This window comes from Kogia breviceps, chromosome 3 (genome assembly GCF_026419965.1).
Source record: "Kogia breviceps isolate mKogBre1 chromosome 3, mKogBre1 haplotype 1, whole genome shotgun sequence".
In the NCBI taxonomy this organism is placed as follows: domain Eukaryota; kingdom Metazoa; phylum Chordata; class Mammalia; order Artiodactyla; family Physeteridae; genus Kogia; species Kogia breviceps.
The window spans coordinates 169,235,587-169,379,765 of record NC_081312.1 but is presented as its reverse complement, the minus strand read 5'-3'; the positions used below and the strand labels follow the sequence as shown (position 1 = coordinate 169,379,765).

General features: G+C 44.4%; 1 protein-coding gene and 3 pseudogenes across 1 annotated transcript; 1 reads left to right on the top strand and 3 right to left on the bottom strand.

Annotated features, from left to right (window-relative positions):
- Window positions 1-28,440: 28,440 nt before the first annotated feature.
- On the bottom strand, window positions 28,441-29,129 carry LOC131752399 (p53 apoptosis effector related to PMP-22 pseudogene; annotated as a pseudogene).
- A 6,782-nt stretch (window positions 29,130-35,911) lies between these two features.
- Window positions 35,912-40,615, bottom strand: LOC131752918 (keratin, type I cytoskeletal 18 pseudogene; annotated as a pseudogene).
- Window positions 40,616-42,229: 1,614 nt separating this feature from the next.
- On the top strand, window positions 42,230-143,438 carry LOC131752394 (coiled-coil domain-containing protein 3-like). The gene is made up of 3 exons (XM_059056724.2): window positions 42,230-42,868; window positions 46,843-47,017; window positions 141,542-143,438. The coding sequence occupies exons 1-3, from the start codon at window positions 42,495-42,497 to the stop codon at window positions 141,842-141,844; spliced, it is 852 nt and encodes a 283-aa protein (XP_058912707.1). The 5' UTR covers window positions 42,230-42,494; the 3' UTR covers window positions 141,845-143,438.
- Window positions 67,449-100,663, bottom strand: LOC136793734 (large ribosomal subunit protein uL24 pseudogene; annotated as a pseudogene).
- Window positions 143,439-144,179: the final 741 nt, after the last annotated feature.

The following is a 144,179-nucleotide window of genomic DNA, read 5'->3' as shown; positions in this document are numbered from 1 at the left end:
GCCTCTGTTTCCTAATCTGTAAAGTAGACCCAAATAGGGTCTTGTGATGGTTAAATGAATCCATACACACACAGCGCTTAGAACAGCCCACATTGTAAAAGCTCAGTCAGTGTTAGCTATCGTCATGAGCTCTGGTGTTGAGGAAGGTACACAGGAGCAAGTTTCTTGGGAGATATAGATAGATGTTAGGAGAGATGTTAATATGTACTTGAAAATCAACTCTAATATGGGGCTGAAAATTATTCAACACTGCCCTGAAACTTATTTTTAACATCTTTATTGGAGCATAATTGCTTTACAATGGTGTGTTAGTTTCTGCTTTATAACAAAGTGAATCAGCTCTACGTATACATACATCCCCATATCTCCTCCCTCTTGCGTCTCCCTCCCACCCTCCCTATCCCACCCCTCTAGGTGGTCACACAGCACCGAGCTGATCTCCCTGTGCTATGTGCCTGCTTCCCACTAGCTATCTATTTTACATTTGGTAGTGTATATAAGTCCATGCCACTCTCTCACTTTGTCCCAGCTTACCCTTCCCCCTCCCCGTGTCCTCAAGCCCATTCTCTATGTCTGTGTCTTTATTCCTGTCCTGCCCCTACGTTCATGAGAACCATTTTTTTTCTTAGATTCCATATATATGTGTTAGCATACGGTATTTGTTTTTCTCTTTCTGACTTACTTCACTCTGTATGACAGACTCTAGGTCCATCCACCTCACTACAAATAACTCAATTTTGTTTCTTTTTATCCGTATCTGCCCTGAAACATTATTTATATTCTTCCTTGTAAGAGGAAACGTTTAAGACTATTTATAAGAATGCACAATAAAAAGCCATATGACACAGGTCTTAAATATGAGAAGAACACGGGTAGGGACATAAAAGAGAACTGGAGAAGAGCTAGTACAAAATGCGTTCATGGCCTTTGTCTCTGAGCTTTCTAGTAACCATTGCAAAAAGGGAAACCTGATCGGTTACTCACAAGATAAAAACAGGCCAATTGTTCAGGAGAAACACATTTACTCACAGAATTAATTATGCAATTAAGACCAGAGAGGATACTCCCAGAAGTTGTCTTTAAGATGAAGCTGTGTAATATAATAAAAAACATCTTTAACATCATTTCATCAAATGAACCAGAGTTTCACAGGGTACTCCCATGACATTCCTCAGATCGCCACCCCCTCCAAGCACATGTCAGTAGAAGTTCTATGAGGAGATGACATTTGTGCTCAGTGCTCAGCTCTGTGTTGATTCTGCTCTATGGAGAGGAAGATTTTAGAATGTCTGGAATACCCATGACTTACACCCATTCCGAGTTGTTTGGCTTCTTAAAGCACAATTGTACCTGTCCTCTCATATCCTCCTCAGAAACCTCTCTGAGACAGGCATTATTAAGCCCATTTCACAGATAAGAGACTGAATCTGAGGGTAGCTGGACAGCTAGAAAGCTGTGGGGGAGGATTTGACCTGCTGACTCCGAAGCCCTCCCCAGTCTCTGGCTGTGGCTTCATCACCAGACTTCGCAGCAATGAGAAGTTACTTCTCAGTTAATGTTTAATCCATTAACATCTGATTTTTATGTCTGCAACTCCATTTAAATTGCTCTGGCAAAAGTTGCGAATGATATTTTTATTGTCAAATCCATTTATCCTTTTCTCAGCTTTTTTTTTTTTTTTTTTTTTTTAGTTTTGAAATAATCGATTATTCACTCTTTGGCATTCTGTTCTCCTTTGGCTTTGGGGGCACTAAATACTCCTGGTCCTCCTCCCCCTCTCCCCTGTTCCTTCTGTCATTAGCCTTTAGGACCTACTCCTCTCCACCCACCTCCCATAGGTTGGAGTTCCCCACACTTCCATCTTTTATCCTCTCCTCATTTTACTCTATGCATTTCCCCCAAGAAAACCAATCCTCTCCCATGAATTCAGCTGCCATCTTGAAAACACCAATTCCCAAACTTACACGGTAGTTGCATCTTGTAGGGGGTTGAGTTCTAAGATCAGGGTCAGAGGTAAGAATAGCATTTGTCAACATGAGACTTGTTCATTGTTTTCTCAGTTGAATTAGAGATGAAACATCTGGCTCAAATTTGGAGCTATTATGCAGGAAAATGTTGCTTTAAAGACTGGAATTATACTCAGAATGGTGATATTTTCATATTGTGAAGAACTACAAGTGAAATGAACCCATTTGGAGGAAGAGCAGATTGACACCTCCCATTTCTCCATCAGTTTAGAGCCTGGAGCCATAGGGTAAAATTGCGTAAAGAAAACAATTTAAATAATTCTTCCAGGGCTTCCCTGGTGGCGCAGTGGTTGAGAGTCCGCCTGCCGATGCGGGAGGCACGGGTTCGTGCCCTGGTCCGGGAGGATCCCACATGCCGCGGAGCGGCTGAGCCCGTGAGCCGTGGCCGCTGGGCCTGCGCATCCGGAGCCTGTGCTCCGCAACGGGAGAGGCCACAACAGTGAGAGGCCCGCATACCGCAAAAAAAAAAAAAAAAAAAAAAATTCTTCCACACTCTCCATTATTTATTTATTTATTTATTTAAGACTGAGCCCACACAGGTGAATTTGCATATGTAAAAATGACTCCCTGTGTCTCTACAAACTCGCACTGTTTGACTATTAGACATTTTCATTCGGTTGGTCCACAGGATTTCAGTCTCAACTTGCCCAATATTTAATCTATTGTCTTCACTTCCCACTCAGTTTTAATTAGTTATAACAAGATGTGTACTCTATATTATCACTGTGACAAACATACTTCCAATTCTTAGTAGCTTAACCAGTAAAAATGCATTTCTCATCTGTGTAACAGTCCAAGGCAAAAGTTCCAGGTCAGGAGACGGAGGGTGAAACAGGGCACAGGAGATCCACTCCACAAGGTCATTCAGGGATCCAGACTCAAGGAGTTGCAGCCACCTTCAATATGTGGCTTCCAAGGTTGCCTTGGTGTGAGAAGGAGGGAGCAGAAAAGAGGATGGCAAAGGCCCATCTGAGTTTTAGTGTCACATTACTGCTGTCCCACTCCGTTGGGCCACCTAACTGTGTGGGAGGGGAGCATAGCACCCAACTTTGGTGGAGAGTCTGTCACACTCTCCCTCTCCATTTCTAATTTTTTCTTCTACCAGTATTTGCTGTGTCTCAGTTTCCTCTTCTGTAAAATGGGCCAACAGTTGTACTCCTCACAGGGGTTGTTGTAATAAGTGAGATAATCTATGTAAGACAATTAGAATGTGCCTGACTCATAGTTGATGCTCCAAAGTCGGTTAACTACTATTGTTATTAGTCAGTTGCAGGAATTCATCAGCCACCCGGTTGCACCAGGCTACAAACTCTCTTCCCCATAACCAACTTCGCCAAGTCAGTGAGTCCTACTTAGTTACTTAAGAAATACATGCATATTTATGTTTCCTTAAATGCAAGGAATAATGCTTCTTACATGGAAATTAAAACATATGGACTTGGGGACTTCCCTGGCAGTCCAGTGGTTAAGATTTGGTGGTTTCACTGCTGAGGGTGTGGGTTCAGTCCCTGGTCGGGGAACTAAGATCCCACAAGCCATGAGACGTGGCCAAAAAGAAACCAAAACCAGAAAACAAACATGGATTTGGATTAAAAATAAAAAAACCAAAGCCACTCTCCTTGGGGGATCCAATGTATTCATATGGCTTCAACTGCCATCTTTAGTATGGGTCATATACGACCTCTATGACTGGATTAGAACTCCTTACTGGAAGAGATCTACAAAAATCTTCTTATTTCCTCATTTTAAAACTGAGGAAACTACAGCCTGGGTAATGGCAAAGCTGGCAGTCAAAGCTATGTCCCTGAATTCCAGTCAAGCACTTCACTGGACTCAGCTCCCTTCCTACACGAGCACGTTCACATACTCCTCTTGATTCACATACTCCTCTTTATTCTCATTCCTGTGTTGACCTCCTAGTTTAATTTCACAGAAAAATAAACTAAGCCAAGAAACCAAACATTCATCCTTACAATTTTTAGTTGGTGCCTATTAAACAAAAATGACTGCTGCACGAATTTTCTCTAATCTCCTGTGTTACCAAACCAATAATGATTCCAGACTGTACTAATTTCTGATCTTCTGTCTGGTTACTGGGATCCCTTCCTGCTTTTTCTTCTGAGCAGCAGATGGCACTGTGCACAAGCCTGGAAATGCTTTTTTGTTAGTTAGTTTTGTTTTGTTTTGTGTTACATGGGCCTCTCACTGTTGTGGCCTCTCCCGTTGCTGAGCACAGGCTCCGGACGCGCAGGCTCAGTGGCCATGGCTCACAGGCCCAGCCGCTCTGCGGCATGTGGGATCTTCCCGGACTGGGGCACGGACCCGCGTCCCTTGCATCGGCAGGCGGACTCTCAACCACTGCGCCACCAGGGAAGCCCTGGAAACGCTTTTTTCCATACACAGGGAAAGTTGAGGGAAGATGTGCTCAAGCTTCTCACTAAACACTCCTTGATTTTATAGCCACGCTTACCCTCCTCTTCCCAGGTTTGCGTGCTTACAATGAGTATGGGCTGTGAACTAACAGGCACGAGTGATACTCTCTGTGTAATTTGTATGGTCCAGGACATTGTGGCAGGGACTGCTGGTTCATCATTGAACTTCCTTCCTCTTCTTCCTCGTTACTCAGCAGGACCACATGTCCTGGTTTCCATCGTAGTTCACTTTGGCCATGTGACTGAAATGTAGCCAACGGAAAGAGAGAGGAAGTGACCTGTGCCATTTCCAGGGCTCGCCTATAAAAATCTCGTGTGCTTTTCCCCCTCCACTTGCTGGACGTATGCCCAGGATGACCTTGGAAATCATGGGTTGAAGGTGGCAGAGTTGCCTCCATCCAGGGTCCCTGAATGACTGCATGAAGCCAGGTACCCCACTGACGTGGGCCCACACTGGGCTGTTACCTGAGTAAGAATTAACGTCTCATGTGTTAAGCCTCTGAGATTGTGGAGTTTATTGCTGCATTGGTTAGTCTACCCTCACTGAACAAAATTAATTGGTGAAACCTACTGTTCCATGTGATGTTCTTGGGGAAGATGTTTAAAGAAGTATCCAAATTTCTGCACAATTGCATATCTTTTTCCCACATCAGACACCAAACAGGAAGTGACTGTTCCCCGTCAAAGGAGGTTTCAAAGGCTTCCTCACCCCAATTGTTTCAGCAAACAAAGGACTTGATCTGCAGCCTGGAAGGCAGGCAGATAGCAGGGAGAATACAAGCGAACTCAGGATAAAGACAGAGAATATGGCACGTGGTCAAGTTTATATATGAGCAAAGCAGATAGCCAGCAAGTTGCTGAGCATATTTGAGTGAAGTAAGTCCTTCAGTTGGAATAAAGGTACTGTAATAAGGACTGTCCATGGTGGGGAGATTGTCTTTAAAGCTGGCCACAGACAATTTCTCCCCTCCCTGTATACATAAGTTTCTCCTACATCAAGAGGGGTGTTCTCACTCTTCTCCCTTGAATCTGGGCTAGCCTTGTGACTTGCTTTGGCCAACCAAATGCAGTGAAAGTTCTGGGCATAGGCGGCTTCCACTCTCTTGGAACCCAGCTGCCATAGTGTGAGGAAGCCCAACTAGACTGTGAGATGAAGAGAAGCCCAGGTGGGGAGAACTCAGAGGCCCCAGCCAATGGCCAGCACCAACCACCTGCCATCTGAGTGAAGTCTTCTTGGCTGTTCTGGCCCAACTGAGCTCCCAGCTGAAAGCAGCCACATAAGTGACCACAGTCTACACCACATGGGGCAGAATTGTTGATGTAAGCTCAACTAACCCACAGAATCATAAGAATTAATACATTGTGCTCTTAGTCATTACATTTTAGGGTGGTTTATCCTGTGGCAATAGATAAGCAAAGTGCAGGAAAAGTCATAAAAGCTCCTGAGCAGATGCTTCAGGACACAGTGAGGCAGAGAAGAAAATCCTTCGACAATAAATTACTGAATCCCCTATGATTGAGTCTGCTGGGCCAGGAGGACCCAAAGGCCATTGAGATGCAACCCTTGCCCTCATGGAGCTCATGGCAGAGCAGAATGAGAGAAATGCAATCAAACAGCTGGTTATTGGACTGGCTATTGAGTGGGGGACAAAAAATGGGAGCAATCCATTTTTAAGAGCTTACGTTGCATTTATAAGATGAATAGGGCTTGATGAGTAGCTGAAGGGATTGCAGTGGAGGACCAGAAGCATTCCAGGCGTGGGGAGATCACACACAGTCAGGAAGGGGGGGGGACCGTGATGGTAAAAAGAGGGAGCACAGGCATCCTGCAGAAGCCGGGCTGAGAGCAGGCAAGCCAGGTGAGGCCCACCCTTGCAGAGTGCCCTTGTTCTTAGCACAGCTGCCTGGCTGGGCTCGGTGCCACCCTCTGCCAGACACCGGGAGTTGCGCCACCGCCGTGCCTGCCCACGCAGCTCACCAGGGCCAGGAGAGGAGCTCTTATTGTGGCCTGAGCGGTGTACAAGTGAAGTATCAGGTTCAGGTTTGTAAGTGACAAGAGAATAAAAAATCAACATCCCTCACTTGTACAAGTGGTCACCCTTCTGTTTCTATCACCTATAGTTTTTCACAAAGAGCATCAATTTGGGCTCTTTGTGTTTTTATTACATAAACCAATAGTCACCAGATGTTTTTATCTCACTAATTTTAACCCTCCTACCTACACAAATAAGTACGTAACACTGCTTTCAGACCTGTGGTATTAGAGAAAGAGAAATGAGTTCTCTTTCTAAGGGTGGAGGGGAAAGGCTTTACCCCTGGCCCTACCACCTGTTTGGGGGGCCAGGAGTGTCTGAAATTAGATGTGAAAGAAGATCCACTGGATCTTTTTATTTTAAAAAAACATTGAATTTAAACAAAAAATTATGGTAAGAACACTTAACATGAGATCTACCCTCTTGACAAATTTTTTAAGTGCATAACACAGTATTGGTAACTACAGGCACAGTGTTTTATGGCAGATCTTTGTGTTTTTAAGAAATTTTACCTAAGCCATACAAATACATCATCAATACAGATGAATAATGTATCCATACAAATTTGTCTATGGAAGTTACCAGAGCAAGTCAGGTAAGCAGTCAACAAGGTTTGGAGAATATACTGCCCTTGTCGTCTGTGCCTTCCAGCCTCCTCCTGAAGCCCCTAAGAGGGGCCCTGCCATCCATCCCCAGAGGGGAGCAGCTGCACACCTTCTGCAAGAGGAACCCAGGAGATGGGCTCCCTCCTATCCCCTCCCCGGCAGCACATTCCTTGGCTCTGGTTCATTTCTGCTTTGTCTTGTCCAGGCAGAACTGTTTAGGCCTGAAGTCTGCTCCTCCCCAGTCGAGAACTTTCATCATTACCTTTCCTCTCTCCTCACCACCCCTTGGGTCTGGGGCCTGATACCCACCTGTCCCAGGCCCGCTACCTCCTACCCTCCTGCCCACTCTCCATAGCAGCTGGACTCCTCCTTTCTCCCCAGCCTTGCCTTGATAATATCTGAAGTCTGTCCTTAGTAGACTAGTGTTCCACCTAGTGACAGTGCTTCCCTGATTTTGCAGAAACAGCAATAATATCAATACAATAATAACAGTAGTGACAGCAGCCTTGTGTATGCTTACGAGGTGCCCTGAGCTTTACTTTACAGGGTAACCTACAATGCCCATAACAGTTTTGTAAGGTGATGCTATCATTCCCACTTAGGGATGAGACAGTTGAGGCTGAGGGTTTAAACTTAAATATTTGAGCTGGAATTTGCACACAAATGGCCTGCCTGTCACCAAAGCCTGCATCTTTCTGTCGCACCCCATGGTTTTTCTTTATCACTGTGGGGATTAGTTCATATTAATGCCGAATCAGTGCTGGAATGGCCTTGCTGGGTGAGAACTATCCCTCTTCATCCCCAAACAAACAATCTAATTTGCAGGCTGTGATCAAAGTAGACAGATAGATAAATGAATGGATAGAAAGATAGAGCAAAATTCATTGGAAATACTTGAGGTTCATTTGGGGACAGTTAGACTAATAATTCGAAGGAATTCCAACGTCTAGAGGTTTGTCTTATTCACATATCACTATTACACTTTTCTCAAAGCCCAGGGCCCAGAAATGACTCATGGGTTCTGCCCTCCTGCAGATGTGGTTTATTTAAGGATTTAAACGCCAACATCCCACCTCCTGGCAGTCGGATTTCTCGCGCTCTGACAGCTTCAGAAACTAACCAGGGAGACGATGTGGATGCGGCAGCCCCGGAGGCTGCACAGACCCGCAGGCTGCACTTCCCTTTGTCGTGGAGAAGTACTTCTCCCATCGCTCAGCCCCCTTCGCAGGCTGAAAACAGACCCTCACCCCCACCACGGGCGCATCCGTGGCCGTGATAAAGAAACGTCTCCCTTCACCCCGCGCGCTCCCAGGTTAACACCTGGCCGATTTCACCGCCTTTCCGGTTGGCCATTGCCCGTCCTGCGGAAGCGCAAGTGACAGATGTACGCCGCGCTGTGGGTTTGGATCCGAAAGTGCCCTTGAGCAGACGTTTATTCTCTGCTGCTTCCCAGCCTTAGCTACTACCTGGAAGAGCCAACGGAGAGAGAAAACAAACCAAAAGCTCGTTTCTTGTTCTTGGGAGCTAGGCAGAGGCACGTTGGACATCCGCTGCAGCTGTTCTCCACACCAGGGAGACATTGAATCAGAAGACAGTGCGTCAGCCCCTCAAAAACAGGGTGCGAATCCCCTTCCGTGCCGAGGCAGTGATAACAGCCCCCGACTGCACGCCCGTTAACTCCCCCCGCCCCCCACTGTCCCACCCCAGTCTGTGGGGACGGGTTGGTGATTGAGGGCTTCAAACTTTTTTTTCCCCTCCAGTGAGCATCCAGCTGATGGCCTTGCTGCGTGTTGTTTATTCCCCCGGTACTTCGTGGGCAGTTTTCTCTGAACTTTAACCCCTAGAACCTGTGACCTGACGGGCTGAGAGCTCTTTTTCCCATCACGTTTCAGCTGTGCCCTCTTCCTTCAACTGTAGGCAAACCATTTAATTTCTGCTCCCTTTGTCTTCCTATAAAAGGGAGTTTTGGGGGGATAATTTCCCAAGAAATCTCAAGTGGTTTTTTTTTTTTTTTTTTTAATTATTTTTTTTTTTTTTGGTGGTATGCGGGCCTCTCACTGTTGTGGCCTTTCCCTTTGCGGAGCACAGGATCCGGACGTGCAGGCTCAGCAGCCATGGCTCACGGGCCCAGCTGCTCCGCGGCATGTGGGATCTTCCCGGACCGGGGCACGAACCCGCGTCCCCTGCATCGGCAGGCGGATTCTCAACCTCTGCGCCACCAGGGAAGCCCACTCAAGTGGTTTTCAGATCAAGAGGTAGTTTTGATTCCTTATCTCATTTCTTCCAGCTACTTTGAGTTTTGTTCTCCTTGGTTTGCAGAGGCTTATAAAAGTGCATTCGTTGTTTTCCAGATTCACGGGTGAGAGCAGAGGTTTCCAAAGAGCAAAGCCAGTCTGCGCGGAGGCTGAACCAGCTCCCTTGTTCTGAGTAGGTGTTCAGAGGGAAGGTACCGGCAGACAGGCTTCGTGGTTCCTGTGTTCCAAGAACAGAGGCGCTGCACAGGCTCACTCTCCAACCTTCTTCTCCAGCAGGTATGACGGATTTGTTTGAATTTTGAGCTGCAGTCAGGAGTGGAGAGTCTAATTGGATCTCAGTGCTAATCAAAATGTTCAGGACTTGTGCATAGAATATTGACTGATTTCTAACTTGAAGTCCTGTCGTCTTCCTGGTGAATAAAGGGAAAGGGTAGCAGGGGCTCGTTCTTGTGTATCTTCAGTGGTGGTGTCTCAGATCAAATGCCTCAGATGTCCCAGAACGTGACCCAAGTCAGGTAACCCAACCCTCTTTCCCACGCAGTAAACAACTTCAGGGGCTTCTCTCCCCAACGGTGATACTTGAACTGTGTGTTTTGCAATGAGAAGATGGACAATTCAAACCAGTTGATTAAGATCCACGTGGCTCTGGAAGTAATGAAAAACAGTCGTATAATGAGGCACAATCCTTCTGTCTCATACATACACACCACTCATATATGTTTGGATTTTAATTTTACTCTGCATCTAATTATAACCCTCTCTTGGCTTGGGCCCACGCTGTCAACGACTGTGGAGCCCAGAAAGACAGCCGAGGAGGCACCAAGCTGACCGTCCACTGGTGGTTATTTGAGAGTTGATCATAATACTTCAAGTTCCTGGCTGCAGCGGGTGCTCCCAGCATCAACAGCACAGAAGGCTTCCTGTTGTACCAGAACCTCCATCTAAAAATGGATAACGTCAATAGGAAAGCTGGGGCAGAAGGCAACATTTCCTTAGCAGGTGGCAGGTAGCAGTCCATGAAAGCAAACTGACCTCAGGTCCCCCTGGAGAGTTTAAAGAGGTCTGTATTTGTCCTGAACAGGTCAGGCCACATGGGCAACACACAGGAGACTCAGCTTGGAGCTCTGTGGACCAGAGCAGATGACTTGAAGTCTCTCTCTCTCTCTAACTCTGTGTTCTGTGGGGGAAAAGATTGGGGGTGGGGGATCAAGTTGGTTTGGGAAATTCTGCACTAAACAAAGTTAAACAGCCTTCTTTAGCCTTAAGATTCAGGTTTTATCTCAAATCTCTAAGAGGGGGAAATGAGAGGGAGCTTTTCCCAAATGTTTTTGACCCGGGAAAAACAGGTCAAAAACAGGTCTCCCTTGACTGGGAATCCCTAGCATTTCAAAGGCCACTAATGTCCCACCAAACCCAGTTTGGAGAAGGCTATTTGGAGAAGTCAGGGAAGCTCCAGCTGTCCAGGGTCACCAGTTCTACTGAGACTCAGCTCCCAGGTCAGTGGGGTCATTCTGAGGGGGGTGGCCTTCACATTTGGGCACCCACATCCATAGGGGTGTGTGAAGGCTTGCTGAGGGTACACGGATTAAAAAACAATGTCTAGATCCACAGCCTGCATGTGCAAGCTTTCCTAAAATCACTCTGCTGAGAGCTGAATGGCAGTAAGCCATTCCGGTGGGGTGGAGGGTCTCCCCTCCTACAAAGGCCACTTCATAAAGGTGAGACATGCTTCTCTCTCCTCCTCTTCTTACTATCATGCATGCCCCAGGGCCCACAAATCTCTGGGGTGCCAGACAAAAATGCTGTTTTTTGAGAAAGCGAATGAGTCTATTGACTTAGTAATCTTTTTGCAACTCAGATGATTTTTAATTCTTTGCTTTCATGAAAATTGAGGGAAGACCTAATTGAGCTGTCCGAGATTAGATTAAAAATAATTTTGATGATAGATTACCCTATCAGAAGGAGCTCAGTAATTGACACTTCTAGGATAAAATTCCTTTCATTCTCATATATTTATTTTCATGAAGACGTTTTCACAGTGCTTACAATAACTGTAACAACAATAATTGAAAAATGGGAATAATGTTGTTGAGGAACCCCTGCTATTTTAGGAAGAAGTCTGATGAAAAGTAGTTTTTCCAATGAAATTGTACTTTTTATGTTTAATAATTATTCATAAGAATTCTATTTTGATAAATCACATATTAATAGTATCTATAAATCACATTAATTTGATAAATCCCATAAATAATTCTGGACTGAATTAATAGTAATTCAGTCCAGAATTATTTCTTTGATATCTAGAGCTATTTGGCTACAGGATTGAAAAATTAATTTCAAATTAATTAAAATGTGCAAGATTAATTTCAAGTTATGTACATATTTTTGCTGCAGATAATTATTATGGGTGATCAATAAAAGAATTCTAGGCATAAAATAGATCACATTAACATAAAATTATGTGAAGGAAGTGGAGTGGAAATACAGCCTTAAGAGCAAATGAAATAATGTTTGCCTATTGAAGACGAGCTTGTTGGTGTATATTAAAATGAATTATGGTGGATATCACATGGCTGTGATATTAGATTGTACTGGAAACATTGAAAAAAGTCATATTAGGATTTTATTTTTAAATGTTTAGTATTTCCAATTCACCAGAAATTATATCCTTTGCAGCTCTTTAAACTGATGAAGAAATGTTTTAGATGTTAACTTAAATAGGTGTGAAAAGACATCCAGTGTTTTTTAGTCAAATGACGGTATTGATATGCATTTTGAAATATGCACAAGTGAATAATTTGAAAAGGCATATAGTTAAAAAATTATTTTAAGGGGTAAACAAGCAGGAAGTTGAAGGTCTCTGCATCCAACAGCACATAGGAGAATGAAAAAATAGGGGTCCGGAAATGGCCACATTAGATCTGAATCAGGCTCACTCCACACTTCCTCCCTTTGCCATCCCTCTAGTGTAGCGTCCAGGTCTATCCAGCTCTTGGCGCCCTCAAGTCCCAACTTAAGTCCCACATTACCACTAATCTCCTCCTCCCAGAGGTTGCACTCATTTGTTTCATACTAAATAACCAACCACGTTGACGTGGCCCTGGGACCACCTCATGGAAACACCCTGGGATTCATGGTCTCCTGCCCCATGCTCCTCGCCTTGTTCTTCCCCCAAATCCCAGAAGCCTTCAGAAGCTAGAAAGCCCAGGATTGGTCCTGGTCCCCAAGCCCTAGTCCATGCATCACCATCTCAACAATCAGCATTAATTTGTAGGTTTGCAGTTTTCAAAGCGCCTCCCTCTTTATCTTCTTTTACTCTTTACCACAACCTGCTGTGATAGATGAAGATAGAAAGAAGATGGATGGATAGATAGGTAGATAGATATAGATCGATAGGAGAAACTGGGGCTCAGAGGATTTAAGTGATTTTCCTGTGATGATACAGCAAGAAATGGTGGAGTTGATATTTGGATCCAGGTCACCTGTCTTCAGATTCTTTGCTTTATGCACAGCATCTCACTGCTCCAAGTCCAAGGTCAAAGAAAAACCAATTGGAATCTTTTCAGTCTGGGGTGGCCCACTTAGCACCCTTAATGATCACCCCTCCAGAGATGGTGGTAGGTGTTAGCATGTGGTCCTGGTCTGATGGCCACTGTCTGGGGCCATCCCACTTCATCAAGATTCTCTGCCAGACACATGTGGAAAGACTTACTGCGAGGGGAAATCAGCACATATGCGTACTTATTGCAGAACAAGATTACTTAACTCGGAACAGGATATTATGGTGTGGAGCCAAGACGAGCTGAGTATAAACAAACATTCACATAAAAATGTGCAAGATTTGCCGTGAGTGGTGTTTTAGTTTGTATAGCTGTACCAGAAATAAGACTTGATTAGTAAAATACCAGTCATCTAGCTTTAGTTTTGTTTTGTTTTTTAAATTTATATTTATTTATTTATTTTTGGCTGCACTGGGTCTTTGCTGCTGGGCGTGGGCTTTCTCTAGTTGCAGCGAGCAGGGGCTACTCTTTGTTGCGGTGTGTGGGCTTCTCATTGTGGTAGCTTCTCTTGTTGTGGGATATGGGCTCTAGGCGCACGCAGGCTTCAGTAGTTGCAGCATGTGGGCTCAGTAGTTGTGGCTCGTGGGCTCTAGAGCGCAGGCTCAGTAGTTGTGGTATACAGGTTTAGTTGCTCCGCGGCATGTGGGATCTTCCCGGACCAGGGATCAAACCTGTGTCCCCTGCCTTGGCAGAAGGATTCTTAACCACTGTGCCACCAGGGAAGCCCCTAGTTTTTATTTTTAATTAAAGACACCAACTTTTAGAAACCAAGAGAAATACTAAACCTGTTTCAACTTAAAGCACCCAAATTAATAGTTATTTCTGGTTAAGTTGACTTTACCTATGCTTTTGTGTTATTTTTTGGAAAACTTTTGAGGATACCTTTTTTGTGTGTGTGCATTCAGACATACGGTTTGGAAAAATAATTACTCCGTCTTTGGAGCTTGATCTTTTTTTTTTTTTTTTTTTTTTTTTTTTTTTTTTTTTTTGCGGTACGCGGGCCTCTCACTGCTGTGGCCTCTCCCGCTGCGGAGCGCAGGCTCCGGACGCGCAGGCTCAGCGGCCACGGCTCACGGGCCCAGCCGCTCCGCGGCACGTGGGATCTTCCCAGACCGGGGCACGAACCCGTGTCCCCTGCATCGGCAGGCGGACTCTCAACAACTGCGCCACCAGGGAAGCCCTGGAGCTTGATTTTTTAATTCTTCAGTGTGAGGTATTTCATTTGAGGCTGAGCTCTTGAGAACATTATAAAGTTAACTGGGCTCTCTAAGAGTGATTGATTCTCTAGGACTTAAAGGAGCCAGTCTATAGGTAAGATACACAGTAAATAATTTTAGTCCACTTAGTGCACGCAGGACATAATTTACTAAAGGACTACAGCATCATAAACAGCACAAGGTCACCCTCCAAGACCACCTGGAAGTTCAAGTGTACAGATGGCCAGGAGTTTAGCAACCTGGAACTTATTCTGCCTGTCCTTGTTGGTTGGCTCCAGCTGTTTACTTCTGAGTACAGCTCAACTTGCTGGTTAGTCAGGCTCCACTGGCAGCTGGCACCCACTGGCTTCTAAAAGAGTTGACCTTGGGCTGATGATACTCTTAACACACGTTGACAGGGTTGCCAATATTAGATTCTTGTGTGGAATTTAGAAGCAAATCTGGGTGAAACATTGGGGCCCTTCCCAAGCAGAAGCTGAGTAACATGAAAAACTTGCAAATGATAGCCCCTGATGCCAGTTTTCTGCTCCCTTCCAGTTCCTCTCATCAAGCCTGGGCTGGACCAGCTGAGTGTAGAACTTCATCTCTCTGTGACTGGACTGTCAGTGACCGATATGCATAGACTGTCCAACTGGGAAGGGTGTAAGAGATCACTTACCAGGGTAAATGACCACCCAGAGGGCTACCGGCATTTGGGGCAGGAAAATCTCTTTCTGTGGAAACTTTGCTGTGCAGGAGAAACAGCATCCAGGCCTCTGGCATCTACGTATCACGAATGCATCGGCCACCATTATTATGACAACTAAAAAATCACCTCTCCCAGATTTTCAAATACTGGGGAAGGGGGGAGAGGAGGAGAGGGTCATATTACTTTCAGCTGCCAATGCTGCGTACAGGGAGGACACAGGGCTCCAGGGAGGAGGACCATAATGCAAATTACAGTGAAGTCAGAAGTTTACTCTGGTATCTCTTGACTTTCAACATCCTCCTGCTACTATCCATCTGTAAAGTAGGAATCAATTTACAGATTAATTTACTATTCATGGTCAGTGTTTGTGAAGTGCTTTAAAGCAAAAGATACTACATAACTGCCCCGATGACTTATTATCTATTTATAGTATAGGGCAGTAGCAACAGGAGTATAAATTACAGTATAAAAATTTATATTGGAATCCATTCTGGAAGTACTTTTAAAAAAAGAGACAGATCAGGGATGGATCGAGCACAGCTGTGTCCAGACTGACAGCTCTGGGAGGGCAGGTCTGGAATAGTCTGGGATATTCTCTCTATGCCCCAGTCCTGAGCACCAAGCCCGGCACTGAGCTGACAGTCAGCCGTCATGTGTTCACTCAAACTAAAGCACATGCATGTTTGCATTTGAGCTGCTCTCTTAGATAGTTAGTCAAAAGGTGTACCTTGGAGTTTCATTTCTAATTACTCCAGCGCTTCCTGACCAGGCTCCTCTGGAGCCTGGTAAGGAAACCGGACCCTCAAAGCAACCCAGATTGAGTGGGCACTCATAAGGAATCACCTTGAAGCAGGTATGCGAGATGTGGTCAAAGTGAGCCACCAGTGCTGCTGGGCAGGTGTATAGAAGAGGCCCCCTGGCCAGCCCATAAATCCCTCCCTCCCAGGGGCGCCAGCATCCTGAGCACGGTGCTGGCCGCCGGGTGCTCCGAGCTGCTGGGAACTTCATCAGTATTCTTGTTTCTAATCTGCAGATCCAGGCTCCGTGTCTGTAAATGCAAAGAAAGGAGCAGGGCTGGGTAGACAGGCAAATACATGCGCGCACCGCAGGCCGCTTCTTGCTGCTTGCCTTCCAACAAGAGACGTGGAGCCTCTGCTGCTGAGCCTCAGCAAGTCCTACAACTTTGTCTGTGATAGCAGCTTCCTCTTCTGGAACACAAACACTGTTGGTTGTTTTTTCTTCCTTACCGATCAACTTTTGTTCTTTCCTGGCAGAGCGCCTACACGGCCCTGGGCTACTCTTTCTTTAACTGGATTGTGGGAACACCTCTCTCCTTTCCAGCTCTCCTGGGAAACCCACCGGGGAATCTCCACTGGAGAAAAGCTGTTTCTTGAGGTTCCAAGTGGTTAGTTACATTCCTCCACCTGGATCCAGGGGAAGAGTAGGGTAGCGTGGACACAGGTTATACGCCCACCAGTTTCACCAAATGAGGCAATACAGAGTGTCCACAATATCAAAGGATGCTCCTCTGGAAGTCATAGCTAGCCAGGGGGGTTACAGCTTAAGAAATGGCTTTGCAACCAAATTCAGGGTGTGGCAAGCTCTTCAGGACTCTGGACCCAGGTTTTTTCAACTACGCAATAGCATGGGAAGAAAAAAGGGAAGAGAGAGAGAAATGCTCTAGTGTGAAAGAAAGTTAAAAGAGACCTAAGTCACATAATAACCTTATACAGTGTTTCAAATAAACCTATGGTAAGAAAGATTGTTTTAGGTACTTGAGGACCTTTTACAAAGTTGGGTATCATAATTTTGTTGGGTGTGTTAATGGCATTATGGTTATGTGATAGAATTTTCTTCTTTTTAGATGCCTAATGAAATATTCAGTGGCAAAATGACTCAAAAAGTTGGATTTGCTTTAATATGCCCTAGCTTAAGAAAAAATGACTATTCATGAAACAAGCATGATAAAATGTTGATGGTTATTGAAGATGGATAACTGGTACCTGGGTATTTGTTATACTCTATTTTGGGGTATATTTGGAATTTTTTATCAAAACAATTTAACAGGGAAAAATTAAATGGTTTATATAAAAATATGAGAATTAGTTATGGGATAAAGTTACTTAACATATTTAAGGCTTCTTTTACTTTTTGTCTAGTTTAGAGAGAGCCTGGTTTTCTAGAACTTCTCTGGCTTAAGCTCTTTGAAGAAGAGCTTTCTATGCAAATTGCGTATGGTTTACCTGGAGTTTAAAATCTCTGTATTTTCTGGATTGTTTTACATTTTGGAAATACTGCTAAATTCAGTGATGTCAACTGAATTTAAAAGAGATCAAGCAGGATTCAATATTTTCCACCTTCTCTTTTTTTTCAGTTTTTAAAATAATTATTTTATTTTTAAATTAATTTTAAATTGATATAGTTGATATACAACATTATATAAGTTTCAAGTCTACAACATAGTGATTCACAGCCTTTAAAGGTTATACTCCGTTTTAAAATATTGACTATAGTCCCTGTGTTGTACAATATATCCTTGTAGTTTATTTATTCTGTATATAGTAGTTTGTACCTCTTAATCCCTTATCCTTATCTTGCCCCTCCCTCCTGCCCTCTCCCCACTCATAACCACTAGTTCTCTGTATTTGTGAGTCTGTTTCTTTTTTGTTGTATTTACTAGTTTCTTTCTTTCTTTTCTTTTTTTTTTTTTTTTTTGTGATATGCGGGCCTCTCACTGCTGTGGCCCCTCCCATTGCAGAGCACAAGCTCCGGACGCGGAGGCCCAGCGGCCATGGCTCACGGGCCCAGCCGCTCCGCGGCATGTGAGATCTTCCCAGACCGGGGCATGAACCTATATCCCCTGCATCGGCAGGTGGACTCTCAAACACTGAGCCAGCAGGGAAGCCCTCTTTCATTTATTTTTTAGATTCCCTATATAAGTGATATCATACAGTATTTGTCTTTCTCTGTCTGACTTATTTCACTTAGCATAATTCCCTTCAAGGCCATCCATGTTGTTGCAAATGGCAAAATTTCATTCTTTTTAATGGCTGAGTAGTATTCCTGTGTGTGTGTGTGTGTGTGTGTGTGTGTGTGTGTGTGTGTGTATGTATACCACATCTTGTTTATCCATTCATCTGTTGATGGACACTTAGGTTGCTTCCATATCCTGGCAGTTGTAAATAATGCTGCTATGAACGTTGGGGTGCCTGTATCTTTTCGAATTAGTATTTTTGTGATTTTGGATATGAACCCAGGAGTAGGAATTGCTGTGTCATATGGTAGTACTTTTTTTTATTACTACATACTGGTGGATGGCCACTTCCTAGTGGTATTAGACACTTAAGCCCCTTTTTGCTTTCCTTTCTAGGGGAAAATTTTGTTTGGTGGTGTGTTTCTATTCAAGTTCATTTTCTGAAGTGTCTCCCCAAGTGGTTCCAATTCCAGGGCCCCTTAAGTCATGGAACCATAAATTATATGTGAATGGTTACCACAAGACTTTGATATTTTTTCTTTTTAAAATAGTATACATTTTATTGATATAATCGACATATAGCATTGTGTTCGTTTTAGGTATACAGCATAATTCTTTGATACATGTATTAATTGCAAAATGATCACCACAATAAGTTTAGTTAACCCCTAACACTACACATAGTTACAAATATTTTTTTCTTGGGTTGAAAACTTTACTCTCTCAACAACTGTCAAATATACAATACAGTATTGTTAACTATAGTCACCATGCTGTATGTACATCACATCCCCAGGACTTCTTTATTTATAGCTGAAGGTTATACCTTTTGACCACCTTCACCCATTTAGCCCACGCCTCTGCCTATGGCCATTGGCAACCACCAAACTATTTCTGTATCTATGAGTTCAGTTTTTGTTTTTTAGATTCCAGATACAAGTGAGATCATACAGTATTTGTCTTTCTGTGACTTGTTGAGAAACAATAAAACAGTAAAACAGCCAGTTATTTTACTAGCAAAATGGTTTACTCAGGAAGAGCAAAGAATTGCAATTTTGGACATGCAATCTGTAGTGAACCACAGGCAAGTTCAGAGAACAAAGGAGAGGAACCTTCTTTTATAGAGGAGAAGGGGGAGTTGGAAGGGGCTGTTATAAACAAGGAGTCCATCGGAGGAAACTGAAAGTTTTAAGTGTAGTGGCTTTTTACTGGCTGAATTGTGACAGTCTATTATTGGCTGGCCTGCTCCCTTCTGCTGTGTAATAAAGTAGTAACCTTCCTCCTGTTGGAGATGAAAATGTACCTCTCTTCCTGTTGGATCTGCAATTGACATTGAGTGGTAGGGTGTGAGAGCTCCCCCTTCTGGCCCCCAACTCCATTTTATTTTATTTTACTTTTTATTTTTTCGGCTGCCTTGGGTCTTTGTTGCTGCGTGCGGGCTTTCTCTAGTTGCGGTGAGCAGGGGTTACTCTTCATTGCAGTGTGGGCTTCTCATTGCAGTGGTTTTTCTTGTTGCGGAGCATGGGCCCTAGGCGCGTGGGCTTCAGTAGCTCTGGTGTGCAAGCTCAGTAGTAGCAGCCCGTGGGCCCTAGAGTGCCGGCTCAGTAGTTGTGGCTCGTGGGCTCTAGAGCGCAGGCTCAGTATTTGTGGCGCACGGCTTAGTTGCTCTGCGGCATGTGGGATCCTCCTGGACCAGGGATCAAACCCGTATCCCCTGCATTGGCAGGTGGATTTTTAACCACTGCACCACCAGGGAAGTCCCCCTGCCCCTGACTCCATTTTAAATGAGGTTTCTGTTTATCAGTTTTCACAGACTTATTTCACTTAGCGTAATGCCCTCAAGGTCCATCCATGTTGTCCTAATGGCAGGCCTTTTATGGCCGTATAATATTCCATTATATGTTTATCATATTTTTCTTTGTCCATTCATCCATCAGTGGACCCTCAGGTCATTTTTATGTTTTTGCTATTGTCAATAATGCTACAATGAACGTGAGGGTGCAGATGTGTTTTACAGATAGTGATTTTGTGTCTTTTGAATAAATACCCAGAAGGGGATTGCTGGATCATATGATAGTTCTATTTTTAATTTTTTAAGGACCCTTCATGCTGTATTCCATAGTGGCTGCACCAATTTATATTCCTGCCAACAATGTACAAGTATCCACTTTTCTCTGCATTCTCATGGACAGTTGTTATATCTTGTCTTTTTGTTAATAGTCATTTTAACAGTTATGAGGTGATACTTATTGTGCTTTTGATTTACATTTCCCTGATAATTAGTGATGTTGAGAACCTTTCCATGTACCTTTTGGCCACTTGTATGTCTTTTTTTGAAAAATGTCTATTTTGATCCTCTGCCCATTTTTAATAGGATTGTTTTTCTTTCTATTGAGTTTTATGAATTATTTGTATGTTGTAGGAATCACATTGAGTCTATACATTGCTTTGGGTAGTTGGACGTTGCAGTAATATTAATTCTTCTAATCCAAGAGCACAGAATAGCTTTCCATTTGTTTGTGTCTCCTTTAGTGTCTTTCATCAATGTCTTATAGTTTTCAGCATACAGGTCTTTCACCTCCTTGGCTAAATTTATTCCTAGGTATTTAATTCTTTTTGATGCAATTATAAATGGGTTTATTTTCTTAATTTCTCTTTCTGATATTTTTTCAAATAATTCAAGGGATTGTTTTATATTGATTTTGTATCCTGCAACTGTACTGATTTTTTAATTAGTTCTAACAGTTTTTTTGAGGGATTTTTAGTGTTTCCTATATACAATATCATGTCATCTGCAAATAAAGACAGTTCTACTTCTTCCTTTCCAATCTGGATAAGTTTTGTTTATTTTTTCTTGCCTAATATATCTGGCTGGGAATTCCAGTACTATCTATGTTGAATAAAAATGGTGATAATGGGCATCCTTGTCTTGTTCCTGATCTTACAGGAAAAGCTTTCTGTTTTTCACCATTGAGTATGATGTTAGTTGTGGGCTTGTCATATATGACCTTTATTATGTTGAGGTACATTCCCTCTATACTCACTTTATTGAGAGTTTTTAATCATGAATGAACCTTAAATTTTGTCAAATGCATTTTCTGCATCTATTGAGATGTTCATATGATTTTTATCCTTCATTTTGTTAATGTGGTGTGTTATATTTATTGATTTTCAGATGTTGAACCATCCTTGCATTCCTGGAATAAATGCTACTTTATCATGGCATATGACCCTCTTAATGTATTGTTGAATTCAGTTTGCTAATGTTTTGTTGAAGAATTTTGCAACTATATTTATCAGGAATATTGGCTTATAATTTTCTTTTCTTGTAGTGTTCTTGTCTGGTTCTGGTATCAAGGTAATCATGGTCTCATGAAATGAGTTTGGAAGAATTCCCTTATCTTCTGTTTTTTGGAAGAGTTTGAGAAGGGCTGGTATTAATTCTTCTTTAAATATTTGGTAGAATTCACTCATGAAGCCAAGTGGTCCTGGACTTTTCCTTGTTGGAGATTTTTCATGACCAATAAATAAATCTCTTAACTAGGAATTGATCTGTTCAGATTTTCTATTTCTTTAAGATTCATTCTTGGAAGGTTGTATATTTATAGGAATTTGTCCATATCTGCTAGGTTATCAGATTTTTTGGCATATAATTGTTCATAGTAGTCTCTCATGCTCCTTTGTTTTTGTATCTCATCACTTGTGACGTCCCTCCTTCATTTATAATTTTATTTCACTATTCTCTTTTTCTTGATTAGTCTAGCTAAAGATTTGTTTATTTTGCTTACATTTTCAAAAAACAGCTTTTTATTTAATTTATTTACTTATTTTTAGTTTCTATTTCATTTGTTTCCATTCTGATCTTTATTGCCTTCCTTATAATAACTTTGGGCTTGGTATGTTCTTATTTTTCTAGTCCCTTATTAGGTTGTTTATTTGATATCATTCTTTTTTCTTGATGCATTTATAGTTATAAACTTCCCTCTGATAACTTCTTTTGCTGCATCCCATAAGTTTTGGTATGTTGTGTTTCCATTTTGATTTGTCTCAAGATGTTTCTGATTTCTCTTTGGATTTCTTATTTGACCCATTGGTTGTTCAGTTGCATGTTGTTTAATCTCCACATATTTGTGAGTTTTCCAGTTTTCTTCTTGTAATTGATTTGTAGTTTCACACCACTGTGGTCAGAAAAGATGCTTGATATGATTTCAAAGTTTATTAAGACTTTCTCGTGGCTTGACATGTGCTCTATCCTGGAGAGTGTTCTATGAGCAGTTGAGAAGAATGTGTATTCTGATGCTGTTTGATGGAATGTTCTGTAAATGTCCCTTAAGTCTGTCTGGTCTAAGGTGTCATTTAAGTCCAATGTTTCCTTATAGATTTTTCTGTCTGGGTGATGTATCCATTGATGAAAATGGGGTATTGAAGTCCTCTACTATTATTGTATTGCTGTCTGTTTCTCCCTTTAGGTCTATTAATGTTTGTTTTATAAATTTAAGAGCTCCTTGATATTTTTAAAAAATGCCTTTGGATTCCTTAACATGAATCGAACAATCAGAATATGCTTGGCTCACTGGAATGTATATAAACATGATATGTTTCCTGCCCTTAACAATATCACAGGTCTAAGCAAAAAGACAATGTGGAACCACAGGAAAATTGAAATTTTTGAAAGGCTCACATAGGGTAGGATATCTGTTTTGGCAAAGTGTTTTTGAAGGATATTGCCATTCATTCCAGAACCAAGTTGAGACTTGTCTTCTCTGGCCTTCTTTACTAGGTGGTGTTCATTCCTTTTTTTGTTTTTTTTTTTTTTTTTGGTTGCTAATACCTATTGTTTAGCTGCTGAGCTAGAAAACCCATCATAGCAGTCATGCCAAAAGGTGATTTTCTTTTGCCTGGCTTTCAGGAAGTTAGCAGAAAAGTAATGTAAGACATGCTGGAGCAAAACAGGAGCAAAAAACACTGAAGCTTGCAGGGGCCCCTTCCACTTAGTAAAGGCCCCATGTGTAAGAATGCAACCCAGAAAGAGAGCAGTGGTGCTCTCTACTTGGGCATCTGGAAATAATCTCAGAACTGGGTGTTATAGTGATTTCCTTCCATCTCTTCTGTTTTTACCTCAAATGGACAAGATGAAACTGTTTCCTGAGAAGTATCAAAATAGTTTTCCTCACGTCACAGAAATTTCCAGAAGTTTGTGACTTAGAAGTGGAATCTGCAGTGGGGGCAGTGGTATCAGAGCCCACCGCAGGAGTACAGGGGAGAGGCTGTCGTCCCATCAGCCTCCACTCTCATCCTTGATCACATACCACACAGCTTGTTTAGTTGTAGAACGAGTGACTCTAAATCGGAGGGAAATTCCACACACTATTAGGTTATACAGTGATTCATTCAGTATCTGTTGACAGCTGACAGTGTGGCCACCACTTGGCAGAGTGCAGTGCTATGGTAGGGACTGAGACACCAGGGTTCCTATCCTCATGTCATTTACGGTCCAGCAGTGTCTGGAGAAATACCTCATTTGTAAAGGGGCAGAAACTTGGTTTTGGTGAATTTGACTATCAGAAAGGGAGACAGTGCCCTTTGGATTTTACTGCCCTTCTATTTTCTATGTCTGTGTTTTTGCATCAATTTGTCCTCCTAGGACTCCAACTTAGACCAGTTATTTAGTGCATAGGGCCAAGAATCCAGCAGTAGTCTACAAAATGACTCCAATACCCACTGTTTGGCGGGTGAAGTAGTATAATCCACTGCATTCCTAGAGTTTTGCTTCTGCTCTGGCATCTGTGAGTGCTCTGTGAACTGCAAATTAGAAAAAAAAACAGAAAAAAATAATTAAAATCCCAATGAGGTTGTTCAAGTGTCTGGGTAGTCTGGGTCACATGGGTTCCAAATTCTGTTCTGAGCTATTTCACTGACTTATCAACATTGAGACACTGTGTCTTATGTCAACCTGGCCATTGTAAACCAAGGGTCCTTGTCAAACATGCGGTAAACATTCTATGGCAGAATCATGATAACTCCCTAAGAGGAATCATGATATCTCCTTAGTTTCCATCACTAATTGAGAAGAAAGAATATGAGGTTTAAATGCTGGCTGTAGCATTTACTAGCTGTATGGCCATGAGAACTTGGGCAAGTTAATATAACCTCTCTGAACTATTGCTTTAGTTCATTATCAGTAAACTGGGGCTAATAATATTTACCTTGTAGTGTTGTAGTGGTTAAATGATAAAGTCCCTGGTAGAGTGTCAACATGTACTGTGGGCACGTGGTGGCTGCTCCATGAACGGTAGCTGTGAATGGGCTAACAATTAGTGTTTTAGTGCAGTGAGGAGTCAGAGAGAAAGGGGACAAAGGGGAGACTTCATATTATTATGGAATGTGAAGGAATTCCTGATAAGGCATGATGAATGGACACATTTCTGAAGGAAGCCATTGAATCTCTTTCTCATTAGATTCTTTAAAATAAGACACTATCCATCTGTTGAAAGAGTTCACTATAGGGTGGATTACTTCCTGAGGTGCAGTTTGGGTTCTGGGAAATGTTTGTTAGCAGAGGAATTGCTATTGAAATTCACCCATGAACCCAGACCCTGACCCCTTCTCATAAGCTCATTGCTAATAATGGCCCTACCTTCCAGGTTGGTGATAGACCAGCTCACTGACCTTTGGCAGTTTTGTTTTCAAGTTTGATGGAAGCAGAGCTAGTACTGAAGCAGCAATTATAGTTCCTTTAAAAACAACCCAGATTGTCATGGAAACTGAAGGCAAAATGACAAAACTCCAAGGTTGGGGGGTATCCTTTGTTAAGTGCTTATGAAGGTATGTGAAAGGAACAGAAAGTTCAGGCCTGGAAAAATGACCGGATCTATCTAAGAGGAAGAAATGAAAGAATAGCGAACAACGCTCCTTGGGGAGGCTCCAAACAGCACTGTTGAAATCGTTGGCTCTGTGGAAGCATTTGATTAGAGAGTTTCAGTTACATTACCCCTCAGATTCATGCTGGGGTAAAAAAAAATCTTGTGTTACACTGAACTACTATATGATTAAACTGAGAATCTCTGGAGAAGAAATCAAAATGGTCAGCATACATGCTCCCTGGCTAGATTTTAAAACCCTTAAAAAAATTACCTGTCATTTCATCAAGGATTAAATAAGAATGTAGAGTGTTTCCTAAGTTTCAGTGAATTCAAACATTTTAGATTTTTTTTCTGTCTCTGTATAGGGAAGACATATCCCAGGTATTCAATGCTAAGTGTAGACTCCGTAGCATTATGAAACATAAAGTACTCTTATTTGTTAAAGTCTCCTTCAAAGCTTAAACATGTATCAGAGAACAAAATTAAACCTCTGTTTAAAAAGTATACCTTTGTTCAAAATGTTCCTTATAAAGACTCTACGCCTTTTAGAACTAATATCTGTAGAATTCTCCTACTGAAGCAATTTGTAAGAGCTGTAGGTTTTTAAGGTTTAACAAGGAAAGTACTATTGTAAATAATTTCAAGCCACACCTAGTTATCAGTGCCTAGTTAGAAAACTGGTGGGAAAGTGACCATTTATTCTTCTTTATGAGTAAAGTAAAAAAAGGATATGTCAGGATGAGGGGTGATGTTTTGGTGCTATTATGATATTTCCAGGGACAAATGATGGCCCAAATTCTGTTTTGTGACTCACTCTTTTTCTGCAAAGGGTTCTTGACCTGAGAGTGAGACTCAAGGCACAAAAACTAAATGTGAAACAAAGTACAGGACTCTTTATATCCGAGGATAACTAATGCTAGAAAAAAGCCACTCAAACGGAATTCACTTAAAAGTGAGGACCAAAATTTCATAGTAGACAATGTAAAACAGGTTTGACAGGTATGATTTTGTGTGTGTGTGTGTGTGTGTGTGTGTGTGTGTGTGTGTGGTACGCAGGCCTCTCACTGTTGTGGCCTCTCCCATTGCACAGCACAGGCTCCGGACGCGCAGGCTCAGTGGCCACGGCTCACGGGCCCAGCTGCTCCGCGGCATGTGGGATCTTCCCGGACCGGGGCACGAACCCGTGTCCCCTGCATCTGCAGGCGGACTCCCAATCACTGCGCCACCAGGGAAGCCCATGATTTTTGACAAATAAAATGCAAATTTAGAAAAATTCGTTTATTTTGTTTCATAATCAACAAAATGATCTTATAATGACAATTGTGCACTAAATCATTTGCTCAACCAAAAATAAATGGAGTGTTGATTTGAAGGATGTGATAGACTGTTACTTTAGTGGCCCTCAATGAACCAAGCTTCTTTTTATTTGTATCCCTGTGAGTCCCCTCACGCATTGATTCTGGGCTTGGCCGTGTGACTAACTTTGACCAATGGAACATTAGCAAGAGTGATGTAAGCGAAAGACTGGTTAGTCCTTGCACAATGGACCTTGTCTTCTTAGAATGCTTCTTTTTGGAAACCATCCATCATGCTGTGAGAAAGCATAAGCAACCATGTAAAGAAGCCTCCCTGGAGGAGAATCAAGGCCTCTAGCCAAGTCCAGCTGGGCTCCCAGCCTGTAGCAAGTACCAATTTCCAGCCATTTATGTGAGTCCATTTTAGATCTTATAGGCATCCAACTCCAAGCCAACAACATGTGAAGCCTAATAACCTCCTGATCAACCCACAGAGTTGTAAGAAGTCATAATAAATTGTGAGAAGCCATTAAGTTTGGGGTGGTGTGTTATGTAGCAATAGATAGCTAAAACAGAAACGATTACCTCAAAGTGGGGTCCTGCTACCACATGTGGCATTGATTTTGAGTCTGGTGGAAGAATGGAGAAATTTGGAGAAATGACAAAGAGACTGTTAGTGGAGACTTAAGGGAAGTGAGGAACATCCTACTAGAAGCTGAAGGAAAGAGAACCCGAGTTATATATTGGTAGAACAATTAGCAAAACTATTTGCCTGTGGAAATATTCAAAATAAATAGAAAGGGTACCTTATGAACTTGGGATCTGGCTAAGGGGATTTCTGGACAGTATGTTGAAAGTGAAATCTGGCTCTTTTTAGATGCCTATGGTAAAGTCCAGGAAGAGCCAGTTGAGGCAAAGAAGGAACTGTTTAGATTTCAAGCAGAATTTAGAAGAACTAAAAAGGCACTAGAACTTGTGGGTTAGATAATAAAATTGCTTCCATCCTTAGTCTCTCCAAGAAAAAGGTTTCTCAAAGTAAAAAATGGCCTTGGTTTGAGGATGAAATACAGGATGTTATTAGTAAAATATGACCTCCGGGTCAATGTCTCTGTTAAGGCATCAGAAAGATTTAAGGACTATCTCAATGATCCTCTCAGCTAGACAAGAAGACTTCTAAGAATCTTAAAAGTACCATGTGAAGCAGAAGAGCTACCAGATCATCCAATAGCACTGTGAGAAATGTTACATTGTTATTGTTTTAAATCTTTAAATGTATGGGTGGTTTGTTAGGCAACAATAGATAAGCCAAACAGGGAGCTAATGATTTTTATTTTTTTTAATTTTTATTTTTTTTAACAAGATTAGAACACCTGGTTTATTGGGAAAAATTCATAATGAAAACTGCAACTGCTTGTTTTTACAACTTACAAGATAATAATCTGATACATAAAATGAATTGGTTTTCATTACATAAGTACAATTTTTTTAAAAAAATCCATATGATATATCATATTTGCCATTCAGAGAAATCCCACATCCCTGAATTCTCCTGTTGCATGTTTTACCTCAGATATTTTAAATCTGTTTACCAAGGGAAACCAGGTTTTTAACTGTATTTGAGTTTTTGCTTACAGCTGCAATCTATCAGAAACTGTGTCTACATGATTAGAGCCTGGTCAAGCCTAAGATGAAAAATTCAAGGCATTTCTTCTCTTTAGGCTGTTTTAATGTTACTTTTGGGATGGGAATGGCCCTCCTAATGGTTTACTGAACAACCTAATCCTACCTAGATGTTAGGACGAGTTAGACCAGTCCATCTTTTAATCCAGTCTACCCTAGTCTAGAACATACAGACACCAAACAGAGCAGAATTATTAGTAGCACTTTACCACACCCCAACCCTACAAACCACTTTAAAAGAAAAAATTTCATCTTAAGATTTCACTACTTAAGGAGGTCTTACTACTGCAACAGGCTTTGGCCATGAAAGAATACTTTCCTAGATGCCATATCAAGTTAATGGGAAGCTTAGCCCCAAATCAATTATTCATGATGTTAATTAGAAATTCTCACAAATGATATGCATTTAGGAAACGATTTTGCTTCTTTAAATAGCTGAAGGCTTGAAAAAGTATTTATTTTTTGCAGTTCTTTTAGAATATTTGGTCACTGGCAATTTTTACCCATATCTTCCTCTCTCCTTAGTCCTTTATAGACCCAGTTCATTCCATCTGGGAGAAACAGAAACCTGATCAGATTACTCAAATCTTTGAAGCCTTCTCATTTTTACCTTATAAATTATGTGGTTAGTTTCATTCTCATATTCTTCTACAAATGCAATATAAATGGCATGGCTAGATAAAAGGAAACACTGGCATATTAGTAATTAGGTCATTAGTTAAAAGAAGTAAGTCTTGTTTAACTCTACAAATCATAGATAAAAGATGAATATGAAACTCTATAACTGTTTAAGAAATATTCTCTCCCAAAGTATTTTAGCATTTTGACTGTAGTTTAATGATATGAACGCTGCCCCAAACATAGGCTCAGAGTGTTCCGGGGGAAACAGTTTCTGTCTCTGGAATCCATCTCAGCAGCAGTGACGTTCTTCAGCTCATTCCCCACCTTAGGGAGACGTGTAGAAGTACCTGGGCTTGGCATTGCCCAGCAGGTCATCTGCATAGTTGGGGAGGCAACAGAAGAAGGCACAGCCAATCAGGATAATCGTGGCCGCCCACCCAAAGCCGTAGGCCCAGCTATAGATGTAAGTGACATCAGAGTTGCTATTAAAGATAAACTGCTGGTTGTACTTCACAGGGTAAATTACCAGGCAGATGATCTGGAACACAGCAGCCAGGGCCAGGAGGCCTCCAATCATCCTCAGGAAGACAAGCATTTGGGATCCGCAGAGGGCAAAGAAAGAGGGGATGAAACATCACCCGGATGATGAAGCCACAGATGAGCGTGGCGGCAGCTGCCCTTCCCCACGCATAGTTCATGAGGCTGTCGCAGTTGTCCGGTGAGGTACACCGCTGGCCACAGGGAGGACTCCTGGCTGGCACCGTCCACCTGCAGCCATACGCTGCCGGCCAACGCGATGATGTCAAAAATGATGGCGCTGAACAAAAGCAGGGGCAGGATCCACCTGCAGCGCTCGCAGGCCAGGCCGCAGGCCAGCATCTTGACGGTGGTGGTGGAGAGGAGAGGAGTGCGTGGGGCTCGGACGCCGGCGGAGAGTGACCCTCGAGCGCCGGCAGCGCGACAAAAGGGAGGAGGCCGCGGGGAGGCGGCTCCTGGAGGACGCGGCTCGGGGCTGGCCGCGGGGGCGAGGCGCCCGCCCCACCTAGCAGATTTTTAGATGCACTTGTATAATGGTAGGATAAAATATCTTTGACTTCACATTTGACTTTTGATGTAATCAGAAAAAGGGCTGTTTTTGCAAAAATATTCAAAAAATTTATTTAATTTTTCCACGTGCTTTGTATCTTTTATGTCATCATCTTTGTTTATTTTCTCTTCTTCAGTTGTTAACTGGTCAAATATCCCCATTTACTATTATTATTTTTTAAAATAAATTTATTTATTTTTATTTTTGGCTGAGGTGGGTCCTCATTGCTGCGCGCCGGCTTTCTCTAGTTGCGGTGAGCGGGGGCTACTCTTCGTTGTGGTGCGTGGGCTTCTCATTGTGGGGGCTTCTCTTGTTGCGGAGCACGGGCTCTAGGCGTGCAGGCTTCAGTAGTTGTGACACGCAGGCTCAGTAGTTGTGGCTCACGGGCTCTAGAGCGCAGGCTCAGTAGTTGTGGCACACAGGCTTAGTTGCTCTGCAGCATGTGGGACCTTCCCGGACCAGAGATTGAACCCATGTCCCCTGCATTGGCAGGCAGATTCTCAACCACTGTGCCACCAGGGAAGCCCCCCCATTTATTATTGTCTTGACATATATTTCAAGCAGTTCTGCAATATTGCTTTCATGAACTTCATGAAATCCTGCATCTTTTGTAATATTTACAAGTTCTTTTCACTTCTTCTATATTTGAATTTATTATCTGCTATAATGTTGGTAGGATGGATACTAATGTCTTGAAAGAAAGGGTCTTTGGTTGGACATTATTATTATTATTATTTTTTTTTCACTTCTCCAAGGCCAGGAGCAGTATTATTATTATTTTTTGCGGTACACGGGCCTCTCACTGTTGTGGCCTCTCCCATTGCAGAGCACAGCCTCCGGACGCGCAGGCTCAGCGGCCGTGGCTCACGGGCCCAGCCACTCTGTGGCATGTGGGATCTTCCCAGACCAGGGCACGAACCCGTGTCCCCTGCATTGGCAGGCGGACTCTCAACCACTGCGCCACCAGGGAAGCCCTGGACATTAATTTTGTAAGTAGTCAGTTTATTAATGAATAGGTTTGCTTTAAGATGACTTTGCTTCTCTTAAATAACCCAAGCAATGGAGTCTCATATAATGAGAGGCCCCCTATACCACTCTATTTATAGCCAAACAGGCCCTAGTACCAGACAATGCTTGACTCTCTGGCAAAACTGAGTTGAAGCATGTGATTTCAGCTCACGGTCTAAGAGGATCAGCTACGTTTTATCCTGAATCTAAATCTTGGCACAAGCCTCTCAGATATAACTTCGGGGAGGGAGAAAACTAGAGAGAAGTCTGGATCCCCTGGCCCATTTTAGCATGCCATTAGAGGTGGAAGAGGTGGAGAAAAGAAATGAATGCTCTGAGAAGACAGCTTCTGCATAGTCTACAGGCGGAGGCTGATGAGAGAGGTCTGCCCACCTGTCTTGTCCTTAAGGCACCATCAACCTGCTCACTGGCAGATAGGACCTGATGAATGTCCTGGGCTCTCACCACTAAAGTTAGTAAATCCTCATCTCTTGTGAGAGGATGGAGGAAGGAGAGGGTAGGGAAATAGAAAAGCAGGAAAAGAGGGCTGGAGATTCCCATCCCTGTACAGTGTCCATCTTACTGGAGAGAATCTACCCATTAGGTGATGGGAGGTTGGAAAGTCACAAAGCAGAGAAGGGAGGTAGGTGTTATACTCTGAGAGCAGATCACTCGCTATTTCTCTCTTAATTTTCCCCAGTGGAAAGGAGATAAGAGAGCTGAGTAAAGGAAGCCACACTTCTGGGCAGAATTGCTTTAGCCACAGACTGATAGAAGCTGGTCACGGGAATGAGCTCTCATGCAAGTTGAAGTTCAGAACTTATTGCTGAAAAAAGCTGTAAGATTTTTTTTACAGCCAATTTCCCCCAAAGTGTGTTACTAGAAATAGAAGAGAGTTGACTCCAAGGAAGGATTGAAGTGGAGTGAGAAGCTCTTGAGTGAAGATCTGGAGATTCGTGCAAGATTAAGCTGAGATTGAGAAGAGAAAGACAGAAGGGAACCTATTGTACTTGGAATCGGTTTCTTTAAAAAAACGATTTCAGAAGCGTTATCTGCTCCTATTGTTAAGTGTTAAGCTTAGTTATTCCCACAAAGAACTCATTTTTTGTAAATAATGAGTAGAACATTTATAGCTATATTATATTATAGCTATAATCCACCCCCAAAGCCCACATTTTTTAGTTCGAACACAAAAATTAAATACATGATAAGGGAACATTTAAATTGAATAAATAGTTTTAGTGTTGGATTATCTTTCAGCTGAAGTTGTACATTTATAGATGCAGAACATACATATTCATTCATTCATGTAACTCAATAGTGCCTGCTCACTGCTACTCACTACATGTAGTGCTCACATTAACGCAGGTTTGGAAAACTTATTTTTAAAGGCTATAATGTATAAAGTGGGGTCACTGGCAGTAAGTTATAATTTTTTTTTTTTTTTTTTTTTTTGCGGTACGCGAGCCTCTCACTGCTGTAGCCTCTCCCGTTGCGGAGCACAGGCTCCGGACGCGCAGGCTCAGAGGCCATGGCTCACGGGCCCAGCCGCTCCGCGGCATGTGGGATCTTCCCGGACCGGGGCACGAACCCGCGTCCCCTGCATCGGCAGGCGGACTCTCATCCACTGCGCCACCAGGGAAGCCCTATAATATTTTTAAGTGGAACAAAATCAGTAATGGAAAATTTGGAAAAAGCAGATATTTTTCTGCAAAGTACTTTACCTTAGGGGTAGAAGTTGCTGAGATACTGATCACATTATGCCTTTGCAATAAGAGCACAGATAGAAAGGTTAATAACTGCAGAATGCAAGTGAAAAAATCACTTAGGGAGTAAAAAGACTCTAATTGTGATGGCTTTGGGGTTTTGCTATAAATGAATCTGTTGGACTTCTTCCTGATGCCAAAAAAAGGGCTGCAATCTAGTTTTATGTATGTTTCAGAGCCATATTTATTAACCCTTTTCATGCAGTGCTTTCACAGTGAACATAAGACTACCTGAAATCCAAACTTTCTATTCATTTCTCAGTGGTCATCACAATGTCCCACCAAGCCAAAATCCTATGAGATCCTTCCTCTGGAATAAAAGCCTGTTTCTCCAGCAAGCTTTTCAACAGGATTTGAACTCTTCTATGCAGCTGGCAAAAACATTGAACCAGCAAATTGAAAACACCCAATGGTTTATATGTCTGTGTTTAAATAAAATTTCCCATGCATGCTATTCTATCAGTTTTATACATTCCCGGAGCAGGAACTGATAAGCTGAGGTAACAGGCAAGGGCTGAGAGGTGAAAATTGGTCCAGGATGCACAGTTTGTGAATTTACAGTCTGTTGAGTGGGCCCAGCTGTATGTCCTCTCTTCAGCAGGAGGGCTCTTCCCTTTTAAGAACTTCGTTCCACTCCACCCACCATGGTTTCTACCACCCTCCCCACAAGACTTCACTTCCTATGGGAAAGAACCACTTGTTGATAACATCTCAGGGAGAGTCAGAGCGGCTTTAGGAAAATCACACAGATACCCTCTCTCCACTCCTCCTCCTCAACTGTGGCTTATTGTTTTCATTTCCTTCCAAGGACACTGATGTGAAAGGAAATGATGTGAAGGAAATGATGTGACACTAATGTCAATGAAACCCACATTGCTCTCAGTCTGAGGGTTGGTTACACTCTGAAATAGAAAGGGGAACTTGGCTTCTCAGAGGCTCATTTGAGACCCAGAGCGCTGAATTTTAACCTGGTCAGTTACTTGGACATTTAAATGAAGTTGTTTCAGAGGATGTTGATCGAGGTTTTCGAGCCATCCTCTCCCAGGTAAAGGCTATGTCTTCGAAGGCAAGCCTTTCTCTCCCCAACTTATCAATGGCACCAATTTGACTTTTGGTGGATGTACCCCCCCCAAGAGGGAGGGGGTCTCTGTTTTAGTCACTGCTGTATCCCCAGGGCCTAGAATAGTGCCTGACACATGGTAGTTGAAAGGTAAATGTTGAAAGTTATTTGTTGAAATGTACGTGTTGATTGATGATATTAGAGTGTCAAGATGCTCAATCCATGCCTAGCATTTCCATTTAGCATCTAAAAACTTACACAAAAGGGTGTTGGGAATTTGGTTTGACGTACTTAAAATTACAACAGGAATTCTTACAGCCTCAGCTCAATTACTTGAAAAATCAACTAGTCTCTCTGTTTCTGTTTTGTCAACTGTGAAAAGGGGTCTGGCCAAGTCTTCATTGTGACAGTAGAGTGAGGCAGTAAGCAGGGTTCCTAAAACCTAACAGAGAGCCATGCATTCCTGCGGGGTGCTTGTCAACCCCAAATTTAGCTCATTCTTTTTCTGAATGCGGGTGCATAAAATGGCATAGATTAAGATGTCTGTCAAGAGTTAAGCCTCCTTATTTTTATCTTCTCTTGATAGAATTGTCATGGATTCAGCACTGTAAGGGTCTTTTAGGCTAAATATTAGTCCCCAAATTGGATGAATTGGAACTATCAATATTATAGACAATACCTACATGTCCTAAACCTGCCTCCTGAAAATGTACCCTGCATGAATGTGGGGAAGAATAACGTATGTCGCATCTCAGCATCCCATAACCTTCCTTTTATAGAACAAGATTCCCACAGAGTTTTAACACACAAAGTTGTCTCTTAAGAAGAAGGCCCTATTTGGGAGCCAGGGGACACCAGGCAGGGATTCCTGACCCCAAGCCCCATTCCCAGCACCCCCAGCTCCCTGTAGCTGTGTGATCGCAGGCAAGGCTTTTAACCCCTTGGGACTCCAGCTTCTTTATCTGTGAAATAACATTGGCTTCCTGCCTTCCAAGGGAACCAGAAGGAAGAATGAGTTAATATTTACATAGCACATTGAGATCCTCCAAGAAAGACACCGTACAACTGGGAAATATGATATAATGGGAAGAACATCCTTTATTTTTAACTTGTTGTTCTCTGGTCAGCCTTTCTGGGCCTGTTCCATATGTACAATATTAAAATAACAGGCAAAAGTGAAAGAACGTTCTGAACCTAATTCAGGTAGGATAACTCTGAATTGTAGCTGCTGGAGTCTTTGTTTGTTCATTTGTTAACTTTGGGGAGTCCAGAGACTCAGCTAGTGGTTATTTCCCCAGTTTCTGAAGGTGTAATTGGAATAGACATAGTTGACAAGGGGAAGGATCCCCACATTTGGTCTCTGGCCCATTGATGGCCACTATGGTAGGAAGGGCTAAGTAGACGCCCCTAGGGTTTCCTTTCATATCAAGAGAGTAAATCAGAAACAGTACTGCATCCCTGGGAGGAGTGCAAAAGTTAATGTTGCCATCAAAGACTTGAAAGAAGTCTGGGTGATGATATGTAGTGTAGGCCCTGACAGTTTTTTGTTTGTTTGTTTATTTTTCGTAGTGTAAGTGCCTGATTTAAGCTTTGATTGCCAAGGCATCCTCTTCAAAATCAGCTATCTTGAATAAACACAATGCCAGCCGCAAGACTAGATAAAAAGCCAGGCTGTCCCTACTCCAACCCACCAGCTCCTTTGTTAGAGATCCTGGTTGATTTCGATAACTGACCATCTGGGCTCCTGGTTTTCCTCTTCTTGTGCTTTAGGTTCCTGGTCTTACCTTTTATTTATTTATCTTGAATTTTTGAATTTTTTTTGCGGTACGCAGGCCTCTCACTGTTGTGGCCTCTCCCGTTGCGGAGCACAGGCTCCGGACGCGCAGGCTCAGCAGCCATGGCTCACGGGCCCAGCCGCTCCGCGGCACGTGGCATCTTCCCGGACCGGGGCACGAACCCGTGTCCCCTGCATCGGCAGGCGGACTCTCAACCACTGCGCCACCAGGGAAGCCCTTGAATTTTTGAATTTTATTTTACTTATTTTTTTATATAGCAGGTTCTTATTAGTCCTGCTCTTACATTTTAAACTCACCAATAAATAGTGAGCCTGCAAAATCCTAGGCAGCCCACCCTCAACCCCAATAAAAGCAGAACTCCAGGGACTTCCCTGGTGGTCCGGTGGGTAAGACTCCGCGCTCCCAATGCAGGGGGCCCAGGTTCCATCCCCGGTCAGGGAACTAGATCCCACATGCTGCAACTAAAGATTCGCATGCCAAAACTAAAAAAAGAAACCCCGCATGACGCAACGAAGATCCCGTGTGCCACAACCAAGACCTGGCGCAGCTAGCTAAATAAATAGATAAATAGATAGATGGTTAGATAACAGAACTCCAGGCCTGTGTTCTCTCTCTCTACCTGTGACTTTGCTCTATGACCCTATGTGTACCATGTAATTTCTAGGACTTGAAAGTAATAAAATTTTCTTTGTTTTCAAAGTTTCCTATTAGTTATTGATGAGGGCATCTTACAGTTATAATAAGAACCACAAGGGCTGGTCCAGCCACAATATTAGTTATCTATAGGCTGAAAGCTGCACAAAACATGACACTTATCACATCTCCATTGAACTCACCAGTTTGACCTGTGCAAAAGTCACACTGATCTTTTTTTTTTTTTTTTTTTAAATGCAGTAACGTCTCAACCTTTATTGGCCTCCTGCTCCCCAGGGCACCCTGCTAACTCAATGCCTCAGAACTTTGATGTCTGAGGTCTCAGACACCACTTTGCCATCCACGAGCCTGAGGGTGGTGGTCTTCTGGATGGTTTGCATGGAGTTGCTGCTGTCCACGGCGTCACCAAGATTGAAGTCCTCCCCGTCTTCCAGCAGGCGGTGGTAAGTGTTGATCTCAGCCTCCAGCTTGACCTTGATGTTCAGCAGGGTCTCGTACTCCTGGGTCTGGCGTTGCCCCTCTGCCCGGCTCTGGGCCAGCCCCGACTCCAGGTGCAGGAGGACCCCATTGAGCTGTTCCATCTGCATGGCATAGCAGGCCTCCACTTCCCTCAGGCTGTTCTCCAAGCTGGCCTTCAGATTTCTCATGGAGTCCAGGTCGATCTCCAGGGACTGGATGGTGCGTTTCAGCTCCGTGAGTGTCATCTCAGCAGCTCCTATCTCAGCGGTCTGCAAGGTGACCCCTGTGGTGCTCTCCTCAGTCTGCTGGGACCAGTACTTGTCCAGCTCCTCTCGGTTCTTCTGAGCCAGCTCGTCATACTGGGCCCGGGTGTCTGCCATGATCTTGCTGAGGTCCTGAGCTTTGGGGGCATCCAACTCCACGGTCAACCCAGAGTTGGCAATCTGGTTTTGTAGACCCTTTACTTTCTCCTCGCGGTTCTTCTTCATGAACAGCAGCTCCTCCTTGAGAGCCTCAATCTCAGTCTCCAGCTGCAGCCGGCTGACGTTGGTGTCATCAATGATCTTGCGGAGCCCATGGATGTCACTCTCCACAGACTGGTGCATGGCCAGCTCTGTCTCATACTTGACTCTGAAGTCATCAGCAGCAAGATGGGCATTATCAATCCGCGGAACGGTGCGGGCATTGTCCACAGAACTTGCAAAAATCTGAGCCCTCAGGTCCTCGATGGTCTTCAAGTAGTGCCCCCAGTCTCTGACCTGGGGTCCCTTCTTCTCCAGGTGTTCCTGGATTTTGTTCTCCAGTCTCCTATTATTGGCCTCCAGGCTCCTCACCCTCTCCAGGTAGGAGGCCAGGCAGTCATTCAGGTCTTGCATGGTCTCCTTCTCGCCCTGGATGCCCCCTACACCCACCAGACCCCTGGCCATCCCGGCGCCCAGGTTCCCGGACCCCCAGCCGCCCCGGACGCTGGTGGAGCGGGACACGGAGATCCAGAGGCCCGAGCCCCCGGCGCCTGCATAGACGCTGGCAGTGCTGCTGACCGGTCGGACCCGGTGGCCAGGTGGCTGCATGGAGCCCACGGACCAGTAGCTGGAGAAGGTGGACTGGGCGCTGAAGCTCACGTTTGTTCCGCGAGGAAAGAGCGAGGCCAGGACTCAGGTGCTGGGCCGTGGAGTGTGTCACACTGATCTTGAAGAATGAGTGATGCCTACTATAAACTTAATGAAGTGGTGACTAAAACTCCACCTGCTGCCCCAGATGTAGTATCTTTCCTGGAGCAAATTGACATGTTCTTGAGCACTTGCTTTGCAGCTACTGACCTGGTGTATGCCCTTTTCTCTATACCAAGTTGTAAAGGCCACCAGAAACAGTTTGCTTTTACTTGTCAGGGCTAACAGTGCACTTTCACAGTTTTGCCTCCCGGCTATACCAGTTCTACTTTCTGTCATATTATTCTGGACAGATCTGGATTATCTTGACATTCCACAAAACATCATACTCCAAGCTCACTGATGACATTATGATGATTAGATTTGATGTTCATAAAGTAGCAGATACTTTAGAGGCCTTAGTAATGTGTCTGTAAATTAGAAGGTGGGAGATAGGTCCCACAAAACATAATACATATTCATTGAAAAAAAATCCCCTTATAAGAGGACTCAAACTCAAGCTCAGTGTAGTTCAAACCCCTGTTGTTCAGGGGTCAACTGTATATATCACATTTGAATGTGCTACTTGGACCCACCTATAGAATCAACTATAAGCCTGGTTTACAGATCGTTCTGTCTTGTATGCTAGTATCACTCAGTGCCTGCCACTCAGGGTTGATGCTGAAGGACGCTAGTGAGGGAAAACATTCCCATGGGTAGAACTCTGAGCAACATACTTAGTCGTACACAATGTCCAGACTGAGAGATGGCCAGTAGTACAGATGGATACCAACCCTGGGGCAGTTGATAGCGGTTTGATTGGATACGTGTTAGGCATCACCAGAAAAGCAGATGAATATATATATTATATGATTATATATATATATATAATATTATATGTGTCACCAATACGAGATATATGTATATATATTAGAATATATAATATATATGTTAGGATATATCTACATTTATATATATTTAGAATACAGGCATATATTGTTTCATTATGCTTCACTTTACTGTGCTTTACAGATATTATGTCTTTTTGCAAATTGAAGGTTTGTGGCAACCCTGTGTTGAGCAAGTCTATCTGTGCGATTTTTCGAACAGTATTTGCTCACTTCGTGTTTCTGAACTTACCTTACTAAGGCTCACCCTGCTGACACCAGTGCTGAGGGCTTTCTATGTCAGCACCAGAGATCAATACTGATGCCCTGGTGGCAGGTTGACTGCACTGGACCTCTTCCATCTTGGAGGGAGCAGAGACTTGTCCTCACTGGAGTAGATACATTCTAGGTGTGGATGTGCCTTCCCTGCCCTACAATGCTTCTGCCAGAAGCACTATCTATGGACCAAAGAACACCTTATTCACTGTCATGGTACTTTCCGTAGCATTGCTTCTGATCAGTGACTTCCATAGCATCTCTTCTCTCACAGCAAAGCGAATGCAGCAGTGGGGTCTTGGCCATGCAATTAAGTGGTCTAGCCATGTACTACATCACCTAGAAGCAACTGAGCGAATTTTGAAAGCTTACTGATACAGTGTAATGGCTTTTGAAGACTCAGTTCCTGTGTCAGATGGGAGTCAACATCCTGAAAGGATGGGGTGCTATCTTAAAGGATATTGTAAATGCTGTGAAGGATATTGTACACGTTTGAAACAGAGAACATATATGGTGCTATCTCCCCCGTAGCCAGAATATACGGGTCTTGGAATCCAGGGGTGGAAGTGGCTTGTTTGCCACTGAACCCATAGATTCAGTCATAGAGTTTTTGCTTCCCATCCCGACTACCTTGAGCTCTGCTTGTTTGGAGTTCTTAGTCCCCAAAGAGGAGCTGCTCACCAGGGGACTCTCACACCCAGGGCTCCAGATGAAGAACCCCAATCAGCGAGGCCCTCTGCTAGACTTTACAGAGAAAAAGAGCATGACTGTGTCTGTGAAGAGTCCAGGAGAAGGACAACCTCTCAAAGGCCCTCATGTCTGGAAAATACATTCTGGGCAGTATTGGAAGAGTTTTGATTCTGTCAAGTTTATACAACAAGAGAGACATCAGCCGTGCATACTGATTTTTATTTATTTGTTCATCTAAATGGAAAGAAAAGTCAGGGTTTTAAGGTCTATAGAAATGGACAAATGTTTTCCAGGCCTCCGAAGCACTTGAAGATACAATTAAAAAGAAAAATTTCCTTATTGTCTTCTCTGCATAAGTTATAGCACTAACTTAAAATAAACTTAATAACTTATAGAGCAGGGCTGCTGGTTAAAACAAAATTAATGTTAGTCCAATTACACCCTCATTTAATCATCACTGGTGATTCTGCGAAGGTTATTATTGTTCATATACTCTACTTACTTCTTGATAAAGGGCCCACTCATGCCTTTAAAACATTGATTGTTTTGTCCATATTTTAATGCTGTAGTTAAGTGCATGGACTCTGGAATTTGATGCTGGGGTTTGAATCCTGGCTCAGTCACTTTCTAGCTCTGTGATCTTAGTAAGTCAATTAACCTCTCTGTTCTTAAGTCCCTTATCTCTAAAATGAGGATGATAGCAGTACCTGCTTTTTCTTAAGTTAATTTTTAAAAATTGGAGTATAGTTGATTTACAGTGTTGTGTTAGTTTCTGCTGTACAGCAAAGTGAGTCAGTTATACATACACATATATCCACTCTTTTTTAGATTCTGTTCCCATATAGGTCATTACAGAGTGGTGAATAGAGTTCCCTGCGCTATGCAGTAGGTTCTTACTAGTTATCTAGTCTATATAAGCAGTACCTACTTCAAAGTGTTGTTTGGAGCATTACAATATGCAAAGTCCTTACAATGGTGCTTGGCCCATAGTAAGCGATGAATAAATGTTAGCAGTTGTTAATATTATAATTTGGCAATGCTTGCTCTAGGTCGGCTTGCCAGGAATATAAACCCTTTTATATCCTCTCTCCCTTTTTCTCTAGCAAAGCTGCAGAACACCTGCTAAATAACTTATGGATTGAATTGTGTCCCCTGTTCCCGCCCCCTCCTCCCTGCCCTACATTTATATCTTAAAGCCTTAACCACCAGTGAGACTGTATTTGGAGATAGGACCTTTAGGGAAGTAATTAATGTTAAATGAGTTCACAAGGGTGGTGATCTAATCTGATAGGACTGGTGTCCTTACAAGAGGAGGACGAGACACCAGAGATTTCTCTCCCTCTGCAGGTACACAGAAGGAAGGCCGTGTGAGGGCACAGAGGGGAGGCGGCCGTCTACTAGCCTGGAAGAGCAACCATACCAGAAACCAATCCTGCTGACACCTTGATCTTGGACTTCCAGCCTCCAGAGCTGTGAGAAATGAGCAGTCCTGAAGTACGACATCTGATGCCATCCTCCAATACCATTTCCCCATCGTGGGAAAGTCTGGTACTTACCATGGGGGGCGGGGTCTTTGTGAGGAGTCATATACCATCGGGACTGCTGTCCACTTGTTTCCCTCAATATAAGTACTTTTTCTACAAAATTAATTGAGGCCTCAGGCTGCCTACTAGCTATGCAGGGGTTAGTTATTATTTGTGAGGAGCTCTTACTCTTATTTCTTTCTTCTTTTAGGCCCATCACAGATGATTTTGTAGGAATAAGAATTTGGTCCATTGAGTCACTGATCAGATTCTGGATTAGTGTGACCTCATGTCGGCTGGAGCCTTCCATTCTCTCAGGAACTGGGCAGCACAGGCTGGAGTCCTGGTCATTCCACTTCTTGGGATGCCAGAGCCCTCCCTAAGATGTCTTCTGGTTCCCTGAGGCTGCCCTCTTCACAAACTCTTCCTCCCCATTCCTTGTCCCACACTGGCTGGATCTGTGCCCCAGAGTTGCCTTTCAAAAACTTCAGTCACAAGAAGCACTCACGAATTTAGTTGTCCTAACCGAAGATTCAGGGATCACAGTAAGAAAATTTGGGGATCACGGGAGGTGAGGCCCAGCCTTGGAATTTTATCTCCTGCTTCTCTACAGTCTTTTCTCTTTACCTTTCCTTCCAGAATTCCCTAAGAACTCTTCCCTTCAGTACAGAGAAGAATTCAGCTGGATTCTAAGATTTACAATTGCAGATACCCTGGTTAATATGCTTGCAGAAGTTTTGATTATAAATTTATTATAAATATATATTATATAATATGTATGACATATGCATGATATGTATATTATATGCATATTATGTATGTGTATTGCCTATATAAAATATTACATATTTATAAATAATATCCTTTTTTCTTCTTACTACATTAGGAACAATTAAGGCAATTTGGAGATAAAAGGAACCGCTGAGTTTAGGAGTAAAGATTTAACTGGAGTTTGGCTCTCCTCACAGCCACTCATTGACTTGTGAAAAGCTGTTTGGAATTTACTTCTGAATTTATTTCTCAGGTGAAGGATATTCAGAATCTGAATGTAGGAATGACGTAAAACATGAAAGCATGTAACTGTAGGAAAATCAGAGCAGTCTGGCTTTGGCTTTTCAAATCTTTAAGGCTTTCCTAAGAGCATTATTAAAAAATAAGGGGGGGTGGGGAGAGAGAGAGAGAATGAATGAATCCAGAAAAGTTTGTTATATCACATTGAATTTCCTAGTTGACCTCTGCGATGGTAAAGTTAGATTTCTATGTATTTGACTCCAAATGAACTACAGAAAATGCAAAAACGTATACAGCGTAATCATGGTAATTGACAGCGATCATTCTAAGATGCCACATCTGGAACAGGCTTTGAGCCTGGAAAGCTTCGACCAGTCGGTCCTCGGGGCGCTGCAAGAGGGCTGGGCCGCCGCTCCCAGCCCTGGCTTTTCCGCGGATCCCTGCGCTCCCAAACACCGCGCCTGGCCCGGAGCTACGGGTCCAGCGCCCCGCGCGTCTCCCGTGCTTCGCGCGCCCTTGGCCCGCGTCCCGCCTCCGCCCCGCCCGCCGCCGCCCACGCCCACGCCCACGCCCCAGCCGCCGCCCACGCCCCAGCCGCGAGGGGCAGGAGGAGGCGGCGGTCGGCCCTCCCCGTGCCCTTTTTAAAGCGTCACGGGCGAGGGCCAGCGGCTGATCCTGGCGGCGGAGGGAGCGGCGCGCCGAGTGCCCAGGGCTGCGCTTCCCCGGCCGGAGGGGCGGCGCCGTGGGCCGGGCGCTCCGGGCTCCCCGACGCCACCGGCGCTCCAGCTCCGCCCCGGGCCTCCCCGCCATGCGCCCCGGCTAGTGCGCCTCGGGCGCAGCGCCCACCCGGCCGGTCCCGCCGCTCGCCCCGCCGCCGGCATGCTGCGCTCGCTGCTGCTCGCCGCGCTCTGCCTGGCCGGCCGGCTGGGGACCTCCCGCAGCTGCCAGCTGCCCTCGGAGTGGAGACCCCTGAGCGAGGGCTGCCGCGCCGAGCTGGCCGAGATCATCGTGTACGCCAAGGTGCTGGCGCTGCACCAAGAGGTGCACAGCCTGTACAACTACCTGCCCTGGCAGTACGAGGCCGGCGAGGCGGGGCTCTTCTACTCGGCCGAGATCGAGATGCTGTGCGACCAGGCGTGGGGCAGCATGCTCGAGGTGCCCGCGGGCTCCAGGCTCAACCTCACCGGCCTGGGCTACTTCTCCTGTCACTCGCACACCGTGGTCCAGGATTACTCCTATTTCTTCTTCCTCAGGTGAGCCCGCCACCTCCCGCCCCACACAACCCCCTCGGCCATTTGCGTGTGACCAACCGAGGTCACCTTTATTCGGAGCCGGATCAGGACCTCCCACGGGATCCTGGCCGTGCGTGCGATGTTAGATGCTGCCTTGGGCGCTCCTTCCCGTACTCGACTCTTTCCTGCTCCTCCCGACGTGTCTACAACATCCTGGGTACCTCTGGCTAAGACTTGGCAAAGAGGGATGATTTTTGCGCTTAAAGGACAGAAGAATGTTTCAGACATAAAGTTCTAGGTGGTTTCCAGCAACAAGTAGCCAGCCTATTCCAGAGAGCAGAGGTTTATGCGGGGCGGGGGGGCGCAGGGAGACCCTGGTCACAGTGCTTTGAGGAATATAAAGGTAAATCAGGCAGGAGCCCTCTCTGATTGAGTTCCATGAAAGTTGGTTTGGTCCAGATGAAATGCTTGTGGGTAAGAATTCAGGTGATGGCTTCGACTCAAGTTTGAAATAAAGAACAGGTGGAACCGTAATTTAGGTGGAACTCTAATATAGGTGGGACCCTATATTTTAAACTGGATTCGGTGGGAGTAGTTTGGGCTGGGCGGTGGTCAAAGCAAAACCCCTTTGAAATCAGACTGTTGCTGGAATTCTGCTCTCCCTGTGATTTTGAGCAAGTTACTGACCTTGTGCAGAACCTCAATAGCCTCACCTTCATAATGTGAGAAACAAGGCTGGTTGAGACTAAAACACAGTAACTCATGCAAAACACCTGGTTCAGGTTAGATGGGGAACGAATAGTTACTCTATCCTGCGCACCTGCTTAAATGCCAAGATGGGAATGGCGTGGAATGCAACCCAGCTGCTGTCCTTTTGTTTCACTCGTGTTAGCTCATATCAGCTGCCAGCAGACCTCAATGCCAGGCGCTTCGAAATAGCAAAGGTTTATGGAGGAGGGACCTGGGGGGCGGTAAGGGCTTGGGGCGGGGAGGCGGGGTGTCACAGGGCTTTGAAGAATACAGAGGTGAATTAGGTAGGACGCCCTGCCTGATTGGAGACTCCTGGAATCTCGTGCAGTTCCATGAAAGTTGGTCTTGTGGTCACGATGAAATGCGTGTGGATAAGAATTCAGACGATGGGTTCAACTGAAGTTTGAAATAAAAAACAGCAGGTGGAACCCTAAATGCATTGGTTGTCTCCAGTTGAAGGAGAAGACCGATACAGAACCTCAAAATGGAATCTAACGTATCTATCAAGATAGCGAGTGAATCCACGGCTGTGATGGGCAATAGATCCAGTCTTCCCAGCCCCTGGAGTAGCAGTAAGGATATATGGAATGACCATGACCTTGGCCTGCAGACTCACTTTGAGCTCTCGAGATTTCATGTCACTGAGAAAGAAAACAGTAAGTTCCACAGAGGGCCATCGGTAAGCTCATGTCAACACATGTTTTCCATATTGAAGCCAGAATATCTAAGTTTAGAATACACGGCGTGCTTTGTGTTGGCTTGGGTGGTTTAGCTAGATTAAGCTGAATATTTTAAAATTGCTTGAGAAGTACAGTTTCTAAATGAAGTCAGCAAGGAGTGAGACAGTGTCTTCTTGATACGGAGAAACTTCACATAGACTTTTTTCATGCCTTTATTTAGGGAAAGCACTGGGAACCCAGCTATAAAACTATTCAACAATAAAACTTTATTTTCCCAAGAAAAAAGAGCTGGAGTACTTGAGAAGACATTATTTTCTTTTCCGATTTTATAATGAAATACGGTTTTGTCTGCTGGCTCTGCGGTGGTCAGCCAACTCTTTCATCTTTTGCTCTGACATGTTTATACAACGTTAGGGCAGAAATACAGAGTCAAATGGTAGGCTGACAGATTTCTATTTCTCAGGGCTGTGTTGCCCTGATGTGTGTTAACAACCGCATACAAATCATTCCTCTTCTGTTATTCTGGGACCCACTGAGAAGAGGACAGATTCTGGTCAGTGTCACAGGAGAAGGTGGCAGTGGAGACTCCCTGGTGGCCCCTAAATGTCCCCTTTGGGCTGGAGGGTAACTCCCATCTCTCCTTTTCTTTGTCTTGACTTTATCTTGCCAAGAGGTACTTTACGTGAGGCTCTGTAAAAATGTTAACTAACTTTCATACTGTCCTCACTCTGTGCCAGATGCTTTACTTACTTTTAAAAATGCAGTCCTTGCACCACCATTAAATAATAAGGCGCTGTTGTCGCCCTCTTTTTATAGATTGTAAATTGAAGCTGAGAGAATTGAAGAAATTCACTTTGTGTCAGACAGGAGATAAGTAGCAATGGTAGGACTTGAATCTCGGCTCATTACAACTGGCTTTCCTTTCACCAAGAAACACTCTGAGAAGGAAGGCCACTTGGGAGACACAAATAGACACAGACACGTGCACGCACTCCCCCATTGCCCAACTCACATTGTTTGAGAACCTTAAGAATAGACTCGTGATGTGAGGCAGAGAAACAAAGTCGCTCCTCTAAGGAGAGCCATGTAAGACATTGTCGTATAATTGGCAGCTGCATCTAAATCAATGAAGTTAAAATGCGCACTCACACCACGCACAAAAATAAAATGGCTGAGAGACTTTGTGCCTTTATGAGACTGTCTCTCATAAACATAAGACATGACACCATGAAGCTAGAAGAGAGCATAGGCAAAACATTCTGACATAAACCGTGCCAATGTTTTCTTAGGTCAGGTTCCCAAGGCAATAGAAATAAAAACAAATGTAAACAAACGGGACCTAATCGAAATCAAGCTTTTGCACAGCAAAAGAAGCCATTAAAAAAAAAAAGAAAAGAAAAGACAGCCTATGGAATGGGAGAAAATATTTGCAAATGATGTGACAGACAAGGGCTTAATCTTCAAAGTATCAAAACAGCTCATACAACTCAACAAAAAACAACCCAATCAGAAAAATGGGCAGAAGACCTTAACAGACATTTCTCCAAAGAAGACATGCAGATGGCCAGTAGGCCCATGAAAAGATGCTGAGCATCACTAATGATTAGAGAAAAGCAAATCAAGACTACAATGAGGTACCACCTCATGCCGGTCAGAATGGCCATCGTTAAAATGTCTACAAATAACAAATGCCGGAGGAGGTGTGGAGAAAAGGGAACCCTCCTACACTGTTGGTGGGAACGTAAGTTGGTACAGCCACTATGAAAAACAGTATGAAGGTTCCTTAGAAAACTAAAAATAGAATTACCATATGATCCAGTAATCCCACTCCTGGGCATATACACAGACAAGACTATAATTCATAAAGATACATGCACCCCTATGTTCATAGCGGCGCTATTCCCAATAGCCAAGACGTAGAAACAACCTAAATGTCCATCGACAGATGAATGAGTAAAGAAGATGTGGTGTATATATACAATGGTATGCTACTCAGCCATAAAAAAGAACAAAATAATGCTATTTGCAGCAACATGGGTGTAACTAGAGATTATCACACTAATTGAAGTAAGTCAGAAAGAGAAAGACGAATACCATATGATATCGCTTACATGTGGAATCTAAAATATGGCATAAGTGAATCTGTCCATAAACCAGAAACGGACTCACAGGTAAAGAGAATAGACTTCTTGTTGCCCAGGAGGATGTGGGGAAGGGAGAGGGATGGACTGAGTGTTTGGGGCTAGTAGATGCAAACTATTACACTTAGAATGGCTAAACAACATGGTCCTACTGTCTAGCACAGGGAACTATATCCAGTCTCCTGGGATAAACCATAATGGAAAAGAATATTTTTTAAAGTACATATATGTGTATAACTGAGTCTCTCTGCTATACAGCAGAAATTAGCACAACATTGTAAATCAACAATACTTTAATTTTAAAAAAGACATTGTCATAAAATTGACAGCACTGCCACAGTCTTCTGTTGACTCTTGATTCAGGATGGTACACCCCACAGGTATCCAGTCTACAGCTCTGCTTTGTTTCCTTTTTTTCCATTAGGATGGATGAAAATTATAACCTCTTGCCTCACGGAGTCAATTTCCAAGATGCCATCTTTCCAGACACTCAAGAGAACAGAAGGATGTTTTCCAGCCTTTTCCAGTTTTCAAACTGTTCCCAAGGGCAGCAACTGGCAACTTTCTCCAGTGACTGGGAGGTCCAAGAAGATACTAGGGTAAGAATTGGCTGTACCCTGAGCTACAGCAAAATAATAGAGTAGCTACATCTTGTGTGCATTTTGTGACCAAGGGAGTCAAGAGTCCTCTTCCAAAAACCCAGGCCAAAGAGTATTTTCCTCCCTTCCCTGCCAGCAGTTCACAAACACTGCTCATAAACTTTGGATTTCTGAGGCTTTACTGTTTGGCGCGGGGTTCCTCACCAAGTGAGGGAACGAGATGGGGTGAAGGTTGGCACACTGTGCCTCAGTTTCCTCTTCTGTAAAATGGAAACAATAGTAGCAGCTACCCCGTGGGGCTGAGGGGACATGATTTAACTAGGCAGGAAATGGAAATGTGTAAAGCCCTTAGCATAGTACTTGGCACAGTAAGTGCTCAATACACGTGTGCTATTATGACTACTACCACTATTATTATCATTATTATTGATAGCATAGGGCTCTAAGGAATTTTCTAAGAGGAAAGAAGAAGCCCTTAAGGAAGTGGAATTAAGTAATTATCATAGCTAACACTTGTATGATTCTTATCTATAGTTGCCAAGACGTAGAGGTACAGTGTGACCAAGGTAATTGTGCAATGTAAGGGTCGGGTAGTTTGGGGCATGAAAATATAAAAGGAATCTTTCAATCCGAGGCAGTTGCCAGAGTTGTGGGGACATTTTGAGGATTGTCACTTTCCCAGAGCAGTGGCATTGCCACAATAGACCTGTGGTGATGGTGGGACCAGGTCAGGGGAGGTGGTGGCCCATGACTCCCAGTCTCCCATCTGAGATGTTTTTAGGACCATGTGACAGATCACTGGAGAGAGTTCTCATGTGGGGATGTGGGTGTCCCCTGAAACAAGGACTTTTTTTATGGGTCAATTTGCACATGTTAGGTGGCTTCCTTCTTTTCTGCTATCTGGGGTAGCCTTGGAGGATGTGACTTTCTCTTGTCTGGTGGATTGGTCCAGGGGAGCGGCCTTGTTTGCCCAAACCTCCTTACCTTCTGCCCAGGGCTCCCTGGCACCTGGAGGCTTTCTTCATGTTCTTTGCCCAGAAACTGTTCTCATGATGGGCAGGTGCGTCCAACTAAGGAAAAATGTTGATTCTTACTTCCTTAACGTGACCAAGCGTTCCTTCCTTAGGCCTCCTCTACTGACAGAGATCTAGACTCCTCTGACCCTTCCTCCATGGTTTGCCAGAATTTTCTGAGTGCTTGTCTTCTATTTTGCTCCCAACATGGTTCCAAGCACCTGTTTGTTAGTTTGTTTTTCTGCTCTTCATCTGTGCTGGCACCCACCCCGCATTGAACTGGACCTACCAAGTATCAGCCTGCGTATCCCCAGCCTGGGTCAGTCCTTAGCATGTTCCGAATGAAATCCTTTTAGTCCTGGTCCTTTGGGTCTCCATCCTGTGGGAGTTTTGCTTAAACTACTAAATCCTTGGTAACAACAGATTTAAATCAAGAGATCAGATGTTGTTCCAAAAATACCTTATAGCTTAGCCCCCGAACTCTTTAGCTATATAACTGATTAGCCCTGTGGTCACATAATGAAGCTTTTCACATTTCCCTGGAATTAGATTTTTCCATTCTTAGAAAAAAAGTAGAAAAATAGGACCATGGAGAATTGTTTCAGTGTGAAGGCAGTCCTATTTCTGGTGGTCAGATGTTGATCTTGGGGAGAATTCCTTTTCCCTTTCATCACCCTGGTCTCTTAGACAACAAAGGGTGGGCATGTGCATTTGCTCTAAGAGTCAGAAGCTTCTGGGGAGGAAAATTAATTGTTCCAGATTGCTGAGCTGCTGTGTAGCTGAAGGCAGTTTATGGACCTTGTACTTTTCAACACCTTGGCTCTTTCCATTTTTATCCGGGGTCCGTTTTGAAATGTACCACAGTAGAGCTACATTAAATTAGCTAGTTCTTTTGAGAATTTAGGTTTAAACTAACACTAAGCTGGCTTTCTGGTAAATGTTAGCATTTGATTTTTACAACACTCCTTGAGAAATTTTTATGGCCTCTGGAGTGATTAAAGTAGCTGTGAATTGAAGATCTCAGAGTTAGATGAAGAGTTATTGACAATTACTTTCTCCTTTCTTCCAAAAAAGGCTAAAAATTCTCTGCCTTTTCGGTCTGAAGGTGAGCATGCTATTTTCTCTCCTCCGCAGGATAAACACATCATATTACATCAGAAGCTATGTTTTTCCTAAGGTGTGGTGGGTTCTCTGTCTTAGGAGGGATCAGAGGAGCTGTGCAGGTCACCTTTTTACTCCAGTTAGACTCTTGCTAATCGGAACACATGAATCCTTCGTTTGTTCTGAGACCTTTATGAATGGCCTTGGATGTCTCACGTTAACATGGCTTTCTTGAACTATGTGCCGTATCTTAGATGATGATAATCCTGGAGGAACGCTGAGTTCTTGTCCTTTCCGCTGTTGCTGCTGCTCTTCTCTAAACCCCCAGTCAGCTTGAACGGTGGATCTAGGCGCTGGTTGTGAAGGGCACATCTCATTCTTTTCTCTCATAGTTCTCACTCTCTCAGAGCATCACATGAATCTGGGACTCTAAGGGTCCATCTGGAGGTTAAGAAATGGAACCAGAGGAAAATCTTCTGTAGGGAAACTTTTTGTGATGCACCCCCACGGTGACCCGCCACTCATCCTCAGCAGCCACATCCTCCCATTCTCTAGTTCCATCCTCAAACGTCCCACCCACGCCTCAGACAGTAGAAACACAGTCTTGCTTTCAACAGTTGCCAGGAAATCAGCAGCGTTCCTAAACGTTTAGTGCCTCTCTGGTGCAGTATCATGGTGTTAATGGGACCGCGGGGGATGCCTTTGGCAAGTTAGAGCATCCATCCCATTTTCTGGCAGGGTTCTCTCCGCACCAGCCAAGAAGATTTTCCTTCTTTTCTTCCCTGCTGGGTGACTGTAACAATCAAAACAGAAGTTGTCTGTTTTCCCCTCTCAGCAAGTCCTGTCCCCTAGGACCAATACCCAGGCTGATCCACACTGTTCTAGAATCTCATGGGATTGAAGTAAAATCTGTGAAAGACCTGCTGCCATCTTTCTTTTTTCCCATTTTGGAGTCAGGAAGGATGGTGGGGGAGTTGTCATCCTCCAAGCTGCATCAGAAGGAACCCGGACTTTTCATCAGGAGATTGAGATTGGCTCAGCCATTTCCAGAGGCCTGACCTCAGGGAGGGACCCTTAATTTCTCACAACCTCAGTTTTCTCATCTGTAAAATGGGGCTAAAAACATATACACTGTCTCAGGTTGTTATAAGGACCTAATTAGAGCACATGTTTGAAAGCACTTTGTCAGGTATAAAGAGTGATGACTGTAAATTGGTAATTAGAAAGTAGGGCTTTAAAATTTAAAGGATATGTAGCTGTAAAAAAGCTTCCTGCTTTTTCCCAGGTCAGTGGCAGAGTGGTGGCAGCAGTGGTCACAGGGATATGTGTTGGAGATGGGAACAGCTGTCATATGTGCTGTAATTCATTCAATAGAACTTATTGGGTTCCAGCCAGGGAACACTTTAAAAAAATCGTTTACTGAATTATAAACCATGTTCATGTGGATTCCGAAATCTCAAAGTACAAAATGGTAGTCAGTAGAGTTTTTTTCTCCCACCTCTGACACCCATCCACCCAGTTCCCACCTACCCTCCAAACAAGTAACCACTGTTAACAGTTTCTTGTAAACGTTCGATGAGTATTCTCATCCAACAAACAATTCAAACATGATTTATTGTCGTCTGACACCAGTGGCACTGCACTATGCACACTTTGCTGTGCCCTGCTTTATTCATAAGTAGATCTTAAAAATCTTTCCATATCAATGCATGTAAGTTGCTTTAAATTGCTGCATAATATTCCATTGTATGAATGCCTCACTGTATATATTCAATCAAGTCCCCTGTCGATAGATAGTTACGCTGTTTCCAATTCATTGACATTACGTAGAGCGCGGACATGTATAACATTATACATACCTCATTTTGTGGGATTGTTGAGTCCAATCTTTTTTTTTTAAGATCAATTATTTACTTATTTATTTTATTTTATATCGTTTTGGCTGCATCAGGTCTTAGTTGCGGCATGTGGGATCTTCGTTGAGGCATGCGGGATCTTTCGTTGTGGCTTGCGGGCTCCAGGGCATGTGGGCTCTGTGGTTGTGGCGCGAAGGTTCCAGAGTGCGTGGGCTCTCTAGTTTGCAGCACATGGGCTCTAGTTGAGGCGCACGAACTCAGTAGTTACGACACTCAGGCTTAGTTGCCCCGTGGCATGTGTGGGATCTTAGTTCCCTGACCAGGGATTGAACCCACGTCCCCTCCATTGTAAGGCAGATTCTTTACCACTGGACCACCAGGGAAGTCCCAAGTCCAAACTTTAGCAAATATTTATTGAGTGCCTACCATGAGGCAGCTGCTGTGTTAGATACTAGAGTTTCAGTGTTGAGCAAAATACAAAGTCCCTGATCTCATGAAGTTTATAGTCTTAGTGTTGATGGTGAACACAGTCAAAAGACCACGTTAATGACTTTATAATTTAAAATGGAAATCAATGCTCCAAGGAAAAGAAAGGAAATAATCAGGGTGTCTGATCTAGACTTAGGGGTAAAGAAAGCCTTTTCTGCTGAACTGATACTAGGACTAAAATCTGATAGATGAGGAGTTATCTTAGTTAATGTTGGGGTAAATGGGAAATGAGAGCAATCCAGAGAGGGAGAAGAATCTGTGCAAAGGCTCTGTGGTAGCAGGGTCCATGGTGCCTTTGAGGAAACCAAAGAAAGCTCCTGTGGCTGGAGGAAAGGGAGTGAGTGAGAAGAATGAGGCCAGAGCAGTAGGTAGGATCTGATCGATAGATCCTGGTGAGGACTGGGCTTTGTTCTACAGTAATGGGAAACCCTTGATGTTTTGAAAGTAAGGGGTGATGGGAGCAAATTCACACATACACACACGCACCACCCAAAGTGGCAGGAGTAGGGAACTGGATTGGAGGGGATCCAGGTGATATGGTAAGAACAGGTAGTGATTGTTAGAAAGCTACCAGATAGATGTTGGACCAGAGTGGAGGCAATGGGGGTGGAGCAATGTAGGCAAACTTGAGAGAGACTTAGGAAATAAAATCAGTAGATGTTCATGACGGTTTGGATTTGGGTGGTACAATAGGTGGGAGGGTCAAAGATAACTCCTGTGTTCCTGGCTGACTGCATGCCAGGACTAACACTGATAAATGGGGATAGGACAGGTTTGGTAGGGAATTCATGAGTCTAGGGTTGGACATGTTGAGTTGAGGTGCCCTTGAGCCATCCATGTGAGATCTTGAATGGGTGGTTGGGTCTGTAACTTTGGAGCTTTGAGAAGAGCTCTGAGTAGAAGATATACCTTTGTGTCTGATTGATAACTAGGTGTCAGCTGAAACTGGACACGGATGAGACTTCCATGGGAGAGGGCTTAGAGTAAGAGTAGAAGCCCTAGGGTAGGGCTGAGTGGTGTAGAATGCTAACACTGGTGGAGAAGGAGCAGTCAGACCGGTACGAGGAAAACTAGGAGAGTCAACGGCACAGAATGTCTCCAGAAGGATAAGTGATGGACAGAGCCAAAAGCTGTTGAGAAGTCAAGTAAGATGAAGTCAAGTAACCACTCGACTTTGGTGGCAGACATGAGGACAGTTCCATAGAGTGAGGGAGGAGAATCTAGGTTGTGGGGTGTGAGGAGAGAGTTGGACAAGAGGATATGGAGATAGTGGGAGTGGGCAACTCCTTCAGGACGTTTGGCTGTGGAGGGTTGAATACAGATGAGGCTGCAGGTGAAGGGGGCAGAACAGCTGGGTGGGGGTGGGGGGCAGCTGTTGTATTTAAGGATGGCAGTCATCCAAAATAAATAAAGATGGCAGCCATCCTGTTCAAAGCCTCTTGGTCCCTGTTTTCCTAGTCATCAGATGCTGTCTTCCCAAGTAGACTAAACTACTCGAGGGCAGGGATATCTGTTTTATTCACTATTGTATATTTGGTATGTTTTTATGGTGTCTTACACATTTGTTGAATGTATTATCTCTCATTCAGGGAGCTCTGAGGCCTTAGTAAGCAGAGGCTTCCTCTTTCTCCCTCTCTATTTCTATTTTCTAAATTAATATTTAAAATCCACATGTATCAGAAGTCACTCTTTTTCATGTACCGTTATGTTTTGACAGATACACATGGTTGTATAATCACAACTACAACCGCAATATAGAAAAGTTCCATCATAGCCAAAACCCTCCCCTGAGCTGCTGCCATATCGTCAGACCCTTCCCCAACCTCAACTCCTGTCATGTGAATAGAATCATGTATGTTGCTTTTTTTTTTTTTTTTTTTTTAGTTTGGCTTCTTTCGTTTAGCACTTGAGATTTGTCTGTGTTTTATGTATCTGTAGTTCACTCCTTTTTTTATTGCTTAGGAATATTCTGCTATAGGGCTGTACCACAGTTTTATTTATCCATTCAGCAGTTAGAGATACTTAGGTTGTTTCCAGTTTTAGGCTACTGGAGCTGCTCTAAATAGAGATGTATGGTTTTTGTGTGAAAATAAATTTTCGTTTCTCTTGAGTAAATACCTTGGATGGGTTTGCTGGATCATAAGGTAAGTGTATGTTTAAATTTATCAGAAAATGCGAAACTGTTTTCCAGGGTGAGTGTACCATTTTGCATTTGCATTAGCCCTGTATGAGATTTCCAGTTGTTCTGCATTCTCATCAGTACTAGGTATTGTCAGTTAAAAAAAAAAAAAGGATATTCTAATAGGTATGTGGTGCTATCTCATTGTGGGTTTAAAAAAAAATTCTACATATAAGTGAGACCAAACAGTACTTGTCTTTTTCTGACTTATCTCACTAAACATGATGCTCTCAAAGTCCATCTGTATTGTCACAAATGGCAGGATTTCCTTCTTTTTCATGGCTGAATAATATTCCATTGTATGTGTATATACCACATTTATCTTCATGCACTTGCTGATGGACACAGGTTGTTTCCATGTCTTGGCTATTGTGATTAATGATTCAGTGAACATGGTACTGATTTCTTAAAGGTACTGATTTCATTTTCTTTGTGTATATACTCAGAAGAGAGTTTGCTGGATGGTAGTTCTATTTTTCATTTTTTGAGGACCCTCCATTTGGACTGTTGCTCATAATGACTGCATCAATTTACATTCCCACCAACAGTGTACAAGTGTTCCCTTTTCTCTATATCCTTGCTCACACATGTTATCTTTCATTTTTTGGACACTAACCATTGTGACAGGCATGAGGTGATATCCCATTATGGCTTTGGTTTGCATTTCCCTTATGATTAGTTGGCCATTTGTATTTCTGTTCAATTCCTTCATCCATTTTTAAATCAGGTTGTTTGTTTTGCTGTTTACTTGTATGAGTTCCTTGTATATTTTGGACCAGATAGATGGTTTGTAAATTATTTTCTCCCAACCCATAGGTTGCCCTTTCATTTTATTGATTCCTTTGTTGTACAGAAGCTTTTAATTTTGATGCAATCCAGTTTATCAATTTTTGCTTTTGTTGCCTGTGCTTTTGGGGTCCTATCTAGAAAATTATGGCCCACACCAATGTCAAGAAGTTTCTTTCTCTAGTTTCAGGTCTTACCTTTAAGTCTTTATTTTGAGTTAATTTGTGTATATGGTATGAGATAAGGGTCCAATTTCATTCATCTGCATGTGAATCCAGTTTTTCCAACACAATGTATTTTTTTAAAAATAAACTTATTGGGCTTCCCTGGTGGCGCAGTGGTTGGGAGTCCGCCTGCCAATGCAGGGGACACGTGTTCGTGCCCCGGTCCGGGAGGATCCCACGTGCCGCGGAGCGGCTGGGCCCGTGAGCCATGGCCGCTGAGCCTGCGCGTCCGGAGCCTGTGCTCCGCGGCGGGGGAGGCCGCAGCAGTGGGAGGCCCGCGTACCACAAAAAAAAAAAAAAAAAAAAAAAAAAAAAAAAAAAAAAAACTTATTTATTTATTTGTTTATTTTTGGCTACACTGGGTCTTCGTTGAGGCACACAGGCCCTCTCTAGTTGAGGCGAGCGGGGGCTACTCTTTGTTGTGGTGCGCGGGCTTTTCATTATGATGGCTTCTCTTGTTGCGGAGCACAGGCTCTAGGCACGTGAGCTTCAGTAGTTGTGGTGCACAGGCTCAGTTGTGGCTCACAGGCTCTAGAGCACAGACTTAGTAGTTATGGTGTACGGGCTTAGTTGCTCCGCAGCACATGGGATCTTCCTGAACCAGGGCTTGAACCCGTGTCTACTGCATTGGCAGGCAGATTCTTAACCACTGTGCCACCAGGGAAGCTCCACAATGTATTAAAGAAACTATTCTTCCCCCTTGTGTGTCCTTGGCATCTTTACTGAAGACTAGTTGACTGTACCTGTGTGGATTTATTTCTGGGCTCTCAATTCTATTCCACTGGTCTGTTTTTAATGCCTGTATCATACTGTTTTAATTACTATAGCTTTGTAATATGATTTGAAATCAGCAACCATGATGCCTCCAGCTTTGTTCTTTTTTCAAGATGGCTTTGACTATTCAAGATCTTTTGTAGTTCTACACAAATTTTAGAATTGTTTTTTCCATTTCTGTGAAAAATGCCATTGAAATTTTGATAATGATGGCTTTGAGTCTCTACATCACTTTGGGTAATATGGGCATTTTAGCAATATTAATTCTTCCAATCCATGAATATGGGATATCTCTCTATTGATTTTTTTGTCTTTCTCTCATCAATCTTATAAAGTTTTCAGTGCATAGATCTTTCATTTCCTTGGTTAAATTTATTCCTAGGTATTTTGTTCTTTTTGGGGCTATCATATATAGGATTGTTTTCCTCGTTTCCTTTTCAGATAGATTGTTGTTGGTGTAAAGAAATACAACTGCTTTTTTTGGCCTATGTTGATTTTGTATCCTGCAACTTTACTGGATTCATATATTCTAATTTTTTTGTGTGTGGAGTCTTCAGGGTTTTCTACATATAGAATCATGACATCTGCAAACAGAGATAATTTTACTTCCTTTGTTCCAATTTAGATGCCTTTTATGTCTTTTCTTGCTAGTACTTCCAGCATTATGCTTAATAGAATTGGCAAGAGTAGGAAAAGCTTTCTGTTGTCCCCATTGATTATGATGTTAGCCATGGGCTTTTCATAAATGGCCTTTATTGTGTTGAGGAAATTTCTTTTATCTTATTTTATTGAGAATTTTTGTCATGAATGGGTGTTGAACTTTGTCAAGTGCTTTTTCTGCATACTGAGATGATCATGTGTTTCAAATTGTTCATTTTGTTAATGTGCTATATTACCTTGATTTCCATATGTTAAACCAACCTTCCATCCCAGGGATAAATATCATTTGGCCATGGTGTATAATCTTTTTGATACATTGTTAAATTCAGTGTGCTAGTATTTTATTGAAGATTTTTGCATCTATGTGCATCAGAGATATTGGTCAGTAGTTTTCTATTCTTGCAGTGACTTTGTCTAGCTATGATATTAGGTGAGGCTGCTGTCATAAAATGAGTTTGGAAGTATTCCCTCTCCTATTTTTTGGAAGAGTTTAAGAAGGATTGGTGTTAATTCTTCTTTGAATGTTGGTAGAATTCAGCTTTGAACCCATTTGGTCCTAGGCTTTTTGCTTTTGGGAGTCTTTTTATTACTGTTTGAATCTCCTTATTTGTTACTGGTGTGTTTAGTTTTTCTGTTTCTTCTTGTTTCAGTATTGACAGGTTGTATGTTTCTCAGAATTTATTTCTTCTAGGTTTTCCAATTTGTTCACATAATTGTTCATAAATAGTCCCTAATGATCATTCTTACTTCTGAGGTATCTATTGTAATGTTGCTTTCATTTCTGTATTTATTTCAGTCTCGTCTCTTTCCTTCTTAGTTTAGGTAAGGGTTTATTGATTTTGCTTACTTCTTTCAAAAAATCAACTTTTCTTTTCTGTTATTTTCTAGTCTCTATTTGGTTTATTTATTCTCTGTTCTTTATTATTTTCTTCCTCTGATAACTTTGGGTTTAGTTCTTCTGTAGTTCCTTGAGGTGTAAATTTAGGTTCTTTATTAGAGATCTTCTTTTATAATATAGGCATTTATCACTGTAAACTTTTCTCTTAGTACTGCTTTTACTGCATCCCATAGGTTTTGGTATGTTGTGTTTTCATTTTCATTTGTTTCAAGATTTCAAAAAATTCCCTTTTGATCCATTGGTTATTCAAGTGTGTGTTGTTTAATTTCAGTGTATTTGTGAATTTCCCTCTTTTCCTTCTATTATTGATTATTCCATTGTGTTTCGAAAAGATTCTTGATATACTTTTAATCTTTTTAAATTTGTTAAGACTTGTTTGTTACTTAAAATGTGATATGTCCTGGAGAATATCTGTGTGCACTTGAAAAGAATGTGTACTCTCCTGCTGTTGGGTGAAAAGTTTTCTGTATGTCTGTTAGGTCCTTTTGGTCTATACTGTTGTTCAAGTACACTCTTAATTGATTCTGCATCTAAGTGTTACCTCCATTGTGAAAGTGGGATACTGAAGTCTCCCACTATTATTGTATTCTATCACTTTCTCCTTTGGATTTGTCAATATTTTATATACTTAGGTGTTCTCACATTGAGTGCATATATATTTACAATTATTATATCTTCCTATAGAACTGACCATTTTATGATTATATACTGACCTTTATCTCTAGAGACAGCTTTTAAAACCTACTTTGTCTGATATTAGGATAGTCACTCCTACTTTCTTTTGGTTATCTTTCACATGGAATATCCTTTTCCATTCCTTCACCTTCAGTCAATGTGCCTTTGAATCTAATGTGAGTTTCTTCTAGATTTTCTTCTTCTTTATTTTATTTATTTATTTTTGGCTATGTTGGGTCTTCATTGCTGCGTGCAGGCTTTCTCTAGTTGCGGCGAGTGGGGGCTATTCTTCATTAAGGTGCACGGGCTTCTCATTGTGGTGGCTTCTCTTGCTGCGGAGCATGGGATCTAGGCACACGGGCTTCAGTAGTTGTGTGAGTGCTCTGTAGTTGTGGCTTGTGGGCACTAGAGCGCAGGCTCAGTAGTTGTGGCACACGGGCTTAGTTGCTGTGCGGCATTGGGATCTTCCTGGAACAGGGCTTGAACCCGTGTCCCCTGCATTGGCAGGCAGATTCTCAACTACTGTGCCACCAGGGAAGTCCCCAATACAATTACATCATAATTTCTGTATGTATTCGGCTATCCCATATCTTCACATTGGGGAGTTTAGTCCATTTACATTTAAAGTGATTATTGATAAGGATTTACTATTGGCATTTTGTTAACTGTTTTTTGTTTGTCTTATAGTTCCTTTTCCCATGTTTTTCTCTCTTGCTATCGTCAATGTTTTGTGCTATGTTTTATTTTGTATGGATAGGTTTTGATTCCTTTGTCTTTTTTTTAACATCTTTATTGGAGTATAATTGCTTTACAATAGTGTGTTAGTTTCTGCTGTATAACAAAGTGAATCAGCTATACATATACATACATCCCCATATCTCCTCCATCTTGCGTCTCCCTCCAACCCTCCCTATCCCACCCCTCTAGGTGGACACAAAGCACTGAGCTGATCTCCCGGTGCTATGTGGCCACTTCTCACTAGCTATCTGTTTTACATTTGGTAGTGTATATATGTCCATGCCACTCTCTCACTTCATCCCAGCTTACCTTTCCCCCCGCGTATCCTCAGGTACATTCTCTATGTCTGCGTCTTTATTCCTGTCCTGCCCCTAGGTTCTTCAGAACCACTTTTTTTTTTTTTTTAGACTCCGTATATATGTGTTAGCATAGGTTATTTGTTTTTCTCTTTCTGACTTGCTTCACTCTTTATGACAGTCTCTAGGTCCATCCACCTCACTACAAATAACTCAATTTCATTTCCTTTTATGGCTGAGTAATATTCCGTTGTATATATGTGCCACATCTTCTTTATCCATTCATCTGTTGATGGACACTTAGGTTGCTTCCATGTCTTGGCTACTGTAAATAGAGCTGCAGTGAACATTGTAGTACATGACTCTTTTTTAAAAAAATTTATTTTTGGCAGTGTTGGGTCTTCATTGCTGCGTGTGGGCTTTCTTTAGTTGTGTTGACAGGCTTCTCATTGCAGTGGCCTCTCTTGTTGTGGAGCACGGGCTCTAGGCATGCAGGCTTCAGTAGTTGTGGTGCATGGGCTCAGTAGCTGTGGCTTGCGGGCCCTAGAATGCAGGCTCAGTAGTTGTAGCCCCCGGGCCTAGCTGCTCTGCAACATGTGGGATCTTCCCGGACCAGGGCTTGAACCCATGTCCCCTGCATTGGCAGGTGGATTCTTAACCTCTGCACCACCAGGGAAGCCCCTATGACTCTTTTTGAATTATGGTTTTCTCAGGGTATATGCCCAGTAGTGGGATTGCTGGGTTGTATGGTAGTTCCATTTTTAGTTTTTTGAGGAACCTCCATACTGTTCTCCATAGTGGCTGTATCAATCTACATTCCCACCAACAGTGCAAGAAGGTTCCCTTTTCTCCACACCCTCTCCAGGATTTATTGTTTGTAGATTTTTTGATGATGGCCATTCTGACCAGTGTGAGGCGATACCTCATTGTAGTTTTGGTTTGCATTTCTCTAATGATTAGTGATGTTGAGCATCCTTTCATGTGTTTGTTGGCAATCTGTATATCTTTTTTGGAGAAATGTCTGTTTAGGTCTTCTGCCCAGTTTTGGATTGGTTGTTTGTTTTTTAGATATTGAGCTGCATGAGCTGCTTGTATATTTTGGAGATTAGTCCTTTGTCAGTTCCTTCGTTTGCAAATATTTTCTCCCATTCTGAGGGTTGTCTTTTGGTCTTGTTTGTAGTTTCCTTTGCTGTGCAAAAGCTTTTAAGTTTCATTAGGTCCCATTTGTTTATTTTCCTTTTTATTTCCATTTCTCTAAGAGGTGAGTCAAAAGGGGTCTTACTGTGATTTATGTCATAGAGTGTTCTGCCTGTGTTTTCCTCTAAGAGTTTTAGAGTGTCTGGCCTTACATTTAGGTCTTTAACCATTTTGAATTTACTTTTGTGTATGGTGTTAGGGAGTGTTCTAATTTCATTCTTTTACATGTAGCCGTCCAGTTTTCCCAGCACCACTTATTGAAGAGTTTGTCTTTTCTCCATTGTATATTCGTGCCTCCTTTATCAAAGATAAGGTGACCATATGTGCGTGGGTTTATCTCTGGGCTTTCTATCCTGTTCCATTGATCTATATTTCTGTTTTTGTGCCAATACCATACTGTCTTGATTACTGTAGCTTTGTAGTATAGTCTGAAGTCAGGGAGCCTGATTCCTCCAACTCTGTTTTTCTTTCTGAATATTTCTTTGGCTATTCGGAGTCTTTTGTGTTTCCATACAAATTGTGCAGTCTTTTTGTTCTAGTTCTGTGAAAAATGCCATTGGTAGTTTGATAGAGATTGCATTGAATCTGGAGATTGCTTTGGGTAGTATAGTCATTTTCACAATGTTGATTCTTCAAATTCAAGAACATGGTATATCTCTCCATCTGTTTGTATCATTTTTAATTTCTTTCATCAGTGTCTTATAGGTTTCTGCATACAAGTCTTTTGTCTCCTTAGGTAGGTTTATTCCTAGGTATTTTATTCCTTTTGTTGCAGTGATAAATGGGAGTCTTTCCTTAATTTCCCTTTCAGATCTTTCATCATTAGTGTATAGGAATGCCAGGGATTTCTGTGCATTAATTTTGTATCCTGCTACTCTACCAGATTCATTGATTAGCTTCAGTAGTTTTCTGGTAACATCTTTAGGATTCTCTGTGTATAGTATCATGTCATCTGCAAACAATGACAGTTTTACTTCTTCTTTTCTGATTTGGATTCCTTTTATTTCTTTTTCTTCTCTGATTGCTGTGGCTAAAACTTCCAAAACTATATTGAATAATAGTGGTGAGAGTGGACAACCTTGCCTTGTTCCTGATCTTGGTGGAAATGTCTTTCTTTTTTCTTTTGTATAACTTCTATACATATTTTCTTTGTGGTTACTAAGGGCTTAAGTTATATATATTGTATAGTTATGACATTCTGTTTTAAGCTGACAACTACTTTACTTCACTTGCATACAAGAAATCTTGTCTCTTCCCTCTCCTCCCCACCACATTATATATTCTTGATGTCACTGTTTACTTTGACCTTTATATATTTTTTAATATTCAGTTTTAGTTGTTTCTAATACTTTTCTCTTTTATAGTATATAGCAATATAATATTGTTTTTGTCTCTATATTTCCCTTTATCAACTAGTTTCACACTTTCTTATGCTCTCATATTTCTAATTAGTGTCTTTCATTTCAAGTTGAACTACCTTTAGCATGTCTTATAAAGCAGGTGGTAAAGTTTCTTAGCCTTTGTCTGAGGAAGTCTTTATCTCTCCTTTGATTTTTGTTTTTTTTTAATTGGAGTATAATTGCTTTACATTGTTGTGTTAGTTTCTGCTGTACAAGGAAGTGAATCAGCTATAAGTATACCTATATCCCCTCCCTCTTGGACCTCCCTCCCACTACCCCCATCCCACTCAGTTAGCTTGTCACAGAGTGCCGAGCTGAGCTTCCTGTGCTTTATAGCTTGTTCCCACTAGCTATCTGTTTTATGCATGGTAGTGTATATATGTCAATCCTAATCTCTCAGTTCATTCCACCCTCCCCTTCTCCCACTGTGTCCACATGTCTGTTCTGTATGTCTGTGTCTCTGTTCTTGCCCTGCAAATAGGTTCATCTCTACCACTTTTCTAGATTCCACATATATGTGTTAATATACGATATTTGTTTTTCTCTTTCTGGCTTACTTCACTCTGTATGACAGTCTCGAAGTCCATCCACATCTCTACAAATGACCCAATTTCATTCCTTCTTATGGCTGAGTAATATTCCATTGTATGTATGTACCACATCTTCTTTATCCATTCATCTGTCGTTGGACATTTAGGTTGTTTCTATGTGCTGGCTATTGTAAATAGTGCTGCAATGAACATTGGGGTACATGTGTCCTTTTGAATTATGGCTTTCTCAGGGTATATGCCCAGTAGTGGGATTGCTGGGTCGTATGGTAGTTCTTTTTTTAGGGAACCTCCATACTGTTCTCCACAGTGGCTATATCAATTACATTCCCTTTGTTTACCCACCCTGCCCCTTTTTTCCCCCTTTGTTTTTGAAGGACAATTTTGCCAGAATAGTGTTCTTGGTTGGCAATTCTTTTTCTTTCAATATTTTAAATATATATATATATATCATTCCACTCCTTTTGCCTGGCACGATTTATGATGAAAAATCCTCTGATAGTCTTATTGGAGTGAGTATGGGGTTCCCATCTAAGTAACTAGTTGCTTTTCTCTTGCTGCTTTCAAAACTCTCTTTGTCTTTAACTTTTGAACCATGCTTATATTCTCAGGATAAATCCCATTTTTTGTATATTGATGGATTTAATCTGCTAATATTTTGTTGAGGGTTTTTTACATGTATGTTCACGAGGAATATTGACCTGTAGTTTTCTTATAATAAAAAAGGGGGCATCAGGATAATATTGGCCTCACAAAATGAGTTGGGAAGTATTCTTTCCTCTTCTGTTTTTTGGATGAGATTGTATAGAATTGGTATTTTTTTCCATTAAATGTTTGTATACTGGCCTTCTGTGGAAAACAATATACCACATAATGTGTGGCTTGAACAACAGAAATTTGTTCTCTCTCAGTTCTGGAGGCCAGCATTCCAAGATCAGTGTGCTGCAGGGTTGGGTTCCTCTGAGGTGTCTGTGGCTTGCACATGGCCTCCCTCTTGCTGCCTATTCACAGGGTCCCCGCTCTGTGTGTGAACATCCTTAGTGGCTCTCCATTTGTCCTAATCTCCCCTTCTTATAAGGACACCAGTCAGGTTGGATTAGGACCCACCCTAACAGGCTCATTTTAACTTAATGGCTGCTTTAAAGGCCCTGTCTACAAATACAGTCACATTCTGTGGTACCGGGGTTAGGGCTTCAACATATGAATTTTGGAGGGACACAATTCAGTCCGTAACAGTTTTGTAAAGTTTATCAGTAAATAATCTGTGCCTGGAGTCTTCTTTTGTTGGAAGGTTTTAAACTACTTATTCAATTTCTTTAATAGATAGGACTATTTCGGGTGTCTATTTTTCTTGCGCCACTGTGGCAATGCAGATCTGAGACTGGGGTTGGTGCAGTGCAAGGCTGGGTGAGGAAAGAAAAGAAAAAGAGAAGAAAACCAGGGACTTCCCCCTTACTGTGTAGTACACTGGGGCTCCTTTAGTTGATCTTCTAGACAGAAATAGGAGATTTCTCCTAGAGTTTTTGCTGCATAGTTCAATGATTCTGCCCCCTTTGATTCAGGTCCCATAGCCTCTAGTTGTTTAGTTTTCAGAGTCTTCAGGTAGTTGCTTTGTGTATTATGTGCAGAGATTTTAACACCAGTAGGAATCATAGGCTACATTCAGTTTCCTTCATCTTGACTGCCACTGGAAGTTGATGTTCCTATTTGACTGGGCCCATCAAGAACACCTGGTCAATCTTGCATAGGACATACTGCAGGGAGGAAAAGAACAGTATTTATTTCTTGATGATCAAAAGCAAATAGGAATGGGAAAGAGAATCTGTAGTTTTTAAAGTGAAATTCGAGCCCAAATGGGTCAAGAAAATCATAATTCAGTTCATCCATATCTTCCATAAAGCCCTAGAAGTATTTGACTTAAAATGTCCCTGGAACTTTGCTTAGGCAGTCTAGTTTACCACATTATTTGTTCAAGAACAAAGATATCCCTTAGAGATGGAGGAGTATAACATCAGTTTAACAAGTATTTGTGACTTGTTAAGTGTAAGTTAAGTACTTTTTCTGTGTTTAGTCTTCTTTGATACGTCATCAAAACTCAAAAAGTGATAGTTTCTTGAAAGTTAGTTACAGTGCAGAATCAGAAACCTTATCAATGAACTTTTTGTGTTCCTACATGAAAATCCAATAGTCTTTCTTGCACTTTGAATGGATTTTTTTTACTCCTTGAATGATTTTTGTAACATGATGAATTGACCATGTGAAAAATACTCGTTCAGAGTTATACAGATGTTGAAAACATTGAGACTTTTAATTATACAATATTAAAAAACGCTTTTCATCAGTATCACCATTGATCTCATCAGGAAAGTCTTGAAGCAATGGAAAAATGTCAAGCATGCAGTGGCAAGTTTTCTGAAATTCTCATTTTTGCTTGAAAGCTCAAATGTTATCAGTGGCAACAAATACTGCTAGTTTTCCTTGAGAGGCTTACTTTATCCATTTTCAAGAAAATGTCTATCAAATACTCAAAACTATAGTTTTTCTGTCATTCATCCTTTCAAGTAAACATAGTCTTTCACAAAGAAAGTCACTAGTTCAACTCAGAACTCAGTCACTTAAGTGCTTTTCCTTGAGACAACCACTATACTTTGATAAGCAGCAGAAGTGCTTTTTGTGCTTCTGATTTCTTCAGAATATTAAAAACATGTGTACTCAAGGGTCAGGATTTAATTAATGGTCTTTACTGCTTCATCAAGGACGTTCTTTTTTTTTTTTTTTTAAGACTTTCTGATGTGGACCATTTTTAAAGTCTTTATTGAATTTGTTACAATATTGCTTCTGTTTTATGTTTTGGTTTTTTGGCCCTGAGGCATGTGGGATCTTGGCTCTGTGACCAGGGATCAAATCTTCCCCTGCATTGAAAGGCAAAGTCTTAACCACTGGACTGCCAGGGAAGTCCCATCATCAAGGACATTCTTTTTTTTTTTTTTTTTTAGCGGTACGCAGGCCTCTCACTGTCGCGGCCTCTCCCGTCCTGGAGCACAGGCTCCGGACGCACAGGCTCAGCGTCCATGGCTCACGGGCCCAGCCGCTCCGCGGCATGTGGGATCCTCCTGGACCGGGGCACGAACCTGCGTCCCCTGCATCTGCAGGCTGACTCCCAACCGCTGCGCCACCAGGGAAGCCCCCTCAAGGACATTCTTAAACTGCCTTTTTCTTTTCTGCCCAGACAAGGCACTGAAAATAAAAATGCCTATTAGTGTCATTTGGTCTGCTGCCTTGATTAGCACTGGGCGTCAGCAGTTTTATTCACCTTTGCTTTTGCACCAACAGTGCAAATGTCAGCACAGTGAACAAGACATCTTAGTATTGTTCTGAAAATAGTTTTGATTTCATGGGCTCCCCTGAAAGGATCTCTGGATCCCCCAGGAATCTGCAGACTTTGAGAACCACTGCTCTAGACCAGCTAGGTGAATGGCAAACTAGGAGGTGTTACCTGAGCTGAGTGTGGATGGGGGACATTTCACATTCTGAGCTGGGAAAGGGGGATATGTGACCTCACAAAGGGGCCCAGAATTTTAGAAGGCCTGGAGTCAACATGGAGCTTGGAATGGTTTCAGCATTTCAGCTTGGAATGGGCTTCTAGCAGTGAGAGTAGTGGGAGTTGCATAGACCAGATTGTGGAGGGTGATGGATACCTATGAGGAGAATTCAGGGCCTGGGATTCAGCAGATGTGGATTCTAATATGGTCTGTGCCCACTAACTAATGTTAATCTTGGGCAAATCCATTTACTTTGATGGATCTTTATGCTTAACACGTAATTAATATATGCTCAATAGGTATCTTGTTCATTGAAATTAAATAATGTCACCTCTGGAAAATGAAGGGGTTATATTATTTCTCAGAGTTCTGTAAACACTGAACATGATTCTGTTCTTATCACAGTTGAGTCAGTTGAAACTCAGACAAACTAAGGAATGTGGGTGGACAGTGATGGAGCCGGAAGTGAGATCAGGGTCTCCCAGCTTCAAGTTCATGCTATTTATGTTCTCCATCCTGCCACTTTTGTGTGTGTGTGACACTTATCACAAATACAATGGTTTATGAAAATACTGGTTTACTATTCATGTCCCCCAACCGGGATATAAACTCCTTTTTACTGGTTGTTGTATCCCCAGGACCTAGCATGGTCCCCTCACATGGTAGGCATGGGTACCGAAATACAGAAGAGGCTTGTAAAGTATCACATGAGTGGTGTAGGCAGTAAAAGCTTTAGGAAGTCAGAGAAAGGGGGGATCAGTGGGGCCTTGAGTATCCCAGGAAGATTTCAGAGAAGAGAGGGTGCTTGATCTCGACCTTGTAAGATGATCTGTAATACAGTTGACCCTTGAACGACACAGGTTTGAACTGCACGGGTCCATTTATATGCAGATATTCTTCAGTAGTAAAGACAGTACTGCACGGTCCATGGTTAGTTGAGTCTGAGGATGCAGAGGGCCAACTATGTTATACGTGGGTTAACCCCCGTGTTGTTCAAGGGTCAGCAGTTTACTGTTTTCAAAGTACTTTTTGTGATAGCAAGGGTCATGCTATTTACTTATCCTCTAGTTGAATGGTAGTAACTTTTAGATTGCCATTAATAGGTCATTCATTGGCCAGGTAGAACCAGAACTGTGAAGGAGGTAGGGTGGTGGTCTTTTTAATTCATTCATTTATTTAGACCTTCACTGTACACGTATTTATTGAATACCTGCTATATGTCAGGCACTGGGAATACAAAAGAAAAAAAAAAAAAAAAGAAAAGAGTTCCCTGCCCTCCTAGAGCTTACGCTGTAGTGGGTTGAGGGAGAGATAATCAATACATCAATCAGTACATCAGCCAATAAGAAACATGTCAGTTAATGATGTTTGGCAAAGAATTAAAAGAGGGTGGTAAACGACAAAGAGGAATTAGCAACTACTTTAGGCTGAGGGGGTGACACCTACACTGAAGTCTGAATGACAGGGCCAGCTGTACAAAGGTCAGGCGGCAAAGCATTCCAGGCAGGAGAAGAAGCCAGTGCCGCTGTGCGAGACAGACCCTGCTAAGCATGCTTGAGGGATGGAAAGGTGTGAAGGGAGCACCGCTGATGGGGACAAATGGAACGAGATGAGTTTAGAGAGGTGAGCAGGAGCTGGACCATTTAGAGCTTTCTAAGCGAGGGCAAGAAGTTTAGATCTTTGTGCTTCGGGGGGGGGGGGGGCTGTTGAGCGATGTGCTCTGAGTGATGGAGGCAGGGTCTAGGCGACAGCAGTGGTGCTGGAGAGGAGTGGCTGGATTCAGGATCTGTTTGGAAGTGGGGCTTTCCCTGTGTTCCTCCAGTTGTTCCAGGATCACAGTCTGCTCTTCTATCCCCACTTTTTAAGGCTTTTCCTTTTTCCTCTTCATATGGGGCCTCAGCTCCCCCCCCACCCCGGCAAGGTGTTGGCTAAGTACCATATTTTGGGTTGCAAAAGTTACACTTCATTTTGGGAATATTTGCATCTTAATTTACTACTAATTTGCCCTTTTTTCATTTTTAACAGTTTTTAATGAAAGTTGTATTCAAGATTACTTTATTCCTGCATCTTCTCAATTGTTTCTTCCTTATATTTGCCCTTTTCCTTTCCTACTTGGTGAGATTTGGCTTTACGTTCGAGGATCTCTTTGCAGTCTTCGTCCAGTTTTAGTCTGGTGATAGCCTGATAGCCACCTTGCTGGGGTGAATGCCCACATGGACAGTCGCGCTATTAGCCTGCTCCCGCTGCACTCGTGCAACGTAGATGACATGTTTCTTCCTGTAAACCTGGACTCCTTTGCCAATTTGCTGCCCTCTGTAGAGCCCTCGTACAACATGAACTTCATCACCCTTTCGGATGGGCACGGATCGGACATTGTACTTCTGTCTCAGCTCTTTAGAAACAGGGGAAGACACCATCTTCCTGCGAGTGTGGGAAGGCGCATTGAAATGCCTTTTCCGGTTCTCGCTTGGGTCAGAAGTCACAAAGGGATTGCACTTCACTTTGGCCGCTGGTGCTTCAGCGATGGCCGCAAAAGGGAAGAGAGCAATAATTTGCTCTTTTAAAAACAAAGTTTAAAGTGGCAGTTTGCATCTCGTTAAGGTTTTAGGATGCGTCTTGGTTTCTAACCCTGACTCAGTACCAGTTGTGATTTTGTATATCACTTAGCCACTCTGAACTAAGTTTCCTTATCTGTAAAGTGGATCAGATTATACCTCCTATGCATCATTCATAGCCCTGTACTGTAATAAAAAGCAACTGAGATGATGATTTTAAAAGTACACAGTTGTGGGCTTCCCTGGTGGCGCAGTGGTTGAGAATCCGCCTGCCGGCGCAGGGGACACGGGTTCATGCCCCGGTCCGGGAAGATCCCACATGTCACGGAGTGGCTGGGCCCGTGAGCCATGGCCACTGAGCCTATGCGTCTGGAGCCTGTGCTCCGCAACGGGAGAGGCCACGGCAGTGAGAGGCCCGCATACCACACACACAAAAAATAAATAAATAAATAAATAAAAGTACACAGTTGCGATTATGTGTGAAACGTTGTCTTGGCTTTCATGCCCCTGTGTGTACCCGTTCTCCATCACCTAGCTCGCAAGAGTGAGAATAAAAGATCTTGAGGCAGGCAGGCCTTTATTGCATCAGCAGAGGTCTTTCATACTCCCTACATTCTCAGCATTGTATGGTGTATTATGGAGGATGTGGTAGAGGAAGATGACCTGGTATGTGAACTCAAGCATCTAGTTAGAGGGATACAATTAACCCATGTGGAAAGATGGATACTGCTGCAGGGCCTTATGACCCGGTGGGAAGGATTTGGATAAGTGGAGAGAAGACGAAGTCAGACAGGGAAGAGCATGAATGGAAGCCCAGAGATGAGGATGAGGGTAGGTTAGGATAGCAGAGCTGCATGCGGGGCATTAGAGGACAAGTGAGGACACACAAGTTAGTGGGTCTCCACCGGAAGTTCTTGACTTGTTATCAGGTATATGCAGTTCACACTAAAAGGAGGATTCCTCTGACATGTTGTAGAGGTGATGGTTTGTGGCTGTACTGTGCAGGCTGTCATTTCTTCCTGACTTCTGCCTTCAATTCTGAGCTTTATTGAAACACAGTCATTACTTTTAAGCATTGACTAATACCCCATGTAGTTACTTCAAAAACCCCCACAAACTTCTTAATTTGGAATAAATATAGATCCACTGGCTGTTGCAAAGAAATGGAGAGAAGTCTTTGGTACCCCTCACCCATTCTTCCCAATTGAACATGTTGTATAACTAGTGCAATAGCAAAACCGGGTAATGACATTGGTAAAATGCACAGAGCTGAGTCACCAGTCATACATGATGCACTTGTTCGTGTGTGTGTAGCTTCCTGCTGCTATCAACACAGTCAAGATACAGAACCGTCCCATCACCTCGGGCTCCCTCGTTGTACTCCTTATAGCTACAACTTCTCCATTGTCCATTCCCAACCCCTGGCAGCCACTCATCTGTTCTCTATCTCCAGAATTTTGTTATTTCAAGTGTTACATCAGTAGAACCATACAGTTTAAGGAACTTTCTAAGATTATCTTCTTTCTGTCGGCATAACTTCCCTGAGGTTCATCCAAGTTGTTTTTCTTTTTATTGCTGAGTAATACTCCATGGTATGGTGGACCATCATTTGGTTAACTATTCACTCACTGAAGGACTTTGGTTGGTTTTGAGTTATCAGCTATAATGAAAACAACTGCTCTGAACATTCATGCATAGGTTTTTGAGTGGACAGAAGTTGTCGTTTCTCGGACTTCCCTCGTGGTGCAAGTGGTTAAGAATACACCTGCCAGTGCAGGGGGCACGGGTTCGAGCCCCGGTCCGGGAAGATCCCACGTGCCACAGAGCAACTCAGCCCGTGCGCCACAGCTACTGAAGCCTGCGCGCCTAGAGCCCGTGCTCCACAACAAGAGAAGCCACCTCAGTGAAAAGCCTACGCGCAGCAACAAAGACCCAGTGTAGCCAAAAATAAATAAATAAACTTTTTTAAAAAAAGGGTATGCCATTTAAAAAAAAAAAAAGTTTTCATTTCTCTACAGTAAATGGCCAAGAGTGTCATATGCTGGGTCATCTGATCAGTCCATTTGTAATTTTAAAGGAAACTTGCAAACTGTTTTCTAGAGTGGCTGAATCATTTACATTCCCACCAACAATGTGTGAGTGATCCAGTTTTTTGCATCATTGCTGTTTGCTATTATCACTATTTTTTTTTTTTTTTTTTGCGGTATGCGGGCCTCTCACTGTTGTGGCCTCTCCCGTTGCGGAGCACAGGCTCCGGACACGTAGGCCCAGCGGCCACGGCTCATGGGCCCAGCCGCTCCGCGGCATGTGGGATCCTCCCGGACCAGGGCACGAACCCGTGTCTCCTGCATCGGCAGGCGGACTCTCAACCACTGCGCCACCAGGGAAGCCCGATCACTATTTTTTATTTTATCCATTCTGATAGGTGTGTTCTCATTGTGTTTAAATTTCTTCTTAGGCGTAATTCACACACCATAAAACTCACCCTTTTAAAGTATATAATTCAATGGTTTTTAATATAGTCTCAGGTAGTTGCAACTATCATCATTATCTGTATTTCCAAAGCATTTTCATTCCTCCAAAAAGAGTGACTGGTACCCATTGCCAGTCACGCCCAATTCAGCCCTCTTCCCAGCCCCCGGCAACCACTATCCTCTGTGTCTATGGATTTGCCCATAGAAATGAAATCTTATAATATATGGCCCTTTGTGACTGGCTTCTTTCACTAAGCATAATGTTTCATGGGTTCATCCACGTTGTAATATGAGTCAGCACTTCATCCCTTTGTATGGCTGAATAATATTCTATCATATGATTACCACATTTTGTTTATCCATAAGTTGATGGACATTTGGGTTGTTTCCACTTTTGCCTGTTATGAATAATATTTCTAACAACATTTTTGTACAAGTTTTCATGTGTATGTATGTGTGTTTTCTTTTGGGTCTTTTCCCAAGAATTGAATTGCTGGGTCATATGGTAATTCTATGTTTACCCTTTTGAGGAACTGCCAAACTGATTTCCAAAACAGCCGCGCCATTCTACCTTCTCACCAGCAGTGTATGAGGGTTCCAGTTTCTCTACATCTTTGTCAACACTTATTATTATCTGTCTTATTGATTCTAGCCATCCTGCTGGAAGTGAAGTGGTCTTTCATTGTGGTTTTGATTTTTCATTTCCCTGATGAGTTATGATTTGAGCATCTTCTCGTGTTTATTGGCCATTTGCATAGCTTCTTTGGAGAAATGTCTATTCAAGCTTTTGCCCAGTTTTCCATTGGGTTGTCTTTTTATTGTTGAGTTGTAACAGTTCCTTACGTATTTTAGATACTAGACCCTTATTAGGTATATGATTTGCAAATATTTTCTCCCATTCTGTGGTCTGTCTTGTCACTGTGGTTTAAATTTCTATTTCCATAATGACTGCCAATGTTGGTCATCTTTTCCTCTGCAGGTTTACCATGTGTATGGCCTCTTTGGTGAAATGTCTATTCATATGTTTTGCCCTAATGTCTATTCATATGTTTGTCATTTCCTCTTACTAGAGCTATGGCTGTAGACATTTTCCTTTATAGTATATATGTCTTCAAACTCTTCTTTGCAGTAGCACTAAGATGGATGAGACACAGCTGTTAAGCTGCTCATAGCTATAGATTTTTTAAATTGTGATTTAAAAACACATAACTTGGAATCTACCCTCAACCATTAGGTGTACAGTGCAAATATTAACTGTATACATGTAAGCAGATTTCTAAGACTTCTTCATTTTGCACAAACTGAAACTCTAGACCCATTGAATAGTAACGCCCCATTCCCCACATATCCCTGCCCCTGGCAACTGCCATTCTGCTTTTTGCTTCTGTGAGATTGACTACTTTATACCTTAAATGAGTGGAATCATGCATTATTTGTCATTCTGTGACTGCCTTGTTTTACTTAGCATAGTGTCCTCAAGGTTCATCCGTGTTGTAGTATGTGACCATAGCTGTAGATTTTAAAAAAATTTTATTGAAGTATAGCTGAGTTACAGTGTTGTGTTAATTTCTCCTGTATAGTAAAGTGATTCATTTATGCATATATATACTTTCTTTTTCATATTCTTTTCTGTTATGGTTGATCCCAGGATATTGAATACAGTTCCCTGTGCTGTACAGTAGGACCTTGTTGTTTATCCATTCTATGCATAATAGTTGGCATCTGCTAACCCCAGACTCCCAATCCATCTCTCCACCCCACCCCTTGGCAACCACAAGTCTGTTCTCTATGTCTGTGAGTCTGTTTCTGTTTCATAGATAAGTTCATTTGTGTCATATTTTATTTTTTATTTTATTTTATTATTATTATTATTTTTTGGCCATGCTGTGTGGCCTGTGGGACCTTAGTTCCCCGGCCAGGGATTGAACCTGGGCCCTCGGCAGTGAGCGTGCGGAGTCCTAACCACTGGATTGCCGGGGAATCCCCCATTTGTGTCATATTTTAGATTCCACATATAAGTGATATCGTTTGGTATTTGTCTTTCTCTTTGTGACTTAATTCACTTAGTATGATAATCTCTTGGCCCATCCATGTTGTGGTAAATGGCATTATTTCATTCTTTTTTTTATGGCTGAGTAATATTCCGTTGTATATATACACCACATCTTCTTTGTCCATTCATCTGTTGATGGACATTTAGATTATTTCCACATCTTGACTGTTGTGAATAGAGCTGCCAAGCTGTAGATTTGGATCCATGCTAGGCCAGTGCTCATTTTTATCTCATTGATAACCATGTGATCTCACCATGACTCAGTTTCTCCATCAGCAAAATGGATAACAGTAGGTCATAGTGGTATGGAACTTGGTAACTAAACTAAGAGCTTTGTGAATAATCCATACTCTCATCCTGTGGACCGCCTCACAGATGGCAGTTATGCGTCTTCGCCAAAAAGTCAGAAGTGAGCAGGAGAAGGTTCCCATCCTGGTTTGTTGAAGAGGCTTCACTGAGTGACCTCATTTCTTCATTAATTTTTAGTTTCTTTTCTTGCATAATGTTCACCCTTTAATCCCCAAATCATTCCAGAGTACATCAGCATATATATCCTGAAATTGAAAGGGGAGGATCCAACAAGGGATCTGGTTCTTGTTAAGGGTCTTCTTTGCCCCCAAAGAAGAGGATCTTTAAGCCAACCTCCACCTGGACCCATGAGGCACCCAGTTCTCTGGGAGTTGCTTTGGAAATGTGCTCTGGTACTAGAAGGAAAGGAAATAAAGCATTCCGAGAGTCTTGCAGGCTAGGAAATGGACATTCTGACATCTGTTCCCAAAGTCTACTGCAGTTGCTTTCTTCATTAAATTCTTTCTCAGTGTTTCATTGTTCCCATGTGGACACAGAGGCTGAACGTGTTGCCTGTCCTTGTCCTTTACAAAGCAGCATGAGAGATTTGGAAGAGAGATCTCTGGCCATCAAGCTCTGGTCTTAAATAAGACAGGATGATCATTTATCCCCTTCTTGTCTTGGAAGCAAAAAATTTGCCACCATCTGAGCTCTCCCTGTGGACATATTAGCTCATGCAGACCTCTCTTGGGAAGGGAAAATGTATCTTTGCCTTTATCCTTTTTTCTTCCCCACACCCCCTTCTCCCGGTAGGCCCTTTGCTTCTGCATCATCCTATCCCAGGAGTTGAGTAGCAGCTTCAGCTCTCACCTTCCTCAGCAGGCACTGTGGTTTTGCACACAGCTGGGGGCATTTCTGGGGATAGATCTCAGTGGTTAGAGCAAACACTGCCTGGGAGTCTTGGGCCAGAGGAGATTCCTCTAGTCTCCTCCATACTTCTCTGGTTTTCGCTCACCAGACCCTCAGGGAATGCTGTCAAGCGTCAGTTCCCATGGCTGTTTTTCATCTTTCTTTTAGTTAAATCAGCTGTGAGGCCTGGCAGAGCCATGCTTCCCCTGGGGGCCTAGGCAAACCCAGATGCTGCCAGCCTGTTCTGGGGATCGGTGTCCCCGGAGTGCACTCAAGGCCAGTCCGTTTACTCTGCACAGACACAAGGAGAAGAATGTCAGTGCTAGGAGGGAGCTGAAGAGTCATCTAGTCAACCCCTTAATGCAACATCGCGGAAGAATTTTATGGGAAAACAAAGACCCACCCCACAGCTACAGCTCTTATCATGTGGCCAAGTGATGCTGTTTTGATTTTAAATACGGTAACTGTAATTTCAATGCTAAAACTATTAAAATATTAGTAGAAGCTAGCGTAGGGTTCCAAAAGCGTGTAGCCTCTGTCGTAGCTTTGTAGTAAAGCAAAATGGTCATAAATACAGGTCAAAGGAATATAATAAACCAATGCATATGTGCATAAATACATACATACATACATAACAAGTAAAGGAAGGACATTTTTGCACAGTGTCAGGTGGCAACCCTGTAGGTGCTTTCTAAATCATTTCTATTTGTTTGCTTTGAGAAAAGGGCCCTTTTTTTCATTTCCTTATTCTGTGGCCAGAGAGAAGGGTCGGTTTCTCAGTTTTCTGGGAAATGGTCGTAGTTGCGTCTGGAGACCAGGGTTAGTCTCTATGTGCTGTTTGCCTTTTTGTTTTCATCTCTGGGTTCTCCCTGCAGACCCTGGTTGACCGCCTGCCTGGTGCCCATGGCTCCCACCTTATCTCTTTCTCAGAGTCCCATTCTCCAGACCCCAGAGATTTCTTCTGCCCCAGCTGTCCTTTGCCTGCCTGTGTTGTGTAACCCCAAGGCTCTGCTAGACAGTTGAAGCTGATCTCATAGATTAATTCAGGGTAAAGTGGTAAGGGAGATTAGTGGCATTATTTATTGCCTTCCATAAACATTTACATTTTAAAGCTTTAGATCCTTTAATTCTTAAAAAAAAATGAGTCAAGGGGAGTGGGGAGGAACATGATAGTGGAAGGGGATTAAGAGGTATAAACTACTAGGTATAAAATAAGGTACAAGGATTTTTAAAAAAGTAAAGACAGAACTACCATATGACCCAGCAATCCCACTACTGGGCATATACCCTGAGAAAACCATAATTCAAAAAGAGACATGTACCACAGTGTTCACTGCAGCTCTATTTACAATAGCCAGGACATGGAAGCAGCCTAAGTGTCCATCGACAGATGAATGGATAAAGAAGATGTGGAATATTACAATGGAATATTACTCAGCCATGAAAAGAAACGAAATTGAGTTATTTGTGGTGCGGTGGATGGACTTAGAGTCTATCATACAGAGTGAAATAAGTCAGAAAAGGAAAAACAATGACTGTAGGTTAACGCATATATATGGAATCTAAAAAAAATGGTACTGATGAACCTAGTGGCAGAACAGGAATAAAGACACAGACATAGAGAATGGAACTGAGGACACGGGATTGGGGGAAAGGGGAAGCTGGGACAAAGTGAGAGTAGCATTGACATATATACACTACCAAATGTAAAATAGATAGCTAGTGGGAAGCAGCCTCATGGCACAGGGAGATCAGCTCTGTGCATTGTGACCACCTAGAGGGGTGGGATAGGGAGGGTGGGAGGGAGACGGAAGAGGGAGGAGATATGGCGATATATGTGTGCATATGGCTGATTCACTTTGTTGTACAACAGAAACTAACAGTATTGTGAAGCAATTATACTCCAATAAAGATGTATAAAATAAAAAGATACAAGGATGTAATGTTCAACACAGGGAATATAGCCAATAGTTTATAATAACTTTAAATGGAGTATACGCTCTAAAAATATTGAATCACTATGTTGTAAACCTGCAACTAATATAATATTATAAATCAACTATACTTCAGTTGAAAAAAAATGAGTGGAACAGGGCACTCCAGCAAGAATGAGAAAATAGCTTTTCTTTCCTAGATGATACATTGGGTCACTCAAACCACACAGTTGATACCATCCAGACACCAACCATGAACAAGCCCGGACCTGAGTTCATTCCTCTGTCCAGTTGTTCCTAAGGAAGATTAAACCTGCTTTATTCCAGATGTGTCTTTTAAAATTATTATTATTAATTAATTAATTTCATTTATTTTTTGGCTGCGTTGGGTCTTCGTTGCTGTGTGTAGGCTTTCTCTAGTTGCAGGGAGCAGGGGCTACTCTTTGTTGTGGTGTGCAGGCTTCTCACTGCAGTGGCTTCTCTTGTTGTGGAGCACAGGCTCTAGGCGTGCGGGCTTCAGTTGCTGTGGCACAAGGGCTCAGTATTTGTGGCTTGTGGGCTCTAGAGCGCAAGCTCAGTAGTTGTGGTGCACGGGCTTAGTTGCTCCACGGCATGTGGGATCTTCCCAGACCAGGGCTCGAACCCATGTCCCCTGCCTTGGCAGGCAGATTCTTAACCACTGCGCCACCAGGGAAGTCCCCAGACATGTCTTTTGTAAGTTTTTATCTGTCTGTAATAAGGTCATAGCTACTAATGAAAAGGAATCCTCTCTTTTAAATCCAATTCTTTTCATGAGCAATAGGAACTTAATATGTGTCTGTTAATGGCAAAATATTAATAAGCCTGAAGGAGTCAGCAGTAAGTCTTTCCGAGGGTTAGAAAACCGCTTACAAGGCCTTATCGGAAAGGCCCTATGAGGGCTTGGATTTTGTTATGAGAAACACTAATTGAAACCCTCAAGTGAAGGGCATTTCTTCTCCCTTTAGTCAATTCATGTTGCAAACATGTTGCTCTCATGGCTGGAATTGAATGCTTTCTGGAGAGACCTATCCAAGGAAATTAGCTTGAGATGCTGTCATTGTCATCATCGTAATCAGCTTACTAACTGCAAGGATGGCAGGTTTGCTCTTTTCCCTTGAAAGGCTTCATCAGCGCTGGTATCTACAGGCATTTAGGGACACCAAGGAAATATGTCAAAGGCACTGCGTTTTCTCCTCTGGACACTAAAAAGTGGTGGATACCATTTTGCGTGTTGGCCTGGGGAGACCTGGGGGCTGAATCCTGGTACTGCTCCAAACTCATTCTGTGACTGTGGGTGAGACGTTCAACCTCTCTGAGTCTCTGCTGCTTTATCTGTAAAACTGGGATAATGATCTCTTTGCACAGGGCTATTTTAAGATTTAAATGAGCTATGTATGCAAAGACTCTGGCACAGATTACGAAGTGGCTAGCTGCTGAATAGAGCTCTGTAATTTGGCAAATCCCCAAATGGTTTGCATTTTGGCCCACTGAACTTCTATCTCAGGATGGTGTGTGAAGGCAGAGCTTGCAGACTGAGAAATCTGGGCTTCCAAGTGGACGTCTCTTTAAATCTTGGACCCTAGAAGGTGGCAATGGAGGCTCAAGTGCCTGGCATACTGCATAATGTCTCATTTTGGTTGCTGCCATGGAGAAGGCTCTGAGCAGAGAGAGGGCTCAGGGTGGGTAGGCTGGCTGGCTGCCCAGGGCTCTTGTTGCCACAGACTGGATGTTTATGTGCCCTTCCCCCCATTCATATCTTGAAACCCTAACCCCCAATGCGATGGGATTGGGAGGTGATTAGGTCATGAGGGTGGAGCCTTATGAATGGGATTAGTGCCCTTATAGAAGAGACCTCAGCGAGCTCCCTGTCCCTCCACGTGAGGGCATAGGGAGAAGATGGCTGCTTATGGACCAGGAAGCTGCACTCACCTGACACCGAATCTGCCAATGTCTTGATGGACTTCTTAGCCTCTAGAACTGTGAGAAGTAAATTTCTGTTACGTGCAAATCACCCAGTCTATAGTACTTTGTTTTAGCAGCTGGACTGGACTAAATACCCGTCTATATTATGATCCGATGGTGGTCTTATCGAATTTTTTTTTAATGCCTTATATTTTAGTCTCAGGTTCACAGCAAAATTGAGGGGCCAATAGAAAGATTTCCCCTACACCCGCTGCCTCAACACATGCATGGCCTTCCCCATTATCAACATCCTTCTCCAGATGATACATTTGTTGCAATTGACGACCCTACATTGATACATCATAATCACCCAGAGTCCATGGGTTACCTTCGGGTTCACTCTTGGTGTTGTACATACTATGTGTTTGTACAGATGCATAATGACATGTATGCGCCATTAGAGTGTCATATAGGTAGTTTCACTGCCCTGAGATTGCCTCGTGCTCCGCCAATCCATCCCTCCCTCCCCGCTAGTCTTACTGGATTTTCAGCAAGAATTACATTATTTTGCATATGGGACAGGGCATGTGTAGAGGTGCATGCATCTGTTTTTATCTACTTGCATCATAAGACCATAAGTTAGAAGCAGGTTAGGAGCAGATGTAGAAAACTAAATCCTATAACATACCTTCCTTTGTGGTTGACAATTCAACCTTACGTGGTGGAATTCACTTAGAATTCTTGGTTACTCCTGCTCCCCATCCCTGCCACTCCTCATCCTACGCTTCTCCATTAGACCTGCTACTCTGAGGGTACGGACCATGTCTTCATCATCCTTGTAGCTTAACACACAGAAATTGCTCAGCGAATGGGAGAATGAATGCTCAAGTACCAGCTCCAGAAACACCACTTCCTTTCGTTTATGCTGGTCCATGAGCTGCTGCTGACCACCCGTCCCTCACTTACGCTGCTTCTCCTCATCTTTGTACTCATCCATCCAAGGGAAATTGGGCAGAGACCTTGGTCTCCAGAGACATGCTTCTCACCAAGCCCGGGTTGTTGCTGGTTGAGGAGGCCTTGCTCCACTGTCTGGACCCCATGTGGGGGGACCTGGGGGCTTAGATGCAAATAATAATCCCTGCACGGATTCTCACCTCCTGTCTTTTTTTTTTTTTTTTTTTGAGGTACGTGGGCCTCTCACCGTCGTGGCCTCTCCTGCTGCAGAGCACAGGCTCCAGACGCACAGGCTCAGCGGCCATGGCTCACGGGGCCCAGCCGCTCCACAGCATGTGGGATCTTCCCGGACCAGGGCACGAACCCGTGTTCCCTGCATCGGCAGGCAGACTCCCAACCACTGCGCCACCAGGGAAGCCCTCACCTCCTATCTTTAAGTCAGTAGGATGCAATGTGGAAGGGTGTGTCTTGGGGCCCAGGGACCCATGACTGTGCTGTGTCCTGAATTTCTAGCCTGACTCAATTCATTGAAACCTGGGGAGATGAAGGTTAGCACCTGCAAACTGGGGTTGGGATATCTCCACCACCCTCGGTAACAAGGTTAAAAGGATGATGAGAGTGACATTCTTTGAGGCTGTCTGTAAGAGTTGCTGGTTAAATGCACAGTGTGTCCATTTCTTGTCACCTGCCAGGGGCACCCCTTGTGTGACTGAGGGCTCTGGCAACAGAAGGACTGTTAGCAGGACTTGTCCCCCAATACTCAGCAGGTGGGCAGCTGCTTGTTGAGAGCCCTTGGCTGCAGGCCTGGCCTTGTGCACAAAGAGAGACTTGAGTGCTGTAGACCGTGGGAGGGGTTGTTGAGTATTGATTTGCCCGTCTTTCTTCTAGTTGGAAAAACAACTAGGGGTGAATTGGCTCGGTGGATTTTTTTTTTACTTGCAGCCATTCTCGTGAAAGGCTGCTGAAACTCAAGTTCTTCTCTTACAAGGCTGACCTGTGTGCAGTAGGTGGGGTTGGAATTGAGTAGAACATGGGAAGGTTCCTGTCCAGAACTTGGGCTGGGGGTAGGCCCAAAAGGAGCCTTGGTTTGTTCCCATTGGAGGGTGTAGGAGGCCGGGAGGGAGAGAGAGAGGGGGAGGGAGAGAGAAACAGAGAGAGAGAGAGGGAGAGGGAGAGCGGGGGAGAGGGGGAGAGAGAGAGTGTGTGCGTGTGCGCGCGTGCGTGCGTGCGCGTGCGTGCGGTGGAGGACATTTACAAGGGAGAGATGCCTCTGCTCCCTGCTGGGTCAGGGGCTTGGGAAGAGGGTGTGGATGGCAGGGTCGAAGTCCATGGTGTTAAAACAATTTAAACCTAATAATGAAGGCCAGAGAAGCCCACATGATGACTTGAGCTCAGTCAGTCGGGCATGGACTTGACCCCGGGCCTCACGGGACATTTGACCTTTGGGAGTCCCTTCATTGTGGAGGTGGCGGCAGGAGCGTGGTCTCAGATTCTTGAGTTGTCGTGGCACAACGTACAGTACCCTGTATGACTCACCTTGAAGAGGTTAGGGTTTCAGGAGATAATGTATATAAAACCCTAGCTACGACACGTCTCTGACACACAGTAGGTGTTCAAAAAATGGTAACTGTTAAACTGGGAGAACACTTTATTGGAGCTGTCCTGAGGAGATCCAGATCTGGCCGCCCACCTTCCTTCCTGGATGCGATCCACCTAAGACCCACTGAAGAACTCAAGACGTTGAAAGGATGAAGCTTCACAGAGCCCTGCCCGCCGCCCCCCGCAGTTAGGCAGTGACCTTGGGGGGGATGGAAGCCCCCGTGCGGCCGGCAGCAAGGACCCAGCTGCTCAGAAAGGCGGGCGCCTCTGCTGGTGGGTCAGCGTCGAGGGCTCCGAGGGCCGCGTCTGTTTCTCTTTCCTACACTCGCACAAAAGCTCTCGACAACAGGACGCCACGCTCCTGTTTCGCCACACGGAACGGCATTTCCCGCCATGCTGCCCTTTTCTGTATGGCTGCTCTGAATGACGGTTAACTCGTGTCTTAAAGGCCTTGGGGACATTTTTCGAACACCTGGCATGAAAGTGAACAGTATCAGCTGTGGGATCAGTTTCCTCATGAAAAAAAAAAATAGGATAATAATAGACTTCATAGGGTTGTTAGGAGTTAATTGTATTAACTCATGTTAATACACTTAGAGTAAAGCCCCGATAAATATTGGTTCTGTTGTTCTTACTGTCATTATTCTGTATTCCATCTTCCCCTCCTATACCTCCATCCTCTTTTTCCGTCTCCTGCCTTTGATCTGGGTTCCAAGAAGTTTCCAGGAAGGGCAGGGCATTGTCGGGCCTGTCTTGAGAAGCTGGGTCCATCCTACCCGCCCCCTGCCACCCACTTCCATTCGGATGGGTTGAGTCAGCCCAGTTTTCCTCCCTTGCGCCTGAGAAATCAGGTCTTGCTCTGCATAAGGTTGGTTCCTACCATTGCAGGAGCTGGCGACAGAGCGTCCTCATCCGACCTTGAAGGACGGGCCTCCAGACAGAGAGGAAGTGAGCAGACCCTGGGTCTTCTCTGGGCTGCAGGAAGGACTCTCATAAAACACCCTCCTGATTCCTTTTTTGGGATGAAGGATGCAGATGACATCACTGGGAAACACCGGGCCTCTTCTTGATCCACTCACCCACCTCTCCTTTCTCCTAGAGAGATGGGGGTGTCCCTTTGGCCTGGGGGTCCAGCCCACCTTGGGTCTCCTGACTGAGCTCAGCTCCCAGGTCCACTGTGACTCATAGTTAGAGGTCACCCAGCCTTCAGCCCCGTGCCCTCTGCTTCCCAATACCTCGTGTTCTGTCTGGGCTGTAATTCCCTTTCCATCCCACCCCTCCCTCCCCTTCTGCAGGGTATTCTGAGGCCGGGTTTAGGTGGATAAAATAGCCACATGCATGATTTCCAAGTTCTGTATAATTGCTATCACTTCAATATATCAGTCTACCATCAGGCAGTTCCATCCCCTCTGCTGATAGAGATAACAGCTATGAAAACACACTTTGAGAGGAAAACAGGAGGAGAGGCGTGTGGCCAGTTCCTGCCAGCAGGATCATTTTGGTGGCAGTGGAGACCTCTGGCCTGCACCGACCTGCCCTGTTCCTGTGCTCTGTTGGTGACGTATGGAACATACTGGCTGGCTCGGCCAGGTTCTGAAAGCAGCCTGTCTCATAAATGGGAAGTCCAGACGGGAAGTTTGAAAACCTGGCCATGGTTGCTGCATGGGATGAGGCTTTTCTCACTGTACCCAGCAGGCATTTCCTATCCAATGTGTTTCATTATGGAGGCCTAGGTATCTCAGATTTGGGATGCTCTGTCCATCGCCCCTTAAATCTCCTACCATTAAAGGGGCTACTGTCTATGTCTTTGACCTTTCCAAAGATCATCTTGGATCTTTCTGTAGTGCTGCCTAGTTTGGGGATGCTTTTATTTCTCGTTTCATTTTCACAACCACAGATGTCATTACAGATGAGAACGTGGGGGTAAGTGACCAACTCAAAGTCACAGAGGTTGTTAGCAGGTAGGAAAATAACTCAGGTCCCCAAACGTCTTGTGTAGTGACTTTTGTTTAAAACTACATCATGCTCCTGGGAGAAAAGCTGGGGTTATATGCAAGAGGCCTTGGGGGTGTGGGACTGGGGTTGGGGTGACCCGGAAGCCCTAAGTGCAGTGGAAATTGGGTAACGTGCATGAACGAGAGGGGAACTTACCCCTTCTCACTGACCCAGAGACAGCAATGGCCTTCTGGTGGCGCTGGGAACCCAGCAAATAATCGCGGCCTCTGACCTCTTGGAGGAGACTTCCATATTGGAAGAGCATGTTTGTCTCCCCCAACCCTTCCCAGAGGTGGACAGTGCTGGTCCACACAGGCGAGAACCGGCGGCATCCCCCAAGGACTCGGGGGTGAGGCCAGGTTGCCTCCCTGCCTCTTCCATCGCTCAGGCCTCCCACCTTGGTTGGACTCTCTCCAGGGCCTCCTCCTCCTTCCCTTTATCCTGGAGACTTACCCCGTAGGGTGGGCAGCTGTAGTGGCCCTGTATCAGGACTCATAGCTGGCAGAGGGACTTGCACTGTGCTAGGATGTTCTGTTTCTTTGTTTTTGATTTTATTTTATTTTTTATACAACGGGTTCTTATTAGTTATCCATTTTATAAATATTAGTATATATATGTCAATCCCAATCTCCCAATTCATCACACCACCACCACTCCCCCTCCCCTGCCGCTTTCCCCCTCGGTGTCCATACGTTTGTTCTCTACATCTGTGTCTCAGTTTCTGCCCTGCAAACCGGTTCATCTGTACCATTTTTCTAGGTTCCACATATAATGCATTAATATGAGATATTTGTCTTTCGCTTTCCGACTTACTTGACTCTGTATGACAGTCGCTAGATGCATCCATGTCTCTATAAATGACCAAATTTCGTTCCTTAATATGGCTGAGTAATATTCCACTGTATATATGTACCACATCTTCTTTATCCATTCATCTGTCTGTGGGCATTTAGGTTGCTTCCATGACCTGGCTATTGTAAATAGTGCTGCAATGAATATTGGGATGCACGTGTGTTTTTGAATTGTGGTTTTCTCTGGGTATATGCCCAGTAGTGGGATTGCTGGGTTATATGGTAATTCTATTTTTAGTTTTTTAAGGAACCTCCATACCGTTCTCCATAGTGGCTGTATCAATTTACATTCCCACCAACAGTGCAAGAGGGTTCCCTTTTCTCCACACCCTCTCCAGCATTTGTTGTTTGTAGATTTTCTGATGATGCCCATTCTAACGGGTGTGAGGCGATACCTCATTGTAGTTCTGATTTGCATTTCTCTAATAATTAGTGATCTTGAGCAGCTTTTCATGTGCTTCTTGGCCATCTGTATGTCTTATTTGGAGAAATGTCAATTTAGGTCTTCTGCCCATTTTTGGATTGGGGGTTTGTTTTTTTAATATTGAGCTGCATGAGCTGTTTATATATTTTGGAGATGAATCCTCTGTCTGTTGATTTGTTTGCAAATATTTTCTCCCATTCTGAGTGTTGTCTTTTCGTCTTGTTTGTAGTTTCCTTTGCTTTGCAAAAGCTTTTAAGTTTCATTAGGTCCCATTTGTTAATTTTTGTTTTTATTTCCATTACTCTAGGAGGTGGATCAAAAATGATCTTGCTGTGATTTATGTCAAAGAGTGTTTTTCCTACGTTTTCCTCTAAGAGATTTATAGTGTCCAGCCTTACATTTAGGTCTCAAATCCATTTTGAGTTTATTTTTGTGTATGGTGTTAGGCAGTGTTCTAATTTCATTCTTTTACGTGTAGCTGTCCAGTTTTCCCAGCACCACTTATTGAAGAGACTGTCTTTTCTCCATTGTATATCCTTGCCTCCTTTATCAAAAATTAGTTGACCATAGGTGCATGGGTTTATCTCTGGGCTTTCTATCCTGTTCCACTGATCTATATTTCTGGTTATGGGCCAGTACCATATTCTCTTGATTACTGTAGCTTTATAGTATAGTCTGAAGTCAGGGAGTCTGATTCCTCCAGCTCCATTTTTTCCCTTAAGACTGCTTTGGCTATTTGCGGTCTTTTGTGTCTCCATACAAATTTTAAGATTTTTTGTTCTAGTTCTGTAAAAAATGCCATTGGTAATTTGATAGGGATTGCATTGAATCTGTAGATTGCTTTGGGTAGTATAGTCATTTTCACAATATTGATTCTTCCAAACCAAGAACATGGTATATCTCTCTATCTGTTGGTATCATCTTTAATTTCTTTCATCAGTGTCTTATAGTTTTCTGCATACAGATCTTTTGTCTCCCTAGGTAGGTTTATTCCTAGGTATTTTATTCTTTTTGTTGCAGTGGTAAATGGGAGTGTTTCCATAATTTCTCTTTCAGATTTTTCATCATTAGTGTATAGGAATGCAAGAGATTTCTGTGCATTAATTTTGTATCCTGCAACTTTACCAAATTCATTGTTTAGCTCTAGTAGTTTTCTGGTGGCATCTTTAGGATTCTCTATGTACAGTATCATGTCATCTGCAAACAGTGACAGTTTTACTTCTTCTTTTCCAATTTGTATTCCTTTTATTTCTTTTTCTTCTCTGATTGCCGTAGCTTGGACTTCCTAAACTATGTTGAATAATAGTGGTGAGAATGGACATCCTTGTCTTGTTCCTGATCATAGAGGAAATAGTTTCAGTTTTTCACCATTGAGAATGATGTTTGCTGTGGGTTTGTCATATATGGCCTTTATTATGTTGAGGTAGGTTCCCTCTATGCCCATTTTCTGGAGAGTTTTTATCATAAATGGGTGTTGAATTTTGTCAAAGGCTTTTTCTGCATCTTTTGAGATGATCATATGGTTTTTATTCTTCAATTTGTTAATATAGTATATCACATTGATTTGCATATATTGAAGAATCCTTGTATCCCTGGGATAAATCCCACTTGATCATGGTGTATGATCCTTTTAATGTGTTGTTGGATTCTGTTTGCTAGTATTTTGTTGAGGATGTTTGCATCTATATTCATCAGTGGTATTGGTCTGTAATTTTCTTTTTTTTTGTAGTATCTTTATCTGGTTTTGGTATCAGGGTGATGTTGGCCTCATAGAATGAGTTTGGGAGTGTTCCTTCCTCTGCAACTGTTTGGAAGAGTTTGAGAAGGATGGATGTTAGCTCTTCTCTAAATGTTTGTTAGAATTCACCTGTGAAGCCATCTGGACCTGGACTTTTGTATGTTGGAAGATTTTTAATCACAGTTTCAATTTAGTTACTTGTGATTGATCTGTTCATATTTTCTATTTCTTCCTGTTTCAGTTTTGGAAGGTTATACCTTTCTAAGAATTTGTCCATTTCTTCCAGTTTGTCCATTTTATTGTCATAGTGTTGCTGCTAGTAGTCTGTTAGGATAGTTTGTGTTTCTGTTGTGTCTGTTGTAACTTCTTTTTCATTTCTAATTTTATTGACTTGAGTCCTCTCTCTCTTTCTTGATGAGTCTGGCTAATGGTTTATCAATTTTGTTTATCTTCTCAAAGAATCAGCTTTTAGTTTTATTGATCTTTGCTATTGTTTTCTTTGTTTCTGTTTCATTTATTTTTGCTCTGATCTTTATGATTTCTTTTCTTCTGCTAACTTTGGGTTTTTTTTGTTCTTCTTTCTCTACCCCCTTTAGGTGTAAGGTTAGATTGTTTGAGATTTTTCTTGTTTCTTGAGGTAGGCTTGTATTGATATAAACTTCCCTCTTAGAACTGCTTTTGCTGCATCCCATAGGTTTTGGATTGTTGTGTTTTCATTGTAATCTGTGTCTAGGTATTTTTTGATTTCCTCTTTGATTTCTTCAGTGATCTCTTGGTTATTTAGTAATGTATTGTTTAGCCTCCATGTGTTTGTGTTTTTTACATTTTTTTCCCTGCAATTGATTTCTAATCTCATAGTGTTGTGGTCAGAAAAGATGCGTGATATGATTTCAATTTTCTTAAATTTACTGAGGCTTGATTTGTGATCCAAGATGTGATCTATCTTGGAGAATGTTCCGTGTGCACTTGAGAAGAAAGTGTAATCTGCTGTTTTTGGATGGAATGTCCTATAAATATCAATTAAATCTATCTGGTCTCGTGTCATTTAAAGCTTGTGTTTCCCCATTAATTTTCTGCCTGGATGATCTGTTCATTGGTGTAAGTGAGGTGTTAAAGTCCCGTACTATTGTTGTGTTGCTGTCAATTTCCTCTTTTATAGCTGTTAGCAGTTGCCTTATATATTGAGGTGTTCCTATATTAGGTGCATATATATTTATAATTGTTATATCTTCTTCTTGGATTGAGCCCTTGATCATTATGTAGTGTCCTTCCTTGTCTCTTGTAACATTCTTTATTTTAAAGTCTCTTTTATCTGATATGAGTATTACTACTCCAGCTTTCTTTTGATTTCCATTTGCATGGAGTCTCTTTTTCCATCCCCTCACTTTCAGTCTGTATGTGTCCCTAGGTCTGAAGTGGGACTCTTGTAGACAGCATATATATGGGTCTTGTTTTTGTATCCATTCAGTGAGTCTGTGTCTTTTGTTTTGTTCCAGAGGCTGCAGGATTGTAGTTCTTCTTGCTTCTGCTGTCTGCCTTATGATGGATGAGGCTATCTGAGAGGCTTGTACAAATTTCCTGATGGGAGGGACTGGTGGTGGGTAGAGCTGGTTGTTGCTCTGGTGGGCAGAGCTCAGTTAAACTTTAATCCACTTGACTGCTGATGGGTGGGGCTGGGTTCCCTCCCAGTTGGTTGTTTGGCCTGAGGCAACCCAACACTGGAGCCTACCTGGGGCTCTTTGGTGGGGCTAATAGTGGACTCTGGGAGGGCTCACGCCAAGGAGTACTTCCCAAACTTCTGCTGCCAGTGTCCTTGTCCCCACGGTGAGCCACAGCCACCCCCCGCCTCTGCAGGAGACCCTCTAACACTAGCAGGTAGGTCTGGTTCAGTCTCCTATGGGGTCACTGCTCCTTACCCTGGGTCCTGATGTGTACACTACCTTGTGTGTGCCCTCCAAGAGTGGAATCTCTGTTTCCCCCCATCCTGTCAAAGTCCTGCAATCAAATCCCACTAGCCTTCAAAGTCTGATTCTCTAGGAATTCCTTCTCCAGTTGCTGGACTCCCAGGTTGGGAAGCCTGACGTGGGGCTCAGAACCTTCACTCCAGTGGGTGGACTTCTGTGGTATAAGTGTTCTCCAGTTTGTGAGTCACCCACCCAGCAGTTATGGGATTTGATTTTATTGTGATTGTGCCCCTCCTACCATCGCATTGTGGCTCTCCTTTATCTCTGGTTGTGGGGTATCTTTTTTGGTGAGTTCCAGTGTCTTCCTCTCGATGACTGTTTAGCAGTTAGTTGTGATTCTGGTGCTCTTGCAAGATGGAGTGCGAATGTTCTGTTTCTTGCAGCCCTAAGGGCTGGTCTCATCTGGTCTCCTTCCCCTGAAGACTCCATTAATGGTAGCTCCTGTCATTGTTCTTCTGAGCTTTTTTATTCCTCATGACAATTCCAAAAACCAGGTGGTGGTGTCCCCACCTCACAGTGAAGGGACCAGGCTTAGAGGAGAAGGCTGCTTAATCACAGTTGGTGAGTCGGTGGGATTCAAACCCAGGCCTGTCCACACCCAAAGTTGGGATTCTTTCTACTATACCACCCTACTTCCCTCTGCTGTGCTGTTTACCCCCAAACAAGCTGTCTTCTGGAATTCTCATTTTTATTTTTTAAAAAATTTAAAAATTTTAATTGTATTGGAGTATAGTTAATTTACGATGTTGTGTTAGTTTCAGGTGTAGAGCAAAGTGATTCAGCTATACATATACATATATTCATTCATTTTTAGATTCTTTTCCCATATAGGTTATTACAGAATATTGAGTAGAGTTGCCTGTGCTGTATAGTAGGTCCTTGTTGGTTACCTGTCTCATATATAGTAGTGTGTGTTTGTTCATCCCAAGCTCCTGATTTATCTCTCCCCTCCATGTTTCCCCTTTGGTAACCATAAGTTTGTTTTCTATATCTGTAAATCTGTTTCTCTTTTGTAAATAAGTTCATTTGTTTAATGTTTAAAAAAATTTGTTTCCACGTATGAGTGATATCATATGATATTTGTCTTTCTCTGTCTGACCTTACTTCACTTAGTATGATAATCTCTAGGTCCATCCATGTTGCTGCAAGTAGCATTATTACATTCTTTTTAATGACTGAGTAATATTCCATTGTATATATGTACCACATCTTCTTTATCCACCCCTCCATCGATGGACTCTTAGGTTGCTTCCATGTCTTGGCTATTGTGAATAGTGCTGCAGTGAATTTTGGGGAGCATGTATCCTTTCGGATTATGGTTTTCTCCAGATATATGTCCAGGAGTGGGATTGCTGGATCATATGGTAGTTCTATTTTTAGTTTTTTAAGTAACCTCCATACTAGAATTCCTCATTTTTAGAGGCATCTGGAATGTGATCTAGAGTCTTCAGGTGGCTATGGAACACACTTGTCCCCCAGCCCTGGTGGATGGGGACTTGGCCGGAACTAGGAACATATCAGGACTCCAGCTTAGCATGGGACGTGGCTTAGGGTAGGCGGTCTGGTCCAGCAGGAAACCCAGGATGCCAGACTGGAAACATGGCAGAAACCAACTGTATGGCCTGGACCTGTGGCTGAGATAAGGGGATGCTTGCCTCTGGCCAGCTTTAGAAACTGGGGGTGAGGTGCCAATGAGGTCCAAGGATGCTGTGCATTGTTGGAGGTGACGCCTGCTTGACTGCGAGTATCATGACAAAAATAGAACAACAAAAGCAAAACCACAAGCAAAGTTGGGGAAGAGAGGTTGCATTGGAGGCCTTGCTTGGGTAGGGGGTGGTCTGGGTTGTGGACGGCACGAGGTCATGGTTTGGCAGTGAGGGTTATTACCCTGTAGGCAGTGAGATGAGAGGCAGAGAGAGTTGATGTGCCTGGCCTGGGAGGTGATGGTTGCAGCCACGAGGCAGAATGAGGCCGCCTCGGGGGAGACAGCAGAGAACTGAGGTTGAGAACCATGCCTCGGGGCTTGGCTGCAGTTGAGGGAGGATAGAGGGACAAGGCCTAGCCCGGCGGACAGCCAGCCAGCCGTGGGGAATGTGTGTGGGAGGGCAGGAGACTGCAGCGTGGCGGGACCCTCTCGCAGAGACAGCCAGGAGGGAGGGTAGCGGTGCCAAGAGCTGAAGTTCAAGGGGCGGAAAGGTGCTGGATTTGGCAAGAAAGAGGTCCTTTAGGACTGCAGCGTGCACATTCCTGCTCATCCACGTCGCCGCCTACCGTGGTCGACGTTGGGAAGTTGTGCTCTGAGTGGGAGACCTGAGGTCCTCCGAGAGTCACTTGTGTTCGCTGTGCAGGACCAGGGAAGGCAAGAAAACGTCCTTGGTCATAGGAGGAAGGGTAACAGCCACTTGTGTTTTCCACTCAGGCCTTGGTTCGGCTGACCACCGAGGCTCCTCTCCTGCCAGCTTCAGTGAGGCAGAGTTTTGCTGCACCGTGTAAACGTACTCTATGAGTCCCCCAGGACAGCGAGGGAGGGAGGGAGGCTTCTGAGGGCAGTTGACGGCTTGGGGTCTGATTCCACATCATGACAGTCAAGGACTTTTCTTCCCTTCAGAATACTCCAGCTTTGCAGATGTATGTGTTAGAGTGACTACCTGCCTTGACGCTGCACCTACAAGTAGATAGTCTCCCACTTTAGGGTGTAGACCCTGAGAAGTAGACAGATGACACGTCTGCCTTTGCAAAGTGCTTTCTATTTGCTTAGTTTATTAGTTTGTGGAGTGGCTTTCAAAGAACTTTGTAAGAGTCTCTAATTTGGGGAGAGACACGCTCTTTGTCAGATTGAAAAATAGGTCTCTGAAATAACAGAATAATTCATCTAATTATCTTCTGTGCCTGGTCGAAGCCTCTGAAGCAAGGAAAAATTTAAAGTTGGGGCTTCCTGTAAAGTAAGCTCTCTGTTAAACAGAACCAAAATCAATAAATGGTGTCGTACTGAAGCAGCCTTTAAAAGGCAGGACTGCCATGTCGGGGGAGGTGGAGAGAGGCCTGGTCTACGTCCTGCCCCATCACGGCTCAGTCACGCAGCTCATGGATCCTTAGAGCCTTGGAGGAAGCTGGGAGGGAAAGGTATTCCACAAAGAACAGAAGCCTGGAGCTAGCGATTTGGGACATTGCGCAGAGCTGTGGACTCTGGACAGATCACTTAAAATTTGCGAGTCCCAGTTTCCACACTGGAGCCCACTTGGGATGATAAACGCTGTCTTCCTCCCGGGTTTGTTGAAAAGGCCCAAAGAGAGAGGATATGGGAGAGTGCATCTAACACCATGAGGCACTATACACACACAGTCAAGGGTGGTGAAGCCTCTCTGCTTTTGGAAAATGTTGGGGTCGGAGTGTGCTCCATAAAGAGCCGCCAGCTTCATCACCCATGTTCTAGATTGAGTTGAAGATTGCTTTTTCTTTAACGGATCAAGATGGTGTAGGAAAATGTGATCCTACCTGCAGGTGAGAGGGCTGTTTTCCCAGTTTAGGATTCGATGGACTCGCCCACCCAGTCAGGCACAGATGGCTCTGGAAAACCACAGCCTGTGTCTGTGGGCTGTGATGCTCTCATGTTTTCTTCTTTGATAAGAAGACTGGACAGGGAGCTCCCTGTGGGCAACTAGTTCCGGAAAGGGTAAGGGGAGAGGGTGGGACCAAGAGAGGCAGGCGCAGTTTCCGTTCTCAAATAAACCAATCAGAATTCACTCCCCGCCCCCGGGGGGGCGTGAGTGAGGAGCCCTGGATAGACCAGGAACGTACCTCCACTGAAGGACCCTCTACACAGAAACTAGACAGCAGGGAAGGAGACTCCTCCCGACAGATATTACCATTTAGAAGTAACTCGGCCCAGAACTAACGCTGTGGGCTTTGAATTCATTAGCGCTTTTTTTTACCTCACTCCCAGATGCTTCTTGTTCACAGACCATGACAGATTTATTGAGACATCGCCTTAGGAGCCTCTGGGGAAAGGCTTACAAAGGACCTGGAAGTCTGGGTGGAGGGTTTGCTTTCTGTGCTGGAGACTCTTATTGATGGGCAGTCACTAAGAATGGACTCTTAATTTGCTTCATAGAACTCAATGGTTTATCATCCAGAGTGAATTCCATGCCGGGTCGCGCTTGTGTGGAGTCTGCCTTTTCCATGTGTCATTCTATAGCGTCTGTAGTAATGAAGCTTTCTCCGTGGGGAGAGCCAGTGTTGGGCTCTCTTTGGCATGATGCCTCCTTCTAGCCAAAATCCCCACACAGCTAGCCTCCAGGAGTCAGTGCCTCAGGATCACGGGAGAAAAGAAGCATTAACAAGGAACAACAACAGATTACTGCCTGGTTTATATTCTTAGACTATGGTGGCCGATCACTTGATTTTACTAAGATAAACTGTTAAAGAGTCAAAACCACTGGAGTTTAATAAAAAGAGAGTATATTCGCCTTCTCGTGTGCCTATGACACTTTCAGTGACTTACACCTATAATCTCTCTCTCTCTCACACAACATCAAAATCTAATAATCTTTGGGGATAGGAGTCAGAGATATATATTGAGCTCTAGTTAATGAACTTACTAACCATAATTTCAAGATTAGTTGTGACGTGCTTGTATGTTTGAGAGAGAGAGACTGTGTGTGTGTGATTATGAACATATATGTACATATAATTTATAAAACATTGGTATTTGGAAGTCTTTCTCTTAGCCCTTTTTCTTAGGTTTTGTGTATAAACCGTAGTCCCTTAGTGCCTGCATGTTCTTAAGACATTTACTAGCAGTGTGATTTTAGGTAAGTCGCTTGCCCTCTTACTCTTTATTTATTTCTTCATCTCTTAATTTACAATTAAGGATGCCTTTGGCTACAAGTAAGAGAGAAACTCTGGACTCAGCTAATTTAAAACAATGAGGAAGGGACTTCCCTGGTGGTGCAGTGGTTAAGAATCCTCCTGCCAATGCAGGGGACATGGGTTCAATCCCTGGTCCAGGAAGATCCCACATGCCGCGGAACGACTAAGCCCACGAGCCACAACTACTGAGCCCGCGTGCCACAACTACTGAAGCCCACGTGCCTAGATCTCATGCTCTACAACAAGAGAAGCCACTGCAATGAGAAGCCCATGCACCGCAACAAAGAGTAGCGCCCGCTCGCCACAACTAGAGAAAGCCCGGGTGCAGGAACGGAGACCCAACGCAGCCAAAAATAAATAAATTTTAAAATAATAATAACAAAAAAAATAATACTAGATTAAATAGTTTATAAAAGAATAAAACAATGAGGAAATGTCTTATCACATGAGGCAAGAAATCAAAAGCTATGGCAGGGCTTCCCTGGTGGCGCAGTGTTGAGAATCCGCCTGCCGATGCAGGGGACACGGGTTCGTGCCCCGGTCTGGGAAGATCCCGCATGCCGTGGAGCGGCTGGGCCCGTGAGCCATGGCCGCTGAGCCTGCGCGTCCGGAGCCTGTGCTCCGCAACAGGAGAGGCCACAACAGTGAGGCCCGCATACCACACAAACAAAAAAAAAGCTATGGCAGCTGCAGAAACAGTACAGTCAGGGCTCTCGGACCCCTCTGGGTGACTCTCTTGGCTTGGCATTCTCTCTGTGGTGCCTTTGTCCTCAGGCTAGCTTCCCTCATGGTTGCAAGAAGGCTGCAGCAGTTCAAGGAATCAACTCCAGGCCCAGCAAGATCCAAAAGAGGGAGACATTCTGTCTTCCTGTGTAGCTTTTATTAAGAACAAAAAAATTATTCTCATGAACTTCCCCCTCCCCACAACCCAGCAGACTTTCTCTCATGTGTCTTTGGCCAGAAGTGTGTCACATACCTGTACCCAGTGGGCCACGTAACTTAGACCAGTAAGGACCCACCCGCTAGGACACCCTCCTGAAGTAATGGCCATGTGAAAAAGGGTGGAACTTTAACAAAGTTGGGATTTAACGGGAAGGGAGGAAGGACTTGGGTAGCCATCACCATGACGCCTGTTTGTGAGGAATGTTGAATTAACGTGGTTTAATGAGTGAACACATACAAAACTCTTTCAACAGTGCTTAGGACATGGGCACCACTGTGTGTTTGCTTATTGTGCTGAATATATGTATTTGATGAGTCTGAGTGCCATACCAATAAAAAGTAGCATTATGAATGGTATTGTTTTGTTAGTGGTAAAAGAAGAGAGAGAGCCAAAGGTAAACAAGAAAGGAAATCTAGTTGGTTCTCAGAGCCAAAGAGGAGACAGAGTGAGCACTTGGCCTATATTTGGTGGTCATCGTCTTTATCTTGGGAGGAGTTAGAGCAGCTTTCTAAATAAAGGAAAAATACTATTGTCCAATGTGTTAATGAATTCCAGTCTCAGAAGGCTCCTTTTTCCCACAGCTATTTTCTTTCACTAGTTGAAAGTGGTATTTAACTGCAGAAGTATTCTTAACACAGCCTGAGGTCTCTTAACCAAATAAAAAGCTTAGATTCCATTACTCTTGATGGGAGAATGGAGTTGGAAAGTTGTGTGTTGTGTATCTGTGTGTAAATTTATGAAAAGCATACACATACACTCATAAGAAACATATAAAAGCTATGGCAATTCTAGCCAAGAAAAAGGAAAAGAAAAAACTTGGCTTCTTGAAGCTTTTAACTAGAACTAAAAATAATCTTCCTAGTCCATGTTTGATACATTACTTGAGAAAAAATTTATTCTGTGTATCCCAAATGATTTTGGAGTTCATTTTCACACTATGTGACTTAAGAAGCTCCCTGTTGTATCTGATGATGTTTTTTTGTCATCAGGGACTTAGGCTTTTGTGCTGGCCACTTGATATGGCATTTTAGATGTAACAGGTGACAACTGCAAAGCTACAGGTCTTTAGAAGAAGAAAGGAAGAACCAGTTCTAAATGGGAAATCTCATTCATGTTAATGCATCATTTCATTCTTACAGCTGGAAGAGATTTGGGGGGGGGTTTGCTGATGGTTCGGTATTTTCCTTAGATCCAAAGCAAATCTCCTTAAAGGGTAGGTGTCCATCTGACAGTAGAACTCATCATATCAAATCCTTCCACTCCAGGGAAGCCAAAGAAGGCAGGGAGAAATTTTGGAGCTCTTACTCTGGCGTGAAAACAGCAGTTTCTGTTTTCTTTCTTCTTGGCCTTTTATCAAATTTGACTTTGAATCTCAGAAAGCTACGTTCCATTATTTATCATCAACCTCCTAAAGTCTGATGTTTGCCAGTCTATCTGGTCTGACACTTAGCATCCACAAATCCAAATAGTCATTTCTTTCTCAGAAGCTGTTTCTTCATGCCTGTGCCCTCAAAGAGGGGTCAGAGGGTCTTCCTCTACATGGCTGGCGTTTTTCCTTTGAAGTTGAGACCGCAAGTAACTATTTGGAAGCCTCCTAAGGAGGTCTTTAGTGCAAACCTGGATCACCAAGGTTGAAATGGAAACTGTACTGATTTCAGCTGATTTCTTGGGAGTGGGAGATCCTTTGTGGTGCTTCCATTAACTTCCTAATGCAAAGCCCTCCTTTGTCCCGAGTTGCTCCAGGCTTTAGAGCAAACACGGAGTGGGGAGCTAGGCTACAGGTATACGGTAGTCCCAGAGCCTTGAGGAAGAAGCAACAGAAAAAACACCCCAGTTATGTATGCCAACGCCTTTCCCGACGTTCACAAGGACCATTCCTATGAATAGATTTGCTACATAGACTGTAGCTCGGATAATTTAAGACTGATGGAAGCGTCTTCCCTCTCTGCACGTTTCATGCTCTTTGGCTTTCTGGTTCTTCTTTGCTTTGAAGGAAATACTGGTCTTCACCAAGGAGTCGGTCCACCTGCCATTTCCTTTCCTGACTCATTTCTGGGAACAGCGGATAAAGTGGGTGACAGTCACTCGGCAGGCTCTGGCGACACTAGGTTTTCACAACAGCCCTGCGATGTGTGTACTCTTAGGACTCTCCTGTCATAGACGTGGACACTGAGACAGGGCGGGCTGAAGCCGCTTGTTGAAACCACCGAGCTGGTGAGGGCAGAGTCTGGGCCAGGGCCTGGGTGTAGGGGATCCCAAGCCCGTGCTTACCGCAGAGCTGTTTCAGGATGGTGGTGCTCTCTGCCAGCACCTTAGGGGGCATCCATATTGCCAAGGGGATGGTGGTGGTATTTGTGGGCTCTTCCCCGCCGTTAGGCCCTTCTGTTCCCCCTCCTGCCTACTTAACTTCCACTGAGATGTCACATTCTAAGCAGACCAAGTCTGAAGACCACCAAAATCTCCCTTACATTTCTGCACAGAGCTTTGTACCCCATAGAAAACTTTCCATTTTCCATCCTGATTGGTTTGGTCAGTAGGGCTGCTTCTGGGTGTCAGGACAGAAAATCCCAAGCTTGGGATGTGGCGGGCGGAGTTCGGGCAGCACAGTTACTCCGGAAAAGTGTGGCCTTCTCCAGGCCCTTAGGTCTAAGGAGGGCTGTGCAGCCTTGCCCCCTTCACGGGCCTTGGCGTCATCTCCCACAATTCTCGCCTCTCCCCACTGCCCAGCTGCCCCCGCCCACCCTTTGTTTCTATTCTGCATAGTTTGCCATTGTGGTGGAAAAGATGTTGAGCTCGGTACAAAAGCACCAGACGTACACGGAGTATTGTGGGCTTTGGCCTGTTTCTTCCACAGAGATCAGGGCTGGAATGTCACATTATAAATCTCCCATGCCTGGCAGCTGCCTTCTCTGGGCCGATAAGCAGATAAGCCTTGAACCTAGGGTTAGGGAATTTCCATCCTCTGCTGCACCAGTACCCAGACACTTCTTTCTCGCCCCAGTCTTTCTTTCTTCTGGCTCTTCCCCCCACCCCCAACCCCGCTCTTTCCAAACACACGCAAATGAAACACTAAAAAACAATGCAGTAATCCCAAAGGTCTGTGGAACTGGAGGATAAAAACACAACAGATATTCAAAAATCTTACGTCTGTTATTTTCATTGCTTTTCCCTCTCAAGGACAGTACAGTTATGCTGAGAAAACCCTTAAGAAAGGAGGGAACATTTTAATTTTCCTTAAGACTCACCTGTAAGTGTTTTGGGTACTACGTGGTGCAGGGGGTAAACACCAGGCTGGGAAGAGGCCCTAGCCCTGACCTTGACCTTGACCAGCCTTGAGATCTAGGCCACACCACCAACCCGGTCTGAGGCTCAGGTTTTTTGACTTGTAATCCGAGGGGTTTGGACTAGATGATTTATAAGATGTCTTTCAGCTCTGACATCCTGTTTTTTGAGTGGAGGAGATACTAAGTCCATAAAGATGGTTTCCTATGGGCTGGTCCTTGGCTCACCCTGACCCCTGTATATGCAAATGATAGAACGCTTGGGTAACTAGTATTTGAGTGTCTATTACAAGCCAGGCACTGTGCTAAGGGATAATAAGGCATAGTCCTACTCTTTGTAGCTTGTATACCTACTACTACTAATGTGGGTGAGGTGGCAGTGGTAGCCCTTCAGATTTAAGAGTCTTATGCTTCTGGTAAAGAAAGACAAAGCCTGACATTAGGTAAAGGCGGTAAAGACAGACTTCATGCAGTACTATGGCAGTAGGAGAAAGAGACTTGAGTATGTGGAGAGCTGGGCTAAACTCTGATCCGGGTGGAGGTGGCTGTGAGTTTTAAGAGGAGAATGAGCGGAGGCTCTAGCACAGACAGAGAGGTAGAAAAATCACAGAAAGCACGCTGGTTAGTCAGTGTGACGAGGCCACGTGGGTTTACTAACTGATGCTAATAGAAGTTAGGCTCCTGCCTCCCATAGAGCCTGGGAGACAGGGGGACGGTAGGGGTGTGTGTGTTGGGGGGGGGGTGCGATCTTTCCTGATTATTACATTTGAAAGGAATGGCTCTCAAGTCCTTGAGAAGGACACTCCTTGGTTATAGGAGATACATATACATCTCAAAGGGACAGAAGAAGGATTTACAATTGTAAGGTTTTTTGTTTTGTTTTTTAAATAAATGCTTTAAGAAAAGGGAGTCAGGGGCCTATCGGGCTCTTGGCTGGAACAAATGGTAAATTGATTTGGCAGCTTTGAGGTTTCTCTGGTGGGAACTCACAGGGCACTGGTTCAACCCAGGGACATGACCACAGGCTGCTAGAAGCCGCGTTAAGAGTTTGTTTGAGTCCCTTAGTGGGGTGCAGTGGGTAAGATCGTTTGTGCCGGAAGTCTTAGTCCTTTCAGCACAAGGTTGAGGCCTAGTGGAGAAGAAGATTCAGAGGAGCTTGACTAGAGCTTCGTCAGGAAGAGGTCTTTGTCATTTCCTTGGCCAGAATTGTGTTCTTGGCCCATGATAATCCACCGGAAGCTCCAGGCTTTTACTGTGGCAAAAAGAAGTGTAATTTCCCCTATTAGTGTAGAGTCTAACCTTAGACTCATCAAGATACATCTCCTGGAGGTGGGGAAGCCCTTTTCTCTGAGCCTGGAACCAGGAGGAAGGTGAATAAAATCAGGGTTCCATGGGCAGGAAGAAGGGGGTGAGGAGTGGCTTTCGGGTCTGCCCCTGGGTCTGGGTGCTGACTCCCCAGCTGTGTTGGGTGGAGGGCCCATTAATGTCCATCTTAACCATATTCCTGCTCCATAGACAGGCTCGATGGAGGAAAATGGCCTGGGGAGTATAATACTGAGTTTTAGGAATCGCCCAGTATATCTTGAGAGGCATAGAATGATGGATGAGGAAGTTTTCTTTCTGATTGTGGTGGTCGGGCAGAACAGCAACATGCAGTGGTCACAAGTCACAGAAACAAGGATGAAGTTATTGAATCTGCATCTTGGTTACAAACCAGATGAGCCACAGGGGCTCCCTTGAAACTTTTCTCCCTCTCTTCACTCCCAACATCCTGCCCTCTAATAACCGTGGACAGGCTTAGAAATAACTGGGCTTTGCCTCCGAAAGGTGGTGTTTTCAGACAGGAATCAAGTGATGGATGGAGTAGGATTGGGGGCGGGGGGTGGAATCCCAATCAGAGGGCAGGTTGTAAGGTTTTCTTAAGTGAAATTCTACACGTTGCCTAACAGAGGTGTCCTTGAAAAGTGAATTAAGTTATATTTTATTTGAATTAGGAGAGCTTAGTATTCAACGGAATCTTACAGTGACTCCTTAGGGAAATGGAAGTAAACAATTTGGGGAACATGTAACTCCATTTGGTATACCAACTGAGGAGTCTAAATACCAGACATGTCTGAACAAAATACACTTATTCTAAACGTTTTAAAAATAGATGATGAGTCATCGAAAACAACTGAAGCACAGGTTGCTGCTGTGGGCAGTGCATGGTGACTGCATGAAATGCTGGGCTGTGAGTGACAGCTGGTGAGGTCGAGGTGGGCTGGTCCACACGCTGAAGACGGGGAGGCAGGTGGCGATGGACGTCTGCAGGGCTCGCCTGGGAGTCTCCCAGGTGACACATGCACTGTGATTGTCTGGGTCCCTTATTTGCTTTCATGGATGATATTCATTTTTTTGGAGTGTTGGATCCTAATGGGGCAAATATATATTAAGTACCCCATTCAATAATCTGTGTCACAGAAGGAAGCGTAAGCTCATTCAAAATCAAAAACGTTTGAGTTGGATGAAGTCTTTTATGAGCATCGTGTTTGTTTGGACTTAAAATACCCCAATTCTGGAAATACTGATAATTTGGCGTAGGTCAGATCATGGGCATTCTGGGTAAACTACAACAGTATTTGTTTTCTTTTTCTTCTTTAAATTTAATTTTTATTTTCTATTAGAATATAGTTGATTTACAATGTTGTGTTAGTTTCAGGTGTACAGCAAAGTGATTCAGTTATACATATACATAGCAGTATTTGTTTTCTCAGTGAAGATTTTCAGATGTTATCACCTAGCATGATTTCTCCACACTAGGCCACAGGTCGGCAAACTTCGGCCCTCAGGCCACATCTGGTCAGCTGGTCACCTCCGGCCCACTGCCTATTTTTGTATGGCTCCTGAGCTAAGTATGGTCTTTACAGTTTTAAATGTAAAAAAAAAAGAAATAAAATAAAAAAGAATATTTTGCGACATGAGAATTGTACGCAATTCAAATTTCAGTGTGTATAAATAAAGTTTTCGTGGCTCACAGCCTTGCTTGGCGTTAAAGATTGTGTGTGGTTGCTTCTGGGCTACAATGGCCTGGATGAGTGGTGTCCCAGGCCGTGTGACTCACAAAGCCCAAGATATCTATTCACTGGCCTTTTATTAGAAGTGATTGCCGTCCCCTGCCCTGGACCCTTTCATGGCTTCCTTTATTTTCTTCTTCCCACGTGAGAGGTCCTTTCTCTCGGGGGCAGCGTTCCCTGGGCTGAGTGGCCGCGAGCCCCCCAGGCTCTTCCTGAGTCACAAGCGCGTGAGGAGCGGGAGAGAGTGTCCCCACCCGCGTTCAGACCGGTGGCGCCAGAGTCACAGACCGATGACTTCTCCGTGGTCTACACCGTTAGCCGTTGACTTCCTAGTTTTCTTTTGCTTCAGGCCGTATCAGTGTTTTATTTGCATGTACATATTTTAATCTTTTAAATTTTCTCGTAATTTATGGGCATAGGACGAGATGGGCTGAAGGTAGGCAGGAGGGGTCCAGGAGGACTGACTGATTTACTCATTCATTCACGTATTCATTTATACCTCCAATAAACACTTACTGAATAAGAGCCGCTGTAGACCTCAGGGAGCTCAAAATCCAGTCGGGGGGTAGAACACGTAACCGGGTAAATTGCAAAAGGATATTAGCCAAACAACAATTGTACTGGATTTGTCTGCAGTACAGAGGTAGTGTGGATGAGAGCTTGGTTTACTCTGCAGAGGCTGGGGTTAAGGGCACGTGATCAGGGCAGGCTTTGAGGAGATCATACCTGACCTGGGACTTAAAGGAGGATGGGACGATTTGGCCGGGCTCTCAGAGAAGACTAGCATTTCAGGCAAAGGACACTGAACATGCAGTGGCACCAAATCATAAAACAGTCCCACGAGACGGAGAGTTTCAATTCGTTCATTATTGCTAAAGAAGAAGTTTCAAGATGGGCTGAGAGGGAAGCAGAATCTGTAGCTAGAAAGCTAGGAGGGAGCTCGGGTATGAAGTGATGATGCCCCAGGCCAGGTTAGTGTTCAGTGCAGATGATGCCATCAGAGCATTTCAAGCTGGAGTTACATACTCTTGGTTCTAACTCAGTTCTCTAAGTCTAGCTGAGTATCTTTATTGCACCTCAGTGAAACATGATTTCTTTGTAGGGTTAGGTAAATGTCCATGTCACTACATCATGATTTTTGAGCTTTGGGGATTGTCCTAATTCATTCCTTCATTGAATTATTCATTCAACTAATATTTATCGAGGGCCAACTTTGTGCCAGGGACTGTTTCCGGGACTGAGGACGGAGCAGCGAGCTGCTCTAGCTGGCGCCCACTAGCTACTTGCAGCCGTTCATTGTTTGGCTACATAGGAGGTTTGGGGAGGACCACACAAGCCTGCCTTTTGGTCTTACCTGATTTGGCCACAGCCATTTTGGCCGTGTCCTCTGAGTGGCCACTGGATGTCATTTTCTGTTTTCCACCTGCGTCCGTTATCTGATTAAAGGGTATAATTGTGGCCATCTTTGAACACGCTGGAAGAACGATATTGGGGGTTGTGCAGGTGGGGTCGAATTCCACAGAAGGTGAGTGCACGAGACATAAAAGAGGAGTTCCCACAAGAACGTGAACTATTCATCATTTATTCAGGCAGTGGCTCCCACGCGTTTTTGGCTGGAGCTCCCACAAAGAAGAACATTTTAGAATCAAAACAGAAGTTTCACAAAGTTATGAAAGCGTTGCCCTGATACTTTCTATTCTGTCCTGATTTACTTACAAATGTAGGTAGAGACCCGCTAAATTGATTTCACAACCCGCCGTGACTGGGTCATGGCCTCCAGGCTAAGGATCACTGTGTCAATGTGAACATTCCTTGCTGGCTGACACAGGGTTTTCAACTGTCTTTATTTCTCCCAGTTCTCACTAAGTACTTGTTGATGGATTGTTTCAGCTCCTCCTTGGCCTTTGATATCCAAGCAACTGTGCACAAACTGAGCCATAGATCACTCAGTCTTTGTGTTACTGAGGAAGCCCAGCCATACATGCCCCTTGCATGTCTTGACCCTCCTGAGGTGACCCAGGCTGCCTGGTCGTAATTACTCTAGTTGGGCATTAAATGGGATCAGACCCTTCCTTATAGAGGATCTTCCTTATAGAGGATCTCGCTGTCAGCTGTGAAAAAACAATCATGACCGACACCTTCCCTGGGCAGGACTGCAGTTCTGAACTTGTGCAGTCGGCTCTGCTTGGGGTGTGTGGGTTCTTCTAAGGGTTTCAGATGTGGGCGGTGAGGTGGGAAGTTGAGAAATGTTTATCTTCTCTATTCTAATGGCGTACAGGAGATTTAGCCAGAAAATCCAGGATAAGGGGAGAAAATGACAATCAAATGCATGTTTCTCTGAGGTTCACCAACCCCAGCGTGTTAAAGCATTTCATGTTGTTTATTTTATTTTATTATTATTTTAAATTTATTTATTTATTTATTTATTTTTGGCTGCGTTGGGTCTTCATTGCTGCTCTCGGGCTTTCTCTAGTTGCAGTGAGCGGGGGCTACTCTTTGTTGCGGCATGCGGGCTTCTCATTGCGGTGGCTTCTCTTGTTGCAGAGCACGGGCTCTGGGTGTATGGGATTCAGTAGTTGTGGCTCGCGAGCTCTAGAGCACAGGCTCAGTAGTTGTGGCGCACGGGCTTAGTTGCTCCGCGGCATGTGGGATCTTCCTGGACCAGGGCTCGAACCTGTGTCTCCTGCATTGGCAGGCAGATTCTTATCCACTGTGCCACCAGGGCAGCCCCCCATGTTGTTTATTTTAATAGAGAACAATTCACCTCATTCTGTTTGCTCTGAAGCTGATCTCGGGCACCATAGCTAGCATCTGAAAGGGTGAGGGATGAATTCCTTCCTTCAGATCTTGCTTAGGATTCCAGCAGGCAGTGTCCCCTCTTTTTTTCAAGTGAAACAATCCTGTGGACAGAGCAGCCTAGTGATGACTCAGGCTGATTCTCTTTCTTTTAAATATGCACTGCTTTCTGGCTTCTGGGGAGTGCTTTGGAGAGAGTTTCCTGTTAGCTTGAACTCTCAGGCCTGAGACCTTATTGAACATATTTAGTTTATCTATTCATTCAATGACGTATGTTTTGAGTCCTGACCTGTCAGGGGGAGCCCTTGGGTTAGTCAGTGTGCAGGTAAGAGCTGGAGGAAGAAAGGACCAGCTTCCAGGAGGGGATGGGGCTGGATCTGTGTCATAAGGAGAATGGTGGATGCAGGAAGGGGGCTTCCCTGGAGAGGAGACAGCCAGGGGAGCACAGGACGTGATGGTGCATGAGGGGTGAGGGGTAGCTGTAGCCAGGAGAGAGCACAAGTGTGTGCCCCTAAAGCGTGCTCAGAAACAGGTACAGTGTGATGCCCAGCCATTCCAATGGATGTCCATTCCACTGGATGTCCCGCCATTCCGATGGGCCTGCACAGTCACCATGTGTATACAACCTCAGCCTAACGTCAGCACCTGATTGCTTGACAGGCTGCACTCATAGTGATATACAGCCAGAGAAGTCCTTGGTTCCCCTGGTCAGAAAACCCAGATATATTGGTATTAAAGGAAGAGTCTTTGTCCAAGAATCTGATGTGACCTCCTCAAAGAGTCCTGCCAGGTTATTACTTCCACGGAGTTAGAAGCACGAGTCTGTTTTATACCTTCTTTCCCAGTGAGAATGGCACCTAGCCCAGTCCTGCCGTGTTATATAAATCACTATGTATTCTTAGGGTTAGTTTCAGGTCAAGGATCAGAAAACCCAAGAGGCTTAGGTAGAGGTTTGTTTCTCACTCATGTGAAAGTCAGGTAGGCAGGCCAGACTGGAATGGAGTGCCCTGGGGTCTGGTCCTTCCATCTGGTTACTCCCCTGTGTATGGCCTCTGTGACTGACTTCAACTCATGGCCCAAAATGTCCATTCCAGCTCCAGCCATCGCATCTGCAGTCCAGCCAGCGGGAAGGATAAAAGGGTAAGAGAAGGACATGCTTTTACCTTTATGAAGCACTTCCTAGAAGTTGTACATTATACTACTCTACGTACCACTTCTACTCATATTCCGTGGTCAGAACTTGTCCACATGGCTGCAGTTGGCTCAAGGCAGGCTGGGAAACTTGGGTTCTCACCTGGTCAACCCAGTGCCCGGTTACACAGTTCTCGTAGGATTCTGTTACCGAGGAAAAGAGAGAACCCATATCGAGGGACCGTTGGCGGTGGTGTTTGGCTCTTCTGCTATTTAAATAACCAGAAGAGTCTTCCAGGGGCCCTAAAAATCAAATGTGATGTTGCAGTCTGCTCACAGCCCCACAGCTTCCCAAGTATTCTCATAATGTCACAAGATATATATGAACGGGCCTAAGGACAAGGGCTTGAGTTCTGACCAGGCCTGTTCGTCTTCAGTTGGTCACCAGATATTTATTTAGTGCTCCCAGTGATTTAAGGCATTGGACCTAGGGTCTAAGAAGGGCAAATCCTGTCCAACAATGACCTTCAAATTAGGGTTGAAGAGAGAGATCTGCTATTCTAGGAAAAGTCCTGTAAGTAGAGAGAGAGAGAAGGAAGGGATGTGGGCTGAATGTGGCCCTTTCCTCCATCATGTATGTATATTACCTTCCTTCCTTAAGCCACATCCGATTCTCATCCCTTTGAATGGGGAACCACCCTGACCCAAAGGTGACTTCTGCAGACATCTAAGCTCGTTCATAACATGGATCTTATTAGTGTAACTCTCAAAGGGTTATACGACTTTGAAATCCTTGCAGACCATTTCATTGCAGCCCTTCTGTGCACCAGTAATATATTTGAAATGTAGCAGTTAGCCCCACATCACGTTTCCCAACTGTAAAATCCCATTCCCAGGAGAAACAGTGTACTGGGGCTTGGCTTAAGGGGAAAAAATTCTTTCAATTACTCTTTTTCCAGATGCCTTATTTTTTCTTTTTGTGTCATCGCTTCTTTAACTGAAATAGTCTGATGTATTTTAAGCTATTTTCTTTTCTCTGTAAAACATCTGCCAGCAGGGTTCTCTGCTTTGTCGGAAAAAAAACAGCCTGTTTTCAGATATTTAGGTCTGATAATGTTCACACAGAAGTAACACTGGAGACGGGGAAGGCCCTGGAATGGGCATTTGATCCATCTGAGCCAGGTCTATCCTATCTTTAAAGGCCTGCAATCTCACTTTGATGAACTGTGCTGGTACCTAACAGTCTTTGTTTTCAGGAAGTTCTTTGGGTTTGCCAATTAGTTAAGATTTTTATTAAGTCATTGGCTGTAAAAAGTTACTGATTTGGGGCACTCTTAATGGGATTGCCTAGGCTTTGATTTCATAGTTCTTTTAGGTAATTCTCATGATTTGGTTGGTATCTCCAGTATGTCTCTGTGTGGCCCCGTGTGAGAAAGCTGACCTTCCCAGAGTGTCTAATTCATTCTAAGAGGCCAGCTGATATCTGGACAAGATTGATCCATTTCTACCATTTATTTTACATAGTAGTAATCTTCATTATAAAATATAAAGCTTCCTCCTCAGGCAGCTTAAAAGCTACAGTTTGGATGGGTTGGATGGAAATTGAGCACTGGAGTAGGAATTTAGCTCACTCCAAAGAAGAGCAGCTTTTCTCCTGGAACGGGGAGATTAGAAGATGCAGATATGTTTAAGGAACGGGGAAGAAAGTTGAGGAGCCTTTATTCTGCCCCACTTCATTGCTTCCTTTCTCTCTCACACACAGGTGAGCGTGCGCGCACACACACACGCACGGAAGTCTTTATTTCTCTGTAAAGCAGGAAGCAAAGTCATCTGCCAGGAGTGAAGAAAGAGGTGGTAGGAGAAGAGGGCTTTGAGGGAGCACTGAAGGCTGGTATCACTGTTGTGAGCGATAGCAAAGGGAGTTGACTTGAGACACATAAAGGAAGAACTGGGCAGAGTTGAAGCTGGAGATGCTAAATTTGTAGTGGAAGCAGTCAACATCTGGGGGGTAGAAGGGGAGAAGTAAGATCTTTGGTTAGATCTGGGGCTGGTGTATTGTTGGGGTGTTTATTAAAAGGACAAGAAGGCAGCGGGGCTGAGGGTATGGACGAGAACATAGTTGAAGTTATGGATCATTGATTAATTCATCCATTAAGCAAATATTTATGAAGCAACCATGGGAGAGAGGGTGGCTGGATAGGGAAGGAGGTGAAGACAGGAGTAAATGGATACTTTTGGAGAAAATGGAGAGGTCAGGAGATGAGAAGCCTCAGGAAGTCAAGGACCAACAAAGGAAGTGATGGCATGAGCAATCTGGAAGGATGATAGTGGAAGCTGGTGTATAAATAGCTCTGTATGTGTGCCAGGCATCATTCTAGATTCTTGGTGCAAATTAACTCATTTAACTCTCACAGCAACCGTATGAGAAAGGACTATTATTTTTCACATTTTACAAGCATGGAGAGATTAAGTAACTTGTCCAAAGTCTCCCCACTAGTACAGAACTGGAATTTGAACCCAGATAGTCTAGCATCAAAGCCCAAGCTTTGCACATTGTACTTGTACTGCTTCTAGGAAGCTGTGGTGCATAATGGGTGCAGAATGTTAAGGGTGGGGTGGTTCCAGGTGATGACTCCCTACTGGAGACATCTGTAGGAGAAAGTGGCTAAAGCCCAGTGTGAATGAAGGTCATTGGAGGCAAGATCAAGGGTACATTATCCATGTGATTCCTGGTGGGAGAGAAGTCTGGGCTAAAAGCATTCATGCATGTTGGCTGGTGATTAGAAGACCAGTGGATGACAAATGAAGAGGTGGAGATTGTGATACGATCAGATGGCCTGAGTCCGAAAGCTCCAGGGTTATTATATGTGAGTGGAGGAGGAAGAGTTTGGAAATGCCATTGTTGGGGGAGGAAAAAGCGAATCGCTCCTCCCAACCCTGCAGCCTGAAGGACTGGGAAGCTGTGTTCTTGGGGAAGACCGAGGCTTCAACCAGGCCGGCAGATGGAAGGAGGATTCTCCCCGTGAGATGAAGATGTTTGAGGATTTATTTTCTATACTGAAGAGTTCCAGCGATTTGGGAGGGAGGAGGGTGTGGGCAGCCTGGATCAAAGCATAACAACACAGAGAAAGTTGGAGTGAGAGCAGGGCCGAGGATGGGAGATGGAAGGGGCCAACGTTTGGGGTGATGACAGACCTGGGTGGGCTGTTTGCCTTCAGGGGTCCAAGTGGAGCCCTGGTGTGCAGTTGCATGGACCTCCAGCAGGCCAAGGCCCCAGGCTGTGACCACTGTCCAAAGGGCCCAGGTTGGCCTTCCATCAGGGCCAGGCCAATGAACATGCTTTCCACAGACCATCAGCTTTCCTTTAGCCGTGGCAACAATTTGTGAATGGGCTTATTCTGAGTCATATTCTGTCCCTATCCAAGGGGGAGTCTTCTTTTTTTTAAATTTCATTGAAGTATAGTTGATTTACAACATTGTATTAATTTCTTCCATACAGCAAAGTGACTCAGTTATATAGATAATATTATTTTTCATATTCTTTTCCATTATGGTTTGTCGCAGGATATTGAATATAGTTCCCTCTGCTATACAGTAGGACCTTATTGTTTATCCATCCTATATAGAGTAGTTTGCCTCTGCTAATCCCAAACTCCCATTCCTTTCCTCCCTATCCCTTCTCTCACTTGGCAACCACAAGTCTGTTCACTATATCACCAAGAGGGATTCTTAAACTTTTTCTGTGCCGTAGAGATCTATGACAGTCTGGTGAAGCTTATGGACCCCTTTTCAGAGTAGTATTTTTAAAGGCAGAAAATAAGATGCCCAGGGTTACAAAGGCAACCAGTTTTAAGTATGTAAGTTATCAGAATATAAAAAAATTAATTTCTGATCTAGAAATACACATGCTCTATTGTTGACACATTATAGAATAAGAACTAGCTGCAAGTCTCCTAACATTTATAATTTCAAAGTAATGATGAGCATCAGTAATTTATTGAGATATAAGGTGAGATGAAGGTGTCTGATTTCCACCAGTGACAGAACGTCAGGTGTTGCTAATACTGCTGTGGCTTGTTGACTGAATTCAGAATAGAGCAAAATGCTATGTTTCAGTTAGAAATTAGTGAAAATAAATATGTAATATTTTCCCACCCGAATCCACAGAGCCTCTGAATTCTACTCACAGATCTTTGGTGGGTGGGAACCCCTGAGTAAGAACCCCCATAGAAGAAACATACACATAGGACCCAATTCTTGAAATGCAGATAGTTTAGGACTTCTGGCTTTTCCCATTCCACCATGTCTGCCTAAAAAAGTTCATAATTGTTGTACTCATGTGTGGACCTCATTCATAAAGGTTTGTGAACATGGTACACTTGTCAGAGCTTTAAATGGCTTTGTGCCCCTCACTGTGTAGAGTCAGGTCTGGACCAGAGCCTGGGACAGACACATGTCATTGGAGTTCCCACTGAAGCCCCATCCTTACAAGCCCCTCCTTTGCTCTGTGCTCCAGGTCTCCTTCTAGAACGGGCTTTCTCAACCTTAGCACTGCTGACATTTTGGGATGGATACTTCCATCCCAAATGGATGGAAGGGGGGCCTGTCCTGGGCGTTGTGAGATGTTTGGCGTCCCTGCCTTCTGTCCACTGATGGCAGTAGTATTATCTCCTAAGTCACGACAAGCAAAATGTCTGCAAACACTGTGAAATGTCCCCTGGGAGGTAAAATCCCCCCAACCCCATTTGAGAACAATTGCTCTAGAATGTGGTTTCAGCTGTTAACCCAACAGTAGCAGCCACTGTCTGCTGTGGCCGTTGTCAGTTCCACAGGAGGACAATCCTACCTCACATATCAAAATGGCATCCCGTCCCCTCAATGTCAGAGTGACCTCTTACCAATAATACAGAGAAACATTCACACATTGAGGGGAACTCTCATCCCAGTCATGGGAAAGAGAACATTTTCCATTGTTCACAATATTTGCCACTAGAAACTGGGTAATACTTTCCCTCAAAATAATATCTAAGTATACTCACCACTCTGCTAAATGTCTACAGATTGCTTTTGTGACACATATGCTTTCTGAAGGCACACTGCAAATTGGTGACCCATTATCACTGATTAGAAGAGAAAGTGAGGGCTTCCCTGGTGGCGCAGTGGTTGAGAGCCCGCCTGCCGATGCAGGGGACATGGGTTCGTGCCCCGGTCCGGGAGGATCCCACATGCCGCGGAGCGGCTGGGCCCGTGAGCCATGGCCGCTGAGCCTGCGCGTCCGGAGCCTGTGCTCCGCAACGGGAGAGGCCACAACAGTGAGAGGCCCGCATACCGTGAAAAAAAAAAAAAAAAAAAAGAAGAGAAAGTGAACAATGTTAAACCATTCACAGAGAAACTTCACAATCTCTTCTCCTGGAAAGCTTTTTCAAAAGGATTAGAGACCTATTTGATGAAAGTGATTTGGCTGAGGTTCTGCCTGGAGCATGAGCTTGATGACATCTGGAATTCTGTTCCAACTGTGCAGTTATGAAAGGAGAAAATGAACAAAGAAAATCATCACTGGGGCTTCCCTGGGGGTGCAGTGGTTAAGAGTCTGCCTGCCAATGCAGGGGACACGGGTTCGAGCCCTGGTCCGGGAGGATCCCATATCCTGCGGAGCAGCTAAGCCTGTGCGCCACAACTCCTGAGCCTGCGCCCTAGGGCCCGCGTGATGCAACTACTGAAGCTCACATGCTCTAGGGCCCACATGCCACAACTACTGAGCCCGCATGCCACAACTACTGAAGCCTGCACACCTAGAGCCCGTGCTCTGCAACAAGAGAAGCCACCGCAGTGAGAAGCCCATGCACCGTAACGAGGAGTAGCCCCTGCTCACTGCAACTAGAGAGAGCCCGCATGCAGCAACGAAGACCCAACGCAGCCAAAAATAAATAAGTTAATTTAAAAAAAATCATCATCATAACTTGCTCCCAAGTTAGCATCTCCCATTATAACATACAGATGTGTAAACAGTACTTTTACTTTAAAACAATACATAGCTGTTAATCGTCACGTCTTTCCCATTTTATGTTTGCGGACTACCTTATAATACCCTTCACCTTTCATCTATTTACTACAAAAAGAAATTTCAGTGGCTAAAGCAAGCCCAGAAAATTTTTTCTCATTCTAGGTTTTGTTATTGTGCCCTGCAGGATAGGACTGTACCCCCTCCTACTTTGACTTCTTAGCTTGCTTTTGTATAGCATTTTATAGTTTACAAAGACCTTCCGTATACGTCTTCATGCATGATGTAATACCCAATTCTATCAGACTGGCATCAGGACTTTCATTTTAAACATAATGAAACATAGTGCAGGGAGATCAGCTCGGTGCTTTGTGACCACCTACAGGGGTGGGATAGGGAGGGTGGGAGGGAGACGCAAGAGGGAGAAGATATGGGGACATATGTATACGTAGAGCTGATTCACTTTGTTATAAAGCAGAAACTAACACACCATTGTAAAGCAATTATACTCCAATCGATGTTAAAAAAAAAAATAATGAAACAGCCTCAAGAGTTAAAGTTTACCAGCTCAGGATCAAATGGTGTTGGATTGTCTCAATGGGGTCAGTCTTGAGGCATGTTGGACCAGTGGAGAAGGGTAAACACCAGTTTGGAGGCAGCTTGATGGGTGAGGGCATCATTGTGTTGTTCAGTGGCATGTGGTTGACAGTGGTGGAAAAGATCCGTGGCAGAGAGGGCTGCATTTCCCATGGCTCCAACCAGCATGTGGGTGTGTGGGTGTCACCCCTCAGTGCAAGGACTGGGCTTCCCAGCTAAAACGATAGAGCCATTGAAGAGGGAGCATTGTCTCACCTCATGCTTACAAGCTCTGTTTCTGTGACAGTCCTGCATCAGAGTCCCTGGCAGCCTTTGCACCTTGATTTTAGTGACCTTAAGAAGAGGCGGAGGCAGGTTGAGTACTTTTTCTAATGTGACAGGGCGCAAAAATAAAACTCAGAGTTGGGCAGGGGTCTTGTTTAGGCAACATTCTCCTGTTGCACTTCTGAGTCATCTTTTAGTCAGATGGCCCCAGATGACCTGGATCTTCACTGTATCAGTCAGAGAAACAGAACCAAGAGGATAAATGTAGGAAAACAGAAAGACTTCTTATGAGGGATTGGCTCATGCCATCTGCCGTCCGCAAGCTGGAGGTCCAGGAAAGACAGTGGTATGGTTCCAGTCCCAACCCAAAGGCCAGAGAACCAGGGGTCCAATGGTGTAAGTCTTGCCCTGAGACTGAAGGCCTAAGAACCAGGAGTGCTGATATCTGGGGGCAGGAGAAGACAGATGTTCCAGCTCAAGCAGAGTGGGAATTCACCCTTCCTCCACCTTACTGTTCTATTCAGGCCCTCAAGGGACTGGGTGATGCCCACCCACATTGGGGAGGGGGATCTTCTTTACTCAGTCTACAAACTAAATGCTAATCTGTTCCAGAAACACCCGCAAAGTCACACCCGGAAATGTTTTACCAGCTCTCTGGGCATCCCTTAGCCTGGTCAAGTTGACACATAAAATTAATCATCACATTCATTGCTACTTGAGGTCAACCAGTTGTCTGCAAAGCTGGTCTTGCCAACGGTCCTGTGACAGAGACCTTTCTGTCCCCTCACTTTGGATGTTGGGGGACTAGACATGTCTTCAGTGAAACAGGAGCCTTTTGCCACATCAGAACTTGCTACACAAAAAGGACTAACTTCCCAGTTGCTGCTCCAGGGATGGAATGGTGGTCAGAGGACAGAATTCCTACTCTACTCTGAAAATCTTTAAAAATCTTTAAATACTTGTTTATTTACAAGATGGAAGTTGTTTGGGGGCAGTGACTATATCTTATCTTTCTAATGCTCACAGCATTAAGGAAATATTCCCTGAGTTTACTTCCTACATTTTTTGTTTTTAGGGGTAAAATACATATAACCATAATGTTTTCATGATGAGTTGACCCTTGATGAAGTGTCCTCTGTTATCTCGAGTAGTAGACTCCATGTGCTGAAGTCTACTTTGCCTGATATCAGTGTAGCCACACCAGGTTTCTTGTGCTGCATGTTTCCATGATATATCTGTGTCTGTGTATTTAAAGTCCATTTCTTATAAATAGCATGTAGTGGGTCTTGCTTTTCTATCCAGTTAGATCATCTCTGTCCTTTTAATTAGTGTTTAGTCCAACCATATTTAATGGTTGAGTTTAAGTGTACCATCTTGCTATTTATCATTTTCTATGTCTTACCTGTTATTCAATATTTGTTTCCACCTTAATAGAAAAACAAAATGCAGAGCAAAGAAAGTAGGCCCTCTCTGTATGATCATTCACAACACAATCTTGAAAAGAGTGCTGCTGGATCACAATTCCAATACAACATGAATGAGGCATCCTGGAGCCAGGGCATCATGTCTGTCCTGCCGTCCTTTCATTGGACCTCATAGCTAAGGCTACTGTTGCCTGTCATCCTTTTCCATTTAGCCACAGTTCTTGGCGTATATGAGAAATACATTAATGGCTTTAAGTACCTGGCTTTGGTACCCCACCAGTGGATCTTAGGGTTATGTCAGTTTTTTAGGCTCAGAATTTGATAATCACTACCTGTTACACACAGCCCGGTGTATGGAGTAGAGACCAGCCTATTATCACTAATTTACACCTGTCTTCACACTCCACCTGTGTTCCCCAGTCCATAGCAAGGATTGATATTGATTGTTGTTTTGGTTTCTACTCCTGACCGACCACCTGTTTCCACCCTACCCAGTGTCATAGACCCCACCCAGGACTGGAACACTGTCTAGCATTCCAGATGTATCACAGGGTGCCCAGCTGTCCTTCTCTACTCCTGCCCAACCTCTCTCTTGGGCACAGCACCTCAAACACCCCACTGCATCTGCAGATTCTCCTTCTACAGCCCGGTAAGGCCTCCTCAGGCCTATCCCACCTTAGTGAGCTGGCTGTATGCGAGTTCCAACTCTACTCCTCCCTGCTCCCTCTTGCCTCATACATAAGGTTTGGGCTTTAACAGCCCTGATCAGACCATCCCTTAAGCACAGTGCTCAGCTCTCGACACCACATTAGGTAGAATGAATGGATGGATGGATGGATGGATGGATGGATGGATGGATGGATGGATGGATCGATTGGAGGGTTTCTTGAGATGTAGAGTTTAGACCATGAGGGAGTCTTGAAAAATGTAATGTGAGAAATGGTCCAGGGAGCTGGCTATATTTACCCTGGGATGGAGAGGACTTAAAGAAGGCATGATTCTGTATAGTACAAACCTTTGGCATGCTACCTTGGAGAAGAGGAAATGGTTTTATTCTGCGTGACTCCAGGAGCAAGAATTGAAACCATTTATGTTATATTTTGCTATAAGGTATGTAAGTATGTTTACCTTTGAGATAGGTAGTTGTGCTAGAAAAAAAAAAAGTGAGCTGGATGCCAGGTGTGGTCAGAGTGTCTTTCCCCAGTGGTCACGTGTCAGAAGTGTTTGCCTTCACTGGGTGAGAGGTTGCCTGCAGGACCTCAAAACATGTGATTCAGCAGGTCTGAATTTTGAAATTATTCTTGATTAATAGTGGGCCACCAGGGATTTTAAGGAGGGGAAAGGTGATCTGGATGACTTTTTGACTAGGATCAGTAACCTATTGAATATGAGCTAGTGAGGCAAAGAGGACACCCTAGTTTGGTGACCTCAACAGCACTCCCACTGGCGGGGTTTCTCGGCCCCTCGAGGCATCCCTTCAGGCCCTGCTGCTTATCCCCCTCTCTGGAATCCCCTTCCCACCTACCTGCTTCCTGATGGAGACCCACTGGTCTGACCGAGGTCTGTTGCTCCCCAGTTGGACTCTCCTGGGACCCTGTGTTTCATTCGGACCATCTCTGCCTCCCAAATCTGCCTTCCCCTGAACAGTTATGGGTGGTGCCCTCTCCTTCAGCACACAGAATCTTCTAGAACTTCAGGCTTTCTGCATCCCCTCCACCTGTGATCCCCGGGGGCTCAGTGATCCCCAGGGGCTGCTCGCCACGTCACATCCGGTTCCCACCTTGGGGAACTGCCAGTCTCCCTTGAAAATCTCTAGCTCCTCTTTGTTTTCTCCCACTGTTCTCCATGGTGCCTCACACTCCGGAGACCCGCATTGACCGTGTATTCTGGGGAGTCTCACATTCACACGTGTGTATATATGGAACGTGATGGAGAAGCAGGAGCTTCTCCCCTGGATCCCCACAGAGACACTCAGAGGAAGTCAGGGCGTTTAGAGATCCACAGAGAGGCACAGGGGGTTAAGAGCAGGAAAATGGCTCTTACCCCAGGTCCCTGTGGAGATCACACCTGGCCGTTCCACGTAGCCTGTTCTCAGAACCATCAGGGTTTAGATATTCTTAGGCTGAGTGAAACGTGACGGGTTGGCTGCCATGGCAACACAGTTATAAGTTCCCTTTTGGCAATGAATTTTCAGTTCAGAAGGCATTCTAGGATTTCTACTTCAACCCACAAGTGTAGGATTTCCTGAAGCAGGTCAGAAGCTAAGGAGCTCGTTCGTGCTCGAAAGTCTGCAGCCTAATGCAGTGATTTTTGTGTCTTAAGCCACACTGTGTGGGAAGGTGGTTTCAAGACAGAATCGGAAATAGGGAATGTTATGCTTTTTGCTTTACGGTTTTCCGGGAGATTGGGCAGGGCTCTAAAAACTTAGCTTCACCTGGAAATTTGCATAGCCTAAGGTAATCATACCAGATGCTTCAAGCAGAAATTGAGGGGATGATAATTCTGTAGCATCTGAAACCAGTCTCCTTCAAGGTACAGAGCTGAGCTCACAGATGAGTCTCAGACCAGACCTAGTGTGTCATCATCAAAGGGAGGGAATTCCACTTTCCCTTGGTTTCACTGCAAAGTGCAGCTGTTCCATGGGGATGTGTGCACTGCTGAGTTCAGGCTCCTTATAAACATTTGCAAAGATCCACATGGCAGCGGAGGTTGTGTCCACAGGCTGTATGTTTAGAGAAGTGTTATCAACTCGTAAAGCTTAATAGACTAACGTTTACTGAGTACCCGGAAAGTTCCAGACATGGAGCCGGGGGTGCTGAGTGATGGAGACCAGGAGGCAGACACAGGTGTTGCCTCCAAAGATCCATCATCAAGTGCAGAGGTGAAGACAAGTATGTATGTGAACATGATGTATCCCTGGGGTGAACCTATCTATGTACCTTATAAGATATCACATAATGGGTTTTAATTCTTGCCTCCACAAGATAAATGCAAAAAGGGGGGTTCCAAGCACCATGGGAGGGCCAAAGGGGGTGGATTACATGCAGTCGAGGGACCCAGGAAAGGCTTTGTGAAGGTGGCATCAGAGGCTGGCCTTGGAGAGGGTGCCTTTTAAGTGGGTGGGGGTCGGGAGACCTGCCAGGTGCAGAACGCACTGGTAATAAAGACTCTACAAGTGATGGTTAGGGTATGTTTGGGAAACAGCAAGAGTAGTTCAGGGTGCCTGTAATTTAGTGCTTGTGAAAAGAGTAATAATGTCAAATCGGGAAGCCAAGCGAGGACCACCTCCTGGTGGGCTCTGGTTGCCTTTAAAGGTTTCTGAGCAGAGAAGTGATGTAATACAAGTGTCCTGGCATGTATTTCCCAAGCAGGGGATTGCAGGGGAACAATCAGATTACTTTCTCTTCTAGGAGATTAAAGTTACAGACGGGCCCAGGGAATGTCTGTAGAAGCCCATTCCAATCTGGTTTTGGCTACTTGGTTTCTTTCCTGTGTTTAAGGCTTTCAAAGCGTCCAGATGGTCTCTTTCCCCCCAGTGACTTTTAGAAATAAGTTATTCTTCAAATCTATCAAGGGATTGTCTTTCTTATCTCGCTCACAGAGGGGGAAGGGAAGGAAAGGATGTCCTATGTTTGTATATCGAACATTTGGCAAGCATCAGAGCAAGGGTATGTTTTCCAAGCCCAGAAGGCTCTGGGCTCCCTTTCCAGGCTGTAAATTGGCATTTGGGGAATTGTCTCTTTCTGTACATTCCCTCCTATGAGATGTGACATCTAAGTGGGCATTTTTTCTGCCAGACTCAGCCAAGGGAAGAGGTTAGAAACAGAAGCTTCTTAGGATTCAGACAGCAGGGAGCCTACCACGTGCTGGGATAACATCTACTTTCTGGGTTCCCACCAAAGGCAGAGAGTGAGGAGTGGGTGGACAGGGGTGTTGTGAGAAGAGGCAAGTGAGAATTGAGAAGGGGAGTGATGGAGAGAGAGAGGGAGCTGGAGTAGGAATCGGTAGGAGTCAGTATCATCTTATAGAAGAAGCCTGTCAGTTAGCATCTAACAGAGCTTTCCAGATCCTGGGCCCTTGACAAGACTCTCTTGTAGTCCTCACATCCATTGAAGCAGTTAGATACAGGGGCTCCATTTTGTAGAGGGGTGTTTTGTCTCCTTGAGGTTCGGCCACCTGCCCACACCTAGCTGCCCAAGGAGGTGCCAGGTTGTGACCCATGTTCCAAAGCTCTCCTGACACGGAGAAGCCTGGAGGGAGGAGTGGGTGGATGCAGGGCTGTCCAAGGGGCAGGCTCGGGGGTCCGCTCAGGGGGCAGATCCTGAGCCTTCTGGGCAGGGAGGTCCAGCCCGAGTCTGGAAGGAGGCTCCGGAGGCCATCAGAGCGGGGCTGCTAGGGAGCCTGTGCCATGTGGGCTGCTCACGGTGCGGGCTTTATTCCCCAGAATGGCACCACTGCGGAAAGCAAAGGACCATCTGGAGAAGTGGAGGCCAGTTTGTAAGGGCCGAAGTGGAGCAGATGACAGGGGTAGGTAGGGTGGGGTGGAAACGCTTAGGGAGCCCAGAGGTGAGGCCTGGAGATGGATGGCAGGGTGCACTGCACAGCCGTGGGAATGCACTTGATGCCACGGAACCGTGCATGTAAATGTGGATGCATTAATGGTGTATTAATGGTATTCTGTGTATGTTACCACAATAAAAAAAATTGTTTGAAAAAAAGAGGGACTTTGCTGGTGGCGCAGTGGTTAAGAATCTGCCTGCCAATGCAGGGGACATGGGGTCGAGCCCTGGTCCGGGAAGATCCCACATGCCGCGGAGCAACTAAGGCAGCGCACCACAACTACTGAGCCTGCGCTCTAGAGCCCGCGAGCCACAACTACTGAGCCCACGAGCCACAACTACTGAAGCCCTTGCGCCTAGAGCCTGTGCTCCACAACGAGAGAAGCCACCTCAATGGGAAGCCCGCGCACCGCAAGGAAGAGTAGCCCCCACTCACCGCAACCAGAGAAAGCCCGTGTGCAGCAACGAAGACCCAACACAGCCAAAAATTAGATAGATAGATAGGTAGATAAAAAGAGAAAATAGAATAAGGCCTGGCTCCCCCTCCCCCCCCCCCCCCCCCCCCCCCCGTCAGTCAAGTCTATCAGTGGGCGGGGCTTCTTGGCTTCCAGCTCAGGGAGGGGGTGAATGCGGAGCTGGCCGCCCACCCTGCGCCTCTGGGCCGACCTCACAGCAGACGCACACGCCCAGCCTTGGGGACAGGATTCTAGCGCTGAGGCGTCTCTGGCCACAAGGATGTATAAAGTTTATGAGGCAAAAGGTCACCTTCTCAGGGACTAGAGTGGAATTTGATGTTCATTAACTGTGAGTTTTTAAAAGCCGAGCTTGGGTCTTCCCTGGTGGCGCAGTGGTTGAGAATCCGCCTGCCGATGCAGGGCACACGGGTCCGAGTCCCGGTCCGGGAAGACCCCACATGCCGCGGAGCAACTAGGCCCGTGAGCCACAACTACTGAGCGTGCGCGTCTGGAGCCCGTGCTCCGCAACGAGAGAGGCCACGACAGTGAGAGGCCCGCACACCGCGATGAAGAGTGGCCCCCGCTCGCCGCAACTGGAGAAAGCCCTCGCACAGAAACGAAGACCCAACACAGCCAAAGATAAATAAATAAAGCTGAGCTCATGTCCTTCTTCACTAAAGTTGTCTCCTTAATTCGTTTTAGATTGAGTATCCAGACTGCTCGCAAGTGGGGTTACGGACGCGGAGGAGGAAGAAGCGGGCAGCTGGAACGCTTGTTTTCAGTTTCCTTTTTTGGTAATCGAGACCACTGTGTCCCGGCACATATTGTCATGTTTAGTTTGCGCCTGTTTTTTTGCGGGGCGGGGGTGCGGGCGGAGGTGTGGGGAGTAGGTGGAAGGTGGTGCGAGGGGAATGGCCTTGTGTGCACTGCCGAGGGCCAGGGAGGAAAGCCAGGCCCCTGGAAACCTCCACTTGAGCTGTTGGTTTGCAGATGAAATCTCCTTATTTGAAGACCGCTGTCACACAGCTTAAGGGCAAGGGGCACACAGCCTTTGAAGAGAGATGGTCTGATTCCAAGTTCAAGTTCCATCACGTACCATGGGGTTTTAGGCAAGTTGCTTCCGCCGTCTTGAGCTTCGTGTTTCTAATCTCTAAAATGGGACAAATAGTTCAACCTACCCTGTGGGTTAGTACGAGAATGTGTCCAAAACAGGTAGTACGGTGCCTGGCACGTGGATGCCTTGATAAATGGTAGTTATTATTCTTTCTCCAACGCCAGAATCTAGGGATGATAAAGTCGGAAGTGTGGGGATCTTGGTGCATCAAGGAAATAACAGCCCCCTTCCACAGCCATGAACCGGATCCAGTGGGTCGTGTGTGATGTGCCCAGCCGGCTACATGCTTAGCACCTGCTCCTTTATGACTGGTTGGGGAGTGTCACTGTGACTTGGCTGCTAGTCTAATCCTCATCACGCTCCCCCCACCCTTGCCCGAGAGTGGCTTTTCTTACCTAAAATGGCAGCTGCAGGGTCTTGTGTGATTCCTGCTGGGTGAGGACCCCTGGGGGCCGAGGCCCTGGGCGCTCCGTGGGGCTAAGTCGTGCCGACCAGCTACAGAAGGAACCTCGTGGCACCAAGGCATGTGCAAGAGAAATGCACCCAAGACCTGATCATCCCTTCCAAGAGTATGACTTTAAAAACACGTACTCATTTCTAATTGCACAAGCGAAACATGCACGCATCTGGTATTTGTATAAAAATGTATGTGCTACAGATAAAAGCAGAGCTTCCTTTACAACTCTGAGTCCCAGGCCCCTCCCCGAAAGCAACCTTGTTAACAGTCAAGATCCTTCCAGACCTCAGACCAGGGTTTTACATGCATACATGTGGACCCTAAAAAATAGTTTGGTGGGCTTTTTTTTTTTTTTTTTTTCATAAGCGGTATAATACTATATGAATGGGTCTACAACTGGGGGGAGGTTACCACTTGATAATACATGTTGGAGATTTTTTCCCTTTTCATCCTTTAATTTTGCATAGTATTTCACTGGGTGGACAGGCTGTAGTTTATTTAGCCCTTCCCTTACTGACGGGCATGAAAGTTGTTGCTACTTTTTCAATCTTATTAATAATTCTGCTGTGACCGTCGTCCTTTATCCCCACTAGGAACATCTGTGCATATTTTCCTAGATGGGTAATGAGAAGAGGGGAACATACAACTTTTATAGGTTAAATCCAGAACAAAACATAAACTTTCATGGCTTTATTCCCTGAGAAGGAATAAGACAGATGAATCAAGGGTGTGTTTAAGAAAAAATAATGGGCAGGGAGACAGATCAGAAAAGCATATACTTTGAAGCAGTTTTTAAAGTTAGGTAATAAATATTAGTCTGTAGTTTTTGATACACTCAAAATATGTATAGATGGGCTTCCCTGGTGGCGCAGTGGTTGAGAGCCCACCTGCCGATGCAGGGGACACGGGTTCGTGCCCCGGTCCGGGAGGAGCCCACATGCCGCGGAGCGGCTGGGCCCGTGAGCCATGGCCGCTGCGCCTGCGCGTCCGGAGCCTGTGCTCCGCAACGGGAGAGGCCACAACAGTGAGAGGCCCGCGTACGACAAAAAAAAAAAAAAAATATGTATAGAGCTGTATGGCTTCATACTGTATTTTAAGATCCTTATAGGATCCATCTGGATTTTAAAAGTTTGGCCAAGGACTTTTTGAAAAAGAAGAGGAGTATCCTATCACATGATACACTATAAAAGCCCCATGAGACTGGTGTCCTAACCCACAGCTAGACAGATCGAAGTAGGTCCAATCAGACCTTAGTATAAGTTAGAATCCTGAGGAAGGAGGTAATATAAGCTGTGTGAAAGGGAGGAGTATTTATTTATTTATTTTGGATTTTATTTTGTATATAGCAGGTTCTCATTAGTTATCTATTTCATACATATTAGTGTATATATGTCAATCCCAGTCTCCCATTCATCACACCCCTCACCCCCCAGCTTAAGGGAGGAGTATTTAATAAAATGTGGGAGAATAATTGATTTGCTTTTTGGAAAAAAATGTATTTATGTACTCACATCATACCATATACCCAAATAGATTCTAGGTAAATCAAAGAAAGAAACATGAAAAATTAAACCTTAAATCAGTATAATACTCTTAGAAAACAATTTGGCAACACAGAGCAAAATTCTTAGAAATGTTCATTACTTCTAGTCTAATAACCTAAGAATTTCACTTTCAAGTGTCAGCCCTAAAGAAATAATCCTGATAAAGAAAAATGTGGCATGTTATTTTCTTGAACATTATTTAAAATAGTACAATGTTTAGAAACAGCCTGTGTGCCCAACCAAAGTAATATATCTAAATAAATTAAAGAGTAATCTTATAATGAAATAGATTCAGCCATGAGAATAGTGAAACTCTCAGATTGTAAGGTTTTTATGAAATGAAAGCTTGAGAAAGCCAAATTCAAAATTGAAAATACAGTGTAGTTTATAACTAGGTTAAAAAAAAATGATGCCAGTAAAAGAAGTCATTTTTGAGTGGTGACTTTGTTTTTTCTGTTTTGAACTAGTTTCCAATTTTTAAAATAATTAGCATGTAATAGCTTTATAATTCGTTATTTCAGTCAAAACTCTTTTGAGCACTTACCGTATGCCAGGTACTGTATTAGGGTAATAACTGCACTAGGGTAATAGCAGTAAAAATGAGAAACAGAGTCCCTGTTTTATAGTGTAATGGAAGAAAGAGATAATTAATCATTATTTAGTCAACTGATCTTGCTATTAGGGGCACGAGCAGGTTGCTGAGGTAGTCATTAGGGGAGGTTACTTACAAGGTGGTGAGGAAAGACATCTGAGGCCGTGACACAGGAACCAGAAGGATGACAATGAGCCTGATGTGCAGTCATGGAACAGCATTTCAGGAAGGTGGAACAGCAAATTGTTAAAGAGGTGGCTAGGAATAACTTTGGTTGTTTGTATAATGGGACTATAATTAAGGCATATTTAAATCTTCTCAGAGCTAATATTCCTTTTTCATTTGTCATAGAATCTGGCCATAACCATGCAGTGGGTAGGATTCTGTAATCTAATGCCTTTCACACGTAAAATTTGCCCTGACCATGTTATTGAAGCTTTCAAGTTTGCAGGGACTTGTGCCAGATACCAAGGCAGGAAGGACAGCCCTTGAAAGTTGGCAGAAACACATCCCTGTGCTTGAGTATCTGTTTGTCATCTGTGGTTTAAGGATTTTCCAATAATATTTTTACCTATTAAAATATTAGCTGAGAACTGGTTCTGGGACATGAGGTTATGGACCGAGACTGTATGTAATTATAATGGTCAACATTTAGTGGATGGACAGCTTCCCAAATACCGCCATGCACAGTCTCACCATTATCTGTATCTCCACTTTCTGAAAGAAGAAAAAATAGTTGCCTAGCCTGAGCTGAGTTTGAAGCTAGCTCTCACTGAATCCCACCCCCAGCTCTTTCTCCTCTAAGGAGAGGTGGCTCCGAGGCTACCTGTCTTGATTCAGTAGCAGAAAATCCTGTATCTGGCTTTGATAAACTCTCCCAAGCAAACAGACTTTGGACTGAGTCAGACCCTGGATGTGGCCGTGGACCAGTCATCAGCCTCTGGGAAGTAAACAGGAGCATGCTCAAAGCTTATAAATCTTCGTGGCATTTCCCAGTTGGGCTGGGCTGGTGGCGGGAACCCTTTGGGTTTTTTTCAGCCAGTACTGATGATGCCAGGAAAATACACCACACATCAGGAGGAAAAGTAGAACCTGGTCCTTAGCTGCCCTTTTCAGAAGGGCTGGAGACAATACTGAATGCTTGAAACCTGTGAGTGTGAAAGGCCCCAGGGAAATGAGCCTTGGACCCAGATGCGTCAGGCCAGGGATGCCTTTGGAGAGAGAGCAGGGGCAGAGCAGGCTGGCTTGCCTCTGGGCCAGTTTCTGCTCTAGGCTTACCCTCCCTGGTGGGCCCCCCGTGATCCATGGTTCAGCCTTCCTACTCTCAGCAGCCTTACCCGGATGCCCTGAGATCAGAGGGGCTGCCTTTAGGTCACCTTGGACCGAGTTCAGAGGTCCACAGGGCGAGGGGGAAGCTTCACCTTGGCCTGCTGTTCCCTTGGGAAACAGCAGTGACCCGAGGCCTGGAGCTTAAGGAGCCAGTCGGTGGCTCCGTGAGCCCCACTCAGCAGTGGTCCGCACACCCAGGGCTGGGGCAGGAATGAACTTGGCCCCCATCGCCAGTAGTCGCACATCTGTCAACTGCTGGGTTTGGAGGTGCCCACACCATCAGGCCCTTTCATTCTTCCTCTCCCATAGCCCGAGATGCCACGAAAGCTGAGCACGCACATCAGAAGGCCAGTGGTCAGATCTTTAAATAAAATCCTGAGATCTCAGTGACCATGAATAGCACCCCTGCCTCCCAAGGGAATTCCTGCATTGGCAAGTTACTGTGGGTCTGTTTTCCTCCCGCTGTTCTCATGGGAGAGAATCCCAGCCCTGGCCAGAACTGGACAACTAGGGACTAAAATGCCCAAGGAGGCTTTGACCAAACATTCAGATTCAGAGGCCTCGGAAGATGTCTTTGAGGCCATAACTGAGGCTGTAACTGAGGACCATGACTCGCCAAAGTCACCAGCTCATCAGTGACAGGACTGGGACTAGATGGAGGTGCCCAACCTTCTACTGTGATGCCAATTGTCTGGAATGAATTTCTGGGAACCTAAAAAAACCACACCCTCCTTTCCACTTTACCGGGGAGTCTTTTCTCCCTTGCACCGTGGAAAGTGCTCGGAACTGAATAAGAGCTGCTAGCAGCCTTCTCACGCAAGGATCTGTGGTTTCAGTTTTACCTCCTTTGGTAGGTCTAGAAAAGCCTTGGGGGTTGGAATCAGTCTTCCATGACCTAGTGCTTCCCAGTCATCCTTCCATCACGGACAGTGGAAAATGATGTTTGCAAAACTCCCTGGGGAGATACAGATTTCCCCCGCGAGAAGCTTAGAACCTAGATCGAAGTGTCGCAGGATGGAACAAGTTCAGTTCCCATCAGCAAGGTCCACATGCATACAACTGAGTAATTAATATTCTTTCTCTCTATAGATATATGTCTATATCTCTATATAGATATATAGAGAGAGTGTGTGTGTAGTGGGATGCAATGAGGACATTTATTCATTTATGTATGAGTGGTAATTAAAATTATCATAATTATCTTAAAAATTTATTTTAAAAGTTACTGAACTCCTAGACCCATGATGCCTTTTCCAGCCATAACAGGAAAGGATTTTTTTTTTTTTTTTTTGCGGTACGCGGGCCTCTCACTGTTGTGGCCTCTCCCGTTGCGGAGCACAGGCTCCGGACACGCAGGCTCAGCGGCCATGGCTCACGGGCCCAGCCGCTCCGCGGCACGTGGGATCTTCCCGGACCAGGGAATGAACCCATGTCCCCTGCATCGGCAGGCGGACTCTCAACCACTGCGCCACCAGGGAAGCCCACAGTAAAGGATTTTTGTAATGGACATTGATAAATAAGCCCTGAGGGGCTTCCCTGGTGGCGCAGTGGTTGAGAATCCGCCTGCCGATGCAGGAGACACGGGTTCGTGCCCTGGTCCGGGAAGATCCCACATGCCGTGGAGCAACTAAGCCCGTGAGCCATGGCCGCTGGGCCTGTGTGTCCGGAGCCTGTGCTCCACAACGGGAGAGGCCACAACAGTGAGAGGCCCGCATACCGCAAAAAAAAAAAAAAAAGCCCTGAGGACAATGCAGCAGGCTGTTCATAGCTGAGTGGACTGGCTTCTTCCAGGCCTAAGAAGATGGACATCCCCCCAACACGTAAAATCAGTTCTTGTTTAAAAAAAAAAACCAGTTCTTGTTGCTTGTTGGAGGGCGCCGCCATAGTCAAATGAGAATGGGTATAAAACATTTATGGAGGTTGATTTAATGCAGGACCAACGTGTATGGTTGATAGGTTAATGTGTATCATATCAAAGAGCGAGACATAATATACAGAATTTTTGAACTTTATTTGACCAAGAAAACCCCCTTTTGTCGCCATGCGAGCATCATGAGATGAGCATTATGTAGACCTCACCTTGGCAGTGCTTTCTAGTGCATTAATCTGAAGATTTACCTTTATCTCTCTGTAACTGAACTTAATCGGTAAACTTCCCTTTCTGTGATGGCACAGAATGGACCCAGGGCAGCGCAGTCTCTCCTGATTTTAATCATGGTCAATTCAAGAGTTAAGCCCTGGCCTTTGAAGACCCTGTCCTCTTCTTCCATCATCTCTGGAGTCTTTCTGAAACATGATGTGTGTCCTGAATTTACCTGGGCTTCCTGTAACCCAGCATCTCCCCGTGAAAATTCAGTCTTTTCTCACCTCCATTATGTCCTGCAGCTCTTAAGGATTTGGTGTGTAGGATACACAAAATAACCTAGTCAGCTGGGCCTGGGAGAGAATCAGAAAAGAAAATGCATTAACTTCAGGGATCATTAAAGCCAGTTCCTGATCTTACCAGAACAGGGAGTCAGAACAGACTTGGGATAGGACTTCACAAGGATCACAGTGAACCCAGCACTTACTTTCCAAAGGTGGCTCCTGCTTCTCTGTTTGTTGCTCATTTTTAAGTCACTGAACTTGTTTTTTTTTTTTTTTTTTTTCTGTACACGGGCCTCTCACCGCTGTGGCCTCTCCCGTTGCAGAGCACAGGCTCCGGACGCACAGGCCCAGTGGCCATGGCTCAAGGGCCCAGCCGCTCCGCGGCATGTGGGATCTTCCCGGACCGGGGCACGAACCCACGTCCCCTGCATCGGCAGGCGGACTCTCAACCACTGCGCCACCAGGGAAGCCCCTCTGAACTTGTTTTTATTTCAACCTGCATCCCTTCCTTCATGAAGTGCTTTATTCCATGCCAGGTACTGGATACAAAGATGAAAAGATGGAATCCTTACATTTGAGAGGCTTTGACTGTCCAGGAGAGAGTCAGACTCAGTGTGATAAACTTGACAATAGAATTGGGGAAAGATTACATGGCTCTTTCTGGAGGAATCAGGGAAGGCTTCACAGAGGAGGTAACCCTTGAACCCAGGCTTGGAGAATAAGTAGAATTTCGTCAGTTGGATAAGGATGTGGGGGGCAGTTGGTGGAGATTTTCTAAACAGAAGGAACTACACGTGCAAAGGCATAGATATTTGAGGGAGTCCAGTGTGGTTATGAAGGAGTAGTTCAATCAGGAAAGCTCAAGTTCAGGTGAGGAACAGTCATAAAGATTAATTTACTGTATGTTTACTGTATGTCAGGTGCTATGTCAGATGCTTTTACATCTGTTATCTGATTTTAATCTTCAAAGCAAGCCGATGGTGGAGGCATTATTACCCCCATTGTGTAAATGAGGAGAGTGAACTAAGGCATCTTCATTGATGCAGGCGAGGAGGCCCTGCCATAGGATGAAGGAGCAGCCAGGATGCAATCCCAGTTTTGCCCGGTTCTGAAGCCCATGCTCCTACCCAGGATGCCAGACAGCCTTGGCTTGTCTGGGGAGAGTGGGGGGAAGGGAGCAGGAAGGGAGGGTTGGGGGAGCCCTTGAGCCAGTACTGCCCAGTGGGAGAGGTGCTCCTGCCCCAGCCCTGACCCCTGACCCCTGACCCCTGCCTGCCTGCCTGCTCCTTCTTCCACTTGCCCATTCTCCACGCCCCTCGCCTTCAGCCACAGCCTGCCTGGGGCATCTGCTCTCGCTCCTGCTGGGTTCCTGGCACAGGGAGACAACTCTTCTGACTTTGGGTGGAGCAGAGGAAGGACCAGATTTCAAGTCAGATACAGTCACAGGGACCTCAGGTGGTTTCTCCGGAGTCCACAGAAGAACCGCGCTGTTGTCACTTCTGTAGCTTGGGAGGTTTCGCGGTAGTGCTGGCTGTCATTCAAGCTGTTACTGTCGAATCATTCAGGAAACCGTTCTGCTTTGACTTGACTCTGCTGCTCGCCTCCTCATCCCTCTGTCTCTAAGAGGTTTAAAACAATGGCGGAACGAAGAGACAGGGTGAGAGAGAACTGTGGCAGGAACGTGAGTTGAGGCCTGTGGGCTCACCATCAACCCTTCAGGAGTTCCTGCCTCACACGGAAATGCAGGAGTCTTGGCCTCTGGCCTTGACTGGGTCAGAAGGCACCATGCAGGGTAAGCTTTTCAGAACTGACAAATTGTGTGACCAGCGACCCACTTCAGAGTGCCTCTCGCCCTGAGAGTGGCTGCTCCTGGGCAGTGCACATGGGTAGGTTCCAGAAAGCGTATCTTTCCAGTGTCGCTGGGGAAGCACTTTAGAAACAGTGGGATAACCGTTTTGGAAAGAGCTCTTTTGTGAACTTCCATCTGGAGGTTTGAAATTGGCAGCAGTCTGTTGAGAGTCATAAGGCTCCTTGACAAGAATCACAGAGAACTTGAGCTGCGACCTGGCAGCCCAAAGCAGTGATCGCACGTCGGTGTTCAGAAGTGGTGTGAAAAGGGTGAAGGGTGGGCAGTGAGGGTCTTGGCAAACTCTGGGACCCGATGCTTTTTCCATCCTTTGCCCTCTTCCAATCTTTATTGGCTGTTTTCCCTCCAAACTCATCCAGTTGTCAGCTGTTGCCTTTGCATCTCCGTTTGCCTTGAGCTTCTCTCAAGATGAATATTCCAGAATTTTCTCCTACAAGGGGCCAGGTACTAAACATTTTAGACTTTTTGGACCACACAGTCTATGTCGCAACTACTCTGCCATTGTAGTGGGAAAGGAGCCACAGACCATATGTAAACAAAGGAACATGGCAGTGTTCCAATAAAACTTTATTAGCAAAAACAGGGGGTGGGCCAGATCAGGTCCACAAGCCATAGTTTGCTCGCCTCTGTTCTAGATTTTAATTCTCTTTTTTTTTTCCTTTCTCTTTTTTGAATCTCAAGAACAGGAACAAAGTGTTAAAAAGGCAAGCTGTTGGTCAGTGTTTACCACTTTGGGACTTGCCTCATTTTTAACATTTCAGAAAGTACATTTTGTCTTATCTGTATAGGGTTATTTAAATTGAGAGCAGCTGTGAAGGCAAGAATCCTCTCAGGGAGCCTTTGGTATGTCTGCTGCCATGAAATAGTAATTTTTAATGCACGGTCTTTTTGTTAAGTAGATACAGAGCTTAGTGGTATATTGTGGAATAACTCAGGGAGAACTTTCTGCACCATACAGTGCCAGGCATGGTATAATAAATGCTTCTTGCTGGAATGAATGAACATATGGAAGTGGAAACCATTTAGAAATGATTTCTTTAATCATTTAGAGGTGATTCTGTATTGTATATGGATTCTATATGGTAACATGGCTTCAATTCCTTAACCCTTCAAGATCTTGATTGCGAAACTTTCCCACAGCACCTGAGATTCCTGGGGACAGCAGAGAACACATGGGAAGGTTTTAGGCAGAGCACAGGTGAGAAACTCTCATGGGTTTGTCCTGTCATTGGAGGCTGGTGACCACCCGAAAGGCCACCCTAAGATCATGCAGCCCCACAGATGCAAAAATGCCCATCTTGGCATCCTTCCCTGTTGGCCTGTGGTTATAAGGATGGAGGAGGATTAACAACTAGTGATGAGTTTTGCAGTTCATGGCAGCTGGGCAGAACCACCTGACTCCCCCTCCCCCAGATTCCATTGAAATGCTCAATGGAAGTGTACAAGTGTCCAGAAAATAATCATGATAAAATAGCAAAGGGAAAAAAAATCACATCAGAAAGTCTAATAATGGCATGAGTCCAACTTCGTTTAAATATTTATGTATACCAATAGAAACAATCCTAGGAAGCGATGTATTAAAATGTCAACAGTGGCTATCTCAGTGCAACAGAATTACAGATGATCTTAATTGTTTTTTTTTTTTTGGTCTCAACTTGAAAAAGTTTTTCTACAATAAAATATGTCGCTTTTTATAGTTTAAAAAGACGTTACTTTAAAAAGAAGGTAAAGAATGGGTATCCCAGCCTACATTTTGTCTGAGAATGAAAGGGCAGGATCCCCTATGACAGCCTTCCTGTCCACCCTGCAGCAGTGGAGCTTTCTAGAGAAAAGCGATTCAGCCACAGGTGGATGCTGGGGGCTTAGACATCTGACAGGCAAGGGCTTTCTCCCCTGTAGCCAGTCAGGGCTGGTGTGATGTGGTCCTGAGGATGGGGCTGCCCATCAGGAATCAGTTGCTTGGGGGTTGCCCCAAATGATTATTTGCTTCTCTTTGGTTCTTCTTCAAAGAACACGTGGCAATATGTGTTTCCTCTTGGTCTGGCCTTTCCCCCTCTTCTCAGCCTCTCATAAAGCACACAAAGTTAAATGAGCAAGTGTGTTGACCTTTTTTTTTTTTTTTTTTTGCGGTACGCAGGTCTCTCGCTGCTGTGGCCTCTCCCGCTGCGGAGCACAGGCTCCGGATGTGCAGGCTCAGCGGCCATGGCTCACGGGCCCAGCCGCTCCGCGGCACGTGGGATCTTCCCGGACCGGGGCACGAACCCGTGTCCCCTGCATCGGCAGGTGGACTCTCAACCACTGTGCCACCAGGGAAGCCCAGTCCTCTTCTTTTAATAGACTTTGCTTGGATTCTTTTATCTTGTTCTTGGTTCAAGGATCTGTCATAACTTAGAGAACAATCATGGCTTAGTGAGAGTGGATATAAAGTGCTGAGCCTAGTCCGTGGCCATATTAAACTGTCAGAAAGTTATATAGATGGTATCTGGTCATATACTATATAAATAATGAGTTCTCTAGAGTCTCCTGTGGCACCTTCGCTTCGAGGGGCTCATTTTGGCCAGAAGGCGGCAGTGTGGCACATGTTCCCTCCCCCCAACCCCCTTAACAGTGGCAAAAGCTCTTTGTTAAATGACAGGTATTTTTGGAACACTTAACTTGATTCAGATGTTTTAGTGTATGCCTAAAATGGCCAGGGTGGAAAGTCATGGGGGTGGACCTGCAGAATGGTTCTAGGACTGCCAGACAGAGCTGGGGTCGACCAGCCCTCCGGGAGGAAGGAAGAGCACACAGAGGCCCAGAGATGGGAAAGAACAAGACATACTGGGGAACAACTAGGGCCAGGTTGCTTTGGGCATAAAGTGTGTGAACAGAAGGATGATAAATAAGACTGGAGATGCAGGCTGGGTCCAGTCACAAAGGTCTTGAGGGTTTTAAGAGATTGAACTGTATACCATAATGACTAACATTTAGTGGACATTTACTATGTACCAGGGGGTCTTAGTCTGTTTGGGCAGCCATAACAAAATTCGACCTACGGGGGGACTTATAAACAACAGAAATTTTTTTCTCAAGGTTCTAGAGGCTGGAAGTCCAAGGTCAGGGAGCCAGCATGGACAGGTGAGGGCCGTCTTCCAGGTCACAGACTTTTTTCTTGGATCGTCACATGGCAGAGGGGGCAAGGGAGCTCTCAGGCCTCCTTTATAAGGACGTTAATCCCATTCGTGAGAGCTCTGCCCTCGAGGCCTAATCCCCCACCAAAGTTTCTATCATAAATGGATGTTGAATTTTGTCAAATGCTTTTTCTGCATTTATTGATAGGATTTTTATTTTCATTTTATTAATGTGATGTAGCACATTAACTGATCTGCAGATGTTGAACCATCTTTGCACCCCTGGAATAAATGCGACTTGATTATGGTATATGGTTCTATTAATATATTGTTGAAAAGAGTTTGTTAATATTTTGTTGAGGATCTTTGCATCTGTATTCATCAGGGATACTAGCTTCTGATTTCTGTGGTGTCCTTGTCTGGTTTTGGTATTAGGTAATACTGGCCTTGTAAAATGAGTTTGGAAGTGTTCTTCTATTTTTTGGAAGAGTTTGAGAAGGACTGGTATTAATTTTTCTTTAAACGTTTGGTAGAATTCACCACTGAAGCCATATGGTCCTGGACTTCTGTTTCTTGGGAAGTTTTTGATTACTGATTCAATCTCTTTACTAGTGCTTGGGAAGTTTTTGATTACTGATTCAATCTCTTTACTAGTACTTGGTTTGTTCACATTTTCTATTTTATGATTTAGTGTGGGTAGGTTGTATGTTTCTAGGAATTTATCCATTTCTTCAAATTGTCCAATTTGGTGGTGTATAATTGTTCATAGTCTCTTATGATCTGCTGTAATAGGTGTAATACCTTCTTTCATTTCTGATTTTATTTATGTCTCTTTTCTGAATCTAGCTGAAGATTACTATTTTTTCAGAAAACCAGCTTTTAGTCCTTCTAAATTTGGGCTTTATTTTTTCTTTTTCTAGGTCCTTGAGGTGTAAAGTTAGGTTGTTTATTTGCGATCTTTCTTGTTTCATCATGTAGGCATTTATCACTATGAACTTCCCTCTTACAACTGATGTTTTTGCATCCTGCAAGTTATGGTATGTTTATTTCTTGATTTTCTCTTTTGACCCTCTTGTTGTTCAGGAGCATGTTTAATCTCCACATATTTTTGAATCTTCCAGTTTTATTCTAGAATTGATTTCTACTTTTATAACATTGTGGTCAGAAAAGCTGCTTGATAAGATTTCAGCGTTCGAATTTATTAAGACTTGTTTTGGAACCGAACATATTATCTATCCTGGAGAATGTTTCCTGTGTATATGAGAAGAATCTGTGTTCTGTTGCTTTTAGATTGAATGTTCTGTAAATGTTAAGTCTATCTGGTCTAACATGTAGTTTAAGTCCAATGTTTCCTTATTTTTCTGTCTGTATGATCTATTTATTATTGATGGGGGATACTGAAGTCCACTACTATTATTGTATTGCTGTCTATTTCTCCCTTTAGGTCTGTTAATATTTGCTTTATATATTTAGATGCTCCTATGTTGAGTGCATAAGTATTTACAAATGTTATATCCTCTTGATGAATTGATCCCTTTATCATTATATTAATGACCTTTGTTTCTTATTATAGTTTGTCTTATAGTATAAATACAGCTACCCCAGCTTGCTTTTGGTTTCCATTTGCATGGAATATCGTTTTCCATCCCTTTACTTTCAGTCTCTGTGTGTCCTTAAAGCTGAAGTGAGTCTCTTTTAGGCATCATATAGATGGGTCATATTTTCTATCCATTCAGCGGCTCTGTCTTTATTTATTTATTTATTTTTGGCTGCATTGGGTCTTCGTTGCTGCACATGGGCTTTTTCTAGCTGCAGCAAGCGGGGGCTACTCTTCGTTGTGGTGCATGGGTTTCTCATTGCAGTGGCTTCTCATTGTGGAGCACGGGCTCTAGGCATGCAGGCTTCAGTAGTTGTGGCACGCAAGCTTCAGTAGTTGTGGCGCATGGTCTCAGTTGCTCTGCGGCATGTGGCATATTCCTGGACCAGGGCTCGAACCTGTGTCCCCTGCATTGGCAGGCAGATGCTTAATCACTGTGCCACCAGGGAAGTCCTTCCACTCTGTCTTTTGATTGGAGGTAGTCCATTTACATTTAATGTAATTACTTATAGGTATGTACTTATTACCATTTTGTTAATTTCTTTCTGGTTGGTTTGTAATTCCTCTGTTCCTTTCTCTTCTCTTGCTCTTTGTTGTTTGTTTGATGATTTTCTGTAGTGGTAGAGTCCTTTCTCTTTATATTTTGTTTATCTACGATAGGTTTTTGCTTTGTAGTTACCATGAGGTTTATGTAAAACAACTTGTAACAGTCCATTTTAAGTTAACTTATTTTCCAATGTTTTTGATGTCACAAATACATCTTTTTATCTTGTGTATCCACTAACAAATTGTATAGTTATTTTTCTACTTTTATCTTTTAACCTTCATACTGGCTTTACAAGTGATTAACCTACTGCCTTTATGACATTAGATTATTTTGAATTTTACTATGTATTTACCTTTACCAGTGAGATTCATACTTTTTAATGTTTTCTTGTTACTAATTAGCACCTTCTCTATTCAGCTTGAATAACTCCCTTTAACATTTCTTGTAAGGCTGGTCTAGTGGTGATGAAATTCATTTGCTTTTGCTTGTCTAGAAATTCTTTATCTCTCCTTCAGTTCTGAAGGACAGTTTTCCAGGGTAGAGTATTCTTAGTTGGCAGTCTTTTTTTTTTTTTTTTCTTTCAGCTCTTTATATCTGTATATCATGCTACTCCCTCTGACCTGCAAAGTTTCTGCTGAAAAATCTGCTGATAGTCTTGTAGGTTCCCCTTGTACATAACAAGTTATTTTTCTCTTGTTGCTTTTAAGATTCTCTCCTTGTCTTTAACTGTTGATGCTTGAATTACAGTGTATCTTGGTGTGGGTCTCTTTGGGTTCATCATATTTAATACTCTCTGGGTTTCCTGGATCTGGATCTAGGTTAGGGAAGTATTCAGCCATTATTTCTTCAATTAAGTTTTCTGCCCCTTTCTCTCTTCCTCTTTAGGAACGCCTTTTGCTTGATGTTGTCTCATAAGTCCCTTAGGCTATCTTCACTCTTCTTCATTCTCTTTTCTTTTTGCTGCTCTGATTGGATGAGTTCCACTGCCCTGTCTTTGAGTTCAGTGATCTTTTTTCTGCTTCATCCGGTCTGCTGTTGAACACCTCTATTGTATTTTTCAGTTCAGTTATTGTATTCTTCAGCTCTGTCACTTCTATTTGGTACTTTCTTATATTTTTGATCTCTGTTGAAATTCTCATTTTATGCATGCATTTTTCTCCTGAGCTCAGTGAGCATCTTTATCACCATTCTTTTGAGCTCTTTTATCAGGTAAATTACTCATCTCCATTTCATTAAGGTCTTTTTCTGAGGTTTTATCTTATTCTTTCCTTTGGAAATATTCCTGTTTCTTCATTTTTCCTTGACAATCTATGGCTTATATGCATTAGATGAAACAACTACCTCTCCCAGTCTTGAAGGAGTGGCCTTGTGTAGGAGATGAACCTTATCGTTCAACTCTGCCCTAGCTCTTGGATATCTCTCAAACCTTTGTGATTGATTATCCAAGAAGCCTACTTTATTCTTAGTGGCTCGCAGTAGTTGAGGGTGTGCCAAGACCTGTCAGGGGAGGATTTCAGTCAGCACCTAGATTCAGGCTGATTGGAAGCCAAAGCCCTCATGTAGAAGCTTTTACAGTTTGCAAATGTCTCTTTAGGAGAAGACTGGGAGATGGGCATTTCTGTCTGCTCCCCCTGCCTTGAACCCCATGGTAATAGCCAGTTAAGAACTATTTCTGTGCTACCATCCTGATGAACCCAGGAACACAAGCCCCGCTGGCCACCAGAGCCAAGCTATCAAGGGATGTGTTCTCTGGGTGACAGACACAAAAGCTAGGGTGTCAGATGTGTACATAAGCCCCTTTCTTGGAGACACCACAACCTAGGGTGGAGCAGAGGGAAAGCATGACAATGGCTCCCGAAGGCCATAGTCTTTGTCAAGTATTTCAGTTGGCCTTTAGTTGTGTGTTCAGTGAGAAGCCTGCCCCTCAGGCCAAAGCTTTCAGATAAGCGAATCGGGTGCTTTTCAGCCGGCTGCCTCTGCACTTGGCCTTGGTGCTGGGTAGCCAGGTGAGTCTGTGTGAGCCCTTTAAGAACTGTTCTCAGTTCACTCATAGCCTGTGGGCCTCAGGGAGGCAAGCCCTGGTGGCTTTCAAACCTGGAAGTTTCAGGGGCTCGTCTCTCAGGTGCAAGTCTTAAAAGTTGGGGTGCCAGATGTGGGGTTCAACCCCTTTGCTCCTCAGGGATAAGCTCAGTTGTCAGTTCCCTCTTGATTGCAGGTTGCTGCACTGGGTTTATGATTATCTCAGCCTCTCCTACCTGCTTCAATGTGCGTTTTTTTCTCGGTTGCCTGGTATGTAGGGGTCACTCGTAGTTTGGGGGTTTCTTTCAGGGGAAGATGTTCTGTATGTAGCTGTAGATTCGGTGTGTCCATGGTGGGAGGTGAGCTCAGAATCCTCTTATGTCACCATCTTGAACTGGAACCATATTTCTTGTCTTTTTGATGACAGGTGTGATACCTCATCATGGGTTTTTTTTCAGGCAAGGCTTTATTGGGGCCCCTGCTGCAGCAGGGGGGAGTGAGAACAAACAACAGGTTCCCTTGCTTGCCCACCCCGAGAGGCGGTGAGCTTGTTCCTTATATGGGGTGAGGGTAGGGGTGTGTCCAGGGGTTGGGCCGAAGGGGTAGCTTAGGTGTTTTGCCCACCCCTTAGGTCGTTTTGTGTGCAGGAGGCACACGCAGTACCCTGCTTTTGCTCCGGACCCCATGCTTTTGCTCCAGGCTCCTCAAAATGGCAGTTGGGTTTTTTGGGTCTCTTTGTATCTTTCGTCCAGAATTTGCCCCAGCTGAGCATGCACGCAGTAATTTTTAGTCCCATACAGTTTCTTTTAATTTGTTGCTTGAGGAGAGATGTGTCCAGGTGCAAACATTGCAGCACTGCAGTATAGGGTCCCAGGTCCCAGCCTGTCTCACTCCCCTCTGAGAGACTCTACACATTTATTAAGGGGTAAGAGGCTGAAGGTCTCTTCTTCTGAAACTTCCTCCTGCTGGATAGGGGCCACAGACCCTAGCCTACCCTAGAGGAGAAGTCCCTCCCTCACTGTTCCAAGGACCTGTAGGGACCTGGGCCACTGTCTGTTGGAATGGGCTGCATTTCTTGAGCCATCATGAGCCTTACTTCAAACTGTTGGAGCCTAAAAGACACAAACTTAACCAAAATGTTAAACGAAACAAAGGCTACAAAGGAGAACAACAATTGCCATTAAAGGGCCTAGAAAGGGAAGGAACCAGGTTAACTTTGGGCTTCCTTGACTGTTGACCAGACAAGGAAGGTGATACCACCCCTGCCAAAATTATGAAGCCACTCTGCCTCAGCTTTTATTTCCTTAATATTAACTTTTACCTGTCCTGTTGCATTGATCCAAGTGCAGCGGGAAGTATTAGTTATCGCACAAACTCTGCCTTGTTCGGCCAGAAGGTACTCAAGGGCCAGCCGATTGTCAAGAACCACATCAGCCAAGGAAACGAGAGAGGTCCCAAGTCCCATTAAGGCTTCAAATAGGAGCCAACCCACTACATCATTTTACTTACCTGTTGATGGTACCTGTCTTTGGAATAGGTATCTCAGATCTTCCTCTGGCTCACAGGTGCATTGTTCTTCTGTTGTGACCCATGGGGTTTCTGGAAGTAAAAGCTTTAGTCTGGACAGATGTACCCAACAGATACCCCTTGCAGTCTGAAAGCGGTGGGGGTAGTTAAAATTACTTTATAGTGGTCCTTCTATTTTGGCAATAGTTGGCCTTTGGGGGAGCCCTCTTTCCAGGTGTTGAGAAGAACTTGGTTCCCTGGGGTTTATTTGTGAAGGAACTGCTCCTTCCTCTGTATTTGTAGTGGGAGCTGGCAGTGCCTTGTAGGCATAGTCCTGGATTGCCTTCTGAACTTGTCCTAGAATAATATATCTCAGGGTCTGGTTCACTTCCTCACCCAGTAGAATGTCAGCAGTACGAAAAGGCCTCCCGTAGGTCCTTTCAAGTGGACTAAATTTCAGACCACCCCTGGGAGCTACACAGACCCTGAGGAGTGCAGTAAGAAGCAAGGTGGTCCAGGGTGCATGAGTCTCTGGGCGGAGCTTTGCTAAGGTTTTCTTTAAAGGATGGTTCGTTTTCTCTACCTTCCCTGAAGACTGGGGGTGCCAAGAGGTGTGTAGCTTGTAGTCTAGCCCTAGGGCTGTTGTGAGCCCCTGTGTGATTTTGGCTATAGAAGAGGGCCTGTTATTGCTCTGCGGGGACTTTGGAAGTCCAAACCGAGGAATTATTTCTTTTAAAAGGGACCTACAGACTTGCATGGCATTTTCAGATCAGGTGGGGAAGGCTTTTAACCCATCCTGTGAAAGTATCGACAAACCCTAGAAGATATTGATATCCTGATCGTGGGGGCATTTGGGTGAAATCGAACTGCCAGTCTTCCCCCGGGGAACGTCCCTCGGCGGCGTGGAATAGGCCTGAGTAACGATGGGGGGATTGGATGGGCCTGTGGGTTATTACAGGCGAGGCAAGCGTTACTTGTTTTATTGTTCTTTTAAGCCCCTTTCCTGAAAGAAACTTATCCTCCTTTTTATACCAGCCTGTGCTTCCCTTCTCATAGCTCCACTTCTCAGCGTTTTCTTATTCCTGTGGGGAAAACTGGGGAAGGCTAGGGAGTTCAGAGGGGGCCAATCACGAGAGCCTTCACTTGTTCAGGGTCCTGCAATTGAGCTGCCTGTTTTGCAATTTGATCAGCTTTGCTGTTCCCCTGACTCGCCAAAGATCCATCCCTCTGATGGCCCCTGCAGTGGATTACTGCTACCTGGGTAGGAAGCTACACTGCTTCTAACAAAGCAGAATCAAATCTTTGTTTTACGGGGAAACTTCTAGTGGTTAACATTCCATATGGCAACATGAGCACATAGCACGTGGAAACCATATTTAGAGTCAGTGAAAATATTTAATTTCTTATCCTTCCCTAATTGCAAAGCTCTCATTAAGTCTTTTTTTTTTTTTTTTTTTTTTTTTTTGCGGTACGCGGGCCTCTCACTGTTGCGGCCTCCCCCGTTGTGGAGCACAGGCTCCGGACGCGCAGGCTCAGCGGCCATGGCTCACGGGCCCAGCCGCTCCGCGGCATGTGGGATCCTCCCAGACCGGGGCACGAACCCGTGTCCCCTGCATTGGCAGGCGGACTCTCAACCACTGCGCCACCAGGGAAGCCCTCTCATTAAGTCTTGCACAAACCGACCCTCCCCGTTAGGCTTCTGTACGGGGAGGATCGGGGTCCCGCAAGGGGACTGGCGGGGCCTAATGAGTCCATGTTTCAGGAATCTGCTGAGCAGCGATTGGATTCCCCTCAGGGCCTCAGGCTTTAAAGGATATTGTCGCTTCCAGGGGTATTGTTCCCCAGGCCTTAACCTTATTTTTATGGGGGGAACACGTTTTGCCCTTCCTGGCACCGAGGTATCCCAAACTGCAGGATCTACCTGTTCTGTAATTTCTTGGGGGATGTCTTGGGGCCTATTTTGATGCCCAAGAGGTGGGGCATCTGGGACTAACTAACAGATGCATTCTCCGTTCGGATTACCTTCTTGGATTCACCCTGACCTGAGAATGTACTAGCTCCTAACTTATTTAGCAACTCTCTCCCGAGGAAAGGGACAGGGCATTCTGTCACGTACAAAAAGGAGTGAATAATAATAATGGACCCGATTCCACAGGCAAGAGGGGATGTAAATCTCCTTTCCTTTGGCTGTCCATCGACTCCCATCACAGCACAGTCATGGCTGGAGAGGGGGCCAGCTGGCCAAGTCAGAGCAGAGCAGGCAGTTCCAGCGTCTACAAGAAATTCAGTTCTCCTACCTGCCACATCGAGGGTGACCGAGGCTCCGCTGCAGTCATGAGGATGGATCTGGAGCCGGGCAGGCGCTCGGACCCCTTCAGTTGGTGCGCGGGAATCTCTCGTCCGAGAGGTTTGCAAGGAACTGGGGCCGGTTGAGGCTGCCCCTCGGGCGTCCCCCAGGACATTCTGCCTTCCAGTGCCCCCCTTTCCGACAAAAGGCACACTGGTTTGGGTCCAAGGGGCTTCTTTGTGGTCTGTCCAGCCTTCTCGGCCCTCCAGAGTCCCCTCGAGGGGGTGGGTGAATCACAGCAGCCAGAAGCTGCGTTTTATTAGCCTCTTCTCCTTATTGGCCTCCTCTGTTAAGTCTCGGTTGTTACAGAACCTTGAAGGCCTCCTCAGGGTTGACGGTGGGGCTTGGGGCCCAGCCGCCAGCTTCTGTAACTGTCTCCAGATAGCAGGAGTAGCCTTGGTGATAAAATGCATGGCCCAGAGTGTCCTCCCTTCTGCGGACTCAGGGTCTGTATTGGTATACTTCCTGAATGCCTCTGTCACCCGGCTCAGGAAGCCTGCTGGGCTTTCCCCTTTTTCCTGTGTAACCTCTCAGACCTTATCGTAATTTACTGGCTTCACTATACACCTTTTCATTCTTTCTGATAGACAGGTAATCTAATGTCTCATCCTAGCCCGGCCGACACGATCTTTCATAGTCCCAGTGTGGGTCATGTTCTGGGATTGCGTCCCACCCACCTGGTAAATTTGGCCGTGTGGACTGGTGGCCGGTAGGCCCTCTGTGTGTTCCCTGGCCTTTCTCAGTATGCGCTCCTCTTCATCCAGGGTGCATCAGTGGGCCCGAAAAACCATGATGTCCTGCCAGGTGAGAGAGAGTGTCAATCCCAGCCTGATAAATTCATCCCTAAACTTGTCAGGGTTCTCTGAGAACCTGCCAAACCTCTCCTTACGGGTTTCCTAAGCTACTCTTAATAAAATCCATTTACCAGGGGCTTCCGTGGTGGCGCAGTGGTTGAGAGTCCACCTGCCGATGCAGGGGACGCGGGTTCGTGCCCCAGTCCGGGAAGATCCCACATGCCGTGGAGCGGCTGGGCCACTGAGCCTGAGAGTCCAGAGCCTGTGCTCCGCAACGGGAGAGGCCCGCATATCAAAAAAAAAAAAAAAAAAAAATTCAATTTATCTAATTAAATTTAATCCAACCTTAGAAAATCCTGACCAATGTTCCTCTTCCGCAAACCTGCAACTTCTGTAGCCATCCTTGGTCCCTTCTTCTCTCCCCATTCAGAAGCAGCGAGCTCTAGGACAAAGTCATCCTTTTTCCTTTCAACAAAATATATTTCCACTCCTCATACCTTCTTCTCTTAACGCAGCCTACTTTCCTTAAGCAACCATGAACTGTCTTTCACATTAGCATTCCATAAATTGGTAGCGAACCTCTCAAGGTGACACCAAACAGCTTAATTTCTCTCTCACAAGAAGACAAAAGTAGGTAAATTTAGACCTGTTTAGCAATTAATGTTCCCATAGTTTATCTTATTTGAAATGGCCTGAATATACAATTAATTCCTATCTTAATTACTTTAGCTTCAAATTTACCAAAAATTGGAGAGACTATTTTAGATGGACATTTCCAAAACATAATTATTCCTACGTAGTTTAGCAAAAAGGTTCTTATCCCAGTTACATTTACTTAAAAATTTAATCATATCAGGTTATTGTCCCTGTTGACAGATTTTTACAACAGGAACAGTATGCACTTATTGACTTCCCGTAACCCTAGACACAATGAAAGTATTGTACGTAATGTTGATGACTCTAAAGATGGGTCTGTATTAATTAAACCCATAGCTTAAGCTAGACAAGTTAATTTCTATAGAAGCAGAGATCTCATAGTTTTCCCGCTTGAATTTAAAATGGCCTTTTTCCCCCCCCCTCAGTCTGGGGGACTACAGATGAATCAGGTAGTTCCTGAGAGCCCAGGCAGAAGACTTACATTGCAAGCCCCTTGAGCTCAGGGAGAATAGTGACATTGCAGGTGCAGAGGAGAGAGAGATGCAAGCTCCTGTCTTTTCTTTTTGTTCTTTAAAATCCCACTAAGTAACCCAAGGCTGGAGTCTCGGGCAACGTGGGCTGTGTTTGTATGTGCTCACAATGTCGGCAGTGACTTCCAGGAACAGCTGGACAGACAAAAACTACATCACAAAGATACCAATCACAAAACTTTAAGACGCAAACAAGAAGTTTTCAGGATTAAGGGGATGGGAGGGTAGAGGTGAGGACCAAGGGAGAGGTAAAGGGAGGAGGGACAGAAAAGACTGAAAAAGAGAAAGAGACAGATTGCCTTTTCAGCCCGCCCCCTGCGGCTGTCTATTCAGGTACCAATCTGCACGCTTCCAGAAAGGACCAGTGAAGGAGGGAGCTCCCTGTCCACTGCCCACCGGCGTGATCACGCCCGGAAACCAGCCAGTTGTATGTCGTCTGTGGGTCCCCGACCCACAGGTGGGACTCTCACCCACGCATGCACCAGTATATAGAAATCTGCCGCTTGAGCTCGTTCCCAATGGGACTTGTCTTGGCGGCAGGAAAATAAAGGTGAGAGAATATTGGGACGATCGGACTCACAGCCCACTGCACGATATGAGGTTTGAACCTCTATCACTCTCATAAATCTCCAATCGGGGAGAGCCCGCTGGACCAAGGTCTACAAGGTGTGAAGGGAGCCTCTCCTACCTCTGCTTGTCACCCATTGCCGGCCAGGAGCTGTAGCTTGCCCGACCTCCACTCTTGGAAGGACAGGACAGAAGGAGGAGAGGACAGAGAGAGAAGTAGAGAGATTTCAGGACAGGGAAAGGGGAAAATGGTGAGGGACAAAGGGGAGGGGAGAAGCGTTGCCTGAATGAGGGTACTGAGGCCCCTCGGGGGCCAGAAAGGCAGACTTACCAAACAAGGTGATGCTGAAACAAGAGGTTCAGGTGGCCGCTTGTCACCCACGGGGAAGCTGCATTCGGTGGTCCCGGAGGTGCCCAGATCCTCTCCCTGGAATGGACAAGCCCCACGTTGGGTACCACAAAATATGTTACCAACTAGGGTTCTTGGCCTCCTTAATCAATAGAAATTGATCAGAGGCCAAATTCAGTCAAGGCTTTATTGGGACCCCTGCTGCAGCAGAGCTGGCGGGGCGTAGTGAGAACAAACACCAGGTTCCTTTGCTGACCTGCTCCTCGCTGTGGCTTTGATTTGTATTTTCCTGATGATTAGCGATGTCTAGCACCTTCTCATATGCTCGTTGGCCATTTGTAGATCTTCTTTGGAGAAATATCTGTTGAGGTTCTTTGCCCGAGAGAGGCTGGAGGAAGCTCACGGACCACTGAAGGGTCCAAAGTCGGGACTGATGTTTGTCTTTTTTTTTTATGCTTTAAAATGAACAATCCTTTAATGTATTAACATTTTCACTTATAAACATACAATTTGCATATACAGGGAAAAATAGGTTCTGTGGACATAACAGAATACTAGAGACAGGCAAGCAATCAGAAAGACAGGCATGCATAGATGCAATGGGTGGGCAAGACTCCTCCTGGGTCCCTTGGTGGATCCCACAGTTCTCTTAAAGTCCCTTTTGTTCATGGAGAGATGCCTTTTTTGCTGGGGCTGGGAAGAGAGGGGTGTCTCATGGCCATGATGCTAATGTCATCCCTCAGCCTTCTTACAACAGTGTTAGTTGTCTGTGTGTGTGTGTGTATATATATATAAAATATAATTATATATACTATATAAATATACATTTGCACATATGGGAGTGTTTCTATCAGATGAAGTCCCAGAATGACTAGATCAAAGGGTATATGCAATTTTCATTTTGACACAGATTGCTCTTTCTAGAAGTTTACACTCTACCCACAGTATATGAGAATGCCTCTTTCCCCAAATGCTGACTCTGATTTTACCAAAGGGTAAAATCAAAATTTCTTTTTGTTAAAAAAAAAAAAGCACTCCATTGTGGATCTACTTTGCATTTATCTTATTAAGAGTAGGGCTAAGTTTTTCATTCAAGAGATATTTGTATATTACCTTTCCTGTAGACTATTCATATTCTCTGTGCATCTTTGTTTTGGGTTTTGTTCTTTTACTTCTTGGGTCACCAGAGCTCTGTCCTTTTTGCTAGAGTGACATATTTAGAATATCTTCTTTTTCGGTAAGAAACCAAGGGGGCTTAGGTAAGAAACAAAAACTCAATTTTTCAAAAGAGACGCTCACTTCCAGCCCATCCCACAATGACTAGAAAGGTTTCCAGAATGAGGGTGTTTGTGCCTCAGCACAGGAGAGCCCTGTCGTGGAAATACGCTGCAGGCCCTCTGTGGATCCAGTTTCGCTTCCAAGTGGGTGATCCTCAAGCTTTGGCTTTACGGTCAAATGTTCTAGAGCCAGATTAGAATTGAACAGGCAAAACTGCTGAATGAGAGCAAAAAGTGAAGAGTGACCTGCTCCCACAGGGACTCAATGGGATGCAAATCGATAGGCATGTAAGCAGACAAAAGCATGGAGTATCTTTTTAAAACAAAATTATCTCGGGTACCCAGACACAGCAAGCAAAAGAGAGGGGCTCTGCATTTGGGAGCCACAGGGTGAAAGCAAGAAGGGGGCATGAGGGCTGTCCTTATCCCGGGGTTGGGGCCACTGGTGACATCGGGGTCTGTGTTGCCGGGCTGGCAGCACCAGGAAGCTTACCTGGGGAGGTTTTCTGAAACTCACCTGCGTCTCCTGGTGTTTCCTCCCCAGCTCATGTGCTCCTCGGTGCAGAAGGCCCTGTTTGAGGAGGAGGGCCACGTCAAGAAGCTGCAGCAGAAGGTGGCCACCCTGGAAAAGCGGAACAAGCAGCTGCGGGACCGCGTGAAGAAGGTCAAGAGGTCCCTGCGGCAGGCGCGGAAGAACGGCCGCCACCTGGAGCTGCTGAGCCAGAAGCTGAGCGAGAAGCTGGCGGCCGCGGCAGGCGCGCCCCCGCACATCAACGGCGGCAGGAGCGCCCCCGCACATCAACGGCTGGGCCGCGAGGCCGCGGGCGCCGCCTACCTGCGGGGGTAGTAGCAGGGGTGGAGCCTCGGCCTCGGTCTCGGCTGGTACCCGCTGAGGCCTCTCCTAGGGAGTAGAAAAGGACACTGGGTTTATACGTGCACGTAGCTCAAGAACTCTTGTAGATGATGCCATTTTTACTGTGCATTTGGTAGCAAATTTGGTTTACAGGGCAAGTCTCCTAGCTCCTTGGCTGCCGGCCTCCTGCCCTTACCCTGGCCTTGTCCCACACCCAGTGCTCCGATGCCGGCAGTGCCATGTGCTTGCCTGGGGCCTGGCCCTGGCTTCCAGGAGCAGCTTGGAAAAAGTGCACTTATTAGGGAAAGAGCATTTTAGAATCTCTAGAGGAATAAGAACTCAAGGGGTTCAGCCTCCCTTTCCGAAGAAAGGCAGTGTGGCCCCAGCTCGGAGCAGGACAAGCGCTGGTCTGAAGGAAGGATAGGTCGTGGGATCTTCTGGTGTTGTTAAGACTTAGGGAGCTCGTCACAAGTCGGGCAGTGGAGTTAGAGGGGGCAGGCAATCAAGAAAGAATTATACCTGATTTCCAACCTCGGCGATCCGAACTTACAGAGGTTTTCCCCTGGGCCACTTTAGTCTAAAGGGGAATTGCCTTTAGGGTCCTGTCCTATTTCATGAAAGCACATTTCTAAGTTGCAAGAGCTCGAACAGTATCTCAGCCCCTGATAACTTCTGTTTGCTCAGTGATTACTTCCAACTTCTCTGAATTCGAGGTGAGCTGACCCAATATGTTGTGAACTTCTGTTGTGCAAAGATACCTTACCTACTGGGGTCTGGGGACCTTGCCTCGTTGCTATCCAGGCTCTGCTCCCAAAAGAGCTCGTTGAGGGCATTCCGATCTGGGCTTCTTTATGCAAATGCTTTCCAGCCACCTGCACTGTCCAGACAGACCCTGCGAGCAGTGTTTGCACATCAGCCCGCTTCTCACTGCATTAGATCCTCTGTATGGTCGCTTCACCTTCTTTGGGAAGAAACCTCTAGAGAGAGTACTGCAGGTAAAAGATATTCACAATACCTAACACTTGAGCCCTTCACTTAGCCACATGTGATCGTGTCCCGGCTGTGTGACTATCTTCTGATGATGGTTCTCCAAACCCACCAGTGTCCCTTCCCTGCTATTTTAGGTAGTAGCTGCCCCTTTAGCACCCCAGACATGGGAGGGTCCAACAATGCTGTCCTCTCCATTGGAAATGGCAGTTAGGGTCAGATTTCCATCCACTGCCGTTAGAAAAACCACGTCCTTCTTGCTCTGGCAGCGCGTCTGGGGCATGAGCCTTATGACACTTGGGTCTTGATGGTAGGCGACGGCCTCAGAGGAGAAGTCAACGCCCTGGACTGCACAGCATGGGGACTTTTGCTCAAGGGCTCTTTACTGCTAAGCGTCTTCCAGTACTTTAGCGGCTGTAATCTTCATGTTCTGGTACAATAGAAGGAACATCCTGTGGTTTATTCTTCCCCGGGACGTTTCATTACAGCAGTTTTGCTGCCACGCAAGGGAATAACAAGCCTAACAGTGATTTACAGCTAGAGTTTGGAGAACTGTGTTTGTTCTGCCTTTTCAATAAACATGAGCAATAGTTCAGCCACAGCAGTAAAGCAACGCGTGTTTCTTTTGGAGCAGGGGGCCTGCAGGATTTCCAGCTTTGGCCTGAAAAGGCCGTTTAGATCCTCTGGGGGAAGTATCTGTGGGTCACACCTGAGGCATTTGGGAGATTGAGCTGAAGCCTCCTCTGCTTTCCCCGTTGGGATGAGGCTAGCCCTGGCTTCTCCCCCGTTGCCATCTCAACACACCTGCAGACAAGCAGTGTTACCCTGGCCTCACCTCACGAGGGACATGCAGCTTCATTAATCAACGTCTTCAAAAGTACATTAGGATCTGTGCCAAGGGGAACTCCCAGGTGCCCATTATCTGCTACGTCGTCAACTTATGGCAGCCCTCGCCACCCGCCCGCTGTACCAGTAGGAATTGTTCACGCGAGAAAAACCCAAGAATTGCTCACAACTTGACACACATTGGCCGACCTGTCCTAGCCCTATCTCTGAGCTGCGGGCCATGGTTTAGTTCCACTTGGCGGTTCAAGGAGGCTAAGTGACTTTGCCAAAGTCACATAATAAGCAAGAGGCTGAGGGAATCTAGCATCTTTAAACCAAGGTCCCCAGGAGTTACAAACTGGTGGCACGTGGGCCACACCTCATAGGGGGATGAGGTTTCTGTGTTTGAATGTCAACCTTCACTGGACTATAGTTCAGGCCGCTGTCTCTGCTACTCTCGCACCCGCCCCCGTTCGGGTTTTTGTTTTCTGGGTTTTTTTTAAACACACATCACACA

What these genes read in the sequence shown, in the direction of transcription:
- LOC131752394 (XM_059056724.2), top strand. Translation starts at nt 42,495, where the DNA reads ATGCTGCGCTCGCTGCTGCTCGCCGCGCTCTGCCTGGCCGGCCGGCTG. An exon ending in TCCTATTTCTTCTTCCTCAG is followed by an intron (nt 42,869 to 46,842) that starts GTGAGCCCGCCA and finishes TTTTTCCATTAG; the next exon opens with GATGGATGAAAATTATAACC. An exon ending in AGGTCCAAGAAGATACTAGG is followed by an intron (nt 47,018 to 141,541) that starts GTAAGAATTGGC and finishes TTTCCTCCCCAG; the next exon opens with CTCATGTGCTCCTCGGTGCA.